Source organism: Anopheles funestus, chromosome 2RL (assembly GCF_943734845.2).
Source record: "Anopheles funestus chromosome 2RL, idAnoFuneDA-416_04, whole genome shotgun sequence".
In the NCBI taxonomy this organism is placed as follows: domain Eukaryota; kingdom Metazoa; phylum Arthropoda; class Insecta; order Diptera; family Culicidae; genus Anopheles; species Anopheles funestus.
The window spans coordinates 37835885-37964462 of NC_064598.1; the positions used below are offsets into that span (position 1 = coordinate 37835885).

The 128578-nt window shown below is 43.5% G+C and overlaps 15 protein-coding genes across 18 annotated transcripts; 8 read left to right on the forward strand and 7 right to left on the reverse strand.

Annotated features, from left to right (window-relative positions):
- Positions 1–4833: 4833 nt before the first annotated feature.
- Positions 4834–9505, reverse strand: LOC125765866 (neurofilament medium polypeptide-like). The gene is made up of 4 exons (XM_049431355.1): positions 9406–9505; positions 8795–9292; positions 6358–7471; positions 4834–6289 (listed from the first exon to the last, which is right to left on the reverse strand). The coding sequence occupies exons 2-4, from the start codon at positions 8885–8887 to the stop codon at positions 6219–6221; spliced, it is 1278 nt and encodes a 425-aa protein (XP_049287312.1). The 5' UTR covers positions 8888–9292; positions 9406–9505; the 3' UTR covers positions 4834–6218.
- A 264-nt stretch (positions 9506–9769) lies between these two features.
- On the forward strand, positions 9770–13991 carry LOC125765858 (symplekin). Its single transcript, XM_049431345.1, has 4 exons — positions 9770–10047; positions 10115–12746; positions 12822–13564; positions 13651–13991. Exons 1-4 carry the CDS (start codon positions 9961–9963, stop codon positions 13759–13761), a joined length of 3573 nt encoding a protein of 1190 aa, XP_049287302.1. The 5' UTR covers positions 9770–9960; the 3' UTR covers positions 13762–13991.
- Positions 13849–15441, reverse strand: LOC125765860 (protein Aster-B-like). The gene has a single exon (XM_049431348.1). It carries the CDS (start codon positions 15128–15130, stop codon positions 14024–14026), a length of 1107 nt encoding a protein of 368 aa, XP_049287305.1. The 5' UTR covers positions 15131–15441; the 3' UTR covers positions 13849–14023.
- A 336-nt stretch (positions 15442–15777) lies between these two features.
- LOC125765859 (peroxisomal N(1)-acetyl-spermine/spermidine oxidase) lies at positions 15778–19707 on the reverse strand. Its single transcript, XM_049431347.1, has 3 exons — positions 19159–19707; positions 17473–18831; positions 15778–17396 (listed from the first exon to the last, which is right to left on the reverse strand). Exons 1-3 carry the CDS (start codon positions 19384–19386, stop codon positions 17214–17216), a joined length of 1770 nt encoding a protein of 589 aa, XP_049287304.1. The 5' UTR covers positions 19387–19707; the 3' UTR covers positions 15778–17213.
- Positions 19708–45882: 26175 nt separating this feature from the next.
- On the forward strand, positions 45883–50579 carry LOC125763687 (uncharacterized). The gene is made up of 2 exons (XM_049427054.1): positions 45883–47494; positions 47579–50579. The coding sequence occupies exons 1-2, from the start codon at positions 47120–47122 to the stop codon at positions 47990–47992; spliced, it is 789 nt and encodes a 262-aa protein (XP_049283011.1). The 5' UTR covers positions 45883–47119; the 3' UTR covers positions 47993–50579.
- LOC125763685 (interferon regulatory factor 2-binding protein-like A) lies at positions 49726–69252 on the forward strand. Of its 4 annotated transcripts, XM_049427048.1 has the most exons (5): positions 49726–51477; positions 61510–61563; positions 64728–64985; positions 65736–66367; positions 66431–69252. In XM_049427048.1, the coding sequence occupies exons 1-5, from the start codon at positions 50799–50801 to the stop codon at positions 66569–66571; spliced, it is 1764 nt and encodes a 587-aa protein (XP_049283005.1). In that variant the 5' UTR covers positions 49726–50798; the 3' UTR covers positions 66572–69252. The 4 variants fall into 4 exon arrangements, with proteins under 4 accessions (XP_049283005.1, XP_049283006.1, XP_049283007.1 ...); XM_049427049.1 differs by lacking the exon at positions 61510–61563; XM_049427050.1 differs by lacking the exon at positions 64728–64985 and having other exon boundaries at positions 49728–51477.
- A 5677-nt stretch (positions 69253–74929) lies between these two features.
- LOC125763683 (CLK4-associating serine/arginine rich protein) lies at positions 74930–81945 on the forward strand. Its single transcript, XM_049427046.1, has 7 exons — positions 74930–75618; positions 75736–75833; positions 76219–76400; positions 76518–78351; positions 78465–78615; positions 79827–79935; positions 80092–81945. The coding sequence occupies exons 1-7, from the start codon at positions 75520–75522 to the stop codon at positions 81141–81143; spliced, it is 3525 nt and encodes a 1174-aa protein (XP_049283003.1). The 5' UTR covers positions 74930–75519; the 3' UTR covers positions 81144–81945.
- Positions 81946–82060: 115 nt separating this feature from the next.
- Positions 82061–84217, forward strand: LOC125763684 (uncharacterized). The gene is made up of 2 exons (XM_049427047.1): positions 82061–82417; positions 82489–84217. Exons 1-2 carry the CDS (start codon positions 82127–82129, stop codon positions 83971–83973), a joined length of 1776 nt encoding a protein of 591 aa, XP_049283004.1. The 5' UTR covers positions 82061–82126; the 3' UTR covers positions 83974–84217.
- Positions 84218–98673: 14456 nt separating this feature from the next.
- Positions 98674–99649, forward strand: LOC125763691 (larval cuticle protein 65Ag1-like). Its single transcript, XM_049427058.1, has 2 exons — positions 98674–98955; positions 99124–99649. The coding sequence occupies exons 1-2, from the start codon at positions 98789–98791 to the stop codon at positions 99362–99364; spliced, it is 408 nt and encodes a 135-aa protein (XP_049283015.1). The 5' UTR covers positions 98674–98788; the 3' UTR covers positions 99365–99649.
- Positions 99650–100477: 828 nt separating this feature from the next.
- LOC125763693 (endocuticle structural glycoprotein SgAbd-5-like) lies at positions 100478–101458 on the reverse strand. Its single transcript, XM_049427060.1, has 2 exons — positions 100964–101458; positions 100478–100891 (listed from the first exon to the last, which is right to left on the reverse strand). Exons 1-2 carry the CDS (start codon positions 101101–101103, stop codon positions 100648–100650), a joined length of 384 nt encoding a protein of 127 aa, XP_049283017.1. The 5' UTR covers positions 101104–101458; the 3' UTR covers positions 100478–100647.
- A 66-nt stretch (positions 101459–101524) lies between these two features.
- LOC125763690 (uncharacterized) lies at positions 101525–102769 on the reverse strand. The gene is made up of 3 exons (XM_049427057.1): positions 102526–102769; positions 102307–102446; positions 101525–101777 (listed from the first exon to the last, which is right to left on the reverse strand). Exons 1-3 carry the CDS (start codon positions 102696–102698, stop codon positions 101647–101649), a joined length of 444 nt encoding a protein of 147 aa, XP_049283014.1. The 5' UTR covers positions 102699–102769; the 3' UTR covers positions 101525–101646.
- A 2114-nt stretch (positions 102770–104883) lies between these two features.
- On the forward strand, positions 104884–106918 carry LOC125763686 (uncharacterized). Its single transcript, XM_049427052.1, has 2 exons — positions 104884–105988; positions 106063–106918. Exons 1-2 carry the CDS (start codon positions 105744–105746, stop codon positions 106835–106837), a joined length of 1020 nt encoding a protein of 339 aa, XP_049283009.1. The 5' UTR covers positions 104884–105743; the 3' UTR covers positions 106838–106918.
- A 409-nt stretch (positions 106919–107327) lies between these two features.
- On the forward strand, positions 107328–108270 carry LOC125763688 (uncharacterized protein DDB_G0283357-like). The gene is made up of 2 exons (XM_049427055.1): positions 107328–107550; positions 107618–108270. The coding sequence occupies exons 1-2, from the start codon at positions 107471–107473 to the stop codon at positions 108135–108137; spliced, it is 600 nt and encodes a 199-aa protein (XP_049283012.1). The 5' UTR covers positions 107328–107470; the 3' UTR covers positions 108138–108270.
- Positions 108271–108890: 620 nt separating this feature from the next.
- LOC125763689 (uncharacterized) lies at positions 108891–109987 on the reverse strand. Its single transcript, XM_049427056.1, has 3 exons — positions 109619–109987; positions 109446–109546; positions 108891–109371 (listed from the first exon to the last, which is right to left on the reverse strand). The coding sequence occupies exons 1-3, from the start codon at positions 109942–109944 to the stop codon at positions 109253–109255; spliced, it is 546 nt and encodes a 181-aa protein (XP_049283013.1). The 5' UTR covers positions 109945–109987; the 3' UTR covers positions 108891–109252.
- A 383-nt stretch (positions 109988–110370) lies between these two features.
- On the reverse strand, positions 110371–111407 carry LOC125763692 (uncharacterized). The gene is made up of 3 exons (XM_049427059.1): positions 110843–111407; positions 110666–110784; positions 110371–110596 (listed from the first exon to the last, which is right to left on the reverse strand). The coding sequence occupies exons 1-3, from the start codon at positions 110992–110994 to the stop codon at positions 110472–110474; spliced, it is 396 nt and encodes a 131-aa protein (XP_049283016.1). The 5' UTR covers positions 110995–111407; the 3' UTR covers positions 110371–110471.
- Between the last annotated feature and the right edge of the window lie 17171 nt (positions 111408–128578).

Sequence of the window (128578 nt, forward strand, 5' to 3'; positions counted from 1 at the left end):
TATATTTTCTTCCTGACAACATTAAGACATTCGTTTATCACTTTGAAGTGAGAAATACAAGATCAGATCTGAATGGTTTTTAAGTCGAATTGGTACATGTGGACACCGTTGACTAATTTCATCTCAAAAAACATGTAAATATTGAGTCAAGATTTTCCCTGTCGCAGAGATCTTTCACAGGAAGGGAATATTCAAGGTAAGAACTTAATGCTTTATATGGTGTGATCAGCTAGAAACTATCTTGTGGACAATAGGATCAATAAAAAATAGCTCAATTGGAAAGGCATGCCACTCGCCCAATACAATTTAAAATCTCAACTAGGTCGTACCTACCATAAGGCAGGAGACTGAGATAGGGGAAAAAAAACCTAGTAAAAAATAAATTAAAATTGAAATAGTTGAGGTCAAAATAATTCCATTTGGAGTCTAATTTTTATTCCGATGAAAGTTGCTGTCTACTATCTGAACCGGAATGAGTTCGGGATAGACTTCTCCGATCGTAATAGTTTTCCGATCTGTACGGAATAGGCGCCTATGTTAAATAAATGTATGCGCTAGCAAAACAAATCAACCCAGCGGACGCAAACTTTACCAACATGCTTTCATTCATGTTTCTTCTATTGTTGAGCTTCGCGTAAGAAAAGTGTAATCATAGGCCGAAGGGAGTACCGATGGTAGCAAGTAGGAAGGCACCGAACTTATGTTCATGATTCCATCGGCCACCCCGAGGTCGTGCGCTCGTGAGGTTAATCATTACAGCGCGTCGTCCAAAAGAGGCGGCCGGCCAACTTGTGCACTTTCCTGGGCGTACCATTCCCAGGGAAAATTTGTGTAGCACGATCGTCAGTCACCGAGAGAGAGAGAGAGATCAGCATAATTGGACGGACGGGTAACGAGACGTGTCTTGTAATGTTGTTCATGTTAATTGCTAGGTTTGTTTAAACTGTCTCTCTTGCGCTAGTTGGATGCAATGGGATGAGAAGTTTGGTTTGGCTCGAGGAAACATATTGTGAAACCTTTTTGTTTCATTTAATTTATCTTCCTTTAGTAGCCATAAAGGAATTTATTTTCCTGTGCGTTATTTTCAAATATAATCACAAATATAACTCCAAAATGATCAGCTTCTTGTTTTTTTGCGGATCGCACAAACACCTTCTCAAGGTGACAATGTGGCGTCACTTAGTGAGTAATAAAATAAACATTTTACGTTCGTATGGCGAAACCGTTCACCTATCAATGATATAGCATCCTTATTATCAAAACGTCCTCAATTCCCCGCCACTTCATCTTGTTCGATTTTTATATTGCTTGCCCGGGTCAGTTGGTAGAAAGTGATAGTAAACCCGGCAAGTCACCGATCAAGCCGGTTCGATAGCCATACGACGATGATCAGCACGTCCGATAACAGCAGGTGTATACAATTTAACCTTTGCCCTCTCCCTATGGGTAACCGACACACGCTCCTCCGGGACTGTCCTTTCCAATCGTTGCAATTTCATCAAACGCCACACAGCAAAACGACGTCGAAATTGAAGTAGAAAATAAAGAAAAAACCTTACCCCCCAAAACATTCGCCACACCGGGAGCAATGTAGCCCGTTCTTCTTGTTGACATGGCGAACCCAACACGATGGACGTTATGGCAGACGTCCTCCAAAACAAAAAACGACGATGCCTCCAACGATGTGAAAGGTGGAAGTCGATGATAGTGCAAAGAATTTCATGTCCCTGCCATCATTTGCCGCAAACGATGCGTGTGATGCAATTCTCCCCGTTGCGGTGCGCATGTCCCATCACCGGCAGTAATTCATCCCACGTGTTTATCCCGTACCGATATAAACCCGATGTAATGCGCGATCGTCGGCATGCCGTAAGATGCCTACGGGAACCTAGATTGGCAATCCAACTTGTCCGAACACCGAACACCGAAGGATGATGATTATTTGATGATTGCGTCACACCAACAAACTGATCTTAAAACTGGAATTGTGCGCGCGCAGAAACCCATATAGGAGAACAAAAAAACACTTTTCCTACCCCATCGTAGAGTGACAGCATCTTCGCGGTACATCCCTCTCCCTCATGTCCCTCTCCCCACCAGTGCGATGAGTCCCGCAAGATCACTACACTTGCTTTATTTGTTTTTTTAAAATTTTGTGCTTTAAAGCTACAACCGAAGCATCTGGAGCTGAGCAGATTCCAAGGTCCCATTATTTTTTGGGGGACACCGCACATGGACAGCACACAGTCGATGTTCAACTACAGCCAAAAAGAAACTATTGAAGACTGTTTAATGATGTCTGCACGGTAGCTGGTAACACTGCAGGTATTGCGGCCACGGTTACTGGTTCCTCTATTATGCGCCTCTTTCGATTCCGTGAAATACATTTTCCCAGCTTTGGGTTCCTCTTTTTTTTGGCAACACGCACTTTGCAATTCGTCTCGCTTGTCGTCGTCGTTACAGCTTGACGGGATGGGGAAAAAAGCGCAACAAAATAACAAAAAAAGGAGAGCAAACTGATTCCCCCCCGTGTGGGGTTGGTAGTGTGTACGCTGATCCACTTTTGCCATAGGTCATGAAACAAAACGCAACGTAAAACAATGGAACGTCCGCCCCAGGGGGTGCTGCTTATGATGATGGATCGGCATTGAATGATCTGGCTGGCATTTCTCCGTATCGTCAACAGCAGCCAAAAAACAAAACCTTACCCCAATGATAAACCCGTTCCGAAAGTGGTCTGTGGCACTTATGCAGAAGGTGGAAAAAAGGTTGTTTTACCTTTTGTCTTACACATCGTGTACTTTTTTGGTTTCCGTGTGATCCCTTGCTGAACTGTGACATTTTTCGAGTGTAAATTTACTGGTACTCTTTAGCGGGGAGGCTAAAGATAACCAACAAAACATCTCAGGGATGACTTTTAAAATACGGCAATTCTACTTTTTATCCACCTGCAGGTCCACGGACAGGAACGTGAGCAACTTGCTAAATAAAAATATTTTATAAAATTGTTGTTAATATAGACGCTTTAACAAGGAATAAGATTGAATAAGATTAAATAAGACGATTTTACTTGTTATATATATTGCAAAGTTTTAAGAATTTATAACATAAGTATTTATGTATATAGAGGCATATATGGAGTTGAAACAGATTTAGTTTCAGATACGAGCATTGTTGCAGAACGAATAGAACTAACATTATCTCGTGGTATCAAGGTACCATATCACACAATGATAATTATGTAGAGATGAGTTTCTTTTAATTGATGAGCTTAAGAGCTTATTTCAACAAATCCCCATTAAAATTTATAAATTTTCTTAAATTTCCCAAAAAAAAGTTAAGGCTATAGCCTTAGGAAATTGGCAAATTTATATTTTTTTTTATTATTTTTTATTCTTTTTTTAATTCAAGCATTATTTGCGTAAAAAGAAACTTATTTCAACAAATTCGCATTAAAATACATCAATTTATAAATTTCCATAAAAAAAAACGAAAGGCTATAGCCTTAGGAAATTGGCAAATTTATAATTTTTTTTAATTTTTTAAATTTTTTTATTCTTTTTTTAAAATCAAGCATAATTTGAGTAAAAAGAAACTTATTTCAACAAATTTGGATTGAAATATATCAATTTATAAATTTTGCTAAATTTTCCTAAAAAACCAAAGGCTATAGGCCTTAGGAAATTGGCAATTTTATAGATTTTTTAAAACAAAATTTTGTTATTTTTTATTCTTTTTTTATTTAAAGCACTATTCGAATGAAAAGAAACTTATTTGAAATAATTGGCCTTTAAATAAATCAATTTATCAGCCTTAGGAGCAGTGGCGGATCAAGCCTCAGGGCTGAAGCGGCCGCTTAGTTTGCATAGGGGATGATCCGCCTCTGAGCAGGATAATAAATATCCTAAAAGTATACCGTTTCATGTCCTTCAGACTAGCCTGCTTGTTCGCGACTAGGGCTTGTTCGCAGGTTTGATAGTTAGGCAGAGCGAGCACTATATTCATTTGGCTAGTTTGGGTATTGTACACATGACACAATGACCGAACCTTAACTTATACGTTTATGCCGGGTTTTTTTATGAATCCGAAATGAGTCGTTAAACGAGCTGACTCCTAATAACGACTCATTTACTCTGAGTTGACTCACTAAAATGAGTTGTTATTCTCATCTCTAGTTAAGAGGCCTGTTGTCTTATAAGGACTTCTCTCGTACTTTTATTTCGACAATTTTTGTGTCTTCTCGAGCCTGAAAATATACTACCAGATCTATCGCAAGGGATGACGCCATGACTAATAAAAACTAAATAACAAAATAGATTTTCTTGGAACGCTCTAAGGCTCCCCAAGAATTCTCATGATGATCGAATGGAGCATTGTATAGGTTGTAGTGTTGTGTAAATTGAAAAATAGCATCTGTAGTCATCGTCCACATGAGGCTGGGTTATAATTGACAAAGAAACATCCCATGCTTTCAATACTTACCGAATGCCACGGTAAATGTTTAATCTGCTCACATATTAACTTGGTGCTTGGTATCAGCAACTCCATAGGTTAGTCGTCGGAAAGGGTCTTCCATGTGATCCGCTTAGATGTTCTTTGATGCTGTTGTTTTACAGAATATGTGTTGTTCTGAATATTCCATATCAGGGCCAGATACTTCAATTTTTTACCTTCGGTGCCGAGAAGCATTTACTGTAAAGCCTCCTCGAAGCTAACATGGATGTTCCAATATGGTCATCAATACGGCACCAGCATTCCTTATCAATCCTTATAAAAATACGTCATCCACTTATTAGATATTTGCTATCTACAATGAAACAAAACATCATCAACTTTAATACGACAAAAATTTTAATAGAAAAAATCGGCCAAACTCTCCACTGGACGCTGGGCGGTACTACTACCGTCTTTCCGATGAGATTGTTCTCGCTCAATACGTACACGCACGCATCGTCGTATCCGCCGATTGATTGTATAAATTTCATTTAAAAAATCGCTTTGTACCTTGCTTCATCGAGTGCGTGTGCACGCGCGCTCCGTTACTCGATTTATATTACATACAGTGTGTAATTGTTGTTGTGTTTTTTTTTTCTGATACTCTAGGAAGAGTTCTGTATAAGTGTATCAGGAATTCCTGAATATAGGTAAAAGTTTCCGTTTTTGTTTTTGTTAATGCGACAGTTATGTAAATATTATTCGCTGTTGCAATCTTCTAAAGCTGAAATGTACATTTTCCGAAGACTTCCTACAGCACACACAGTCTCCACCCTTTACTTGCCTCCCCTTTTTTGTGTTTAGTCGTATTTCACATATATACTAGGTTGTATTAACGCTTCACCCTTTTTTGCGGTGGTATAATAGTACAGTACAGACGCTACTAAAAACAAACGGGGCAAACGTAACTTGGCAAATATGAAATGTCAAAATAGTAACAGGGTAACCATCTTGAGACGTCCTACGACACAAGTTCACCCTACCCTTACCCTTCATTTTGCTTGCTGTAGAATCATGTCACTACTTTACCAAAACGCTCAACATCATCCAGCCGGCTAACATCTACTATATCTATTATAGTATCTCTACTACCCTGTAGCTTGCGTATTTTTCCAGCTCCGGTGTGCGACATTCCGGGCGAATTTTGCGATGGGTTGGGGGAAGGAGGCGGTCGAATGGATGCTGAACACTAACCTACGATGGCAATATCTAACATTTGTAAAGGTGATATTTCTGCTTTATTCCACACATCGTCGTATCCAAGATTTGGATACATGTCCGAAACTGCTAAACCAATACGAACGCATTCCGTTATAGATGAAGTGCAATTCACCCACTGGAAACTTTACTTACTATCGATTGATTGTTTCGCTTCTGTTTTAAATTTTAACAAATTATCAATGAATATAAGTTGGTAAATCTAGAATCAGGCACACATAACTGATGTGTGCACGAACGTAGAAAATGAAAATAATTGTGAAAACGATAGAAATCCTTCAAGTTCTGAACTGCTAAGATTTGTGCACATAAGCTACCCTCTTCTTTCCTAACTACCAGATGATTTCATTTCTTGTCCCTCCTCTCCGTCTCATCACATGTTGACTCAACGCTGAGAGCTAAACCTACCCCATTGTGTGCCTGCAACAGTACTTGCAGCAGTTCAATAAAACAAACGGTTAGCGATACGCTACTAACTCCAGTTAAAACATCTAATCGAATTCCGATTATTCTGTTGGTGTTGGTGACGGCTCTATAGTGGTCGGTGTTGCTTCGCTTGCAACGATTTTAGTTTCAACTGCAAAATAGGAATAACATAAATAAATAAATTGTCCAATTTCGCCCTCGTCTACCGTACACACTTACCCTCAATAGGGGTTACTGCTTTTTCCGCTTCCTTAGTATCCGGCACATTGTTCACCGGTGTCGTATCTTTCTCCTCCTGAATTGTGCTGTTGTTGCTTTCATCCACTTTCGCTTCCAGCGGAGTTTCCTCTGTAGTCGGTTTAGCTGGTTCTTCGACAACGGTTGAATCGGGTTTGATAGTAGCAGCTTGTTGCTTGTCGTTCTCTAGACAAATCTTCTCCACCGCATCCGGCTTAACCACGGCTTCTGGCTCAGCAGATTTTTTCGGCGTAGTGTTGGTAGTGTTTCCATTGCTCTCACAAACTGCTTCGACTAATTCTACCTTCTTAGTATCGTCGGATTTACTTTCATTTGTTTGACTTTCCGCTGGAACTTTGTCTAGCTTTTCCTGCTCTGCATCTACATCCATGGCTTCTTCCGGTTTGTTTTCTTCCAAACATTCCTTACTTTGTACGTTATCTGGTTTTGTCTGTTCCTCTTCCTTGTCGTTCAATTGTTCTTTAGCTGGTTCTGTATCATTTGCTACAACATCTTGCTCCGGTGCTGTTACACTGGCCGTACCATCTTCAGTGTCCATTACGTCCTGTTTCTCGTCAGTCATTACGTCGTTTTTAACCTTTTCTTCCTCCTTTAGGTCGGTTTCTTTCACGCTTTCATGCACGTCTTCTGTGTCCTTTGATTTTGTCGCTTCCTGCGTTTTTTCCGCAACCTCCTTTTCAACGACGGTACCAGTTGTTGTTGCTGATGACTCCGAGGAATCCATTTCATCATTTTCGGCCGTCGAATCCTTCACACTATCGGTATATTCTTTGGGTAATGCCGGATCTATCAGAACCAGCAGCCGTTTGCGTTCACCTTGCGACCCACGTTTCTTCGGTGTGGTAGCGGCAGCGTTCGGAGAGTTCGATTCTTCGGCCGCCGCCTTCGGTGTGGACGCACCTCGAGCCCGCTTTGCCGGTGGGGTAACGGGTGCGGTTGTCGGTGTACCACCACGTGCGCTTGAACGAGTGCGCCGACGTCCATCTTCCATGTCCAGCGAAACGCCAAACGTTTTCAACAGCTCCTCGCTTTCTTTTGTAAATGAGCTTACTTTCCGTTTAGGTGTTCGCTTCGTCTGCAAGTAAGAACATGGTAACATTAGATATCTTATATTTTTAACAGTGGTGATGCATAAGCTTAACAAATATTTCTAACCTATCTTTAAAAAAGCTAGTTGTTTAGGGTATTGTAATGGAAAAGTTAAAACAGCAATAAAATTGCTACAAAATCAATTCGTGGAACTGCTTACGTGCTATGTCAGAGTAGAGTAAATTTTCCGTGTCGTGGAAACTTATAAAGAAAGGTAACCGAACAGTACATAACTTATTGATTACCAGAAATTTCATTTCGCATAAATTTAGCTGAGCTCGTGAACATAACATGCCTTATATATTTTCACATTCACGTATTGCCGCCTTTTCCAAACTTTACGTTTGTTTTCTAGAAACGTTTCAAAACGCCGCCACGCTTTATTTTCAAATCCGTTGGCTTGTATGTGTGCGTGCACGTGTACGAGACTGGCGTGCAATGCTTGCCTGAGCAACATATTTTCCCGCCTCCAATCGTCTGTACGAGCAAAACAAAACATCGCGCGTGTGCTGGTGTTAGTGAGAAAAATGTCGTCCATACACAAACCACAATGCATGACGACAAGAGACAGTAGGAAGATGAATTTCATTTGCCGGTTAGAATTTCGTGTGCTGGATGCTTTTGATTCTCGTACTATCGTACTAAATGGGACAAAGGATTAATTTCACAAGAAAAGCACACGATTTCGTATCTGGTAGGATATTAAATGTTAACACAGCACAATGCTTTCCATGCATCGCAATGGAGCGGTCTCAGCTATTGCAAATGCATCGTGTATCATATGTCTTGTTACACGTCCAAATGCACGCACGCACGTACGCACGCAGCGCAATAATTTGGGAATCGCAACAAACATAATAATTACCAGAAGCGCGATTACATTTTAGGTAAACATACCGCCACATTGAAGCTCTGCACAATGTACTTGGGACTTGTGCGATCGAGGTTGGTCATGCCACAAAAGAAAAATTGCATTTTAGTAGGCTATGACGCGAACTGACAAGATCGATGGTCAATTGTACTGCCGCACCAGTAAATGAAAAAAGCGGTACAGAAATTAGATTCTTCCAGTAGAATATACGTAGAATTTTAGTCAAACCAGTGATTTTTCAATGTAATACTTTCAATTTCTATGCTTTTAACAAGCATCGACAGTACTTCACCTAGATTTACAGCTTTTGTTTGGCGTGTTTGGCCGCGAAATAGACAATAGACATACATAATCGTTTTAACCTTATTGTTACCACGCAATGCGACTCTGAACATATCCCTACTCCCACAATTCCATTACCATCCTCCGAATACTTACCGGCGTAGCCGTTTCTGTAGCCTGCTGCTCAACCTCCTTAACCGGATTGTCGTTTTCAACTGTTGGTGTTGGATCCGCGTTGGTTTCCGACATTTTCACCTCTGTTGGTAATACTTCGCTGCTGTAACTTCGGCGCGCGTAAACTGAATGCTCTGATTTCCGCAAAATCAACAGAACCGTCTTAAAAAATCGAGTACACTGTCAAGAGTGGTATAGCTAACGCCACACACGCGCGCACACACACATAAACAATGACTATATGCACGGTACCCCTGTGTCGTGTCGTGTCTCGTCACCACTAACTCGAACGCTATAACTTGCACCACAATAGCAGCCTTTCTTGGTTTTCCACGAACCAGCGAACGGTACCGAAGGCGACAGGGTTTGTTCTGAACCTATTCAACAATCGAAAGCCCGCCGGTTTTACAAGAAAGTTGAACAATGCGAAGGTACTGCTACTTGGTGACTTCTGTGTTTGCTTTTCACCACGAGATCTCACTGCGAAAAAGTCGAGAAAAAGGGAATCAGTACAAAACTCTATGCGAATTCTTCACATCCCTAGCATGCCATGCTGCTGGGGCGTTATGAAATTAGTTAAATTGTGCAATTACCTTGAATTCGCTTGGAAATTAGCGCACAACTCGCACGGACATGAACAACCCAAGAGCGTCTGATTTGGTATGATTCGTTAAAAAAAATCATTACGTCAAACTGACAGCTGCGCTCCGGTGGGGGTAGGATAGTTCCACAATTGATTTCGTATGTTGTGTAGAGAATTTCAGAAAAACGGACTCTTATTATACCAATAGAGTAAATAGGTGCTAATATTTACATTCATAAAGCATGTAAAAATGTATTTAACTACACGCATTACGATACTCGAGGAAAATTAGCTCTTTTCAAACGGATTCGTATGGTAACGCTTCATTTGCCGGCTGCGTTTTCCCCGACTTTGACAGTAACGCTTCGTAATGCCGCTTGTCAAGCGGGAAATTGTTTTCGTTTTTGTACGAAAGGACGATCCCGGGAAACGGGAAGCGTGTGTAAAACTAATTCTGTGTAGCTACATTGAAACAAATCCTACAGAACAATCCAGCTTGCGTAAGTTTAAAGTGCCAGTAGTGTAGGTTTCTTAAAAGCAGGTGCTGGGCAGGTCTCTATCCACCATGGAGAACCTACTGCGCGGTTCGTCTAGCTTCAGCGAAGCTGCAATGCTATTCACCGATGAAAAGATTGCCAACGCACGAACGAAGGTAGGAACGCGTTGGAAAACGTGCAGGATGGGGAGTTTGATCGGTACTGTGCTCTTCTTTCTTCTAGATCGTCGAAGCACTGAACGAAACGCAAACAGCAAATGCCACCCAGAAGTGTGAAATAATTGCCAAAATACAGGAACTCTTACTGCACACGGACGTGGAGTTGCTGAATGAATTTCTGGAAAACATACTAGTGTTCGCTCACGATGTGGCCTCCGATGTGCGGAAAGCGATTGCCGGCTTCATAGAGGAAGTCTGCAAGCAGCACATCGCAACACTACCGAAGGTTGTTGGCACGCTGTTTTCCCTGCTGCGGGATTCCATTCCTAACGTCACTAAGCGTGTGATTCAGGGCTGTGGGTCCATCTACCGGTTGGCGATACAGTGGATCTGTCAGCTGGACGATATCCCCGAGGAGGTGGAGCAAGCTTGGAATACGCTGTGTCTGATGAAGATTTCCATCCTGGACAAGATCGATGATGATAACGATGGAATACGGACGAATGCGATCAAGTTTCTGGAGGGAGTAGTGATACTGCAAACGTACCCGGACGAGGATAGTTTGAAGCGCGCGAACGATTTCTCGCTCGCGGATGTACCACTCACGATGAAGCAGATCCGCCGCCGTAAGTTGGAAGACGAAGCGACCAACATCTTCGAGCTGCTGTTACAGTTCCATGCTGCGTCACACATTTCCTCGGTTAATCTGATTGCCTGTACCGGTACGCTTTGTACCATTGCAAAGCTGCGTCCTTCCACGATGACGCGTGTGGTAGAAGCGCTCAAGCACCTTCACTCGAATTTGCCCCCAACGCTGACCAATTCGCAGGTTAGTTCGGTGCGTAAGAACTTGAAGATGCAGTTTCTAAACTTGCTCAAACATCCGGCAAGTTTTGAGCATCAAGCCACAATGGCACAGATACTGGTCGATCTGGGTGCCTCCAATGGTGAGATAACGCGAGCCATTCCGAAGATGGACAAAAAGGAACAACAGCGTCGTGCGAAACGGGCACTGGAAAACTCGATGGCATCTCAGCTGGCAGCGAAACGTGCCAAATTGGACGGACAGATGCGAAAGGACAAGGATGATAGTTCGGGCGAAATGCGCGATCAACCACGCACCATGGAGATCGACTACGAGGAGTTAAACGAACAGAAAAACCGTTCCAACCAACAGAACGAACAATTTCTTGTTGAGGTGCTGCAAAAGACGGATCTGGTCGCACAGCTGGTCATTACAAACATGGACAAACTCTCCGAACAAATGCTGCAAAATGCAAAACCCACGGCAGTGCATTCGGTGGAGCAATACATTAAAAAAATCGCACAAACGTTGGCCGCCCAAATGAGCGACGTCAAGGTCGGACCGGGTGCGAGTGCCTTCACGAAGGATCCCCCGATGAAGGTACGCATAAGCGACGAGGAGGAGAAGAATATAATCCTTTCGGGCAAGCGAAAGCTTGGTGACCCATCCGCGGAACGATCGTCGACACCGACTACCGCCGATCAGGCGGATGACGATCTGCCAGAAGGTGCCGGCGAGGAGGAGGAAGACGATGAAGCGCTCTCCGAGGAAGATCGCAAGAAGCTGGAGGCAACGCGAAAGCTTAGAGAGACACTGGAGCGCGTCAAGGGCGGTACGGCAGGTACCGGAGGCGAACCGAAACAGCGACAGCGTATAAAAATGTTAAAATTGCAAGAAATTACAAAACCCCTTCCAAAAGCCACCAAGGAAACGTTCCTGATTGATGCCGTGATGCGAATATTGAAAGCGGAACGGCAAGCACTGGTTGGAGGCGTTAGTACGCAGCGGCATCGTATCATTACGGCGTTCGGTTCATCATTTGTCAATCCCGTGCGGGACGTGATCATGGAGCACATTCTGGAGGATCTACCCAAGCGAATCGAGCTAGCGTTTTCGTGGATCTTTGAGGAGTACGGACTCATGCAGGGCTTTACCCGTTACACGCACGTCAAGCACGACAATGGACCACAGTACCCCTACACACAACTGCTGGTACGGCTCGTAACGAACATCATCGATCGTCCGAAGGAAACGTTCCGCCCGAAAGAATCACTGCTGAAACGGCTCTACCTGGAAGCGCCCATGATTCCGCAGGAGCTGATCGACTTGTTGGTGCGTATGTGCGAGCTGGAAGAGCTGGCCGACTGTGGAATGCAGATCGTGAAGGATTTGCTTATCCGTCGGCCACCGCGAGAGCGTCAGTATTTGGACATTCTGCTCAAATATTCATACTACGAAAATGGCACGATACGCGAGAAAGCGATCGAGTACGTAATGAACGTGTTTGCCGTCCATCGCATTATGACGGAGCAGATCGAAAAGAATGCGCTCAGCTGGTTAGCATATCTGGAGCATGAGAATCCAACCGAATCAATGTTCGCCGTAGAGTACGGACGGGCGGAACATCCGCGCACGTGGACGGAAGAGCTGGCCAAAGTTTGTCTCGGGCTGTTTCTCGAGGTGATGGTGTACGATCAAACGCTGCTGATGCGCTTTTCGGAGGTGTACATTAAGGCCACCTCGGAGATGAAGCGTGCCGTGATACGGGCGATCGAAGGTCCGATTCGAAAGATTGGTTCGGAGAGTGAAGAACTGTTGCGACTGATCGAACAGTGCCCAAAGGGTTCGGAAACGATCATCATACGTATTATCTATATACTCACGGAGAAGTGTAAGTGGCAATTGTGGGTTATCATTTCTTTCGATCGGATTATATATATTCACGATTATTGCTTTCCTTTTGCAGCCCTACCATCATCCGATCTTGTCGACCGTGTCCGGACACTGCACCAAACAAAGGTGTCCGACGTGCGATTGCTTATACCGGTTATAAATGGTTTAACGAAGAAGGAAATCCTTAACGCACTGCCCAAACTCATCAAATTGAATCCGGGCGTTGTGAAGGAAGTGTTCAACCGACTCCTTGGCATCGGTGTCGAGTATGGTACGGCCGAGCTGCCACTAAATCCAGTCGAGCTGCTCGTCGCATTGCACACGATCGAAACGAGCAAGGTGGAGCTGAAGTTTATCGTGAAAGCTACCTCCCTGTGCCTGGCCGAGAAGGAAGTATACACGCACGATGTACTTGGTAGTGTGATGCAGCAGCTAGTGGAAATTGCCCCACTGCCAACACTACTCATGCGTACGGTCATACAGTCGCTTACACTTCATCCCCGGCTGTCCGGGTTCGTTACGAATTTGCTGCAGCGCCTCATACTGAAGCAGGTCTGGAAGCAGAAGGTAGTTTGGGACGGATTTCTCAAGTGTGCCCAACGGCTTACACCGCAAAGCTTGGGCATACTGATCCAGTTGCCCGCCCAGCAACTACAGGACGCCATCACCATTTGTCCCGAGTTTCGCGAACCAATGCTGGAACATGCGCGCGAAATCATGGAGCACCAGATTGGGCACGTGTCGCAACAGGTGATGGATGTGCTGCTTGGCATATCGCCGTACTCTACGACAGAATCATCTGATCTGCAAATTGTGGTACGTTGAGGAGTAGACGTACTCTTTCAAAAGGACGCATTTCCCTAAGGCATCCTCAATTATTGCTATATTTTTTCTTACCACAGAGCAACTACACTGACGATGCACCGATGTCCTCCCATTTGCCAGTAAAAATAAAGCTAGAAAAAGATGTTGATCCTCCGGTCGCCCCGACACCAGCACAAGGCAAAGAGTAATAAGCATTACCCGAAGAAACACGCGTGTTCTCAACCGTCTCGTTAAACAGTTAGAAACCTCCCCCGTACCCTCAGAAATAGCCAATGTTCGCAAAAATAAATGTATATTTTACATTAAAAGTGTACAACGCATCATCTAGTATGGTACATCCTTGCCCGGGAAAGGCCGATCGCTTACATCGGCGGAAAGAGAATAGGAAATTGAATAAAAGTATAATACTAACAAGGAACCAGACAGTTTACATTAATCGTCGCGCGTACTCTATCCTCCTCCCGCACTGGTACCGTTGTCCGGCATTCGGCACAATTTTGTACAAAGCACGCTGGCCTTGTTCAGCATCTCCGTCACCGTCGACAGTACCTTCTGCCATTCGAGCATTTCATCGTTGTACCGAGACTCCTGCTGCTGGAAAATCGTTAACCAGTCGTTGCGCGTTCGGACACTCTTGGCAAGCAGTAGCGAATCCAGCTCCTCACTATTATCTAACCGCGACATTCGCTCCGTTTCCTCCATTTGTAGCAGCTTGGTGTAGAGCGTCGTGTTGACCACGATCAGCACGAGCAGCATGATGGCCACGAACCACCGGTATCCGGATTTGGATGCTTTCGGTGGGACTCCACCAACCACAACCGTTGGTACCCGAATCGGTTTCACTTTGGTATGATCTGCTATGATAATCGTTTCCTCAATCACCTTGTTCTGGGTGTGTACGCTGCGTCGCGTACGCCGACCCTTACTCTTTGCTGGCGGGATGCAGTACTCGCTCTGCAGGTTGCGCAACAGCGAGGTGTAGAAATCTTCCAGCCCTACCCAGGTGTTCTTCTCGATGAAGCCTTTCACAAAGCCAAAGATCGACTTCCGATAGTGGACCTGTGCGTGTACGGAAAACACTGTATGGTTGTCGACCGTGCGTGACATGCAGTAGTGCTGCGTTACGTAGAAACTGTCCGCGTACGGTATTCCACCCTGTACCGCGGTCACATCGATCGCGTACAGCTGCCCGGGCAGGGAACATTTGCGCATCACCTGCGTCTCGGTGACGTGGGCATTTTTCGGTCCGATCGTTTGCGTAATGGCTATCGTAAGCGTTACCACGCGCTCCTTCAATCCGTCCTTGTTTACCTTCCACTCGCCCGGTACCATGTCGGTCGTTTTGCGTACCTCGTGAAACTCCATCAGGAACTTGGAGCGCGAAAACAGCAGCTCAAACATCACGTCCACATTGATCGGTAGGATGGTGTGTACCAGCTGGCGGCCACTGTGCAGCGAATCACATTCGGCCGTGTTCGGTGGTTCCGTCTTTTCCGGTTCCTCATCCGTAGTGTCGGACGAATCCGTCGCCAACCGTTCCGCAGGCGACGAAACCATTTTTCTTCCTTTTTGGCTTACGTTGATTCTGTTCGGATAATCCACTTGGAATGCTGGATTGCTAGCGACTACGCCGCGTTGACCTTCCGATGATGGTCGTCCGTTTCACTCGCTACGCAGGAAATGACCGATAGTGATCATTAGCATTGAAAACGTCTGATGATTCAAGAGCGATTATCGACGAGAAAAAAATGCACCGAAAATTGATAACATTGTTTTGTGTCATCTGTTTTCACGCGTGTACTGACAGTTTCGGTTGTATGTGTGCGTGCGCGAACAATTTTTGACATTTGATTTGTTGTTTTGGTCTATTGGGTAATGTTTTTTTCTTTTCTTTCTACACATTCTTCGTTGCGGTTGAGCACATTGTGCTGATAGGAACGAATCACGTTTCTTTCCAATCGTACCGAAATATTCCACCGGAGCTTTATTTCAAACACATAATCATGCATGATTTGCGGCATAAATTGTGGCCCCCAGGAAAAATTGTTGAGCCAAAACCAAAACTCAATTGTTGAGTCTTCAGGACAAATAGCATAGCTCAGATCAGTACAATCGGCCAATATACGAGGATAACAAGTCACGCTGTGTCTTTTTTATCCGTCTGCGTTCCTTACATGTTATTATAAGTTCCTTGCCAGACCAACTTAAGTTTGCACGTTATTCAACAATTCATTTGTGGTTTTATTATTTCATTTTCCGTTTGCCGCAAAACATACTTTTTCAGTTTCTAGCAAAATACTTGGTTTTACGTACGTTCGCGTTTCCTGTCCCTAGAACACGTTTCATACTCGCTTAGTCACTATCGATATCTATCACTTTCTCTAATGCTTCCGTTTGCGTCCCAATTCTTTGACTGTTACCGCTGTCGCGCTCAACCACGTTTATGAAATCACGTTGAAATCAATCATAAAGTCTAACGTAACAACGGAATAACTTAATCTACAACAAAAAAAGCACTACTAAACTTAAATGCAATCTACAAAAAAAGCCGTGTACCGATTACGCAAGCGGACAGAAAATAGTACGCACGTTTCGTTCACCTACGAATTGTATAGGATGAAGGATTCTATCAATATGAAGGAGGGATCTAACAAAACAGATAAACATAAAATTATTCTTCTAACTGGTTAACTGATTGCAGCTGCGGGTTCCGTGACCCTGGCGGAAGGAAATGCACCATAATATTGCCAAGCGAATCTTCGCTTCCGAAGACTAGATTCAGTGATAACAAACAAAAACAAAACCATAATAAATTGAGAAGAAGCAAAACTACCCACATGGCAGAAGCTAAGCGTCTGCTCCTATGCTGAATAAATACTAACTAAAGGTAATGTATCTCCCGTCGGTGATTTCGTTCCCTACTGTTTGCTTCTAACTCATACAACAGATGTTTAAAGGTTGTGGATTCCTTTGCAATACTTTATCCCTTAAGCCTAATTAAACGCTAGCAATCGTTTCCCGCGATTGGGCTGACTTTTCCGCTTAACCACGATTAACGACACGGCCATTAAGTGTGCGCAAATATACGTTCTCGCGGCATCTGAGAAGTGTGTGTGAGAATTGTCATGTTTCGATTTACACGGTGCACGACATCTGACCAAGTCTCTCTGTTTAATATGCACCGCTTTGTGTGCCAACTGGAAATCAAATTGCACAAACGAACTGTAAGTAATAGTGCTTGTGTTTGTGGCGCTTGTTTGTAGCCCTAGTAAACAATAATTTAACATAATCTAATTCGAGCCCGCGTAACGCTTTCCTCTTTTTGGCTACTACGCTTGTAATCTTAAGCAACTTTTTAAGCTAGGACTTTGTGTGTTTGTCTGTTTTTTTCTTCTCTTGCGTACCCTATCGTAGGCGATATTATTCAGTCACTCGTTGTTCCACGTCAAGAAGGTAAAAACTAAGCTGTGAGGCATAAATGGAAAGGGAAGACAGTCACTGGGGAAAGGAACAGAATAAATGAATAAGGATAACAACTGATGAGAGACGCAGAGGAACGATGAACGGCTCGAAAAGGAACAGCGTCGATTGCAGCTCGGTTTCCGGTGGGGAATGCGCGCAAAAAAAACCTTACGGGACTCTAGTCTAGCGCAATGCCCTGAATCCACGAGCTGAGATCGCTGCTGTCCGATTCCATCACAATCTCCTGCGGAGAGTCGGGTGTCAGTAGAATCTGGGCGGCGGTTCGTCCGCTCAGGTAGGCACCGTGCACCGTCGAGTAGAAGTTCGCATGCGTATGCTCACCGGCGAACAATACCGAGGGCTGTAATGATCGATTGGCATTAATTATCAAAAATTATTTGCATATGAACTCAAATTTGGTAAACAACCAACATTACCTTCGACTGATGAGGGCTCGAGTAGAGTGGCTGGGCAATGTTGTCGATATCGTCCTGCGAGGCACCAACGGCAATGGCCGTGTATGAGCCACAACTGAACTGTTGCTTTCGCCAGCTGGTACACACGCACCGTTTCGGTTTCGGTACGAACGGGTCCTTTAGGAATTGGCGCAAAATTTCCGTACATCGCTCTGCCACGATCTCGTGCGATAGTGTCTCCATGTATTCGGCTTCCCGGCCCGATATCCAACCGAGCAGTAGCGTATCGGAAACCTTCGAGAAGGAGTATATCTTTTTGTACCAATTGTCCTTTAACCACTGGCCGTCCTGTTCCTGCTCATCGGACACTTCTTCACCATCGTTGCCTTCCTGTCCTTCCCACAGCAGCATAATTTCACTTATCGTTGCATTCAGAAACGGACGATCGTACTCGAGAAATATCTTATCGACCGTGCCAAACAATAAACTATCGATCGATTCGATCTTGTACTGTGGTAACGCCGGCACAAACAATGTTTCACTCTGCTCCTTTAACACCCCCAATGGAAGTGTACAAATCACATGATCCGCCTCGTAAACGGTTCCATTTTCGCACTCGACCACCACGTTCGCGGTGGACGTTTTGATAATTCTTGACGCTTCACTTGCTTTCTGTCCGTCTGCCGTACCTGGTTGTGCATCGGCACCAATCGGTACCTCCGTCACGGTACGGTCTGAATCGTCCGACTCATTACCACCATCATCTTCGTCCTCTTCCAGGATCGTATCACTAGCGCTTGCCGTCATCGATGATGCGCTGGCACGTAGGGCCGCTTTTCGCTTCCAGTGAATGCGTCGAACCGGACACGACAGTACAATGTTTTCCTTTGGCAGATTGTCACACAACGGTTTCAGGATCGAGCTGTACCCGGACGGTAGCACAATGTTACCACCCTGTAGCTCCGTGTAGCTGCCCAGCTCGAGCAGATCGATCTCGTCCATACTATGGCACCCGGTGATGCACGTTTCGCGCTTTAGCAGACAGTCGAATATAAGCTTACGCAGATGCTTCTCCTTCTGGCAGTCGACACTGTTCAGGTATAGCTCCACCTCCAGGTTAATATGCTCGCCGACACTGTGAATGTCGGGCGGTGGTAGATACTGGCATAGGAAATATTCCTCGCAGCGGCGCAGAAAACACACGTACGCTTCGTAGATTTCCTGCAGTATCTGAAACGGCACCTGCTTTCCATCCTCTGTTGCTGCTACCACCTTGTGCGGCTTTGGTATGTTGATAATGCTGATCAGTCCGTGCTGCATTGCTAGTTCGAACATTGGGTTGCCAAGGACACCATGGATCCAGTTTGCACCGAGCTCGATCTACAAAAAAAGAACAACCCGTTACGAGACAAATTATGTGTAACGCATACAATTGCATTCGATAATGTTCTTATCTGCTACACCACTTCCGGCACTGTGTACGAAATCGTTATCACAGCAGTAAGGAAAAAAATGCAATCCCAACGCAACCACCATTTTTATGATGCATATGATAAATAATCGATATACCACGGATCACTTACATAAGTAGGTGCAGGAAAATGCAACAAAAACAACCCACACCACCGCGTCTGGCTTGGTGATGTGTTTACAAAATGCACTTGGGAATGTAGGAGGACACACCGTATGACTAATCTTTATGCTTACCTTCTGCGATCCCATATCGATCGAAACGATGCGACCACCGACACGGTTGCGCCCTTCGAGGATGAGAAAATCCGTACAGCCGTTCTTCGTCAGGTGGTTCGCCGACGAAAGTCCTGCCATCCCGGCACCTACTATGATCACTTTGTGCTTGCGCTTATCCTGCTGCTGGTCTTTACTCATCGTTTCGGTCGTTTTGTTGCTAGTTGTAGCTGCACCATCCTCACTCATGACTGTTTTCCTTTTTTTCCGAATAGCCACTGGTTGGATGCGGGAGAGGAAAGTTTCCACACCTCTGCTAGATTTTCACTGTTACTATTGCCACCTTATTGACCTTCGCCGCACCGGAACTTTTTCCAGGCGAGTGGAGGATGGGAAACGGATACTCTCGGCGCTTGGGAGGGGTGTATAAGATCCGTTGCCTTTAGCTCGGAAAGTGGCCAGGAAATCATTTACGAACGCTTTCCGTCCGTGAACTTTCTCCGCAAAGAAACAACAACTGGAAACAACAATGTTGCCGTCAAAGATGACAAACCAAAACAATGCAGCCGTAACTACACCGTATGCGTACCGGGTGCTGTGTGAAGTTTATGTTTTGACAAACAGGTGGCGCTGCTCTCCAAACATTTTTATCGTTTTTTGTTTAAATTGACAGTTGTTGATCTCTAAAGAAAAATAAAAATGATAGTGATTAAATTGTGGATGTATTTTCTTGGTAATAAATATTAGAAAATTAAATTGCATTCAATTAATTTAAGTGAGTTTTTGAACGTTTGTTGAAATTTTCAAAATCTTCTCAATTGTAACACGTCGTTCGTTATTAATGGCTTGAAGGGGATTTTAAAAACCAAATACATTAGCTGTGCATCAAATACAATACATCATTAATCTTTCATTTTCGTGCTCCAATCGATTAATGGAGAAATCCCAGAATACATAAAAAGAACGTGATCGGGTGTTTACGCGTGTCTCGAGTATTGCTGATAGTAATTGCAATTCAAACCTGCTTCAAGGCACTGAGAATAAACTTCTGACTCGGCATCTACCACCAGAAACCCGATGAAGCAGGAAAACCACCATAAAGCAGATGACTATTACTAGAACTCTGTCAGAACAGTATGTTCGAATATCTGATAAAAAAAGAACACACACACACACACACCAGTGTGGCGAGCCATGATCGTAGCTCCGTAGCGTGGTTTGGTGTAAGATTAGAATAAAACCCTTGGTTAAAAATAAGTTCAACCAAAAGTGAGCAAATCGTGAAAAGGAAAACCCGAAACAAATAGTACAACACGTCACAGCAGATGGCATCCAAGTGGAGAGAAACACCCAAAATGCCGATGACAAAGCCGCGAAAATCGTGATGCCAAAAATAAAACGACCATGTTTCTGTGTGTCGCAAAGCGCGATCGAAAACCGACCGACCACGTACGGCGTAGCAGAGGAGACAGCCCCCGGCATGGTGGAGATGCAGCGCGGTAGACAACATTGATGGCTGCACCAAACAAACCGCTAGAGCGGGAAGATCGAAAAAACCCCCAACGGTGGGAAGAGTAAAAGTAATTGGAACAGGACTGTGGCGGCCCAGCATCCAGCGCAGCGCAGAGTACCGCGTAGCGTTGAACGAGGCAGAAAACGGGAAACTCCAGTGTATAGCTGGCCGTGTGTGTACGAGAGGAGGCCAAGTCCAGTGTCGACGATGATTAACGAAAGCGAACCAGAAGACCAGGTTCGCCGGAAAGGCGAAGAAGCTACGAAGAACAAGCGAAAAAAAAAGAACAACCTCAATCTCCCACATTCTCGATGCCGTCGGTCTCCTCCACTCGAGCGACGAGAGTTTGGGGATGATGCATCATTGCGAGGAAAGGGCCCTTCGCCTCGCTAGTCTCCATTTCCTTGGTTTGTTTTCAGCCCGAATGCATCGTACATGGAAGAAACGCTATTGAGCGGTTCTTTGGAGCATCTTGGTTCCGCCTCCCTTGCCCTCTATTCCCCCGGTGGGTTCTGTTTTGCTAGAAATGGCACACAGCTGGTTCTTATCCCTCGCCCCAAACACACACACACACCCTCCGATACAAACCCTCCCATACATAACCTGAAAACCTTCGTCGCTACCATTATGCTTTCGGCTGTTGGCGCGTTGTTTGCGCACTGTAGAAACGTGACGCCAGATGACTCGGTATAGCGCGTATCGAAATTCTAGCAGAAAATGCATACACAAACACATTCAGCTCACTACTGATTCCGGCCGAAAATCGTCACCGGAAATGAAGGCACGTTCTACGTGTTTGCCGTACCGAATTGAAAGACGTTCCTCGGTTTGAAGTGACTTCGTTGCCTAGAAGAAAGTGTGATTAAAATGCTTTGAATTTCTAACTTTGAATTAAATTTTTGTTAGAAATAGTTACTATACTATATAGTTTACTCCTCTACAAGTAATCGGAGAAGATTAATTTAAACGTTCATTTATTGGCCAAACTCTAAAACCGCACAGCATTTGTTTCATTTCGTTCGCAAATCGTTATCATATTCAAAATTCTTTATATTTTTTTCTAGCAGGTTTGCATCCATTGAAAGTGAAGGAAGTTTTGGAGCGTTCGATAGAGAAAATAATTACCACAAACGGAATGGTTGGCTGGTGTTTATCAGATCTGGAAATTGCTCCTCGTCGATCGACGATCTAGTTTATCTTATGTATGTGTGCTGTTTGCTGTAGGAAGTTTCCAGCTTCCATATCTGGCCCCACGTGGACCCTTAAGGAGGGAAAATCTGTGTTTTTTTGGTGAACCTTTTTGTGTGGCGATGAGATTTGAATCATCTTTAAGCATTGCTTAATCGTTTAGAAATTACTTTTCTTGTGATTTGTTTTAGAACATTGTAGTATCACACTGATTTTATTAGTACTGCATCTTTATTTATATTGGTGATTAAGCTTTTTACATAATATTGTTACCAAACTACTACTAAAAATGTAGAAGTTCGGTATTATTCAAGTTTAATATATTTTAACTTGTGGTAAGGATCACGGTTGGAGCTCAACTAACTTCCTAACCATTCACAACGGTTACTTATACATTTTCCGATTGCAATACTTGTAATGCCAACCTACTAGATTCGTAACACCCCCTCTCAATCGGTAACTCCGATTTCTGCTCGAATACGTTGGAAACTGGTAACATCCAACGCTTTTGTTTTTCATAATGTAGTCCCATTGCAGATGTTCCTTTCAGGTATCTCATAATGCGTTTCAGTGCTTGCCAGTGATCCTCCGTTGGTGAATGCTGGAATCTTCCCATATAGGCAATAGGGTAGTACAGGTCAGGTCGCACGCATAACATTTGATACATTAAACTGCCTAATGACTCCCGGTAAGGTTGCGTTGTATACCTTCCTTCACGTTTCAATTTCAGTCCTTTTTCCATTGGATTTTTCGTGGGATTGCATTGAGTCATGCCAAATTTCTCTAAAATTTTTAAAGCAGCTGCCTCTTGTGACAACTTGAGTAAACCATGGTCCCGGTTATACTCTACTCGCATCCCTAGGAAAAATTTTGTTGGTCCACAATCGGTCATTTCAAACTCATCAGCAAGTTTACTCTTCAGTTTCTCGATTGTTCGGATATTTCTTCCAACTACCAACAGGTCGTCAACATATAGTACTAAGTACATCTCATCATCTTCAACAGTAGACACATACAGACAGTAGTCTCTGTTCGATCGTCGAAAACCTAGCTTCAACAACGTCAAATTGAACCGTTCGTTCCAGCATCGTGGAGCTTGTTTCAGACCATACAGCGACTTCTGAAGTTTGCAAACAATACCTGGTCTCGCTTCCACTCCTTTAGGAACTTCCATGTAAAGATCTTCTTTCAAAATTCCATAGAGAAAGGCCGTTTTTACATCCATGTGGTGTATGTGAAATCCATGATGAACAGCAACGGCCAGTAACACTCGAACCGTATACAGCTTCGCAACAGGTGCATACGTGTCCTCAAAGTCGATACCGGTACGCTGCAGGAATCCTATTACTACCAAACGCGCCTTGTACCTAACATGGGGTCATTTTCCACACATTGTTAACTTTCATTGAGTTGAGTTCATCCTTCACAGCCTGATACCATAGATCACGATCATCTCGACCGTCGATATCATTAAATGTTTCAGGAACGTCTGATGAGAAGGGAAAGCCGACAGCACAAGCACTGAATCCAGTAAAGTAATCTCGAAACTTACTTGGAAAACGGCGCTCCCGTTCGCAGCGCCTCAAGAACTGCTTATCATACGAACTAGAAGGCAAGTCCTGACCTGAACGCGAAGGGAGCGCGGAATCATTCGTATCCACTGCATCTTCGAATTCATCTAACGGTTCGACTTCTTCCTCTTCACGTAATCGTAAACGTTCATCCGGGGCATTCTCTACAACAGGTTGTTCGTACTCTTCTTCTTCTTCAACGACATCTTCTAGACATTCTTCCCCCTCTTGCTCGTTGAGCCATGGTAACACCAAATTTTCTTCATTTTGTTGAGGCGAGTAAGCTATTGTTGGCTTCACCTGAATTCCCTCTGCTTTATAGAATTTCTTCTGGTTGTTCGAACAATACTCGCGTTCCTGATCCACAGTGAGTTTTGAAATTTTCGTACCACATGCAGCAGTCGCCATTGCGCAATATTCTTGAAATTTTTCAAAAACTTCCGACTTCTTTCGGATTGCTCTGTTTCTCGCACTTTTGAATGGTTCACGACAGTGCTTACCCATAACACACACGTCACAAAACTTGAGCTTCTCTGGCTTGAATTTCACACCGAGGGCTGAGTTTTCACGCACCAGAATATTCATGATACCTTCACTAATGTGTCCAAGACGACGATGCCGGAGGTCAACACATTCCGATTCAATCATACAAGCATTTTCACGATGGATCTTCATCTCTAAAGCATAGAGATTTCCTAGCTGATTCGCTGTTGCAATCGTTGCGCCATTCAACTTCAAAATTGCTTCCTTACTTTTGAAGCAAACTTCCACACCAGCCTTAGTAAGCTTCTTTACCGACATGACATTTTCTCTTAGCGATGGAATGTATAGAACATCTTTCGCAATCATCGGTATGCCTCTATTACTCAATCCACTGATGTCACCAGCTTCTTTAGCCACGAGAGTTTCTCCATTTTTTGCTACGTTTATATATACCGGTTGTTTCAGGGCTTTCACAGATATGAAATGATGCTTCGAATTAACCATGTGAGCACTGGCGCCTGAATCCAGTAAGAATTCGACCTTTCCACCAGATAGTTTCTTTCTTCTAGCATCATTCACCATGAATGCAACCGATTTCGACACGTTAGCAACGTTGGCGTTTGTCTTCTTCCAGCAATCCTTTTTCATATGACCGTTCTTACCACAGCCATGGCATTTCCCGGAAAACTTGTAGTTCACATTTATTTTTCGGTGATTGCTAGCGAACGCAGTAGGCTTTTCGTCACTACTATTTTGTCGATCCAAACGCTTAGCTTCATCACTCAGTAAACGGGTTTTCATCAGCTCGTATGTTAATTCGCTTTCCGGAAGATTCTCCAAGGCAGTCATGAGTGGATCGTACGACTCCGGAAGAGTCAAACTTAAGGCCGCACAAACATCGCTTTCTTCCAACTTTGAACCGGCCACTCGGAGCTGCCGAATCAGGTCTTCAAATTGTAGAAGGTGGGAACGCAACGATGTCCCTTCCTTCAAATGAAGACGAGCGATCTGTTTTCTAATAACCATTTGCTTTCCAGCTGACTTTTTCGCAAAGGTATCTTCTAGAGTTTTCCATATGTCTTTTGCCGTGCCGCACTCTCTAATACAACCGAGGTATTCATCCGAAATCAGACTTACCAGTAAGGATTTGGCCTTGGCATCCATTTCCTTAAACTTGGCATTTTCACCGGCCTCTGCCGGAACATCCTTTACCACAGCATCCCATACTTTCGATGCTTCAAGAACACACTGAACGCGGAAATTCCAAGTATCGTAGCCAGTTCCGGCGAACTGGGGAATACCGTGAGCGGCTACTTCTTTGTGTCCTGGGCCCATAACCTGTAGAAGTTCGGTATTATTCAAGTTTAATATATTTTAACTTGTGGTAAGGATCACGGTTGGAGCTCAACTAACTTCCTAACCATTCACAACGGTTACTTATACATTTTCCGATTGCAATACTTGTAATGCCAACCTACTAGATTCGTAACAAAAAAATACTATTAAAATTTATATTACTATTAAAGTAAAAAATACTAAACAACGCTGGAAAGATGTACTAAAAAAGATAAAGCAGACTGTTGTGTTGGGTGGGAAACGAAGAAAACCAATCACACAAAAACCCCCCCCATTCATCCACCAGGTGGGCGAATGAAATTTTGCACCCAACAACACGACAACAACAACCGATCTGTTGTACAAAGGCGAAGAAATGGAAATGCGGCTTAGAAGTCAAAAGCACGAAAGAGTGCAATAGAAATAGAAACTCAACAAGGTAAGCCATGATGAGTTCAGACATAAGCAGCAAAAGACAAATCCTCATCAGCGTGTGTGTGTGTGTGTTTGTGCGTGTTCAGAATTTAAGGGCCCGGGGGCGGGGGTGGGAGAACACTGCTGCCACACCACCCGTAATGGGGTGGTATAAATAAACATTAGAAGTAAATTTCTCATCACATCCACCACAACACACATCCACACAAAAAAAGCTGGTTAAAAACCGCGTCATTGTGGAGCACGATCGAAGGAACCATTGGCGTTGGGTGGAATGTTTGCGTGTGGACGAAACAGTATCGAAGGAGTATCATCGGTCCTGTGCCTAAAGGGGGGGGGGGAGTTGAACGCTAAAATAAACAGTACATACACAACCGAACCGGTTCGATATATCGGAACGGATCTCCGATGGAGAACAGAACAGAAGATCACACAGAACAGCACGCACACACACATCCACCAGGGAATGGAGTCGACCGGTGCGAATTCCGCACTTCTTCGTGGTCAACAATTTTGTGCGCGGAGGAACCGGCAAACAAAGGGTGGCAAAGGTGATGTAGGCGAACCAGCCACAAACAAACAAGCGAGGGCATATGGGGAGAAATAACCCACCGCAAGACGTGCCCGGGCTGTGTGTGTGTGAACTTGTTCTTTGAAGCCCTGTTGCCAATGTTTCGTTTGGAAAGAATTTCGCTTTTTCTTTTTTTTTTTGAAATTTTGCTTTGCCTATACCCGGCTTCGAATTTTAGGCGGGGAATGGATAGTAGGCGCTGCTTGCTGAAAGATGCGACACCACTACTGCCGACATTCGTTAGCTCACCACCCCAACTCACCCCGCAAGTAAGTAAAACAACAAGAACCGGTTATTTGTTATTTTTTTTTTGTTTTGTTTTTCTTGGTTTTGTCCATCGCAAAACTCGGTGGCGGAATATTTATTGCAGTCCGGTCCGGAACACGATGCCGTGACGCTCCTTGTAGGCCAGGTCATGTGCAGAATGAAGGAAGAAGAATAAAAAAGAAAAAAAAAACCCCGGAAAGTCTGTATGAGTGTGTATCCACCGCACGCTGGTGGAATTGGAAATTCAAGACCAAAAACCGGTAAGGCCTTTAGATCGATAGTGAGAACGTTATTTAAACACATTTGCCAAACATCTTTGATGTTAAATATGCATTCTTTATTTAATTCTTGAAGAATGAGAATATTTTTGCAATCTACCCAAGTCAATAAAAGTTTTATGTCCATCCATTTTTAGCCGTTTGCCAGATCTACGCTAAAAGTAGCTTACTTATCAAAGTTTTGATCGCTTAGAAACTTCAAAGCCTGTAAGTATTTATAGAATAGTTCATAAATCATTCATTATAAAATTGTTAATTAAAACCTACCTTTGTTACTATAAGAAAATGACACCAAACAACCAAACAAACTGGTTTTGGTGATTGATTGATGATGAATGGAACTCTTCTTTCCAAGTATAGAGTAATATCACTGTTTTTGGTTAAACAATTTTTCACTAATTAATTCATGACTTTTGTATATTAATTTTAAACTGCAAAAAATATTACAACATAACACAACATTTTAAAATAGTGAGTTTACTAACCATCCATTAAAAAAATGGCGCTGAAATCATTATAGAACACTTACAAGTTCCAGCCAGGTTTTTTTGGTTTTGTTTGGTGTTTGGATTTCCTACATATCCTAGCTAGGTCAAAGTGTTTTCGATCCCGTGGTTGACCAGCAACCAACTAACCAGGTAATACTGTCTGCCCTCCGGGCGTGGGGTTCACATTACAGGGTCAAGTTGAATTTTGCAACCCCTCCCCCCCAAAAAGTCCAAACAACGCTCAGGCTGTCTCAGGGAAGGCGCCAGAATGGCACGGAACAATGGTGTCGGGATGGCATGGTCCCGATGCCGATTGCAGACCCTCTTGTTGATTTTTTTTTTGGTTTCCACCGTCATTCATAACAAAAACCCCACACTGGCCCCATTTCTTCCAAGCGCAACCGGAAACTCAACCCAACCCCTTATTCCACAAGCAAACCACCCCGCCGCATTCCATCCTCTCCCTTAAGGTGGCAAACAAAACGCGTGAATGGTTTGCCGTGCATGGTGACACCACACCAACAACCAACCCTTGTTTTTCCAGCAAAGCGCGTCAGGTTTTCCGGTTCAGCAAATTTGATGCATTTTGTACACCACCCTGACATGCGACTGACATTGAACTTTGGAAGTGAGGACATGTCCCGGACCACCGTCAGCGTTGCTGCCCCTCAGGATTCTCACTCATCGGTCACGAGAGGCGGTAGTCGATGGGGAAGAACAAAACAGGGTGGTGAGGGTGCCCTTCTCGCCGTTTTGCTCCAGCCCGAACGTGGCAGGAGCGTGCGTGTGCATCATCGCCATCATCGTCATCGGCCACACCAGCTTAAATGTATAAAACGCACACACCACCAGCCATAACGAACGTATGAAACCTCGGCAAAACCAATGCAAATCTTTCCACCAACCGTGTGCTTGCGCGGAGAAAAGATGGCTGGAAGTTTTTTTGGAACAAAGTAGGCGAACTGTCACGCCAACTCGCGCGCGCTCGGTGTCTTTGTGTGTTTGTATTATATTATGGTGCGAACGTGACTTACTTAGTTTGGGAAGCGGTTAATCAGCGTGACTTCGGTGCATTCAAACTGCACACTTGCATATATGAGGTGGCAAACTGCAACAACCCGCGTGTAACGGTAAATCGATTCGACTGGATGGAGAAGGTCAGCGTTCAAACCGAAAACAAAAAAGCCCGAAGGAACGCAAATCCGGACGGAGGACATTTTATTGCTTTGTTTCATGTTGTCTGTATGCAAAAAAGGGGCAAAGAAGAGAGAGAAAAGAAGGTGTATAACACCTTCTGGCCCAGTAATGCGTGTTTCTTTCGTCTTGCTGTTCGTGCGATTCGTTTTGTGCAATAAAATTTGCAAAAAACGTAAAAGCGGCAAGAGCTTACGGCGGAAAAATTATTCGCGCCCCGCATTCGCGAAGTGTACGTCACACGCGCGTGCCTTCATTGCATGACGCGTTCTGCTCGTTAACGTGACGTTTTCGGGCAGTTTGATGAAGTGCTGAAGGGCTTTGGCGGGCAGGGAGGGTGTGGGGGGGGAAGGGGGTGTGTTTTACGGGATGATTGCACTCCCACTTCTTCTTCACCTCTTCTGCTGTTTAGATTCGTTTTAACCTCCATTTTGAGATTGATCCTCATTGCGACGATGCACTGCACAAACGAGGAGGCACCCGGGGAAAGAAACGACACAGGTTTACGTCACGGTCGCGGAGCAAACCAAAGAAGTGTTCCATTTTGAACCACCATCTGTGTTGTTTCGTCTGTGAATTACGTCGCGTACAGGCGAATGCAAAATTACAGACATCAGCAAAAAAGAAAAAACAAAAAAAAAACAAACAAACTAAAACGTCGGACTGGTTAACGACGAATCGATTAAGGTCTGTTCGGGGAGGAACTTTTTTTTTCGTTGTTGCATGGAATATTCTGAGGCTGTCTTTTGTCAATCTGGTCAGCAGATGTTGTACTGGTGAGTGGTTTAATTTATTTTATGTATATTTTGGCTTGCCGGTTTTTTGCATGTAAAAAAGATATTATAATTGAGTTATTTCAAAGCTGTACATTCTGAAATGTTTGATGGTTTGAAGTCGCATAATATCAGAATATTAATTCATTCAATGTACTTCAATCAAATGCAAACTTCTTCCAATAAATGTATCATTATATTTGTTGGATTTACGTAGCTTTTTCATATGATATCAGCAGAAATGATTCATACAATATGGCGAAAATCCTTAATAAAAGAACACAAGAAATAAAAAAAATATATTTAATCAAAAGCTACCATTTGGAACTGATTCATTTTGACTGGAAACATACGAAAAACCCGTCACCAGCATTATGCCACAAGATGTTTGCCTTCACGGGCAGCGAACGGATCAGAACGATCCGTCAGCATCCAAGAAGGCGATGGAGAAAAGAAGCGAGAGACCTCGCCCCACCATCCCTGCAATACCCAACTTTCCCGGCGCATCAGCAAACCAAATTGGCTTTAAATGCTGCGTTGCAACGCGTACTCTGGTCGCGTTTTGTCGCTTTTGACCGACTACGGTTCCCCCCAGAACGGACGAAGACATGAGTTAAGCTTTACAAGGGTGGGGAGAGGAAAACACCTCCCGTCACCCCCCCCCCCCACCCTCTTTATTCCATGGCCAAATTCATGACCCCACCGGGAAAGACGGGGGACCGACTGTGAACTTGTACCGTCATCGAGTGAGCGCGGCGACATCGTCGTCGAACCGGTTTTTTGGTCCACTGCAGTGTGTGTCCGACGTGAGCATTGTGTGCGAAACATAAAACAATGAATTGCCAATTACTGTTCGCTGCCAATGGCCCTTGCTACGCGTGTGTGTGTATGTTTGAGAGAGAGAGGGAGGATCGGAGGGGATTGGGGTGGTTTAAAACAGGAATGGGGCGGAAAAACGGGCCATACTATTTCAAACCCCCCCTTCTATCGGAGTTTTTTTCGGAACGACGACGAAACAGCGCTCATTTTCTTACTTCAGGTCAGGTTCTTCTTGTGCCGCTTGTTCTTGTTCGTGTACCGACGACACAACAAGCAATCTCTCGTCTCACATTCTTCAGCGTGATTGCACACGTACCCACACACACACACACACATGCACATGGTTTAGAGACACACACACACATACTGCTTCACCACATACTGCTAAAATGCTGACGCGTTACAGTACGGAAGGGATGTATGTGTAATTTTGGGGGGAGTTGCTAAAGGGTGGAGGGGTTGGACTCGATTGACCGACTACGGTTACCCCATATCCATCCTCCCCCTCTCCTCAAATCCCACCTCGCGCCAACCGTTGTTTCTTGACAGACAAACACGCACCCGCTCACGAGAACGCTGACACGCACACACACACATCGGCAAACAAATTGAGTAAGAGCACCCACTGCAAAAAAGGGGTTGTTGGGGGAGGGTGAGTAATGTACGAGACGAACAGAGTGCGCCGTTTAAATGTGACGTCACACAGCAAGCGTGTCGGCGAACCGGAGGAGGGTGGTTCGGGTGGTTGCTGCGATGCAAAACTGTCTACACATTCCAAAAAAAAAAAACGCTCCCAATCACGAACACACTCACGCATGTAAAGTGGGTGGGAAAACACTTCGCTACGAAGGGTGTGTGTTAGTGTGTGAAGAAACGGAGCACTGTCATCAATATCAGCACCACTACCATCATCATCATCATCAGCATCATCAGTATCATCCGATGGTGTTATCCGATTCGTTCGTTTGGTCGCGTTTTGCGCGTTCGGGCCACGTTCGGGGCGGGTCTGGCGCGTTTTTCTTGCCACATTTGTTTTTCTCCCCCACCCCTTTTTCGGTGTGTGTGTGTTGGTGTGTGTGTGTATGTTGCTCCCTCGTTTGCTTTGCTCGTCAGCTTCGTCGCGTGTACCACAAGAGAACGTTGGTAAGGGAAGCGTACAGACGAAGCTAGAGGCGAAGCTTGTAGCGTAGGAGTGTGTGGCTGATGCGCGTGACCGTGGAGACGCATGGTGGCTGACATGTGGTGTGGGGTTTGGTTGAGGTTGAAACGCGCGCCATTGCCAATGGCGGTTTTTACTCATCGTTTGGCGAAGTCGCGCACCCCAAAAAGACACGCAACCATGGACCGGAAAAAACGGGAAGAAGTAAAAGAACAAAACCAGGCTTAGGAACGAAACCGGTTTCTCTACAACCCTGGGGGCGGGAAGTGATGGGTGCACTTCCTTCCCAATTCCCGAATCATTCCACCTCACCCCCGCGTAAGCAATGGAACGGATTTTGTGTTCTGCAGACGAAGAAAATGCGCTGTTCGGCCTGCTTTTCGTGTGAGTGTGTGTGTGCGTGTGTTTGTGTGCGGGCGTGCGCGCGCTCTTTGGGGTTTTGTGGGAGCTTTTCTACACCTTCACGGCATATATACATGTTCGCATTCTTCGTGCTGGAAAATAAACCGGATTCGGTCGTGTCCACCATGGTTGCCTCTGCGCGGGCCCCTACTGACATACAGCCGGGATGTAGCCGACTGGAACGTGGCGGCGGCGGCTGCTGCTGCTGTGGAACGAGGGGTGAGCTGATGAGAAGAAACATAAACAAAAAGTACCATCCCACGCACACTCATACACGCAGTAGTGTTGATGTACGTGCTGCACACCTCGCATGTTGGTGGTAGTGCTGTAGTAGTAAATTCTATGGCCACCGCTCTGATCCGGTGGTGAAGCATCAAAGGGCTACATTGGGTGCAGTAGGTGGAAAAATCCACTCCAAAGCGAATAACCCCAGCCGATGGTATTGTGGAAAAAACGACTCTCGATACGGAGTTTCTTATTCTTCGGTGGAGTTCTTTTTGCCAACAAACATCGTCCAAACAGTGTGTCGTGCTTCATTTATGCTGGCTAGTAGAGAACTCTCTACAATCAGGGGGATATTGAGGCTACTGCTGTATTGGCTGGGGCTTCGATCGATCGATAAATCGACCTTTGCTGTGAAGCTGGCATTTTCTTCCCAGGCAAATCGATTTTCATCGTCTGGATTTGATAAGGGAGTTTGCAGACACGCTTCGTGTGGATAGCAGGTCTGTAAAGATCATCCGGATACTGTCGGATTTTTCCTTATATATTGTACAAAAGAAAATGCATAAATGCGGCGAAGTTATGCTGATAGAATAAATAATATTAAGAGGAGTTTAGTTACTACAAGCTATCAGCATGTTTAGACAATAGGAAATGGTTTTTTATTCTGGCTATGAGGAAGTTGAGAGACTTTGGAATATTTTATATAAATTTCAAAGTAATACAACAGCAAATAATCCCATGAACAGTTTTCAGAATTAGCAAAACGGTATTCAAAATTTCTCTTAAGCCTTGCAATGTACCGATTGATTAAAATTTTTCATTAGAAGTTCTTTTCACAATTTTCTAGTTCTTCCTTTTTTTTAAACATTGATTTTTTTAGTCATGTTAATTTAAGAAATCAAAAGTGACAAATTTTCAGTCCATTCATCACCTTTTTTACTTTAAACGGCGCCCATTTTATTATGGATTAGAATAATATTTAAACATCTGGTAGGTAAAGGGCGGCCCGGTGGTGCACGTGATAAACGGCGCCAGTCCACACGGCCAGACCGGGTTCAAATCCCATCCGGAGCGTCCCCCCGTAGCTAGGACTGACTATTCGGCTACGTGGTAAAAAATAAATCTAGTAAGCCAGAAATATCCGGCGTGACCTGTAAGGTCGTTAAAACCAAGAAGAAGAAGAAGAATAAGGCAAAAAGCAAGATTAAAGTGTTTCCTTAAAAATATTATTAAATCTTTAGTATCAGATGACATAATATTATTTTTACCTTTCAAGAAAGGTACGGCAAAATATGTGTTTTTTAAATATTATATTTTCCGAACTCCTGTCTGTAGATTTCTCCTTAAAAAACTAAATCCTTATTAAAGTTTGCTTTACCCATTTGCTCGGTTACTTTCCTTGAGATACAACAAAAAAAAACCCCGTTACTAATCTTCTTGACAGATTTATTTTTGACTTTCGCAAATAAGTAAAATATCAAATCCATTAAAATAAATATCCAATTAGCTAAATGCCTGCAGGCATCATCATACTTCACTTGCATCCCACGCCGTACAAATGTTTGTTACTAAAACATACCTCTTAAATCTCGCATCTAATAATGTTTCTTACGCTGCGTAACCAACCAGCATACCAGCAGCAAATCGTTTAATATTTACTTAAAGTGCTTCAGTTTTAAGCACCCATACTAAAACCTTCAGGGGCAGGTTTGCTGTTGCTGTTGCTGCTGCTGATCCAACCGCTGACTTTTGCTTGTCAATGACACTCGAGAGACACCCGTGTAACACACATTCTCTCCATATCGACCTGGTCATCAAGCCGGGCCGTTTTTGTGGGTTTTGCGGATGGGAAAATGGCTTCCCTTTCTTCGCTTTTCCAAGGTTCACATAGACACCGCGATCCGCAGCACCTCCCAAACCCAACCCTCTGTACAACGGCGTACAACGTTGATGCTGTACGCGAACTCCTTTCAGGTTGATGCCAGCCGAACAGTTATCGATCGGTACGGGGGTCGAACCGTTGTTGATGTTGTATGTATATAAATACATTTTTTTTTGCTGGTTATTCAGTGTCTCCATCTCTCTGGTAAATTTATCGATTTTTCCAAACAGGAACTAGTGTGCTGTCTGGTAGTAGTGATTGCTTCTCTCATTTACTCACTCATGCTCTCTTTCGTGCACTCTCATTTATTTCGTTTACAAACAAACACAAAAAAAACCCTCAGTAAATAGGGCTACAAACTGGTGGTGCATTGATCAGGGATGCTGCTGCCGGATCAAAGGTAACGGACGCGGCCCAAAGCTTATATACGCGAATCAAGCGTCACACACACACCTCGATATGGCCGGTAGGGATTTCTGTTTCCCCCCAACACGGAAGGTAATATGGAAACGTGCTGTGAATCCACTACACCATTGTGCAACAAGATGGGAAGTAGAAAATTTTCATTAAAAAATTCAAATCACTCTACCACCGTTTTGCTCCCACCCCCAAAAATAACGGAGTTGCGTGCGTGCGTGCATGCTTGTGGCAACTAGCGAATGTTTAGCAAAAGAAGTAAAACTTTGACATCGAATTGAAATGCCCATTTCTGGGACCAAAAAAAAAAACAAAAGTTTAGTACACCCTAGGGGTGGGAATTTAATTAGCGAAAGGCGAAACCGTGAATTCATTTGAATTGTCGATGAAAAGGAGTCTCTTTTCGGTACATGTTTCTACTTTTAATGTAGATTGGTAGCATTAAACAGCTAAACACTTTACATTGGCATAGCTGTGGCCGTTAATGTAATTATGATTAATTATTTATACCTCAAACTACTCAAATGCCTCAAACGTACTAATGTGGAATGAAAAAATATATAAATAATACTACTGTTTACACCCAATTTACAGAACTTTAAAGATAATCCTTACAAATGACTGAAAACTGTAATTTATCATAGTTATGATAAAATATATGAAACTCCAGTGATGAATCATTCGAATCCATGAAACGATTCTTTGAAAAAAAAATTGAATTGAATCTCTGATGATTCATTAATATCTAGATTCCCAAGGTTTCTTTAATCTTTGAAGACTCATGAAGGATTCCTAGAATTTTGGATTCTTTGAAGATTCACTAATTTCTCATAATTCTTGAATTGTTAACCAAGATTTATATAAATAATTTTAACACTTTTTTAGGTTTTTTTTTATAAAATACATATTGTATTCATATCTGAAGTATCGTTGGTCTTGCAGAAGTACAAAGTCATTGATTCCTTTTACGAATTAATTGAGAATTCCTGAATACCTTGTTACTTATAAACTAAACTTTTTCATGCTACATATAAAAATCGTCTATAGTATTATTATTTTTTTAGCGTAATAATGCTGCGATTTTTTTTTATTTATTTACTTTTTTACTTCTTAAGAACAGCCAGACCGTATCAAGACTTCATTTACCACGTAGTAGGATAGTCCGCCCATGGGAGACGGTCCTGTTGACTGGCGCCGTTTATCACATATGCCACCGTGCCGTCTCTGCGATTTATTTTATCTCTCTATAAAAAAATTTAGATTAATTTTAACACAAAACACGGGGTTTTTTCATTTCTACAAAATATTTAAGGAGGTTTAGATTAGATTCAAGTTTAGTTTAGATTTAAGAACAGAAAGAAGCATACAGTAAAGTATGTCATTTGAAGAATTCTAACGCATCCTAAAGTTTTCTTGTTTATTTCTTAAAAAAAGGAATCATTATTAATTAAAAAATATATGTTTACTACATTAGAAACAACATGGACCAAATAATCTGTTTCTCATATAGTAAGTTACCTTCAAAGTTCGTATAAACGTTCCTCACCACCACCAGTATTTGCTAGTTTGACATCGAAAAATGCCGTTTTGTTGACATCCCTCACAATCACCGCGTAAAAGGTTTCTTGACTTAATTTAAGAAAAAAAAAAATCCCCCACCATAAATAAATCCACTTTTGCTGTTCGAGCCAGACCTGAGATGCCTATTGACCAATAAAGTGCCGCGTGCCACGTTGCCATAGCATGGCACTTTGGTGCTTTTATTTTATGTCCATTTCTCACCCAACGGTGCGACACGAGACGATCGCGTTTTGTGTGTGTGAGTCGGTGTGTGTAGCGCCAGGATATGTTGTGTCTCGCAAACAAAACCAGGGACCCACAAAACCATCTGTATACGATCGCGATCGAAACTGGTGTCCGACGAGGAATCCACTCGCTTTGGATCAAGGTAAACCGGTTCCGGTCGCTAGTACGGGGACGGGTTGGGGGACGGTTGTCCGAACGGTTAGCTCGTGGATCGTACCCAAGTACCTTGCCCCGATTGGTGACCGGAAAGCCGGACGTCAGCAAAAACCGTCTGCCGTTTAACGAGCAAAACCTGTCCGCATGCACAGACCTGTCTGGGCTTGTGTCAACGTGCGTGATTATGACACACGTATAAAAGCACACACACACACACACACACACACACACACACACACACACACACACACACACACACACACGGACACAATCAAACACACTCTAAGGTGCCGATTGGCATACAGGGCGACGGACGAACTGCATCAACGGATGGTGGAACAGTCCGGAACACACGGAACGTGCCTCGGGGCTAGGGTACGCGACGTTTCGTACGCGTTTGCCATGGGACGTGCCTTGTTTCACTGCTGACGGTTCGCATACACGTCGTACTGGCACTCGATGCCATCATCTGTTTTGGCACGTTAGTCACGAACCTGGTGGACGTTTCTGTACAGCAGAAGAAAGAACCATCGGAATGGACTTTTTCTTTTTACCCCAAAAACCACTTCATGCCGACTGGTTAGTATTCCAGTCAACCAGTATCAACATGATAGTGTCCTTATGAAGAGGGGGGGGGGGGGGGCGAAAAAAAGAGAGAGAGAGGCAAGAAATAAAAACTTATAACGCCAACATAACGATGGATTCAATTCTAAACTCGCTAGTCGGAAAAGGGAAGTCACGTTCTGGCGTTCGTTCCATCCCTCGACCCGCTACTAGTGCCAGTATGAGAACTTCGAGAGGCTATCACTACTTCCCATTTGCTCCCCAGAGTGGACGATCTTTACCGCACACGAAGAGAGTTCGATGGCCGATCGATACTGGAACGGCTTCGTGTCCGGTAGGAATGTTTGACGATTGAAATTCTTCAACTTTGCACAACCTGAGCCACGCGATTCGAGTTTTTATTACGAACGCCATTTCCCAGTACTGGCGTACTGGCTTCAAACCTACTTGGAAAAGTACATTAATATATGTGCTTTTCAAGGATCACTCCACTCCGGCACGGTATTATTGAACCTGCAAGATTGGCAAACATTTATCAAAACGCAACCACAATTCAATCCCGCCCCCAGTGAGCACCCGGCCGCCCGCCCTTGTCGGAAGGAAAATTCGCATGAAGAGAATTTGCCCGGCTGCTCTACATTTCCCTCTATCGATGAAGCTGTTTACTGAGCACACCAATACATAGGGCCCCGATTGGGACGAGGCACGGGATGGACACGGCTTCTGGTCGATATACACTCACCCAAACCCAAGGTTCGTGAAGGGAGAGAGTCGCACGAGGAAAATGCTATCGATTAATCACGTCTGAAGGCCATAATACGGTGCTGCTGGCAAACCGGGGTTCAGCAAACGGGGGGAGGGGGGTGGGAAGCAGGAACATGCGGAAAAATACGTGCACGCGATACGGAAACCCGGGGATTCCGGGGGTTTTTTTTCGGAAACAGTTTTCCATTGTTAACATTGATATAAATCGTTGCGCATTACTAAGCATGGAGTTGGAATTGTCGAAGTGAAAGAACATTCGAACATTATTTATTTCAACCAAAACCGGTATTGGCGATGGATTTTATGCTGAAGGAGAAAAAAAACCCGTTTTGTCGGTCACTGTAAAGCTACCTTAATGTGGCACATGCGTACAAATGCTGCTGTTAAAGGTTTTTGGTGGCCGTACTGTTCACGTACCAAACATTAATGGGAAAAAGCAACATACGGGATAGACAGAGACAGAGTGCATGGGATGGAATAGCATGGCCACAATATCTTCAATACGTTCCTTTTTTGTCCCTTTGCGCGCACTTCCCCCCGGGGAGGGAGCATCTTTCCCGACAACCACAACAAAACAACAACATGACAATTCAACCATCTGGGACGTCTACTACATTCTCGGTACCACCTATACGGCGGGAAAGGATGTTTTTTGTTGTTGCTGTTGTTGTTGTATCCCTTGAGTATGTCCACACGTTTCGGAAGTGCGTATATCGATCCGCCTTTTTTGGGACGAGTTCCAGCAGCAATGTAGTGGTGCGAACGTGCTGCTTCTTCTTTGCTGGACAAAAACCCCCTAACCACCACCCGGGCAGGAAAAATCGATACGGAGAAGTGGGTGTTGGACATGAGGAGTATGGAAGGAGAGGGTATGCGGACGTGCGATTATTTGCACAAGACTTGGCACATAACGCAGCACCGCTGATGAAATTTGTTTTCCAATTTTCGGGCGTAAATTTAATTTCCTTAATTCCACACACCACGGGACACGGCAACTGGAAATTGATGGAACCAAAAAAAAACAACAAAAAAATGAAAGAAGGGAAAATTATGTGCAAAGGAAAACCTGCTTTTTTTATAAATGATTTATTTAAATTTTTGCAACACACCAAGAAAGTTCCACTCCACTCGGTGTGATTAATGGAATGTTTTATTGAGCTTGACAATTACACAACTGCCAGCCGCCCCACCGGTACGGTTTGCAATCACGTGCACGTGAGACTGGAAGTGTTGTGGAAGTAGAACCACACCCCTCGGCAATGGTAAAAGGAACCGGAAACGGGAGCGAAGCTCTGCACATGGTTTTTTTTTATTTTGTTGCACAACGAAGGAGCAGCACGCTCAAAGAAGAAAAAAAAAGCAGAAGGAAAATTGTATCGATTTTTCCGCTAGCCGAGAAAAATATGTTCGTCCCAGACCCTGGCCAACTTCATGTCGTAGTCGTCGTCGTCGTCGTCGTTGTCTCGTTCGACGTAATAATCCTGCCCGGAATGGGCGCACGCTAGTAGTAGTGACTGGGCCGTATGCCAAATACTCCGGGACCGTCCGGATTATCGATTCGTTGTTCGGTCTGGGCTGCCCTGATTTGTTCTCCACGCACACACACACACATACACACCTATAGCGAATACTTGCTTGAATGCGGGATTCCGTGCTGTCATTTCTGCACTCGTCTACATCCGGCCTCACCAATACCACTCACTGCAAGAAGTATATAGTGCGGGCGCATTGTCTGCGGGGGCTAGCGCAATAGCGCAAGAGTAAACAAATCTATGACAAGGGCGTTTTCGAGGGCGAAACGGCATTCCGCCCACCCTTGGTTGCTGGTAGTAGTGGTACTAGTAGTAGTAGTATTGGTGTGCAAGATTTGCACGACAAGCAAGCGATTCAATTTCCGTCCTCCGTCCTATAAAAACGGACTCTTCCGGTACTTCTTCTCTTCAGGTTTAGACACGATACGGTTCGGCTTCTTTTGGGGCGGTTCACAGCACGCCAACAGAACCGAACGCGAACGCGTGTCTGTACATAGCCATCGTTTGCGAAGGGAACATAACCTGCCCTCTTGGCCTCCAAACACTCCTTCTCCTTCTTTTTCCCCCCTCCCTGCTCTAGTAAATACGTGCGTAAAAAACAAAAAAAAAATGTACAAAAACGGAAAATGCATTTGAATGAATTACATCACCGGTTGCCCGCGTTTGGGCCGGGTTTGGCTTTTTCGGTTGAAGTTCAACCGAACTGAAATAAATCTACGGAGGTTTGTTTTTTTTTCTCTTGTTTTGGTTCGCCCGTGCCTGATGGAGGCATCCTGACGAACGTGATTTTTCCATCATTTACAGTCAATTACTTTAAAGTTGAATACGAATGCGAAGCATGACGTTTTGATGGCGGTTTTTTTTGGCTGTGGGAATCCATCGCTGAATTTGTAGAAGATTTATTTTTGAAAGTTATTTTAGTGAGTAAAATTTTAGTACAACCGACTGCTCTAACAAATTGGTGTACGAAAGCGCCTGAATCGTACAAACCACCATGCGTCTCCATTGAGTGAAACACGCTATTGCGATAAATTATCTCACATACACCGTACGCATATGTCATGGTAACCACAGGGTACAGTTTTCCATGGCACACTCTTTTGGGTTTTCATTGTTTTCGATTATTATTGCAATATAACGGGCGTGTTGATTTTTTTTTTGTATTCCGCTTCCGCTTATCCTTTATAATTGATTGCATGTTTGTTTGTTTGTTTGTTTTTTCTCCACCAAATGGTACTGATATTTGCGCAATTAACATTTATAGCGCAAAGAAGCTTATGTTTTATTTAAGGCCCCAAGTACAACAGCACATACAGCCACGGGATGCGTGGAAATACGTGGAAAAGAATGGTTTCTTATCGGTGGTTGAATGTACTGCGCAGCTTCCTTTCATACCTCATTATTCTTTTTTTATTTCCAGCTAACAAGCTTCAAACATTACACAACACACTAGGTCAATGCTTTATTTTGGTGTGCTTTATCAATAAAGATAAGTACTAAGTATGACTGGTTCCCCCATTTTTAGCAGCGAATAAAGCAACCAAAAAAAAAAAAGAAGCCATCACACGTCGTTGTTCGATGTTGATTGTACGGTATCAGTAAATTATCAACCAGCCCTGGTTGTGGGGCTACGCAGCGTCACTGCTGGACTGCAATTTGTGTACCAGGATAGAAGAAGAAAAATGCTTTCTATGTCAATAAGACATTATAGATAAGATAGATTGTATCGTTATCGAACTATCGATGCGATGAAATGGTCACCTATCAAACACGCAAGCAGAAAAAAAACATCGACTTCATTTCTGTTTATCAGCCATTGGAAACTCCAGTTTGATTCAACACATCCACCCCATTTCTTGTACACGGTTTTGTTAGTGAAGGTGGACCTGATAGTGAGTATGCTGATAGTTAGTTTTGTGTCTTATCGTGCAGGACAACTTCGTAAAAAAAACAAAACTTCTCTGTGTTGGAAAATCCGTGCCCCCGTTTGAGTGGGAGTTATCTTATCGGCAACAAAAAAGAAACTGTGCCTATAATGGTGCGGAACGATCGCACGTATTAGACACCACTCTGGTAAAGAATGTGATTTAGTCGTAAATAATATGACGATCGATATGAGTGTGATTAATATAGCTTACTAGCAATAACAGGAAACCAGGCAACAGAAAGCACTGAAATTGAATTAATTATTATATGTATGTACATTCCATTATTTAGCTGGCGTTTTCCAATGAAACGAGAGACGTGCAAAAGGTATTAAATTTTTAATCAGAAAAAATGTTCCTTTAAACATTTCGCTCAGCACGATATGGAGAATTGCTATGTGTATATATAACAAACGGCTTAAGCTTATGTACATAGAGCATCCGATGTTTCTTCCATGCTTCCATTTACTACCGGAAGCAAAGATGGGAAAGATTCTAAGATGTTTTGCTGAAAATTCGCTTTCTGTTTTTTTTTGTTTGCATTCTGCCACTGTAGCACGTCGTTCTGCATCTCGTGGAAATAGTTCCTTCACAGTTTCGAACGTAGTTGGTTCCACACACTACAGCAGAACAGCCCGAGATGCACAACGTTCCAGGAAGCACCTCCTACCTTAAGTTCACGGTACGGTAATCGTTCGCTTTTGTGTGTATTTTTTGGTTTTTAGTTCCCATACATTTCTTTGGAAGAAATACGGCAGCACTGGCACATGGTTTTGCATCGCTCTGGGTCACATGATCACATACCATGCCACTTCCGGTATATAGTGGACGGTTGAAAATGAAATCACCTTTTGCTTGTACCGATGCTACCTTGTCCCGTTAGCTTTTCTGTACCGTTCAAACCGTTCGCTGCAACGGGTAGTTCGGTGGGATAATTTATATGAATATACACTCAACTTTTCTGCCCTTAATTCCATGCCCATGTGTATATAAGGAAAAACACAGTATAGTGAACCACACGCACACAAGCTTCCAGCAGGGAAATATTCCTTATGCTAGTGAGGAAAACCCAAACAAGAGAGAGAAGCAAAAAAAAAGCTGCGAACAATTTTCCAACCCCGAACCAATCGTTGCACGCGTGCAGTGGAGAAATGCAATGGCGCAACGGTGTTATGCAGCGAGGATAGCGTGTGTATAGTGTATAGCCGCCTACTTTGATACTTAAAAAGCGGAACAACACACACACACACGCGCACGCTCGAAGGTAAATAAAAGCGAAAATAAATAAATGCTTAACGTGCGGTGTAAGCGACGCGACAGCAAAAGCTGATGACACAAAATGCGCTCGGGCACATTCCACGGACGCCTCCGGTGATGTAATCCGGCGGTGTCGCACGAAAAAAAAAACACACATACAGAGCGGCCATCTGCAGCCGAGACCTTCCGGCGACTGTATGAAGGAGTTTGTCCGCCGCGCCATGTTTGTTTCCGACCGGTCCGTCTAAAGCGGGCTGCTCCTGTAAGGTTTAGGTCGCCAACTACATAACCCTGTGCGCTGTGCATGTGTTTGTTGGTATGGTTTGTGGACAAATAGTAAGGGGTAAAGTACCATGGTCATCACCATGCCGGTCTCGACGACTCACACGCCTGTCAGACTACGACAACAAACGTGACGTACGCGTACGCTGGAACACGATCGAAACCAGGAAGCGTGTGGCTAAAAATAAAATCCCACCAACCCTTCGAGGGGAAATAATGCCTTCCTGCTTGCCGTATGCAAAATTTCCTTCAACGGCAAAGGAATCGTACCCGTAATGCAACAAATCATGATTGATTTTTGGTAAAGAAAAAAGTCACCCCCAATGCATCGTATTTGTTTGCAAAACAAAAGCCCATTCGGGTCGGTTTTTGCTGGGGGCTTATCAGCATTTTCGGAAAAGGGGTTCTGTGGTAACCAGCTGTGAGGTCGGTTTGCCCACTGCCCAGAAATTTGCCTAATATATGCCAAAACTAGCAAACTCAATAATCAGCAACGGAAGAAACAAGTCTCGCGAAGGTCGTTCCGGCATTGGCAAAAATCATCCATAAGGTCGTGAACTAGAACTCGCCCTGCCTGAACGATGTTGTGGTCGGGTGTTCTGGTTTTTCGAGATTTTCCACTACTTTACTCGGTGACAGAGTTGCCGCAAACTGTTGCCCTCTTCTCCTTCGTTTCTTATCAACGCGAGGAGAACCAGTTCATCACAGCGGAAAGCCACAAAGCAAATGCATTTTTTTTGTTTGCTTCAAAGTTTTAATCAGTAAACCACTTAAGCGGGTAGCACACTTTGGTGACCTGAAAAACAAGGTGGAATTAGTGGGGTTTTTTTTAAATAACTGTAAATATATAGTTTTATAGTAGAATGCGGTTGTGTTTTTTCCATTTTTTGGCTAAATAAAAATTGATTTTATTTTCCATTTGCTAGACAAAGTACAGCTTGGCAACTCTAATCCTTGAACATTATAGAGGCTCCAGCGCTTAATATACAGAGAAACGCCGATTATTCGTGGTCATCGGAACTCAACCCTTACCGGATAACCGAATATCACGGATAATAGGCACAACTATTTTTATTAATAAATATTAGTATTTGGTGTGTCATGGGTGGATTTTTTTTTCTAAAACTAGATGTTACTTTGCTTAATTGCTGTTTACAAAATAAATCTGTTCTATTTGGTCGAACTTGAGCAAATTGTATCATTCGCTATTGACATTTTTATTTCTTGCAATGATCAGTTTTGCAATTAATATGTCAATTCGCCTTTGGAACTGTCATTTCCGAGCTGTGCGGATAATGGGACAGCCGGATAAAAGGTACCCGGAAAATCGGCGCTAAACTGTATAAGAAAATTAATATTTTTTCCTTAATTTTAAACAATTTTTCTTACCTAGCATTTAATGATTATGTTGAAATGTGACAATTTTAAAATGTTTTGAATAAAAAAAAAAGCATGAAGAGTGTACTACCCACTTAAACAAAATCATTCTCCTCACTGTGTGATAACCTCCGGCCCCTGGAACTAACCGGGTGGGGTCACTCCATGGTGGTTGGTGCGTTAGTTCCATTGGAGCACGATCTCTGTTCCTAATCTGCTTCCGACCGGATGCACTGCTTTAAGGATAGTGCGCACGAATCATCACGGCATTAAGGTGTCCTTTTTTCGCTTTTTGCGTTTTCAGATTAAAATTATAGCCAAAAAACAAGCCCCAAATTTCGACTGTTTCGCACACCCGGCATGAAGAATATTGATTAACATTCCCATTTTGACATGGGCATCTGCTTGTGGTTCTGGACTCGTTTCTGATAGTGGTAGGTATGTCCACATACTCCACTACCATCAAACGGTACCCTAATCTAACCGTCGTGACCGATAAGGGTGACGAGTCGCTATAGCTGCAGGGTGAATGATAGCGAATGAAATCCCTGAAACGAGGGCGGCAAAGGGCGCGCAAAGGGTGAGCTTTCCTTGATAGCGATAAGCGAAATGTCGACGATGACTTTGTCCATCACACGGCACGCCGTTTGCCCGGGGTTTGCTTTGCGGGAAAGAGTAAAAAAAAATGCGATAACTTATCAGGCCTCTATTGATAACGGACGGTTGTGACGCTTTACAAACAGTTGATGGTTGCTCATCAAACAAACAAAAAAACCGGTACGACAACTGTACGCAAAAATTGTACTAAAATATAGTTTTTTTAGTATTTTGTTTAAAAAAATTTATTCAAAAAAAAGGGTGTCAGAAAACAAATGAAACCAAAAAAACTTCTTCCAAGGCTTCGGTAAGAACTTTCCAGTTGCAGATAGTTTCTGCTGTAAAGTAACACCACAAAGTTCGATTAATTACAGCTGAAAAAAGCAGCAGAACGAACCACCGGGGGGAGACAAGCTGTGTAACATAAAATTGTTCCATCCAGCTTAAGCCAAGTGTTGCTTGCATAATTTTCGCTTCGATAAGAAACTGCGAACAGAATTTAAATTGCCTCATTAAAAAGTACTCGATAAGCTTACAGAAAGGATGTTTTTTTTTTTGTTGTATTGTGGTGGATTACTAGTGAAGCGAAGAAAATGAGTAATTTGTTGTAGTAATGCAGTTAATGTAATTATTTGTAATAATTGATTTTTTTTGTTTTGGTTTTTATAGCAAAGCGACAATACGCAAAGGAAAAGTTAAATTTAAAGCTTTTCTTTAATCTATTATTGGTTATTATTCAAGATTTTATTTCTTTTCTTTCAGAAAGAACGGTTAACCAAGGTTTAATTTTATTGTACAAACTTTTTTACTACTCCGATCGTAATTTATTGATCGATCATCGTGTGTTTGGAGCACAACAAAGTTTACACCTTTCCTTTGCTCATTGTTATAAAAATACGACGCACCCATTACTGCTTTGATTGAAGAGCTTTTTCATCTTAATCTTGCCCATTTATTCGTGCTTTTGTGGACGGTTTTTCCAATAACGTAGGCAACAAGCTTATATGCTGCCCTGCCCGTAATGGGGATGGAAAGAAGAGGGAAAAAGGAGGTCCTAGTGAGGTGCGCTTTTTATGCTGCATCCATTGCTACCTTCGTCGCCGTTCGTCGTCAAGATTGGTAGTGAATTTGATTAAATAACTTAACCAACGGACAAGATTACCGGAAGCGCGGCGAAGGAGGTTGTACGGTGATAAGGTTCTCCCTGCTCATGAAGCACGTCGTTATCAAGATTCTTTTATCGGACGTGATTGCTACAGGCCGGTGAAGATGGTGGTGGTGTGCATCGTGTCTCACCCCCCATTTGACCGTTTTCCCTTCTGTTCTGCTACCACAAACGTATGCAGTTCTTGCAACTCCGCTGGTACGTAGAGAACGGTCATAAAGCTGTGATTAATGCACGTAGAAGCATACTTTTTATTGATTTATGCAGCAGGCAACATAAACGGAGAGCTTTTTAACGCACACACACACATATCTGGAAGCTTATGTACATACATGTAAATATGAATCGTTTTTTGGGGGTAACTTCCACCTAAGGGTTAGTTTTTTTTTGTTGGGTTATTATTAAATAGGAAATAAAGTGAGTAAGGTGAAATGATCATTAAACAACCTTCCAGATACTAAGCTAGAAAAATGTTAATTATATAAAGTGATGGTTGTTTCCTTTCAAGCAAGGGTAAGCGTCAACTAAAAGCTTTAAACCGTTTTTAACAATTTCTTTAATACACATTACTTAAAATCATAGTATGCGCTGAGTTTTATGAAACGATGTATGATCCCTTTCCTTAGAAACCATCGTTTTCCGCGCTAAGAACGGTAAGTATGAATGAAAAAACAGCAACGTCGCGCGGACAAATTCGTGACCACCGTTCACAAACACAACCGTTGAACGGAACACACGCTTCGGGAAACATAAGCGAACGAAGAACAAGAAAACGCTGCCGGGCAGCATCGCAAAAAGAAGAAGAAACGAAGCAACCCTGCAAAACTGTGCACAACCGTAAAGCGAGCATAGGTAGGAAGAAAAAGAAAAGCGTTTCTTCGTTCGTGTGTGTGTGTGTGTCAGAAGGGAAAGGGCAAACAACAGTCGGCGGTGCGGCGCGGTTTCCGAAGTGCATTTAATGAGCCGTACACACGGTCGCACACAAGCGCACACATGCCGTAGTGTTCGTTTGATTGGCACGGCACACCAACACTAGCGTAGCGCAACGAAAGTGCGCTATAGCGCCACCGTCGTCGTCACGCGTCGTCGCGAGCTAGTGTGAAGAAGCGGAAGAAGCTGTCAGGAAGAAAACGACACACCGTTCGTAGTGGGAAGAAGAATACACGGACTCTCGTGCTCGCAACGTTGATGGTGCAGCAAGAAGAGGTAGAAGCAACATAACAGCAAAAAAAGCAATCGATGATGATGACGACGAGACGACGTAGATGAGAAAGTTTAATTGTAGTCCGTTTCTCTCTCTCGCAAGTGAGCGAGTGTGTGCGTGCGGACAAAGAGGAAAGAGGAAGAGCGAGAGGGGAGAGTGACTCGTTCCTGCAGGTTGAACGTGTGAGTGTGTGTGCAGGAGAAAAAAAATTTGCAGCACAGTACGGAAAAAGACCTAAAATCGGTGATTGTGTTGCAGAATTTCAGCATCCACAAGAAGTCCAGGCAGAAAGGCAAATAGTTTTTGGTTTAAGAAAAAAATATACATATATGTCCCAATCACAAACCACACGATGCAAAGGTATGAAAACGCTGAGCCTAAGTTTGTGAAGGAGTTTATAGAACTGTACAAAAGTTTTCCATGCCTGTGGCATCAGCAGTCCAATCAGTATGAGCATGAGAAGCAGAAAGCTTATGAAGCGCTAGTACAGAAATACCGCGAAGTTGATCCGCAAGCAACCAAGGAAACGGTTAAGCGGAAGATTAACACACTTCGGACCAGTTACCGGAAGCAGTTGAGGCGGCTCCAACGGTCGTTCAAGGCGGGTACGAACCGTCAACCGACTTGGTGGTATTTTGAGCTGTTTAGCTTCTTAGACGACTATCCCAAATGGTTAAAACAAGACGATTTGGCGCAATCTGCCCATTCCGAGTCGCTGGATGATGAGGTAAGATAGAAGCGATATTTAGAGTATATACTTCATGTTTGACAGATATCTTTAAAACTGTTTTGATGTTTATTGTTTTTTAAGTACGACGATGACACAGTTGAAAATGACGGTACAAGAGTAGTGGAAGAATTCTACATAACGCCGCAGCCACTCACAGCTCAACAGACAGAATCGTGTAGCGATCAGTCTCATCTACGATCTCAATCACTTGTGACTTTACCACATGATCTAGATCTAGAAGAGCTAGTGCAGCAGCAATTGAACGCCTTCTTTCAGAATGAACCTTCAGTTGTATACGGAAAACATGTCGCCCACAAGCTACGATCACTGAGCGATCAACAGAACAAGTTCGCCCAGAAGCTTATCAACGATATCATATTCGAGGCAGAGATGGGAAGTTTGACCAGATGTTATACGCTTGTGGGGATGGAAAGCAACGAATTGGACGTGATGGACGAGGAAGTAGCTACTCAGCATACTACACATTCGAAATAGTTGCCACTAGTGAACACTAGGAACGTTTCATTTTCATAAGATTATTTTATGGGATTAAACTAGGTCCGAAGGTACTTGAAACATGAATTTTACTTATCTATTCTATAGTACGATCTCCAATCAACAATAAAGTACGGGAGTTGCGCTTTGGTTTATTCATGATGGCATGATGTTTGTATGAAACGGGAGAAGAATCTCCGCAGGTGTTTTTAGGTAGTTTGATGTGCCTTTGAAGTGGAGCTAATAACAAATTAAGTCAATAAAGTAAATAAAAAAGTATTCCAATGCTGTTTACTGTCATTCTTTTGTGTAATAAGAAGTGGTCAAAATAGCGGAAGTTATCAAACAAATTGTTCTTTTGAAAAGCAAGGAAGCGACGCCGTTATTTCCCCATCGTGTAGTAGTAGCGCGCTACTTTTGCGTCGCCTGCGTTTGCATGCAGAATAAGCCGTCGGGAACTGGGAATTGTAGGTTGTTGTTTGTAAAAATAAATGTATTAAAAAGAAACATATTTCCACTGAAATAAGTACAAATTGTAGCATCTTTTCGTAGGTTAGGAAACATCAATTGCCTAGCAAACAGTTTCTGGTCCCGGGGTGTTTTTTTTTATTTCGCGATATACTACACTCAGTTAGGGCGGTTATTCTGCGGAAACGCAAAAATCTACATGCCCGAAAAAATATATTCACATACACACACACCAGTACTAACCCTGCCTGCTACCGTACTGTCTCTGTGTGTGTCGATATGAATGAATAACATAAATCATTTCAACTTGTTCGCAGTTGTGTGAGTGTATGCTGGTGCGTTGCGGCTCATTCGGGTCGGTTTTTTGCGCCTGCCTAATGTTGTTTTTTGTTCTTTATGTTTTTGGCATACAACCCCCCCATGCTCTGCTCTGTGCGGCCGTCGTCATCCGACGAACGCTTTTTTATGTTGGCCGTCATTCCGCTACACTCTGCGCTGGTGTCGCTCTCTTTCTCTCTCTCTCTCTGCGCTACCTCCGCTTCAACCTTCACCTTTGCGTCTCTACATATACAGCCGCTTCTTATGCTATTTCGGTCTGTTTCCCTTCTTCTACCGTCGCACTACTTCATACCGTACTGTTTCCAACACCCCGGGCTTCCCGTCATCCTACGTCATTCGCTTTCATTTCGCTCTACCTTCTCTACTATGCGATCAAAGCGTACGCACACACAGCAACACCGTATACAATCCACAATACGCTCCAATACATAGCCGGTCGTCGGTGGAATGGAAAGGAAAAGTGCGTGCGAGTGTGCGTGGAGTGTGTGTTGCGGAGGGTGAGTGGAATCGGGGCAGGATGGTTAGCCGGGGCAGCCTGCCTGCCTGTGCTGTCGGGTGACGGCCAATGCTTTCGATTATCTCACCACTTTTCATCCGCTCCCGCTTTCCCCCATGCATAAATGCCGTCCCTGCCCTGCCTTGCCATGTGTCGGTAGCCCGTCAGCACATAAGCGAGATTGTGTCAGCGCCCGCTAAGAGCAAAACACAAACTACGAAGCAAACGAGAAGAAGAAGAAGAGCGCTCGGATATTGTGTACGCGTGTGCGAGTGTGTGTGAGTTGGTGGAACACAGTTTACCGTTGTATTGCGCATCTCTCTCTCTCTCTCGCATTGCTTCGCCGTGGCTATTTTCTCTTTCTCTGCTTCGATCGCATCGTAGCGTGCGGCGGTAAAATGGTTGTTGGCTAAAATGGTGGGCATTTGTTTGTGTTCGTCGGTCGCGGCACAACGTCGTTCTGCTGTCGTTCGTCTCGCAGCAATTTTTACAGTTTCTCTACACTCTAGTTGCATACAGTTTTGTGAAATTGAAAATTCAACACCTCAAAAATTAGTAACACCACTCAACACGGGGGTGCGTTTGCGTAATGCGCAGGGGGAAAATTGTATTACATTACAGTTGAGTTGTCAGCGAATAAAAAAACGCAAGTGTGGCGTAGTGGAGAGTGTGTGATCGTTTTTCGAGCTATCGATAACGGAATGCGGAATGCCAAAAAGGCCATTTAAATCGTGAAAAGCAAAGCTAAATGTGTGGCAAAAGTGTAAATTTACAGTCAACCCGTGCCAAAAATTAAAAGCGAAGGGCCCACTTGCCCCATACTCGGTACTAGGTTTTTGTGGTGGTGCGTGTTGAAATTGATGAAAATATTTGTTTTTAAATAGTGTGCTGAAAGTTTTGTGCGGAAGTGTGATTTGAAAACAAATTGATTTACCTAGCCAGAACAAGCCAGTTTGGAGCAGTGTCGTTCGTGTAGCATTAAACTTAAACGAACTCCAATTGTCCGTCGGCATAACATACGTGCCGAGTGGTTTGAAGCAAAGCGAGTTTGTTATTCATGAAGTAAAAAAAAATAACGTTCTCTTAATCCAAATTACATTTCTGATGTATTTTGTCTGTAAAAACCAAGTGTTTGTGTGTACAGTTAAATAACCAACCACCGACGGGTGTTTGAAAATAAATCAACACGAATTAAATTAATGTGCTAAACTGCAATACGAAGTTGATAGTAAGCAAAATAGCGAGAAAAAGTAAAAAAAAAACACGCAGCAAAGCTGCCTGCGATGGATAGTTTGCGTATGTCAGGAAGCGAAGTTACCGACGGGATGGTATAAACGATGACACTTCACTGTCAATCAAAACGTCTTCTAGTAGTAACAAACGGTGCGCGGTTTGGTTGAGAGCAAGTGGAACCGTATCCCACGGGGTATTTGTGTAGACAGAGAAAGTTAAAGGTGTAGTTTCAATTAAAGATCTCCCCCAAACCGAAAAACGCTTATCAAAATGTCGGTCCAAGCGAAAAGGCAACACTGCTATCTGTGCGATCTACCGCGCATGCCGTGGGCCATGATACACGACTTTTCCGAGGCTGTCTGTCGTGGGTGCGTCAACTATGAGGGCGCGGACCGGATCGAGCTCGTCCTGGACACGGCTCGCCAGATGAAACGCATCCATTCGGCAGCCAGTGGTGGTGGTGCGGGCGGTGGCAGTGGCAGTAGCAGCGGTAAACGTGGCCACGAGAATGGAGAACTGTCACACCGGTCGGTACCGACGGCCGCCGGGCCCCATCATTATTCCGTCCGGACGGGCCCAACATTGGTGGACTTCACGCCGAAGCACGAACCACACGACATAGCCAGTGTGCGGGCCGGTGCCCGGATGCAGCAGCATATTCCACCGCACCATATGGCCCCGCACGGTGCCGGCCGGCAGCAGGTTCCGCCGGCCCTGTCGGTGAATCTGAAGCGACCACCGCCAGACGATGACGATCATCAGATGGAGGGTCCAACTGGGAGTGCGAAGCGTGGGAACGAAGATCCGACCGTAGCCATTCAGCGGCCACCGTTGACGCGTGGCGAATCACTGCCGGCCGTACCGTTCGTGCCGGACCGTCAGCCCAGCTACAAGGATAAGCATCCCGTACGAACTGCATCGTTCGATACGGCCGCCTTCAAGGCACTTGGTAAGTGTAGTTGGTGAATCGTAGTGGAATTGATGAAAAACAAAAGTATTACTAAACGTCGTTTGCACATTGCTCTTCTATTGAGACCTTCACTCCTTAATAAATCCTTTTCCTAACCCAGTAAAGACATCGGTTGAGAAGTGTTTGACAGTGTGCTTGTGTGTGTTTAGGGTGTAATTTTCACCGTTAGAAGGGTAGGCCTGTTGCGTTTCCTCAGTGTAGACTCAGAGCCTCCTTTTCGCAAGAAAAAAGAACGGAAAAAGGATCTGCTTTTTGGTCTGTTTGATTCATTTTGCCAGGTGTACAGTTTTCATTGGTTGATATGAATTAGTGTGCGTGTAGACGAATAGCATAAGAGACAGAACATGAAAAAGGACACACGGTGTTCATAGTGTGTGTGCGTGCATTGAGGCGAAATGTGCGAATGCTATTAAATTGTCTATTTTTTATCCTTTAAGATGTTTTGTACAATGTTTTTGTGTCTATTTTCTAATGTTTTGTTTGGTAGTTAAGAGAAATTATAATTCTTGTGTTGGTTTTTTTTGCTATGAGGTAAACATAGGACTTATACATCAAGGTGATGGGCGAATTAACACTTCCATAAGACTAACTATTAATTTAAAAACAAATTGAAATATTGTTAATAACTTTTTTTCATCTCTCTTTTTGATATAATACCTCCCGGGTGTGTTGTTAATTTCTACGTTTACTAAATATAAATAACACAATTTTATTCGTGTGAAACATAATTCTATCTTGTGTTGTACATCTTTTAGTACAACCGTTTTGGTTTGGTTGTTGAGTGAATCTGATTCAGATTCATGAATTCAAACGAATCGTTTTAACGAATGAAAAACCCCGGATCTTGTATGATGTATGAATCTTCAACAATTTATACAAAGTATTACTGTAAGAACTGGAAAAAATGTGCTTAAAATCTTTCGGATCTTCAGATATTCATAAATCTTTATATGATCATGGATCCGTTGAAGATTCGACTCATGATCCGAATCCGAATGGCTTTTCATTGTATATATTGCCGATTCGCACCAATCGCAAATGACAGCGTCCGGGGGTAAGCTTAATTGGGCTTCGATTTGTTGACGTAGCTTTTGGGACAAAAGTCCAATACCAATACAGATTCACAAAACTCACACAACGGTTGGTTGTTTGGCATAGAGACACGGTAGAGGTGGTTTTACAAAATGTGTGATGATGCAAACCTATATATCAGCAGCTCACCACATCACCCCTACCGTACGTCACTGTACCGTCGGTTCGTCCGCCGCCCTACCAACCAAGTTCAAGGACGTGCAGTGCAACAACCACCACCACCACCACCACCACCACCACCACCACCACCACCATTCGCTACCGGATAGCGTGGGGGTGTTTTGAGGACAGACCTAACGGTTATGCCGTCGGCCAAAGGGAAAGGATGGCGCAACACGGATCAATTCTCTACCCCACTCGTGCCATCGTCGCCTTTTCCTTCGCCTGTTCGTTCTGATGCAGCTGTTACATGTCCCGGTCACCGTTGCCGCGTCAATCAGCTATCAGCTGACAACGTTTTCCGTGCAGAGACAGTAAGAAGCGGCTAAAGGGAAAGAAACGTGACAACTCTCGAAGGAGAGCGGGAATATCCTTTTGGGCTGTATCGTTCGTTAATTTTGTTTTTCCTTTTTCGCTTTCGATGCGTTTTTTTTTGGGTGCGTGTGCTGTATCGCAGGTATATTTCCCAGGGATTATTTCCCTTTAAATAGTTTTTGTAACGTTTGAGCAACGGGGAAGGTAGAGTTCTTGGACCAAGTAGTGTTACCAAGATTGAATTTCGGGTTTTTAATGGTTCACATTATTGCGGTTCTCGAAAAAAAACCTCAGGTATATGTTTGTACTGTGCGTGTGGTTAACATGAAATTACAATTGTTTTGTTTATCTTTCTACATCTTCGTCGTTCACTTCCTAACCACCAGGAGGTATACCAGCTATACAGTTAGGTATTTTTGTACCTTTCTTTACCGCTTATTAAAGAGGTAGCTATTATAGCAAGAACAGCGTGTGACATGCATACATAAGTACTACATTAAAAGTGCTATAAACGAAATTCCCGAAAACGTGTCCCATGGAGTTGAAAGCGCGAATCATCATTTATCAACGCCTAGCTGTGATGTCAGCTATAAAGCAGCCAATACAGAGATACACACAACAGCAAAAAATCGCACATTACAAAACATCACAATTTTGTGCGATGTGAGTCAGACGTTGACTCAGTCCCACATCCACTGGGGCACATTGATTGGATGTTTTTTGTTGCGGGATGATATGGTAACGGGCCAACAGAGTCACCAGCAACGCCGTGCAATTCCGTCTTCCGTCACAGCAACTACACACCTGGGACAAACAAATTTCCGTCGAATGGTGGGTGTGAGTATTGGTTAGCAGCAGTGAGTACATACCCGCATATTTATGTCTGATTGTAATATGTGTACAGATGGTGTTACAGTACTGCTCTAACTCAACATTATTAATTTCCTCTTGTAGGATTCCCTTCCATTCCCTTCGCTTGTGGATTTGATTGCCGATAAAAATGCAGTCGTTGCTATGGTTTTTTGCGCTGCAAACGAAGCTAACGTATCAGGAGTACCTCTACCAGTAGTATGTGAGTGGAAGCAATCACACACGCTGAACATCCTCTGTGTGTGTGTGTGGATTTGTATATTCTTTTTTGTCGGATGGAGTTTTTAATGGATAACCCAAAATTGAACGAGAATGAATGCTGTTTTTAATGGAGATAGATGGTCAGAGGCATACCGTCGTCGGTGAGATCGTCGCGAACCATCGGTTAACAGATGCACACACACGCACACACCCCGGAGAGTAGAAACGAATTTTAGAAAGGTGGCCACATCCATCCAGCCACGCGAATAAACCGGATTCGTGCAAAAGCAAGCAAAAAAAAAGCAAGGAAGTATCTCGGATGTGTGTGGTGGAAAGATTGTTTTGCTGTTGATGTCGTCCCTTCGGTTTACATGGTTTACCGCTATGCGTTGGCACCAAGCGCTTAATTCTTCTTGCGCGCGATCGTGACATTCCGGGACGCGGGCGCGTTTTTATGCGTCCCGCGAAACAGGTTTGGTAGCAGAAAATGAAAATGGTTTTTGGACCAGCCGTATGAGCCGTTTTGGCTGAAATGTTCTGTGTAAGGTTTGTTTTTTCCCTCTTCGTTTGTGTTGAGCAATAAATGATTCAGACGAGGGAACACACAGCGCGGGTTGTGTTTTATTCGAAGAAAAAATCCTCGCATCCTTAGCTGATTATCACTGCCACACACAGACCCCAAGACCAGATGGTCAACATTGTCCAATTGTGTTGTAATTCTTAGCGATAACAGTTTAAGATGGTTGTAAATTTAGTGAGTAGAAATTACTTAATTCTTGGAAGTCTTTCGTTCTTCATCTCAAGATGTCTCGTTCTTTGTCTGACCGCTTCAGAAGTGTGTTTGGATAAGGGTTTAAGGTCTTCTAAAGATTATGTTTTTTCCTGAGAATTTAAATAATGATTAGGTAATTTATAATACTTTTAACTGCATTACAAGCTTCCTGTTATATATTTTTTAACAATTTAAATACTTTAGAACGCACCAGATATTTTAATTCTTAATGCACTATTGGGTTATTGGCAATGCAGTGAATATGAAGAATTTATCGTAGAACTCGTTCTCGGCGAATATTTCTACCGGTTGTAACGAGTTGTCCACCCGGTTGGCCTAATTCAGACCAGTTTTCTCCCATTGCATTGGGAAACGAACAGTGGAGGGAGTTAAGATTTTTTCGATTTGCAGCAAATGCATCGAACACAGTGGACATACACGGCCAGACACACGCTCCCGTGCCCGTTTCTGCGGGTTCTCGTTCGTTCGAATGAGGCCAGAAACATCATGAGGCCCGTTAGAGCCCTTTTCTAGGTGTGAGGGGGAGGGTCAGATACAGTATGTGAACTGTACTGTGGAGGAAACGAAGAAAAACCAGTTCCAGAACCTGTTGGGCCAGGTTGGTCTTTTTCTCTCTCTTCCTCTCGTTCGTGTCTTCGTCGACACGCGATTTTCTTGATATTTTTCATCTAAAAATTGCATGATGCGTATCCATCGGGTGGGCAATTCGCGTGGATTCGACGAGGAAGCAAAAGAGGAGGTTCGTTGGTTCAAGTTTTCGTGCACTTATACGGATTGCCTTTCACTTGGCCATAGCTAGAGCGTAAACCGTCTAGTCTACTGCGTGCGTGCGCGTGTGTTTGTTTCGTTCATTGGGCGAAGGCCCTCGAAACCGTGGTTCAAGTTTATGGATTACATCATCATCGCGCCCCATCATCATTCACAACGGGTGAGAGAGTATAGCGCAATGTCTGGTTCGACCGGTGGAACAACCAACCCGGGAAAGCAGAAGGAGGCGGGAAACGTTGAAACGGGTAACCAACGTTGTGCGGTCCCGCGGCTCGAACACGGCGCGGTAGTTCACGGTTTGGTGAGGAGTGGGATGACACGCGAGGGTGGCATTTTACTACACACTGTTGTTCGGCTGCGGCACCATACATTTACTAACACTTTGCTACTAAAACATCGCGTGCTTACCGAGAGTGTATCGATGGAATTGGGGAGGGGCGGGGGGGGGGGGAGGCTACATTCAACAACAAGAGCACTCCCACTCACCCCCTTCACCCGATGCCATCTTTCGTCTGGTGGTTGTTTGAGGGGGTGACTAGCTGACCGTGGCCGTTTTCCTTTCGTGACGCTGGTTTTCGCTGTCACGTCTGCGAGATTTGTGTGTTGACGTGGGTGGGGGTGGGGAGATGTTGATGGAGGCGCATGGTAAGACGCGCGGTTTATCGTACAAAAGAAGGAAATAAACAACCGCCCGATGACGATGACGACGGCGCGTACGGTGCGAAAGAGAAAGGGAAATTGAAAACTCATGGCCTCCCATGTTTTCGTGGCGAAAGATGGTTAGAGTATCAGGCGGCAACCTAAAATGCGCTTGCTAACAAACACGAAAGTCGTTTGTTTCGCTGGTGCGGTAACAGTGTTGTTCGCTCTCTCTCTCTCTCTCTCTCTCTCTCTCCTCTCTACACCAGAAATGGGTTTTCCTTCATGTTTTCACTTGTGTGTGTTTGCGTGTAAATCATTTGTATGGGCGTTGAGGAAAACGAACCTGGTGGCGACGTTCGGTGGAGACCGGTAAAACACCCAACCCCACTTTAGTTTATCCCATTTGTTGTTGCTTCTTGTACACATTCTCTCAACAGCACGCACATACATACGACGGTTTTTCGTGGCGGTGTGTGCGTGTGTAGATGTAGTGACCAGTGTTTCGTTGATTGATCAACGCAACACCGTCGGTGAAAATAGACGACGATTTTCCATTTGCCGTTCCCTACATTCCCGTTGCAAAAGGAGTTGTTGGGTAGTTTATTTGAGTAATTTTTCATCCACTCTCTGTTAATTTGTTTGGCTTATTCTGCAGGGGGGGTGGTGAGAAAAGAACAGCGGAGTATCTTAAGTATTTACACCTACAATGAATGAGGTTTCTAGGGTTTGATTATATTAACTTGCATAGTGGATTTTGTGCTCCGCATGAAGAGATTTATTCACAAATGTTTTCCCTAAATTTTAAGCGGACGATGTCAGCTGGCCAATAATGATCGTGTGATTTGGTCACGATAGATATTTTGTTGTCAGGTCTACACTAGTGGTGAGAACTCCGAAGTGGATCCAAGAATCAAGTCCAACTCCGACGTACAAAAAGCGGAGTGTACTCGGAAGTAATTACTACGGATTAATCTGGTTTTAATTCCGGAGGAACTCCTGACTAATTACTCCGGTTTACTCAGGAGTACCTCCGGAACAATTACTCCGGAGTAACTCCGAAGTTTGACGGAATTGATTATGGATTTCTCCGGATTTGGTACCGGAATACTCCGGAATTAACTCCGGTGTAATGTCCAATAAGATTCAAACCAAAAATGACATGTATGACTTCATTTTTTCAGACTCTCAAGAAATTCAGGACTGTAATTGGAGCTTTTGGGTGCATGTTCACCAAGTGAAGCCCATTTTACGATGCCATATTCTACACAAAAATTAAACAAAAAACTAAACCCATAAACATTTCACTCACCAGTTTGTTTTATTCAACATTGAAGATCGGAAACATTTATGGGAAAATTCTTTATTTTCATGACAAGACGATGTTATGTTATTTTTTTTTAATACAATAATCAAACAGAATTAAAGTTGTTTTGAAACACAACTTTAACACTAGAACTATCAGAATAGTCATTTTGTCGGGAACGCTTCATTTTCATCACATTCAACTACCTTAGTTGAAACATGAATTTTACATTTATATTTTATAGCACGATTTCCAATAAGAATAAAATATACTCCTCACTTAACTCTTTGAAATTGTTTAAAAATTAACCACAACACATTCTAGTGTTAAGAAAGAAAATTAAAAAAAATTAAGAATAATTCCGTAAGAACTCCAACAACACTCACAGTAACTTACCTAACGTACCTCTGCTCCTAGCTGTTGTTAGCTTGAAACCAGCCGAAAAAATGATTAATTGTAAGCTTCTGACCAATCACCACGAATGGATGAATCATCGTACCGTGAATAGAAAAGATCGATTCTATCCGTGTACCGATTTTCTATCGCTTTTTTTTCCTGTGTTTAGTCCCCTAACTAATTCTAATGTAGGAAAAATCGGTTTCGTTTGGTTGAAAAGAAGGAAAAAACGAAAACGTACTAGTAAAAATGGTTTAACGAACCAGGCACGGCATTGAACGTGTTTTTTTGGGGGAAAAATGGTGCTTGAGGTGTTGTTTTTGTTTGTTTGTATCGTACGCGCGCTCTCGCATTTCTTACGGTGAACGAAATGAATTGAAAGCAAAAGCTAATCATCTGGATTAGGGCTGGAAAGGCACAAAAGGGGGGTTTTTTGGGGGAAAGGAATTTCGATCGATGTAATCGTTTATTTTGGTTCTTCACACTCGATAGAAATTGACCCCCGGCAATCGTCTAATGTTTCGACCGAGCGGCTGTTTTGAATAGACGACGACCGGTATTGTTTTGAACGGAATGTGTGCCATCCCACGATCGCTTTACTTCTCGCTTAGGAACGGTTGAATTTAATGCTGGAAACAAAACCACCGGCAAAAGCATACCAATCCATTGCCAGCTAATAGTCTCTGTACCGTTTTCTTTTAGGAATGCAGAATGGTGGGTGTATCGATGAAACGGTTGAAGTTGGTACACGCTCGTCTGGATCGGTACAACAATCATGTTTCCACCCATACACACGGAAAGTACATTTTATGCACCTCCTTCTCGTATCGATCGATAAAACGGATTTGTGTGTGTGTCTGTATTGGGGGGGATGATGAGTACATACGGAGATTCTTTTCCTCGACGGAAGTGTAAAAACCCCCTCCACAAACCCCCCTGCTCCACACTGTGAAGGGCACTGGACGTGCGCAGAAAGGACGCGCCTATTCGCCAATGCGCGCACAGTCACAAACTCAGATGCTGATTTCCGTTTCCGCCAGATGGTTCCGTGCGTGTGTTTGGATGTGTGTGTGTAAGGTGCTACGGATATTACCTCACGATACTACCCTATGACATTGCAGCACACTTTTCCTGTTTCTGTATTTTTTGGGTTGCGAAGGGGGATGAAAATGATTCAACAACCGCCCCACCCGCTCCCAGTAGACCACCCGGTGAAAACAAATCCAAGGAAACGTGTCGCTTTTGTTGTTGCTCTCGTCGCAGTAGTTGTTGGATAACCTACTTTTGCTACCTGAACGGGTGATATCCTTTCCTTTTGCACATAAAACGATGATCGTTCATTCATCTCACTCTTGCACACAAGCTCTATCTCTCACTCGAACGTTCGCGGCAGCTGTGTTATGTGTGCGATGTTAGGCCCTCTCTAACTGTACATTATGTTGTGGCGGCGCTCTGACGGGTGTGTGTGTGCGCGCGTATTGTGCATCTTTGGGAGCATATTCTTTACCTTACCGTTGTTGTTTTCTTCTTATATTTCCTCCTTTTTGGGCTAGCCACCTGGTTTGTGGAGGGTTCTCTACACATCATCCGGCAATTCGCGAACCCCGGAAGAAGAGGAGGGTTCATTCCTTTTTCTTCTGTACCTTGAATGTTTGAATTTCTCCGACCGAAACCGAAGCCGTGCGTATCGTAGTCCCAAAGGAAAGCAAAAATAAAAAATACGCTATACATAAATACCGGTTTTTGGTGGTGATTTCTTCTTTTGGTGTTGTTTGCACTCTTTCCCGTATTCTGAACATTCCCAAACATCATCATCATCATCATGATCATCTTTTTCTTCATCGTCTTTGGTATCGGTTTACCTTGCTGGGACTTGCTGTTTTTATTCCCCTTACCCCCTTTTTGTATGTTTCGCCACGCTTTGTTGGTTGCTTTCCACACACACACACACAAACACAGACACAAACACACATACCAGCCTGCTTCGTTTGTTTATTTGCTGCGATAATCTTACACAGCGTTTCATTTTCCTACGCATCGCATCGTTCCGTGTTTCGACTCACAAATATGATGATGATCTTCGCTTTTTATTTTATCCCAATCTTGTTTTTTTTTTTATTTTTGGTGTGTGTGTTCGCTTTCTACGATTATGTAAAGACATTCAACCGTACCAAAAAGTTCCTCTTTTCCCCTTTTGCCGCTTTTTTTTCCTTCACCTCCTTTCCCGGCCATAAGTAGCGTTAAAATAATCTCGACACAGATACACACTTTTTCTCGTTTGTTGTTGTTTTCTTCTTCTATGTTTGCTTCTTCTACGATTCCCTAGTGCTTTGCTTGTGCAGTCAACATTCCTGAGGTTTTTTGGTTTATGATTCCCCAATTGCCGTTCTTCGGTTCATTGTGGCATCCACCAAAGAGGAAAAAAATTTTGCTTCGTTTTCTCCGTTTTTTCAACTTCATCTTTCTGGGTTTCGTTTTTCAAATGCTTGAATGATTGATACGAAAAGCTTCTCGTGGACCCGACGGGGGGTGGTGGGAGGAAGGGTGAATGCTGCAAACCCCTGCTTTGGTTTGATGTTTTCGACCTTCAGCGTGTTATTGTGTTGTTTGGTTGATTACTGTAGAAAAAGATCATGCGTCTCCATTGAACGTTTCTTATATAAACTTTTGTTACATATAAACTTTTGTCAAACATTTTGTGCTATGGATTTAATTTAAGCTAATTTAATAAATGTTTTGTTAAATTTAAAAATAGAAAAAAAAAAATACAAAAAATAAACATATTGTACTATTGACCTTGTTAGCTTCCTGTTACGTTAGTTGCTGTTTCGCCGAAGACAAAGCATAAATATTGGATATTTCCTGTTGCTAACCACTTTAAATTCGTCGAATCCTTGTAGGAAAAATAAGGCAATAAAGCCACGCAAATGTCACCCAACACTGTCTATGGGTAGAACTGGAATTTGAAAAGGTGAAGGTCGTTGAAATGATGAAACACGTGTGCGATGTATGAAAATATAATAACCTTTTACACACCGGTGTGAGGTTTTTGGTGTGGAGTTTTGATGAATTCCTTTTTTAGAATAAGATTTGGTTTGTGGGTTGTACATCAATAAGCCTGTAGTCCTTGGCTTGCGGAGGTTGAAATTTTAATCGTAAGGAATTTAATTAATGTGGTTTAACCACACCCTTAGCTAATGTTTAATTACATATATAAATTAAGTAAGTTTTAATTATGTTATCTTATTAAAATCAACTATGCTATAAACAACACATTTAATAGCCTTTGGCACCTTAATCCTACTTTTGGCACTTTATCCAGTATTTTGCAAACTTGACCTAATCCTTCTTTGATGTGAAAGATGTATAAAAGAAGACAAGCACGAATCGCAACACCAATCGCTTGTATGTTGATATATGTTTTTTTTCTCTTCTTTTCTTTCCCCCTTTTTTCTATGACAATCTCTTGCAGACCAGAAGCAACAAAACGTGGGGATTTTTGTGAACGCCCCAGTAATGCCCCGAGGTAAATATGCAAGCCCCTTTTTACAGCCCAAAACGCTAATGATTAATGATCGATTTGTGTAGTGTTTTATGTAGGTTCGGTTTTCTAGCCAATGGAAAATCGATCAAATTTTAGATGAAGGAAGATAATGAGGGGGGAATACACCATGTCCTTACGATCGTATTTTGGACGGTGGAATGAAATTAACTCGAGTGTAGCATTAACAATGTATTGCTTATGCTATGTAAAGTTCACGAGTGGGATGATTTAAAACCGCGGTGTATTAGGTGTGAAGTGCATGTGAAAATTGATTTTACACAACTACAAGTGTTGGAAGCTATTTAACTCCACGATCGTTTTCCCCACCTGCCAACGTGAGGCGCGATCCCATTTTGCCCACTGTTGAAATTGCTAACGAAACGAATCAACAAAAGCAACATCCATTAGGCCCATTCACATCCGCCGTAGGAAAAGGTCCGCATCGGCGGCGGCGCCACCGCCACATTGTCCGTTCGCGTTCGCGTATGACGAATGGTGGTCGCGAATGGTTTCCGTTACGGATCGATTCCGTTTGACATTCGTTGGGTTTGCTCAGTGGTTCCGATGGTACTTGAACGTGGGAAACATAGCCATAGCCCCATGGTTCGATAGGGTTAGGGTTATTGGCCAATGTTCACAAATCTGCGAATACCATCGATAATGAGCTGATGATTCTAAAGCTCTTCTTTTTAACACTTTAGCATTCCATTTTAATTTTTTTGAACGGATCAGATTAAACGCAATGGACAGATGCTTTACTTAACTTTAATATAATATAATATTTAAAATTCGTCCTAATTGAAATAAAAAAAATATTCAAAATTGTTTAAATGAATATTTTCAAATAGTTTGTGGTTTGTTTTCACCACTTTTGGATCTTTCTAACAATCTTTGTAAGCATGCTTGGTCTGTCCATTGCTAATTAGAAACCTCTGAGCATCAAGAATTCTATTCCGGATCGAATCTTGTCGTTGTCCAGTCCTTTAAATCAGAAACTTCAAGGAAGAGCATGTTCGAATAAATATAGAAAAAAAATACATTTTCTTGAAGTTTAAGATATCCCTAATATCTGGTTAAAATTTATATTCAAAGCTACAGTACAAGGGAGTAAATTCCATTTCAAACAAAAATGCCTATTTTCAATGTTTTTGCTCAATAGAAAAATAGATTCTCAAAATTTCACAAAAAAAAACTAGGGAAAGATTAATTTGAAATATTTATCAGCTGATCTTTAGTCAGCTGTCTGTAATTGTCTTTAGACAATTAGTAGGTGCATTATGGATGACATGCCATTGCGTCTTAAATTGAAATTTTCAAAGTTCCAACTAAAACTGATACTAAAGAAGATCACTAAGAATGATGAATTGTTTAAATTCAAGTTAAATTAAAATTTTCTTAGAACGTTAATTACGCAGTGATGCTCTCCCTCCTATCGGCCAATTAAGTTTTAATGAGCTTTACTTTTTAAACGTTGTTTGAATTATTAACAAACACATCAAGTAAATTGTTTAGAACCACCATCCATCTACTAGGCTAAACAAGCTGCACTTAATGCAAAGCCCTGCGCGACGTGATCGAACGATGATCAACGGATTATGACACATCGGGGTTCTTGGGGTGAAGAAAATGGGAACACCTCCGACTAACACTGAGACTCTCGGGATTTAAATGGTGTTTGTTGATAACATTCCCTTATCGGTCCCTAACCCAAACCAGCCACAGCCGGTTTCTGGTAGTACGGCGGAGGCTTTGTGTGCACCACGGATGCATGTGTCGATGCACGGTTACGTTGTCACTGGAATATCGATAACGAATTCCAGGTTGAAAGTAAAAAAAATAATAATAAACCCATCATCTTTCATAACATTCATCACTGTTACTTTGGGTTGGTTTTGTGTTCAATGGCTGGAATTTTTGAGTGGCGCAGTTTTAGCCGCCCGGCTCCCGATAGTGGCCGATAATGTTGTTTTCCATTTCACCTCCATCGGCCATTTTTATCAGCACCGCGTACCGGAACTGTACCGGTAGATGTGCATTTGGCAGGCTGTGTCTGTGTGTGTGGTAGTTATCAGCAGCAACAACCGTGGCACGAAGTGTCTTCAAGATCAAGCATTGTCCGCGTGTTCCACTGACGCGAAGCTGAATTCCGGCGAATGTTGTGTAGGCACTAGGCATCATCGGGTGGCGATGATGCAACACGCACGCATGATGGGACGATGACGGGACACCATCAAAGCGATAAGAACCGTGGACGGGTGTGTGTGTGTGTTTTCACCACCATTTCTCGAGTGGGCTGATAAGGGCAAATGGAGGAAACAACGTGGGCATCGCAATGGACACGTTACAATACTTCGTGAAATGATTTTGTTATTATTCTGACCATTATCTACTGCTGTAGCTCATTTGTTGGTAAGCTGCTCCGGTTTTTACTACACCGGAACTGTTGATGGTCTGAAAATGGGGGGCAAACCCTTATCAACACCGTTGCACGAGAGCACATCAGCTGCTGGCATGGTTTTGTTTGGTTTTTTTTTTCGCCTTCTTAAATCAGGCATTTAGTGCAATGCAATCGATTGATTTTTTTTACTGTTCCGCCGGAGCAAACATTCTTACCACCGAAGAGTCTGTTCCGTTCTATTGATGCCATCCGCAATGCAATGTCTTTGTCGCGGTTTGTTTAAGTGTCTTATCGCGCAGACATGTGTTGAAATTGGAATATGCGGCAATAGGTGAAGGTGGGATAGGTTTGTTGGTCAGGTCTGGTTTGATAAGTTGTGAACCTCGCCGGCAGTAGAATCTCGTACAGAGTCTTAGAAAAATATAAAATGAATCAAGCTATTGGCATGATGTCGTGCAATAGATCAATCAAGAACGGAACTGATCGTTAATAATGTTTAACTGCGGATGTTGCATCTAAGTTCCGATCTACCGATAGCTTTTGTTTGCGTACGACACTTGATGGCAACGCACCCCAGCAATTATCTTGTCGTTTGTCGCCTTACCTTGCTGTGATGCGCCTGTGTATAATTGTGTCAGACAAAAAAAGTCCGAAGAAAAGGCTCCAAAAAACAGAAAGCGTGGTTTTAAGCAGCCAATGTTCAACATTTTGTTTTTTTTTCTCTTCCTCTTCCCGCCATCTCTTTCAGTCTATCCGAACGTGATACCGATAGCGCCCGCATCGATGGGGCCCGGTGGTGGGGGTGGCGGTGGTGGTGGTGGCGGAGGCGGCGGCGATAGTACACCACCGGCACCGTCCGTCGCACCGTTGCAAAGTCCGATGGCGAACCTAATGTCGATCACCGAAACCCTTCCGCCCGGCAGTCCCCGCAATGGGCCAAGCCCACCGGGCCCACCGCCACCGCGGACAGCGTCCCGCGGCTCACAGCATTCGCCGAACAGTTCCGGTAGGTTTTGTTCTCTGTTTTTTTTTGTTTTTCTCTTTTGTTCCGTTTTTGTTTCGTTTCCTTATTAGAACCTGTTTCCCAAAAAAAAAAAAAAACATAATAAGTAATAAAAAAAGAGATCCAAAATTTCCATCCTTCCGGTTCCGTTGCGTACGCTAGTAAGCCTAGTGTGGTTGGTTTGGTCGCAAAGGTTCACCACATGGTTCGGGTCGTAGAGTAGATAGCATGTGGGAATTTGTTTGAATGTAGTTTGCCACAATGCGAACTGCTCAAATATTTGTAGACACATGGTGGTAGTTTTATTAGCAATTGATTCCTCTTTTAGTAGACGGTTCGATTCATTGTTGGATGAGAATCTTAAATTAACCGTAACTCAATTGGACAAGGGTTATAATCGCTTTGAACGGCTGAACTATCTTTTTCCTGCACACAAGCACTTCCAAGTTATATTAAAAACACGTTCACAATCGCACATCCCGTAGTGTGACACCAACACCTTCCTTAAAATCCCATCCGTTTGCCATTGTTATATGGCTTTCCTCTATGAGTGGATCCATTTCTGGACTCTTTTCAAGTTGAAGTGGAATATGGTGAGATAGAAAAATATTTTGGAAAGGTAGAAAGATTCCACAAATGGTTCCAGCTTTATCGATTGAATTTAAAAACCCTATTTTCTTTGAAGTTTGTGAACATTTTAGATTAAAAACACTAAAATCTCTTGTTTTCTTGCGGTTTTTTTTCTACCAACAGGCTCATCAAGTGGACGAAGATCTTCCGGTTCGAGACATGTGTCCAGTACGACGGTTACCTCGTCTGAAGCACAGCAACCGAACTCCTCGCTGCCGGGTAGCGGCGGTTCGACGACACCGAACGGTGGTAACGCCGGTGGTCCCAATGGAGGCAATGGTAACACACCGCCCGTAGCCATGGGTCCACTCGGGCCGGGTCAACAAATGTCCCAGCAAGTACCTCCACCACCGCCACAATCACAGTCTCAATCACAGGGTGGACCACCGGACGGTGTACCACCGGGAATGGGTGGTAATGCCGGTTCCGGTCCAAACCCTGCCGGACCCAATGCAAGCCCTGCTCCTCCCGGCGCTGGCGGACCACCAGGCAGCGGTCCCGGCAATGGTGCACCCGGTGGTGGAGCTGGCGGACCGGGCAGTGGTGGTCCGGGAGGTCTTCCACCACCACCCGGTTCGGCACCGAGTAATGCACCGCCCGGTACGGGTGGGCCGGCACCGGCACCTGCACCAAATCCAACGCTCAAATGTACACTGTGCCAGGAAAGGCTTGAAGACACGCATTTCGTACAGTGTCCTTCGGTTGGTCATCACAAATTCTGCTTCCCCTGCAGTCGGGAGAGCATCAAGCGACAGGTAGGTCGACGAGCAGAATATGATCCGTCGAACAACGCTCTAAACGATCCGTTTTTTTTGCAGGGCTCTGGCGCGGAAGTGTATTGTCCGAGTGGGGAAAAGTGCCCGCTGGCCAACTCGACGATACCGTGGGCATTCATGCAGGGTGAGATTGCGACGATCTTGGGCGAAGAGCTGAAGGTAAAGAAGGAGCGCGAAACGTAGAGAAGTCGGTACACCGTTGCCAACAGTGTCGCTGGCCCTGCGTGCACGGGAAGATACACCACGAACACCACCTACACGACCACCGGTGGCAGTTGCAACAGTAATAGCAGCAGTGGTTCAACGTCCAGCGCAACGTCCACGGTTGCCATCGGGCCCGTTCCATCGGTTTCGGTTGGCGAATCCGGTGCATATTACACCCGGATGTCCGTCGATGGTTACGATGAAGTGAATGCGTCCGAAAACGACGAAGAGGATGTGCGAGAGCGTGTCGGTAGAGTATCGCCGAACGAGGAATCTGATCACCACCGAACGATGGCAAACGTTTACGGTGGCGGAAGACGCGATAACGAGCACACAGTGCAATCGCATCCGGTTGATACTGCACCGCAGCAGCAACAGCAGCCACCATGGGAAGCGGATTTCTATCAGCAATCGCAACCTCAACCACCATCGATCCCACAGCAACAACGGTACGATCGTCAGTTGCGATCGCATCGCCATTTGCGGCATCATCAGCGTTGAAAGAGGTGATCCCAAAACGTCACCGGTGTATCCTGTTTTGAACTCGCCTACAATACGATGTTGTATCGTGCACTTTTTGGTAGGGTGAACAGCGACAGTGAAATGTTGGACAACGGAATGTGGCGACAAGCGCGCAATGTTGCATTGTTTTGTCTTTTGCGATTTATAAAAACGCAGAGGAAACACCCAACAAAAACCCATTTGTAGATAGTTTTTTTTTTGGAGGATAACCGCTCCGCTCCACAAGAAGTTTTGGCCGATAGCGCCATCAGCAGACGAAAGGAGCAGTAATCTTTTTTTTTGTAGTTTTTAATGTATCATTTTTAATTGTGTACCTTGGCGTACTACTGGGAAGAATCTGGGACGGGAAAAAATTGGACACTAACCACAGTAGTGTGGGTTGCATCCCGTTTTAGGATTCACTGTACATAGTTTTGCGCATTGGCGGCAGAAAGAAACAGAAATGAAGGAATGGATTCAATTTCGCATAAAGGAATAATAAGGATAGGAAGCAGCACCGTATTGAACTGTTTGGTAACAATTAACGTTTACAATCAGCGAGAGATGAAAATTTGATGATGATAGATTCTTTCGTAAGCGATACAACAACCCTCTGATGCAAGCAACCAATACCAAAACCTTTTCCCAAGCATCTTTTTTCGATGGCAATGTTTTGTTGCTCAAAACGGGAGGAAAAGAGGGATTGGGTTTGGGCTTTTTCGTTGTTGGCTTCGTTCCTGCAAGAGTACAACGGTATATTTTTGATTTTAAGCTAAAGAACGATTGGATTGTGTCAGTTTGTCTGAAAGGTTTGCAATGAGAGCGGTTTTAAAGCTACATTTATGTGAAATAGTGTACAGCACGAATTGTTCAAGTTTTTAAATAATTTTGTTTTAAACTGTTTTTACTTGTGCGTGTATGTGTGTTGCATAGTGTCGTGCAGCATCGTCCGTCTAGCGACTATTTCGGTACTGTTGGTAATTTAAATTACGGTCAAACTATGCCTGCATGCGTGCAAACATTAGAACTACGCACTGCAACGGAAGAGAGGAGTTTTCGGCTTCTCTTTGGATGTGTAAAAGCTTTCGCGGTGAAGTTGGAGTTTGTGCAAATATAGTATAAGCAACCCTTCGTTATGTGTACCGTGAGCTTTTGCGCAGTGAACTCCATCATTTGAAGAATCATTGCCGTTTTGCTGCGTAATGCCATTTGGACGGATTAGAGTACACAACGGATGTATGTGAATGGCATCCGGACGAGCATGATGGTTCCATTTCGTTGTGTGCATGTTTGGTTGTGTAGCAAGTTGTGCTCCGAAATGAAGTATTGCCATGAAAGCGTAATAATGGCAGCGGATGTTGCTATTGATGTACCTAGACCACACTCGATCAGCGTAAGAAGGCTAATAGTTTCCGTTTGGTAAATAGAAGGCAAAGAAAAAACAAAAATGGGTCCAGAACGCTTGGAATCACAGATGTACCGAGGAAGCATACGGTACGCAGGAGCTATAACTCGATTTTTGAGAGTTTACTATAAGTTGAGCATGCTTCACTTGCAATTTTATATACATACGCATAAGTACACATGCATTCTTTACAGAATTTTGTACCATTAAGGAATGGCGCGAACATGGAAAAGAAAACGAAAAGAAGCAACAAGGAAAGTGAAATATGGCAGAAATGTTTTAATTTTATTATGTACGTATTTATAACTGTAGTTGACGAATTAACGTTTATTTAATGTTTTGAATTCGCGTTGAAAGTGGTAAAACACAGACACACACACACACATTTTCCTTAAAAGAAGCAACCCCCGCCCCCCTCTCCCCTCAGTAACTGTACATACGCGTCAATATGATCGCAAGAAAGAAGGAAGTTAGTATGTAAGTTCAGTGTAAGTTGTATTTCTTTAAAATAACCACTTTGTAATGTACTGTTTTTTTTAACTATTAGTTACACTTTTCGATTCTATTGAGAAGAGAATTCAATTTGCATTATGACGAAACACAAGCAAGGGTTTGGAAAGAGAGGAGGAATAATGGTAACGATCGTTTGTTAGTGATCGTGATCGAAAATGAGCAAAAGCGAAAATGAGACGACGGATTAATGGAATACAAATATTTGCAAATACAGTGAAAATTAATTATTTTCTTCTGAAAAGATTTTGTTTTGTTAACGTTTTGTTTTGATTATCGGTTTCAGTTTCCCCCCACCCACCCACATTGTGTTGTTTTATGTTCTCTTTTTGGTTCAGAATGTTTCCCCCCCCCCTGGAGGTGAGTATTTAGGTGGTTTTAGTTATACTTTGATATGTTTTACATTATTTTCGGTTTTCAACGTTAACCGTACTGTTGTACTTGGACCGGTGAGCATATATGAGTAGATGATAGCCAACCAACAAACCAAAAAAAAAACACAGATGAAGTACCTTTGAACGATATGAATAATATCTTGAATATAGCAATCGAATCTTTTGGGTCATACTATCACTTAAACCATATGAAAGTAACCAGAGTTTTGGAGGGTAACAACGTAAAATTTAGCAACAACAACAAAAAAAAACACAATCAAATCATAACGAATCATAACGAAACCAAACAAATTTATCGTCATTTGAAGGTGAATGTATTTTAGTAGTACGAATTAGTAGTGCGCTCTTACATAAGTATGGCAAAAATGGCAAATCTTTTAGCAATTAGCGCGTAATCCGCGAGTATCGGAACATAACGGAACAACGGTGCAAGAGACAGAGAGAGAGAGAGAGCGCGATTGTGGAAACTGAGTTTGCATAAGCAAAATGCACAAAATAACACTTTTTGCAATATAGCCCAAGGTAGCATAAACGTTAAGTGAAAGGATGAAACAGAGCCAACGATCGCAGTTAGCAAACGCAGCATTGTTTGTATGGATTTGAGTTATTGCATTGTGAGAGAATTATTCCAAAACCGAACCGGTACGAATTAAAACATTTTCTAGATAGTTTATTGATCGGCACACGCGCGTAGTAGCATGTACACAGTGTATTTGGCGAGGATAATAGGCAACCCACAGCAGATGAAGAGCATTTTTATGGGAAAGCAAAATCAACCGTTGAATACTAAGCGATAGCGTAGTGGATTAAATGGGCCGATATACTACGTAGCTTGAATTGTTTGTAAAAAGATAAAAAAGCAACAGCATTTTCCTCACCCATTCGTCTTCTGGATCATTTCTTATTGCAAGATATGAGATGCATTAACCGCAAGAATGCAGAAACACAACCTATGGTGCTGGACCATGTTATACATTTGGTAGGGGGGTTTTTTTATGTTGACATGTGACAGCATTTCTTCATTTCTTCCTAACTACTATTACTACTGCAATCCTTATGCAAATCGTTGACTTGATAGTTGCTATAAATATAATTATGCCGTGCGTGCGTACAGTTAAACGAATCGATCGTGTAGTAGAAGTTATGTATTGTGTTAAGATTGAGACCATCCTCAAATGTCTATACTTATGGATCGTCTAATCGTGAGTAAGCTTGCAGTTCCGTTTGCTATAGAATACATGGTACAGCAGGCCTTTCCTTGAATTAGACAGTACTACTTAGGCTTTATGGCGTGGCATATTACTTTCACCGTATAAGAATTGTTCCGTTTTTCGTTACTCAATAGCAGACCGATCATCAAGGACGTTTGGTAAAACCAGGCTGTCACCAAGATGTTTGGTCAGCGTTTGTTAGTTCTTTGCCAAGCAAACCTTAAGCGAAAGTAGTAACAAAATGAGGAGGAAGCAGTTAACCAGTTAAGCATTACTATAAACACACAGAAAGGTACTACATACAGCATATATAGCGTCGGAAGCGACATTCTTGTTTCGTTAGGAGAAAATCTCAAAACTTCACGTTAACGCGGGAAAAACTGCATACTGCATTTCCTCATCCACCCACTGATCTCCATCGATTTGCGCCCCGTAAAAGATAGAATTCTATCCAGAATTACTACCAAAAAAGAGTGCGCGCAACAAAACACCCCCCATGTGCATGATGAAGTTGTTTCATTTCCTTTTTTCAATTTGTACATTTAATTAAGCAAAACCGACGATGCGACGGTGTGTCGTTAAGGTGCGATCGTGATCTGGAGTGGCGGCATTCGGGAATGCTACCGCTTCCAGTTACCGCCCATACACCGAAGACTCGTCGCTTTCGTCACATTGGAACACAACACTCGCCATATTTGTACATACTTGTAAACAGAAAAAAAGAAAGAGAAAAAAAAGGAAGTCACGATCATCTGTGGAAGCGTACTGTGGAGGTTGTCGCATATATGCGCGCTACCATGTTGCGATCCCCGGGCGATTGAAACCCTTTTTGCGATCATGCACGTGCATGTTGAACACTTTACTAGCGAGTCTGTCCGATGACAATGATGATTACCTGATAGCTGGGATAGGAGGGATCCTGTATTACGGTCCCTGTAATTTCTTTACGGTATCGATCATTAACGATGATACTGGAATACTACCCAACATATAAAAAATATTCGACTCAAGTGCTATAAACGGAGTAAACAGACATGGCAGAGGAAAGCAACGATACCGGCCATGGTACATATTGAGACGTTACACTGCTTCATCCCATCCGGCATATAGGACCCGTAGCGATATGTAAGCCAACACGTGTGTAAACTATGTTTAGGGAGCGAAGTTCTTAGGCAAAGACATTGGAAAGTACTAAACATTGATTGCGATCCTGCGAACTTTTTTGTACATAATGAAAACAATATATTGACGAATGGAAAACAAATAAACATTATATAAAAAAGTCTACGGTCATATTCTATCGACAAACCACGGGCTCGTTTGTGTGTTTTCATGTTCACAATTCACTTACCTTACCCAATGCAGTTATGCACAGCGTCATCCAAGCGTGACGGACATCGCGTTGTTTTGGGCAGTATCCTAGCAACCGCGGTTGGTTTTGCATCCAGTGAGCGTTGCAAAGGACCCTTCGCATTTGCTTTCAGTCATTGTTCAGAATGCGAGACGAAGAGTGTTTCACACCATCGGTGGAGGACGAAAATGTAGACCGCTCGTTCGATGCGTTGCGCTTGAAATTTAAGGAGCTTTACGATGAGATAGATTTTCTTGGTGAGCAAGCTACCCTTACGGTGCAATCAATATCGAATGGCAACGAGAACGACTCGGAAGTGCTGCAGAAGTCAGACATCGAAGATCTGATTGTTTACGCGCGTAAATTCGTTCGCGAAACGAGAAAAACTATCGTGAGCTTCGATGAACATGGCGTTCAGTGTGAGCCGGAAAAGCGATCCCACAAGAAGGTATCAACACCGAAAGCTTGGTTACAGCCGCCTCCTCCAGAAAGGAGTATTGTTCGCGACGAAATGTGGGAATATCCATTCAGGGATCAAAGCGCTATTACGGTGACACAAGACATCCCGATAAATGTATCGAGTGTGCTATCCGACCAAGTGGAACCACTGAACAACAAAGTTACCGTAGCAACCGCGCCCGATGTTCGTAGCATTGGAACCAATGTGAACTTTGTTTCCCAACGTACCGTAGCAAAGAGGACGAATGTGCAACGGGTTGTCCAGCCATCGACAGCGCGGGCAGCCAGGTGCCCTAGTGTCGTTGAGTTACGTCCGCGACCAGTCGTTAAAATACGTCCTCCTCCCTCGACAGCTCCTGCCTCAACATCCAGTAAACGGCCAGGAAAACCCCCGATACGAACATTTTCCAATGGTCAGTTCAAACGTCTATTAGAGAAATTTATACAAATGCAAACAGAAAAGCATGCCACGGGGTCGTCGGAAAAAGTGTCCCAGGATATAGAAAATGGCATTAAAGAACAACAGGAGGATCAAGCAACGAATTCAAATGAACGCAATGTCCAGTCAGTGGTTTCAAATGAAAGTAAAGATAGTGATCTAAACAACAAATTAACTGAAAAAGAACCAATCGAACACTCGCCGTCTCAGGATAAGGTGTCTGAGTTAGTTGATACTGCCGAAGAAACGTTTGGATTCACCAGTCATGTTCTTCCTGGCGTCTCCATTAAAGGCCGTTGGGATGCAAATTTGAAGGTGCAGCAAACCGGAAACATAGCGATTTTAGCCGAGAAGAATACAACAGATGATGAACCTCCGAATAACAATGTATTATACGTGGAGTTGAAACGTGGACAAACAAGAAATGTGAAAGAAAATGTTCCAAACGAAAAACTTCCCACTATTACGGTTGAATCACAGAAGGATGTTGGTTCGGAATCATCGAAATTGTGCGCAGATGCAGAAGATCCAGAAATATTTACAACAGAAGATGCAAGTGATTCGGATTGTAAAGCAACAAGTTATCCGGGAAGTAAACCTTGTGAACCGTCTCAGATACGTATACCACGATCTGCCCGTAATGTAATCAGACACAGCAACAAACCAAACAAATACTTAGATCCATTCGTAAACATGCAATCCAAGAAAGGTCCATCCAAGAGTAACACTGAGGAATTGTTTGATATTTTCGACGATGATTCTAGCAGCTCCAATACTGAAGATGATTTTGAAGAAGACGATATAAGAATGCTTTTGAATTTGAATGATAACGGGAATAGGGATGGCCTTCCGACTTTGGAACCTGAGTCTCTGAAAACTGAGCATACAAAGAAACTGCCTACAAGTGTACAATGTCAACGAAGTTTACTTGAAGTCTCGATCATTCCAACACTACATAGTCCTTCTGAGATAAGTCGTGAAAATGAATCATCCGAATCTGAACACGAAACTGTATCCAATGGTCATTCGTCGAGCCACTTTTTAAAGAATCTACGCATTTGGAAGTCTGCCCTCGAGGTTCAATCACAAAACATGAAAATTACCAATGAATTGACAGAAAATCTGGATGTTCTTAAGGACAACATCGAGAAGATTGCCCAAGAGAGCTCGAAGGTGGCAAAAATGGCGAAGCATGTTGAAAATGCTGCTGGTGGTACAGAAGTTTTTCCAAGACAAATTATTCCAGTTCGCCCCGAATCATCACCCTTGCGATCAAGGTCGTGTGAATGTTTTGGATGCCAGAGTACATTCGAGGAGGCAGCGTTGCGTCCAACGACAAGTCCTCCACATGGTCATAAACAATTTCAACGAGCTATATTCGAACGTAATCCACGCTACGCTAAAACTATACGGAAAATTTGTCAGCTTGGAAGCAGTGAAAGACCACCAATTTCCGTTGGAGCAGATAGAGACGAAACAATTAAGAAAGCTGCACAAAAGTATTTGTTCTCATTGCAAGGGAACGGTGATCAACGGCGCAGTTACAGTTCCGGGTCTTCTTGTGGACTTGTGAATTCCCCTTCAAAAAATATGTCGAATGGATCTGACGATGCAGCTGATAGCACACTAACACTATCCGAAAACGAATATCTTTCAGACCAAGAAGAAGCGTCGGTTTCATTCTCCACGTGTGCTGATTCCAAAAGCAATGGCTCTTCTCTTGGACAGATCGCAAGTAGTGAAAGGACAGATTTATCCTCTTTAACGATCAATTTTAATTCTCAGTCAGATATGGGGGAAGTACTAAGTCCGGGAGAAATAAAATAAATTGTACTCCAAATAGACATGTTTTTGTAGCTATTTATGGTTTTAAATAAAACTGAAATTATATATTGGATCTACATTGGGTTTCAATAGCATTCTTAGCGCAAGTAATTGAGAAATTAAAATAATTTAGCAAACAAAAACGATTGTCCTGCTGCATGCGACATTTTCCGATTGTTTTGCGCGCTTTGATTTAGTTGTGCTACTATCCGCTACAATTTGCTGTGGCGCTGTAGTCGCTTAGGCGAGGCTTTTGATATCTGTCACCAGCCGAGCTGTCAAACCAGCAAGCACAACAAAAAGAGTTGTGCATTCGTTTAGCCGCATCTGCAGGCTGCGCGATATATGTTGGCTAAAAAACAGTGATTTTTATAGTTTTGAGACAAAATGTAGCACAAAAATGTGCTGAAAACAAGATCGCAATTGAAGTGAAACCATTTTCTCAAGTGGAACGGTGTTTTTTACCCAGCTAAATTGTACAGCCGGCGTCTGGCGGTGGACTTCAGCGTGGCGCGTAGTCTGGTTGAAAGTATTAGAAAAAAGCCGGGTCTACGATAGGAATATTAAGTTGCAAAACAGAATCGTTGTTGTGCCAAAAGAGGAAGTGGAAGGAAAGTGACGATTTAATGAGAGTTTAGTGAGCTAGACAGTTCTTGCTCGATGTGCAACCGGGACATGAAGAATGTTTGTGGTTAAAATGTGAATATTACAAGTATTGTCAAGAACTGGAACCATCTTTAGCATTGGTTTGAACACCCGGTAGAAAAGCATACCGGAAGCGGAAGAACAGATCTTAAGAGTACGGAACGCAACATACTTATCATCCCTCAAAATGTGGCACGAAGCGCGCAAACAGGAAAAGAAGATCCGCGGCATGCTGGTCGATTATCGGAAGCGGGCCGAACGAAGGCAGGACTTTTACGAGCGTATTGTATGTATAACGGAACCGGTTCCGACCCTCTTCGCGTTGACCTTGTACTGATTGAATTTCCATTTTCCTATTTCCCATTTGCTGCCTGCCGGACCATCGGACCATCGTGAAACACAGAAAGCCGACCCGACACAGTTCCTTCAAGTGCATGGACGCAAATGCAAAATACACCTGGACGCCAGCGTCGCGACAGCTGCCGAGAATCCTGCAATCATGCAAGTGATATTCAATGCACAGGGAGCGATGGTTCTCTCTGGGACCTTTGTACTGGTTTGCTAGTACTACATTTCTTATGCTTTTCATGCTCTCACACTCCACTTCCACCCGCGGACACGGTCCGGGTTTGATACACTTTCCGGTTTCTGGGACGCTACAGTAAAACTGCAACACATTTCCTGTTTACCTTGTTCCCTGCGTAATCGCGTAATTGCAACGTAATTGTGCTCGGGAACAGACACATACCTCGTAGCAAACGCTTATGCTATTCCTTTGAAATGGTTCCTTGTTGGATGGGATGCTGAAAATGCATAAATCAAGTTCGCTACTACAAGGGGCGGTTTGTTTTATGTCCGACTTTGTGCTTCGTTCCTTCCTTCGCAGGATGCCATGGCAGGGACAGAAGGATAATCTGATCGATCGGTTTGATGTGCGTGCACATCTAGATTATATACCGCCAGTACCACGCACCAACCCGGATCAGCCCGATCAGCACGAAGATGATACGGACGAACGTGCGATGAACTACGAACGGTACCGTGTGTTGGCACAGAACGAATTTCTCGGTGGGTAAAGCTATGAATCCAACAAATCCGTTACCGAAACGCCACATTCCTCAGAGCCGTGCGTTCTTGTTCAGGGAGTAGAGTTTTTTTTTACATCCTGTTCCCTTTATCTTCCAGGCATCGTTGAAGAAAAGTACCTTCACCAACTATACCTCGAGGAGCAGTTTGGTGTGAATGCACAGATCGAGGCAGAAACGAAGGCAGCGGCCGCTGCAGCTAAGAAGAAATCTTCCGCCGGTGCAGCTATTGGCTACACGTACGAGGAAACGGAAACGGTCCCTGGTGGCTCTGGTTCGAGTCTCGTTTCCGGTGGTCTCGGAACGGCAACCGTACCCTTTGTACAATCCATAACAGCAATCGAAAAGGCCTCCGAATCGTCGGCCCCCTTAGCTACCTCGAGTGGATCCGCTGCAGCCCGGTTTGATGAGTGCATGAAGGATGATTCGGACTCGGATTTGGATATGGATGTGTCGATTGATATAAACAAAATCGGCACAAACCAAGCGCACGAGCTGAACACTTGCGGGCGACAGTACGGCATGAAGAGCAATGATTTCTATTCCTTCCTAACGAAGGATGCTGACGAAGCGGACGCACTGCGGATGGCACGAGAGGAGGAGCAGGAAAAGATTATGTTCAGCGGGCGTAAGAGTCGTCGGGAACGGCGGGCTCAACGCGAACGGAAAGTTGCGGGACGCCCGTTAAGTCCACCGAGCTACGCAGCCAAAGAGGAGCTGGTGCCGCGCACATTTGTCGAAGCGAACGATAGTTCCCGGTCACCTTCGCCCGTGAACTCGGGCAAGATAACCTACATTACGTCGTTCGGTGGGGAGGAAGAATTGCAGCCACACGGAAAGATTTCGTTCGGCTTTACGCGTGAAATGAGTACCCTCGGTGGAATTGCTGGTACGTCAAAGGCGGCACGATTGCGTTCTGGAGCTGCCGGCACAGAAGCGGCCGGCGGATTAAGCTATGCGGACAAGGTGAAGCAAAATTTGGAAAAGCTCAAAACACAACAATCGAAAGAGAGCGATCGAAAGCCTCCGGTGCAGTATCAGCGATCGGCCGCTAGTGGTGGACGAGGTAGAAGTAGTAGAAGCAGCAGCAGAAGTAGCAGTCGCAGCCGAGGCAGAAGCCGCCGACGTCGAAGAAGTTCTAGCAGTAGCCGAAGCCGTAGCCGTAGTCGGAATCGAAGCCGTAGCAGGAGTCGAAGGCGTTTGAGAAGCACCGCAGCTGGAAGAAGCCGATCGCGATCGAGGAGTGGTGGTCGAGGTACAGCACGCTCTACTTACTCACGGTATCGGAGGCGTTCGAAATCAAAGTCGCGATCACGCTCACGAACAAGATCTCGATCACAGTCGCGCACACGTTCGAAAGCTTCTCGCTGGAGCCCGAGACGAAGGTATCCGGTTGGGCAATCGGCAGTCCGACGCAAACACACACCGTCACGGTCTTCCTCTTCTTCATCATCATCTACCTCATCGTCACGATCACGCTCCCGTACGCCAGTACGCCGTTCCCAAGCGTCCCGAGCGAAACGTAGATCGGGCTCGAAAGCGGACAGTGATTCTTCGCGCATATCTAAAAAGCCATTACCGACGTTGCCGACGATTACCACGTCAGCTACACACGAAAAACCATCCCTTGTTGTGCCACATACACTTCTGGGTACGCTTCCGCCACCACCACCTCCTCCGCTTCCGGTAGCTACCGAAAGTGCGGTAGATGAGAAGAAACCTCTTCCGGTGCTGGCGTTAATTGAGCCAGAACCGGAAGTACCTATCAAGCGGTACTACGGCCGGAGAAGGGGCGACGAAAGCTCGAGCGATGAAGCGAGCACCTCTGGGGAGGACACGAACGGTGACGATCGTAAACCGACGATAGTTCCTGCGCTACAAGTTACCGATTCTACTAGAGCAGACGACACGGTTGGCACGGGAAGCGTCATTAAGTGAGTGTAACGTGTAGCGTATTCGTTCGTTTTGTTTGTCGTTTTAATCGCTATTTATTGCTAACCTAGCTGGACTCTCTTATGCTAACATACGTTTCATTACCTTGCTGCAGATCCACCTTCGACACGACGGTACAGATAAAGCAGGAAAAACCGGACCCGATCGAACAGCCCGCTGTAGGACCGACCGGCGGTGGCGGTAGTAGCACATCGTTAAGGTTTGGTAAAACGGTCACTGGTGGCACCAGCGTTCCCGAATCCAAAGTCAGTAAGAATAACTCAAACCGATACCGCAACAATCCGAATCGTTCCGAATACCACCACCAAAACTGCCTTCCGCCTGCCTCCACCAGATGCGTGCGTGCGAGCGTGTGTGTGTGTGCGCGCGCGCGATTGTTTTTATGGCGGCGTATCGTATGGCGTTGTCTCGCTAGAGAGGGTGAAAGAATGGGCAAATATGTCGGCTATGCATACCTTGATGTGCCTTCGATCGTATCCCGTAGTGTTGTAAAATAGTCCTTACCTTATTCCTTTTGTGCGAAGGTTGATCTATTTGGGAATTATTTTTTTTTTTTCATTACTGTTCTGTCTCTTTAAACTCCTTCTTCTTCAGGGCTTAATGAGTCTTATATTGACGTAATAGTTTTGTTTTTTATATACCTGGAAGACAGTTGGAGTCCTTGCTAGCAGGTGCCGGATCCAGATGAAATTCAATTCTCAATCTTTACTGTATTAGACAGATTGCTGAATGATAAGGAACTAAAGGACTGTCCGATTGTTATGGCTGATTATGAGTGGCTTAAATTATCCATAGCTGATTAGTCGGCATGGGATTGCTTATGGGAGACTTAACCCAGCCCTGATTTTAACTAAGACCGTGTGTTTTGTAAAGTCGTATGGACATAATTTATGATATGTTAAATCTTCTTCTAAGCATGCGATGTGTTTGATGTCCTCGTCAGTGTATATATTTTCGAAAAATAATTTAGTAAAATGTAATGGTTAGCTTGTGATCGTTCCTTGATCCCCCCATATACTTATACGTATAAGAATTAATCCTAGTCGAATTAATAATTAAGATGATGTAGATTTGGGTCTTGAGCAACTGACCGTTTAGTATCCATTTGATGTGCCAATCCTAAAAAAACACAAGGCTTTTCTCATCATCCGAAGTTCAAGTAGTGAAACGTGGTATATCGTGCATTCCATCACACATTAAACCTCATGTCCACATACACACAAAACAGATTTACACACACACACATTCACATACACCCACACACACACATTTACACAACACCATTCACCTACACAAATTTTAATGATTCCTCATAAGTCACCACATTATATCATTTCAACGCGCATACCCTTTCGCCACGCTATTGTACAGTGACCGCTTAACTATTCTATCGTTTTGTTTTCTTTCTCTACACGGGACGCGTTGCAAAAATTCGCGCTCGAACCATTATTTACAGGTCGGTACGGGGGTTAGTTCCACTGCTGTCACCGCTGGTCTTACATCGAAGTCGGTTAACCCGCGCGATCGCCTAAAGCGCAAGATGCAGATCCTGCTGAACAAACAATGTGAGTTCGTATCAAGAGCAGCTCGCTTTGTGGCGCTTATGCGCAGATGATCGTTTAGAGATATTATCGCTGGACGTACGTGAATACTTGTGGCTGCTTAATAATGATGGGAATATGTGCCTTTCTTCCCTTTCTCCCTTTTTCTGCGCTTTCCAGACAAAGCGGACAAGAAGGCTGAAATTGAGAAAGTGGAGCGCCAGATACAGCAGCAGCAGGAACGTGATGATGAGATGCGCGAACTGGCACTGAAGCTGAGGCGTCGGCAACGTGAGCTGCGTCACAAGTACGGTACACCGGAGAGTGAGCATAGCAAATCGCACAGCTCACAGGAAGAACGCAGTTCGGACGAGGGTGACGATGCGGGCAGTAAGCCACAACCGCCGCCGCAAAGGCAACGGTTTGATCAACCACCCGGCGAGGATGGTACGACATCACCAAGAAGACTCCCGTTATTAGTTCCACCCCTAACGTCGGTTCCGCCACCGAAGATGGCATTGCATTCCCGGCCTCCACCATCGTTGCCGGCCGGTGGTGGTCCGCCGATGGGTTCCGGTGGTGGACCAGGCTACCGAAACAGTGTCGTCATCGAGCGTAAACCGGTGCTGCGAAGTGCGTCCAATTTCGGTGCCCAATCTGCTGACCACACGGGTTCGTACGGTGGGGACATTGGTGGACGGTTGAGACGTCGCCAGTCCCCCGCACAGAGCGTTAGTAGCACATCCACATCGAGAGGGTACGGTGGAACGGGTGGTGGTATGTCTCCGTCGATGAATCTTCGACGTGGCGGTGCTGGAGGTAGTCGGTTTGATGATCGTAATCGTAGAAGATCGCCACCAGCGTCGCGATACGATCGAACACGATCGAAATCGAGAGATCGTTTGACGTCGCGCGATACGGGACCAAATCCTGGCGGGAGTGGTAGCCGTGGCCGTCGAACGGATTACAGTCGTACGAGAGGAGATTACGACCGTTATCAGGGTGGTTATGGTGGAGGTGGACAAGGACAGCAGTCGGGTTATGGTGGTGGTGGAGGAGGCAGTCGCTACCGTGGCCGAAGATCACGCTCCGGATCACGCGGACGTCGATCACGATCATCGGAGCGACCAACGACACGAGGGAATGGTGGTAGCAGTGGGTCTGGAAATGTCGCTTCCGGCCGGCAGTCGAATCGTTCTCCGAAACCGTTGAAGAAGTTGGTAGACTACTGACATCAAGCTTTCCGCTGTTTGGCAAACCTTTTAGGGTTTGTTATTTTTTCTTTATGTGTTCCCATTTGTTTTCTGTTCCTATTTCTTACAAATCTCGTAACCTCTTACCTCAGCATTATCGTACGAATGGTGGGTGCATCAAACTAGAAGGGTGAACTGTTTTTGCCAGTTTATAGGTATGATTCAAATTTGGTTTCAAAATGCTACTGCCAGTTCCTTTTGTTTTGTGGGAAATGGTCCAGTTGGATTGAAGAAAATTGAAACAATTTAACATTCGAAGCATAGCTAGTTTGGTAGTTTAATGCATCTACATTTTAATCTTTTTCTTTAGTGGCTTGATAACCATTGTAGACCATGGTGCCTGCCACAGTACATATGGCACTTTGGCACCACATACTGCCTACAACTGGTTGGTTCGGGCGTGGTATACCAGCTGACCAGCCAGGTCTCCGATTGGATCTGTTAAGCGACCATGAGTCGTCTATACTCTTACAACAGTAAGATTTGCATCACTTGATTGTACGATTGTTACATACATACATTATCACCTCTGCATACAACATAAACACCTCTTTTTATACATCCTATTGCATACTAATACACCAATTCAGGTTACAGCTACAATTAGCTTTCGCGCGTTGGAGCTTTTGTTGTTGTGGGGGAAAAAGGGAAGAGGGGTTGGGATTAGGGAATGAGTTCCTACTGCTGCGATTGTTTTTCGTTTTTGTCAATGATAAAAGAACTGCACGTACACTTTTCACCTCTGGTATACATAATACAGAAGAAGGGTTATTAAAATACATGTTTTGTGTAAACTTATTGTGTCCGAAATGTTTGCTATTCATTAAATCAATAAACAGGGTGAGCAAACAGAAATTCATCTAAAACACTAATTAAATGCACGTTCTTCAACCCGTGTAGGTAACTTTTGGATCACAAAATCGCTCTATTTCCGTACAGTGCAGTTCCATTTGAAGCGTACAATGGGTTGGATTAACATTTTAGTGGCAGGATTAGTTGTTGTAGTTATAGTCAAAGGTGCTGTAATTCTTCCACCGAAGGAACTTTCGGCACCGGAATCTATATTTCTCTTCGTCGACGAATGTTTTGTGCACAATTCAAGAACTTTGTATATAGTTGGGATGGAAAGGCATGCCACCTATCAGTCGTATCTTGCGTTGCCTTATCCCAAAGTGATCCTGCAGAGTGGATTCTCTATTGGTACACCGGACGAGACATGTTTGCTTATTGTTTACGTGGATTGTAGCACAAAGGTAAGCGAGTTGCATGTGTAGTTCGTATAGACATCCATTATTACTGTACATTTTTATTCTACTCCTTCCAGAATTCTATGTTCACTGCATTGGAAATGATGATGCGAGACTTTACCAAAATCGTCCGAAACGGAAAATATCTCGTACTGGTTGATGATGTCTATCTAGCGAATGGAAATATAGCCATTTCCATTAGCCTCGCTTCATTCTTTGCAACGTACAACGTCGTGTACTGGGGTATGACTGGTATTGGCCGTGCAGAAGAACTCCAGTACACTTTGTTTTTCGCGTCCAGTGCTTATTTTATGGCCGTTCCACTTACCCACGGACCAGCGTTTGAGTGGAATCGTGGACTGCTGCGCAATACCACATTCGAAATCTATGGACAGGCTGTACATGCCTTTCCGTACACTCATCGCAAAGGCGGTGGACAATTTCGTGGCATAGACATAAGCATCTTTCACAATGTAATGGAGAGAATCGGTTGCTTTCTGAAGGTGCACATCGTTGAACAGACGGGAGATACGGAAAGGGATATAGAACAAATTATGAATCGTTTGCATCAGCTAAAGGTGGACGTGATGCTTACACGCAGGCACGTAGTGGTAGGCACCTTACCTGTCGTGTACATTCCCGACTACACCTACTACTGTTTGGTTGCTCCACGCTTCGCGGAAGTTGATTTGACACGTTCCCTGTTGGGTCCCTTCTCGTCCGATGTGTGGTGGTTTATCATCGCGTGTGCAGTGTTGATAAATTTTCTGAAAGAAGTTTCGAAACACGACACCAAATTAGGCGCATTGATGCGACAGATTAGCTTTGCTAACCCCATCCGATCCTTCTACCGTATTGGTTTTGCGGTAATGTGTTTCGTACTGATCGAGGCATATCTCACGAAGGTGACGTCTTTCTTTCTAACGTACCGTTTTCTACCGGATGCAAGAACGCTGGATGAATTTTTCGCAACCGACATCCCTATTCGGCTGGAGGAAAGTAATAAAAACTTTTTGAATGTTCTTGATCCGCGTCTTAGAGATTTGATCGTGGCACGTGGTTCGAACCACACGGAATGTGTGGAGTACTCTAGCCGATGTGCTCATTTGGACAGTTTTGCTCGAGCATCTTTCATGATAAATGAAAACGTCGGTGTCGATTCCATTACTGGTAAAAAGCGTTCGTACATTGTGCCGGAAATGGTAGCAAGCTACAACTATCTGTCGTACTGCTTTTCACGCGGCTCCACATTGACCGATCTGGTTGCGGTCTATCTGCGGCGTATGTATGAAATAGGGCTGATGCGCGTGTATCATCAACAGTACGAGCAGTATCTGCTGCCGTCCAAGTACGTAACCGTCGCGTCGGAAAGTTCGTTGGAGTTTGAACATCTGATGTCGGTGTGGATCTGTGTGAGCATTGGTTGGGGATTATCGTTTGGTGTGTTTGTCGGTGAGCTGGTTTATATCAGGTTTCTAAGGATGTTTGTTAAGGTACGGCGGTTCAGAAACAAAATTCCAGAGAAAACTAAGAAATGCGCTTGGAACGGTCCGAATGTTTGAACTTAGAATCGATAGTGGAAATGTATTAAAGGCAGTTCGACGGATACGTTTTTATTAGTCATGTGCGTTCCGGAATGAACTTGGTAGGTTTGTTCCGTTCCTTAAAATGAACGATCGGAACTAGGTCCAAAATTTTGAACGTGCCAGGTTCGCGGAACCAGGTTTGAATTTATGAACCTGGTAGGTTAACAAAACTAGGGTAGAATAGTTGTACATTTCCGTTCGAATTACGCAGTACATACAATACATCAATTTATAAATTTTGCTAAATTTCTCAAAAAAAGCTAAGGCTATAGCCTTAGGAAATTGGCAAATTTATAAAAATATTTTCATTTTTTTATTATTTTTTATTCTTTTTTTAATTCAAGTATTATTTGCGTAAAAAGAAACTTAGTCCAACAAATTCGCATTAAAATACATCAATTTATAAATTATGGAAAATTTCTCAAAAAAGCTATAGGAAATTTTCAAATTTATAGATGTTTTCTATTTTTTATAATTTTTTATTCTTTTTTATATTTAAAGCATTATTTGAATGAAAAGAAGCTTATTTCAACAAATTCGCATTAAAATACATCAATTTATAAATTTTGCCAAATTTCCCAAGAAAAAGCTAAGGCTATAGCCTTGAAAATTTTTCAAATTTATAATTTTTTTTAATTTTTTTTTATTCTTTTCTTATTTAAAGCATTATTTGAGTGAAAAGAAACGTATTTCAAAAAGTTTACATTACAATACATCAATTTATAAATTTTGCCAAATTTTTCCAAAAAAGGCTAATGCTATAGCCTTAGGAGATTTTCAAATTTATAGATTTTTTTTTATTTTTGTCCTTCACATAGAGTCCTTGTCCTTCACTTGGAGTAGTCTGTGCCAAACAAACAAGGTTCGGCAGTAGGTTCTGAGCTGTAAGGATACTAGTAATTAAGAACGTTTACAGTACCCAAGGGAAATGGGGAGTATATGAAACAGCTTACCCTGAAAAAGCAAAGCGTCCTACACAACCACTCGTATTGACATTATAATGCTGGGCAGAACTGGTAATTATTGGACAAAGGTTTGGAGCTGTTAATTAAAAACATTTATCTTCTCTGCTTGGTGTGAATGGTGCTCAGGAGTAAAAATGGGGTTTCACTTGAATCTAACAAACGAGAACTTTAATTTTTCGAAATAGTTTCTCTGCACTAATTTGTTGAACGAACCACTAAAGCAATATTTAGATACATCTAACATGAACGAAATAAATATCTGTGTTTGAAGTGTGTTACAAACTCTTACTCAACCAGTTTCTACTCTCAACTACCAATTTACATAACTATTAGCCGCACTTTGTAACGTAAATTGCACTTACAAAATACATTTATTCAGAAAGTACGTTTTGCAGGTTTGGGAAACGGATCAACTCGTGTTTTTGGGGCGGTATAAATAAAACCCGGAATAGGTCACTAAGTGACACGCCCGATTGGAAAATGGCTCGAACAAAAACACCAATAAGTGTCAGGTGTTGAGATAAGCTGCGGGACCGATCGTATCGTAGCAAATAGCCATTTATGTTACAACTTGAGGCATGACAGTTTGTGCCATTTCTTTTCGGACGGTTATCGTTTGTGTTGCCACCGTTCCGTGTTCCCATAGACCACCCTCAAAGAACAATGGTGATGATTTTTGTGATTATTAGCAAGGGTGCAAAGTGATTGCAACACGCAAAACCGCGGCAGCCAAAAAGGGGAAAATGAAAATAGTTGGTGATAATTTGTATGTTTTAAGCTGTCCGTTACTATTACTGAACCCACGCGAAGTTCGTAAACCATGTTTCCTTTTCCGGGTGTGATTTGATGCTGGAAGAACACAGAAAACAAAGATGAGATAAAGATGAAACAAGTAACGAGTTGTCTGGTCATTGATCTTTAACGTTGTCGGCCAGCGATCATATGCTGACGTGAAAAAATGTTCTACGGTAGCTTTTATCATTCGAACGAATACTTTTCATCTTCAGCAGAACTATCCGCTGAGCGCTACAAGAGTGTGTACAAAGACCGAAACTTAATCAAGCTCCTGTCAGTGCGCAACAGAAGCCCTAAAGGTGTCCACGAGAAGACATAAACATGGGGGGGCGCGAAAAGTCAAGGGCAGGAAAATGAAATCGGCGCATAATTAAGCGCGCACCTTCATGTTTGGGGGCGGTACCGTGCGACGGATGGAAAGTGAGTACTCCGGCTTTCCTCCCTTTAGCTTCCACTGCACTCAACCATCAACGCATCAACGCAAACTGTCCATCATATCTGCGCGCGCGCGCACCCGAGCGCTCACTAAGGTGACCGGAGGTCACACTCCGAGGTGGGAAGATTGGAACCATTTTGCGTACGGATGGGGTACGGTACCATAATGCCCAAGAACAAAGCAATGTCACATGGACGCGGCCATGGTATATAGTAGGGTGTGCTTTGCAAAGGAAATGCCCCCGAAATATGATAATTTCCGCAGAGGAAAATTCATGTTTTGTTCCACTGAACGTGCGTTTGTGAGAAGTGGAACATTTAATGTTCAGCAAACTAATTGAAGCCTGCCCCCAAAAAGAGACATTAGGAATGGTAATATTGGGATGGTGTAATAGAAATAAAAAAAAAACCTCGCACGCGTTAAATGGAAATATGTGACGTCAGTGGAGTTGAAAGAAAAATTTAAATTATGACATTTGATTTCATTCGAAAGGGATTATTTAATTCATCGTCAAATGGACAAAACGCCGATCCCATTCTGTATGGAGAAGCAACCACAAAAAAATAGGACAGTAGAGTAATAGAAAGTTAATCGTGCTTCAATCGACCAAAAAAAGCGTGTGATCGTCTCAGAGTAATGTATTCCCTTTTACTACTCTCGTTTGGGGAATCAAAAAGAAAAAAAAACGATGCTGAGGTACAATAGATCTAGGCAGACAACCCGAAACCCGTCATAGGCATCAGTGGAAATGATTTCCATTACCCGCGCAAACAATCAAACGTTCCCAAATGGGTGTATTAAACATTCAGTGCCCGATCTTTAGATCGTACCCAAGGCAATGCACATTGCGATGCGCGTTCTGTTGCCTTCGGGACGGGACTTGTCCTGACAACGAAATGTCGCTATTGCAGTGTGAGCAGTTTTCAGAGTACGACGCGACGCTAGATTATATCACCCGGTATATTGTCATCTGCGGTAACGCTTAACTGCTTTGGTTTTGAGGGCCGTGTTTGTGACAGATTGTGTGTATCTGTCAAGGAACTGTCCCGGAGTCCCTTCATTCACAAGCGCCGAATTGCGGGTAGCGTAGAATCGCCGAATCACTTCACTCTGGGTAACAGATCGATTACGCAACTGTCGATCGGGGGCTGAACGCTCGCTGAACTGTGATAAAAATGTCAAACTCGTCGAAGCTTATTGTAACCATCGTCTTCACTATCAGACCGACCGATCCGAATATTAATTAAGACGATCGCAAATCGGGGGAGGTCGTACCGTGTTCGGATTCACCGTAGGAGGAACGGCACACAATCACACTAACCTTCGCACCGCTGAACCCTTTGTTCCAAAGCCCCTCTGTGTCTGTGATGCGGATGCGGTGTTTTTCCCGATGAAGCACACCACAGGTCCCTGTAAGGTCGCTGTGATCGGTTCGAGATGAAGTGATGCTGCACGAACACTAATCGTTGTCGCGCACACAGGTTGATGATGTTGCGCACATGTCGCGAGAACAATCGAGCCCAGATCGCACCCGATCGTGGTTTTTGGGGAGGATCGTCTTCCCCTTTGCCTTTTTTCCATCAACTCGCCCCCCTCCAAACGGAAAGGACCGTGAGACCGAAAAATGATCTCCCGTACGATCGTTTAAAAATTATGTAATTAATTTCGATGAACACTTCAGGTCGGTTCGGGTGTCAAGCTTGGGTGTCGTATCCCTTTTGCGCGCGGATTATCGGATTGCTTAATGAATGAATGACAGTGGGTTTTTTTTGTGTACGGGGGGTGGCTGTCGTGTCGTGACAATTGCATTCCGTACGCGCAACAACATGCTGCACCATGACCGTGCTGGGATGGGAGCATTTTGCGGCCATGTTGAAAAGCGATTAAACGAGGTCAGTTTAGTGATGATACACGAGGGACTGTGTCGGTCCTGTGGTAGTAAAACACGCTAAGTGACGCTTATGATTATGAAATGCCGTTCCTGTAGCACGCAATTTCAAAATCGACGGTGTTGATGATTGAAGGTCTCACACATCTTGGGTGCGATATGCGTTTCCGTTTTGCAACACCGGTGTACGATCGACGAATGTTGTATTGGAGAACGATAAAAGTCTGACGTTTTCTTGATCGTGCGGGTTGTTATCGAACTCGGGTGTATATTTGTACAACAACATCAAAAATACACACACGATCGGTGCTTCGGGTCAATATGGATGGAACAAAATTGAGCCCGACTGTTGAAACGTCGGGGTCAGCACAACCTGTTCTGTCGCTCGGTTTTGATGGAGCATCGTTTGATTGTTTGATAGATTTTGATGAGGAAAAAGCATTAAATAAAATGCCACTGGTTGGGGGTTTGCTTTAAATATCAAGTGGCACTACACGAAGCAAATGTGAAGATTTCCTCTTCTTTTTGCAAGGTGATTAAACGAGAAGATCCCCATACAGAAGAAAAGGATTATTTTATGACTAGTTTTTTTCTGTCGTTGACAAGCTCATCCTATCCTTGAAAACTTACGGCTGTGGAAAAGTGAACCCGAGCTGATAGTAAAACTCACTACTCACCTTAGTAAATGTGAAGGAATCTTCAAAGTGGGTCGATGATTCACCAACAACAAAAAAAAGTCCCTCGCCCTGCTCGCCATCTAAACGCATCTCGTTTATCGTTCGTGCTAAGCATAATCTCCTCGGACATTTTATGGTGGGATGCTATGATAAATGAATGTAGCAAACGCAGAAAGAACGCATGTTTTCACCCGCCGGTGACGCGTGCCACGATCATGATAGGGCTGACATTTTGACAAAACCACACTCGTTAGTGTGGTGAAGATTGAGGCCAAACCGTGCCGGAGCACTTCTTCCTACCATCATCGAACACACTTGTGTGTACGCGCGCGCACCATTTGGCATGGACGAGAGGAATGTACCTTTTTTCCACTTATTAAATCATCAGTTACCGTAGCCGCCACCGGTACGATTAAACACGACGCGTGTTGCATCAACACTGATCGGCTGCCAAAAAAAAAATCATTCCGATTAAAGAAGAAAAACAAAACGATGAAAATCCACTTGGCGGGTGACCTTGCAAATGAGGCACAATGTTTGCGCGCTTGTTTCGCCCTTAATTCTCAAGCACCGTTGTTTGTTTGGGGTGTCGATCTGAAGCTGCTGCTCCACTTAAGTGATAGTTCACCCACGACCTCCTCGGTGTTGCTGCTTGTGTGCTGCTGAACAGTGCTCCGTTTGGTCAATGTAACGGAGCAGTTCGGATGACATTGAAACTGGTAAAAACACTCGGTGGAAAATGGACACTAACGGTACATGTAAATTTTCCGTCCCAACCCAGTCCTTGTGCCCATGGATCTTGGTGCAGCGATCGTCCAAGATCAAGTACACGTATCGTGCGGTCCATCTCAACCGGTCAACCCGGCACCAGTTTGTGCGGTGTAACAGATCGTACCGATCAGATTGGAATCGAAGAATGAAAAATAATTATTCTTGAATTGGAATTAATTTACCCTATTAAATGATTAGTGGCGCATCAGGCAGCAGGTTGCTGCAACTGTCGGACGTTCAGCGTTCGTTTTGGGTAAGGACGATCGAGATGAACGATAGCAATTCAGGCAGGGGATGATCGTACACCAAGCAAACATTTTGTGTAATTGCAAACCATTTAAAGCAGCACGCTTCAAGATTTATCCCTACAGTCGTGAAATAAAATTAAAAATGTTTGTTGTCAAAATTTATGCAATAAATAGTAAACAAAGAAGTTTAAGCTTGGAATACGCTAAATTTAAAGTACGCAAGATTAATATTTTATTTACTTTACAATTTAAAAGCGAATCATTGCTGGCGAATCGCTTCGTTTGTGTACTCATGATTGGTTCAAGACGCAATTTAATGATTCCAAGTTCTCACGCTTCCAATAACTGCCCCGCTGGAAAAATGTTCAAGCCGTAGCGAAATATTCTTCACTGTCATTTCGGCCTCAGTCCATTGCCCCAGCACCAACTGGAAGTGACGTTAGTTTTGAATTTCGTTCCCCATCCTCCATCCCCCCAAAACAACCGTCATGGTTTTGCACCGCCGCAACGGAAGCACAGAAGCACAAACAGGAAGAGCGCTTCTGCCTTGCGGAGTTTAACCAAAACGGCGTGGATAGAACGGTGCTGACGAGTGCGTAGATGAAGCTTACGGATATTCTTGTTTCTTCCTTTTCACTCGCTTTGCATCGATACCAGTACACGGTCTGGTACGGCATCATTTGCTACAGTCATCGGCTAGATTGGCGCTTCAATGTAATTAAATGGTGGGAAATTTAAACTCACCCTCATGGTGTAATTAATCGAAGTTTTTTTTTCTTAAAGGCATCCGTTCCATGATCCGGACCCGCTCGGGGTGGTTTCAATGGTAAAGAAGGAAGAGAAGAATTTTCGCCATAAGGATGAAGCTGTTTAACATTTCGCTTGCTTTATTTGCAGCACATTTTGGAACTGATTTTTTTCCGTCTTTTGAATCATTATTAATTAGTAGCCTAATGGGTGATTATTTGCATTCATTAGATACATCGGATTGAGATATATAAATGAAAACGAACAAAAAAAAACCTTTTTTTGCACTAAACGTAAAGTTAGCTATCAAAAGACTTCAACGCGATATTGTGACAAATGAAGCGACGAACCCGAACAACTCGTCTGGCTGGTTGAATATGATAAATCTTTGCTTCAAAATCATCAAACAAATTTCACACACCAAAAAAAAAATCTCCCCTATACAATCCAAAACAAACCAGAAGTGTTTTGAGAAAATGCAATTAAATATGTTTTTGTTTGCGCGTGTGTGTGTGTGTGTTTATAATTTAAAAATCCTTCTCGGACAAGTGTCTCGGATAAGTGCAGATGAGCAGCGCCACCGTAACGCGCTAGTTGACAGAATCCTCTTCATGCACGGCAGCACTAGAGGGAGCGTCCGAAATGACGAAGCGATAAACTTCAATCGAGCGGCACAAATTAATGTGAACGCGTCTGTATGCCGAACGGCGTGACAAAACCTCGTTCGACTCGCCCTTGGCCAGAGTCGTTCCCGTGCCAGCACAGGTCAAGTGTGGCTCGACCCGACTCATCTGCCCCCCCAAAAAACCAAGATTGGGCTGCAAGATCGATAAATCTCACCCAAAGTCGTTGATGTCAGGATTGGTTTGTGGGTTTTTGCGAATTGCGCCGTTGAGAATGATTGCGTCGGGTGGTATATTGAAACACTTTGTTTATGTTCTCGCACCGGAGGGAAGTTTTTTTCCCTTGTTCCTCGATCGTGGTTGATAGGAGATCAGATAAGAAGGTCCCCAGTGAAGTTCACCGCCTGATGATCATTATTGTTAGTGAGGTTTTTTTTTGTTTGTTGTTCGGTTGTACCGCGTGTGCCATGCTTGAAGTAGTTTGTTTTAAGGTACGGTCCTACATCATCACCCTGACCGTTTCGGGGGAAGCTTCTTCATTTTCAAAGGAACACAATCCGTAGTGTTTCGAATAATATTGCGCAAGTAAGCACACGGTATACCTTAAGGGCAATCAATTAATGGAATTGCAGCCATTGGACAGAAGAATAGCATGGTACTATTGAAGCTATCGACTGGCAGCGTTATCCTCTGTCTCCTCTGTCACATACATTCAGACTGATCGCACGATTGGAAAATTAGTCAATCGGTTTATATGTGATTTATTATCAAAAAAACATATTTTATGTTGTAATTATTTTTTACCCACTTTGCAGGGTAAATATTATAATGATGTGTACGCACGTTTGAACTTATCGTGAAATGGCACTTGACCGACAAAACAGCTGGTGTTTCTTAATTAGAACCACATCTTAAGCAACGTTCGGCTCATTTAACTGGTCGTAAATTAATTGGCTTTCGTTGATGGCGTTTGGTGAGCATGACAGGCGTACTCGTCTGCTGGCATACTGCCGATGAGACGAGTCGTTTGACTGAGAGGTCAATGCAAATTTTCCTTATAAGCACCGCCGGTGGTACGTTGAATGAACTTTCGAAGCAGACGAAGAAAGCGTACCGTTCGTAGTGTATGCATAAGCATGGGAAAATCTGTTTGCATCTTTTTGAAGATGGCTTCGGTGGGGTTTTTTTTGCGCGATGTACCATCGTGCTAAAACACAAACGCCGGCAGCAGGATTGTCCGATAATGTCAAGGTGGCACTATGTGTGTGTGCTTGTGTGGCTTAATATGTCCCAGTGGCACAGTGATCATGAAAGTAGCTGAAAACCACCATTTTAGCTCCCGGTGCCAAGTGTGAATTGGATGATCGTCACGTGTCTACTAGCGGCAGACGAACCGAATGGGCCACACGGGTTGTACGAACAACGCAAGACATGAAGCAGATGAGGCAGATGTACGAAAGGAAAGTACGATGAACTGGGATGTCAGGGCACGGGTTACATAATGGCCTAAACGGAGATGGACGAAGACGGATGAAAGTTTGTAAGTAAGATGAACTTTACGGACTAACTCCAATGTGCCCCAACAACCACCCATAGCCGGATGGTTGTTTTTATGTTGGGTGGAAAAGATTTACGATAGTTCGAACCTGAAGATATCGCGTCAAATGCGTTTAGTAAACAGCCGCATTATGTGGAACCGAACCAATACCGGGCCGTATGGGCAGGTTCAAAAGATCAAACCTCAGCAACGTAATGAAGGGATGGCCACCCCTCGAGAGGAGTCACATTTGTGGAATGTTAATATACTGTTGCGAACGTGCGATATCATTTTGCTGTTGGTACGGAACCGAAAAACCACCCGCGAGCGATTAGTCTATTGGTCAGTTTCCTTGACCTCGTGCCAGTACAATGATAGGCCGGGTTGGGTAATGTGATGCTAGAATTTTGAAGCTCATCGGTACCGGTGCTTCACTTTTCGCGGCATCATCTCCATCGGTAATTTGTACAGACGGAAGGTTTCCGAAAAGGCTGCCCCGAAAGCCCAGACATTGACATTTAGATGGAAGGGAATTGTGATCTGCTGCATTACATTAGATTGATGCCAATTCAAGTAGCGTTTTATTTTCTTTTTTTTTGTTGGGCAGGGGAAGTTTGTTATTTTTGCGTTTGTTGCGCTTGGCGCTTCAACCTTTACCGTTTGTCGGGTCGTAAATGTTTGACATTGTTGGGTGGGAAATTTCGTTACAGAAATGTCAAGATCTTACGGTAATGTACAGTGATCTTGTGTGTGTGTGTGTGTGAGAGAGAGAGAGAGAGAGAGAGAGAGAGAGAGAGAGAGAGAGAGAAAGAAACGAGTCAAGCCCTTCGAAGAGAGGAAGAGGTTCAGTACGGTGTCATGACCTATGATACACATAAATCATAAAACAATTTATTACCATAATGCCAGTTTTTATTGCCTCAAACAGAGGGTGTTCAGTGTCGCTGGTGACTTCAGATCATGCACATGATCTTCACTCTGGCTGGTGGTTGTATTTTTTGATACACTGCCATGGTACACCAGGCCTCAAAGAAAAGACCTCACTGATCAATGCTACCGATTGTTTTTTTGGGGGGAGCTTCATTTAAGCATCGAAAAACATTTATGATCATAAAACAGACGCGGAATGTGTTGTTTATTCACTCGGCAACTGACTGCACTGCGCAAATAGTGTCACCGGTTCACACGTCTGGTAGACACTTCTAATTAAGCAAACGAAAGACTTCAACAGGTTCGTCGCTTAATGCATCCTTTGCAGCAGCCACCTTCCAACCGAGCCCCGATCAGTTAGCTAATCAATCACTATCAATTTCCTGGTTCACCGGTGGCCTTTGGCATTTGTGGTGTTGTTGTTGTGGGTTTGCTTTTTTTTTGGTAGTGGCTCGATGTGATCTCACCGGACGCTAAGGCTTCGTTCTTTGCCCGTTTTCGAAAATTCGCCAATAAATTTTCAAGGTTGTACAAATTAGCCACAATGAAAGCGTATCTATTGCCTTAAAGGATATGTAATCAATTTCCCCTTACATGAAGTGTTAGTGTGTTGTGTGGGATAAAAGCACCAGCGTCTAGGATTGCGTTTAACGCAATCCAACGTTGGTTAAGAAAACCTAGCCAACGATCTAGCCCGGAGGCGGTTCGATTGCTTCATCACTTTCGACATATAATAATGGTGTGTCGTGTAGAATGGTAAAATAATAAAATTCACCTGCTGCTTCCATGCAGTTCCCTTTACCACCGGTCGTCCGGACAAAACACGCGCGCATTATTGATGGTCAGTAATTAAAGGCGGACCTTCACAGAAGAAGATGCGTCCTCTTTGGGGGTATTTATTTTGTCTTCTTTTTTTGTGTGTGCTAAAACCGAACCAAGGGGGAATTTTTGGCTAGAAACACGCACAGCTTTTAACCCCCCCAACCGTTATCACACACGATCGTGATCGCAATCCATCGGATGGTGGTAAGTGCGGTTCGGGTGCGGTTAGTTTGCGAGTGCGCTTGTTTTGTTTGCTAAGGTGTTGCAAAACTCATCAAAAATTTTGCATCACCAATCAAGCGCCCATTTTCCAAGGCGTCCCTAAATGGTGTTCCTGCACGTAGCTCTAGTTGTCGGTCTAGTTTTGGACGTTTTTTTTTGGGTGGGTTTGGTTATGATTAGGACGCTCATCCACGAAATGGTTGACCCCAATCAGCTGCGAGCATGAGTTGAGCAAAAAAAAGGGAGCTTTTACCAAGCTCAAAGCCCACACTCGCGGTCCCAGTTGTGGTCATAAATCATGCACCATCCGTTTGGAACTAACGCTAGTAGAGTTTGCAACCGATGGAAGGGATCGCTTTTCGCATTGCTAGCATTTTTGAGTCAGTATTCACCCACCTGGAGTTAGTCCAGTCGAGGCAGAGAGAGAGAGGGAGAGAGAGAGAGAGAGAGAGAGAGAGAGAGAAAAGAAGGCTCTATGAAAATGTCACCAGCAGACGTTGGAGTTTAGCTTCGGGTGGCTTTATCAACGAAACTGTGCTCGAACCTTCAAAGGGTCTTCAATCAAAATGTTTTTGGGAAGAAAGATCTTCACCATACATTGCGTTGTTTCAACCAGTACTTTATAGTACATTCAGGCGCATATTGACGACCTGCATGGTCGTGATTTACATCTAGTGATAACTTGTTTTGCAGGCATTTTTTTGTGTGTAAAGTAGGTTTACCTCCATCGATTACCCCTCGTAGTTATGCTCTCGCGGGACAGTTTTACCGCTAGAACAGCTGCATTTGCGGATCGTTTGGATCGTTTGGGTGACATTTTATTATGTGCCATGTTGTGTGGCTAGCACTGGCAGATGAGCACTACACCGTACCGATACTTTGTTCGTGCACGGCGGATCACATTGCAGACGCAGACATGATTGTCGATTGTGCAATTTGCATAGGCGCACATTTAGGTTCGGCCCCGGAGTTCATGAGCGTCTTCGGTTCTTCACTGTATCACCGTATCGGTACGGTAATGCTGGCCAGTTGAAGAATGTAGAGAATCGTTGCAGAAGCATTACCGGAGGTCACCGTGCTAACGCGTTTCGCATCTCGGGTCTCGTACTGTTCGATGAGAGGATGACTTGTTGAGTGAAATTTATGAGCCAATTTAGACCATGTTCCGTAAACATGGCGTCGGTTGTACCGATGTTCCCGTACCTTGGCCATCGGTACATTCGATCGGGAGATCGACATGAATTTTCTATTTCCGGTAAACCGGTAAACATCCCAATGTTCCGATCCCGCGTTGGGGCAGTGTTACATCGTAACTTCCCTCCCCCGCTTTGCCGTCTCCGTTCAAAATCGTTTCACCTTAAACTGATCTGACATTTGCACCATCTAATCGCATTTACGACCCTGCACGCTGTTGGCAAATTCTTCTCGCCGGGTTGAGAACCGACCAGAGAAGACGCTTTTCGGGCTGCTCGGGCAGGCACAAATACAAACCACACAAAGCCGTACCGAAATGTCACGATTTATGGGACAATATTTTCGGGAAATTTATGAACCGAAAGTCTGTGCAGATACTGACGCCACTGGTACGTTCGGGATGGAAGAATATTGCCCGGCCAGGACACTTCCCGGGAATGGTTGCCCTGTGATGAGCTGTCAAGCTGTAGGTGTCGTTTAAGCGTCTTGGTTCGATCGAGTATGGTGCGTTTTATGGCAGCATATTTGGGTACACACTGTTAGCCTCTTTTGCGATCAGCTGAGCCATACAAACGCTTGTTAATTGTACATTCGTTTAAAGGATTGATTGTAGGTGCTCTGGTAAGAATGCGCTATGTAAGGCCCACATTGGGAAGACTTGTTTATACGCCGGAAGGGGTTTTGATAGTTTTATATCGATGGATGTAGATGATCTTAAACGTAATTAACTGCAATGATGATGAGCGGTGTGTTGATGGTTTTACGAGAATGGTTTAAATAGCTCTGAATGAAGCTATCCTCATATTGCGATCAATGCCACGATCAAGAAATGGTAGAAGATTCTAAACGAAACGTAGAAATCTGTCAAAAATTTCTTGTTTTCTGTTCGCTAATGAGCGCTAGACAAAGCCTGACATATTCCACACGGAAGGACGAATCATTCGCGATCATTTAACGACCAATTAAGCCATCGCTAAACCAATAGATATGAACAATCAATATGCAGAAGGACGTCGAACGTGTTTCTAATGGTGTTAAGTTGCTGCACACTTTACGCAATGGCTACATTATCATTTCGAAAAGCAAAAAAAAAACGCTTCAAAAAGGATAACAAACACTTTGTTCGATATAAACCTTCAAACGCGATTGCTCAATGAACCATTCAAATTTATTGATTTGAAAAAAAAAGAAAGAAAAAACAAACATCTAAAAGCTTAACAAAGCAAACATAATGTCAGCAGGACAGTATCAAGCGATCATGTGTGTACATCACATCACAAGTGAGCGTTAATGCGTGCAGCATCATTTGGCACCGCAGCGTGGTGAATTGATTTTGCTTTACCCGAAAATAATTAGCCACTCTCAAACAAGCGTCCGAAGCGCCCAATCGCGGTATGACGCCGATGATGGACCCGATCTATCGGGTGACCTTTAAGGAATGAAGGAATGAATGCGGAAGAGCAAACAACAGGCGTAAACGGTTTGAGGAAGCCACTATTTACAGGCTTCTGGGCTTTTGTGCAATCGGAACGCGCGTTCCCGGCACGGTTGCGTGGTTTCGGGAAATGTAACCCATTAATGCCGTCCATTAATTTATTCACTTCCGCTGAGAAGTGCTGACAACCCGAAAGCTTTTAGATGCGCGCGGAGCTACTATCAGAACTATCGGACGGGCGATTCTGTGTTTGTTCTGTGATGCGGAAGAGAATATTTTAAATATTCCTTTTTGAATTTGCGTTTTGCGAAACGAATTGAAAGATGTGCAAAATGCGCTGCAGTTTTGTTGAAGGCGGGAAGAAGCTACCGTTGAACGAAGAAAAGTGACACGAGGAACTGTAGGGACAAAACAAAGGGACAAAACCGTTTAAATAATCATAATACTTACGATCAGAGCTGTAAGATCGTTCGCATTAATCACACGACAGATCCAAATAAACGCACAGCACAGCATCAATCAAACCTGTAAACATCGTCAGCGATCAAAGATCGCGCCACAGACGATTAGCCGGTCTGGCTGTTATGCGTTTTGCCGAGCCGGGTGTCACCTAAATTAAGTCACTATCATCTACTACGCCATGTCAGACTCGCGCTCTCGGTTGATTCACATTTATCTTGTGACACCCGTAAAGCGAGCTGAATTCAAAAGGGTTCGTCGCTTGCTGATGAATGGAATCGTTTGTATCACCGATCCGGTTGATCTTCGTTTCGTAGGCACGCGCGATATTCTTTTTGTTTGCTGAATGAAAGTGAAGCTATTGTAACGGCGGGCAAAAAAAAAGCCTTCTCCATCCGTAGTAGATAGAGTTTCCGAAACCGGTGAGGTAGGATTGATTGATACAAAACCGATTAGTGTTTGGTTTTGTCGCCCGATCATCCCGAACGATCGGAGTTATCCATTCCAAGTATGAACTTAAGAAATATGTTGTTGTTGCTGTTGTTGTTGTTGTTGTTGTTCGTGGTAATGTTTTGTGAGGAATGGAAGGTTTGCATATTTTTATGCTTACTCCACCGAACTCGCTTAATTCGTTCGAGTACACGTGCACGAAGCCCTGCCCTGTTCGAATGGACGGTTTCCAGTGGAGGGATAACGCGAACCACCACCGTGCGAACTGTGCAGATGGTAGCGTTAAAGCCGAAGACGAAACCGCACAGAATCTTCACCAAACGAAACTCCGTCGCTCGTCCCCATTCGTCCCCGCTTATCCCCAAAAGATTGTGTGTGCGCGCGCGCGATCGTACACCCGTTTGTGTGGAGTTCGTTTAGTGACGTCGAAGCCGGTGTGTAGGTTTAGCGGGTGGGTTTGTATATAAGCGACGTTTCGGTTACGTTGGAGTATCATTCGCAAAGAAGCTAACCGATCGTGCTTGTTGAAGAGGATTTGTGCGAGTGCTAGATCACTTATCGTCCAAAAAACCGTACCGTGTACCACGTGAAGATGAAACAGTTCGTTGTGTTCGCTAGTGTGTGCTGTGTCCTGCTGGCAGGACGTGTTGTATTGTCTGCACCGGCCCCCCAGCAGGCCGGAGGTGCGGGTGGATCAAACAATGTGGAAACGTTGAAATATTACAGCGAAAACAATGGACCCGATGGTTACAAGTTCAAGTAAGTGTTGTGTGAAGAGTGTCGTGGCATGGTTATCTTCCCAAAACTGGGCTGATATCGGTGCCAAAGTGTTCGTTCTAAGTTCGTGTTCCCTCAAAAGCACTGCGTGAGAGGAAGGGAAGGGAATGTCTGAAGTTAAAATTTTCTCCCTTCTGTCGTTCTGTTTAGTTACGAGCTGAGCGACGGACAGATCCGATCGGAAGTCGGTACCTACCGGGACGTGAAGGATGCGGAGGGCAAAGACGTTAAGGCGTTGTTCGTGCAGGGATCGTACTCGTTCGTTGGCCCCGATGGTCAGACGTACTGGGTGAACTATACCGCCGATGAGAACGGTTACCATCCGAAGGTTGGCACCGGCCCAACGGGTGGAATTCAACCTGGACAGGAAACGCCCGTAACCAGCTCTTAGAGAAAGAGAGAGAGAGAAAGGGGGGTTGTTCGAGCGATCGAGCTGAACTGCCATCAGAAATGTACTCAGCACACAGCAGGGACACTTACACAGCACATACTCACCACAACAACACCTACCTGCGTAGAGGGAATTACAACCCGCATGCCCAGCGTCAGTGGCATGCAAAGTCAGTGGCATTCTATTTCTAGGCTTAAGGCTAGTCGATGTAAATACGATGCATTTTTTGTGTTCCTTAGGAAAATTTTAAGGAAGCTCAAATAAACGAAGTGTAGGAAAATGTAACAGGTGTGTTTATCATTTGACAATGATTTTATATTGGTTTTGATTCTTTTTTCTTTTAGCCTGCTTTTGTATTTGAAGGATGACACGGAATTAGAACTATAAACAGACAATAAAGAAATTAATTGAAAAATTTATGTCCCACTTTCTAATCGTTTTGTTTTAGTGGAATTTTAGTGAAAATATGATATTTCAATTACTTATAACATGACTTAAAACTTTTAGAGTTTTTTTTATAATTGTTCCTAAAAGTTGTTTATTTTATTCCGAAAACAATTTAAAACAAAATTCTTCGCTTTTATGTTTTATATAAAATTTCTACATTGAAGTCTTATTTTATTTATGTAGAAATATCACATCAGACCGTATTACTGGAATTTGTCTTCAATCAGACGAAATATCGAAATGGTCCCATCCAGATCGTTCCCCCGTAGCAATGACTGACTATCTGGCTACGTGGTAAAAATAAGTCTAGTAAGCCAGAAATGGCCGGCGTGACCTGTGTAACGTCGTTAAAAGCCAAGAAAAAGAATAAAAATAAAAATCCAGAAATGGCCGGCATGACCTAAGAGGTGTTAAGCTAAGAAGAGAGAGAACAAAACTGAGAGTTGAACCTACCTTAATCGGCTTTTCCAAATAATAACTTTCTCATCATGTCAGCCTATTTTATCGTCATTAGGTCAAGTAAACAGCATTAAGCATTGATAATAATGTGATAAAATATTACAATGTCTACTTTTTGCCGATGATTTCTCCAATAAGATAGAAGTGCCATCCTAACGTTGTCATAAGTAAAACTCCATATCGTAAAACTCCACGTTCTCACGCACAACAACGACAAGCATGAGCGATGATCAATGTCGATTCGCAAAATTAATGATTTTTAAATCACACAAAGAAGTTTTTTGTTCTTCCTTTACGTTTGACTACGTTTTTATTCAAGATGGTGCAAATTTCCATCCATTAATCAATGCGCCGGAACGTACGGTTTGTTGATGAAGCTACTTAAGCGCAGGGCCGAATCTTGTGTCTAGCTTACGATCGGTATCGTAGTCACCAGTGCCCATCCGGGTACGATATCCGTTCTCGTCTGCGATGTACTCCACCCAGTAGGTACGGCCATCATCAGCAACGAACGAGTAACGTCCTTGGACGACAACAAACTGCACATCTTTTCCTTCCTCGTCCTTGGTGTACCGGAGGGTACCTTGCTCCTTACGACGCTGCTCATCACTCAGCTCGTATCTGCGCGATTTCGGGAAGCAAAAAGGATAGATTACGATTTCTTACTGCATGGTGGCAGACCGTTCCACTTACTCAAAGCTGTATCCTTCGTTCTGTGCGTTGTTGCTCTCGTACTGAACGATGTACGGTGTTGCTACGGGATCAATAGGAACTGCCCCAGTGGTAGCAATCAGCACTGTTAGTGCAACAAAAGCAATTACGTGCAGCTGCATTTTGATGGGTGTTTCTCTTGCGAATCTTTTACCGAATACTGACCAGTTGATCGTTAGCACGAGGAACTTTTATAGTAGAAATTTTCGGTCCCATCCGTTGGGGTGTGTTTTGGTGACAGGTTTGGTTGCATCCCATGCACTGCTGAGATTAGAAATCGAAGGATCGAATGTATTGTATGGGATTCCATTTGGTTTGTAATGATCAGCTATTAATCAGCACTGTTGACAAATACGTCCGTATGCTACACGCAGACGGATTGCATTTGCATTTGCGAAACGTGTTATCTGTCTAAAAAGGGATTATGATATTGCATCTAAGCCATGTCCAAAATAACCCAACACGAAGGACAAATTTAAGCGACGAAAATAGTTGGCAAATGTCATACAGCGCGAGACACAAATAATCTACAGCGTTGTAACCTTGTATGGGAAATGTGTTTCCTTTTTTTTTTATTTCTCATTCAAAAAGAACAAAAGGTACAGGAAGATACTTCATCGACAATGTCATGTTTCTCTTACAGGTGGTTTAAATGTTCTTTGAAGTTATTTTTTACCAAAGAAAATAGTCTTCTCAAAGTGGAATGTTTGTGGTTTCACTCGCTCGACTCGTCGTATATCGGTGATGAGCTGTTTCGAATGTAAGTTGCTAAGAATTTCCTTGAAGCCAGTAGATTCTGAAAATAAATTTGAGTTTAAAATAAAACATACAAATATTATTATTTTTTTTAGAAAAAAATCTCAACATAACCAATATGGAATATTCAAAATCGGTATGAAAACGATAAAAACGCTCCCTGTGGTATGCAATCCGCAATACATTTCGAAATTGAAGTGTCATTTCATGAAAAGCGTACGTTTTCGCGAAATATTTCATCAAGGGAAATGTTATGTCGAGATTTGAAACTTTTCAATGCTTTTAATTGAAATCCTTCATATGAATAAGAGGGTCGTTAGAAAGTTTGAAATTTTTCAAATGATTTATCATTTAATTTTGTACACTATTCTTTAGATTTTGTTGAGCTTCGTAGCTTATATTAGATAAAAAAAAATCGTTTATAACAATCTCAAAAAATAATATTTAAAATTGGTAGTACGCATCAAATGATTAATTAATATTAGCAACATAAATATGCTTTAAAATAACAGTATGAAAACATCACTCTCACTACACGTGCTGCGGAAGACGAATGTGTGTGCACTTACTGTCAATTTTTTCGTTGTAATCCACATAGTACAGATAATCGTCGTTCGGCGAGCTGAGAATCCACTTTCCATTCACTTTCAGTGTATCGCGATCCCAATCGTACACGTACTGCGAGAACTCCACTATTCTCAGTGGCAATCTGCATGAAGTAAAGTAAAAGATACACCAAATCAGTACACTCTAGTTCACAGCCGGATCGCACAAGCAAGATCGCTTACTCATCACTTAGAACGCTGTTAACAAAGTCCGTCTGGTTGGAGATACGTTCCGTCACGACATGTTTCACGGTATAGAACGCACTGCACGATTCAGGCTGGGACAGGAAAACACTAACCAGCACGAAACCAATCACTGCACCGATTCCAACGCACTTGCCACCGAGGAGTTTCATGTTAACAGTTCTAACGACACCGAACCAATGAATGCGGCCAGTAGCGGTGGTACGAATTTTATATTCTTCATCGCCGAAAAATGAGCACAAAACCCCGCACCGAGCATGCGAATGGTAATCGGGTTTAGGAATCGATTTGCCACGTGACGGGACATCGCCGAGAAAACGGTGGGACGACAACCTGTTCGAGTTTGATCTTCTTCTGCTTCGCGTTGCGTATGAAGAATCTTTTTGCGTCAAAAGAAACTTTTTTTTCGTACCGTAGTGCCAAGAGTTCTTTCCACAAGCCTTTTTGGCGGGGTGCTTTTTTTCGTCTTATGTAGCCGGAAGACGATCTCTATTGAATTGTGCGATGCGATGCATTAAATTAAAAGTAGCATTTGTACGGTTGGAACTGATCGCATAATATTTTTTTTTCTTCTCCATAGATCATCATCCTTTTTTGCTTAAATATCAAGGGTAACCATAGACCACCGGTCCGGGTTTGGTGGGTATTGCAGTTCAATTGGCAATGGATGTTTACTCGCCTCGGTAGAATTATTACAGTTTCGAAGGTTAGGCAAGCTGATTTTTTGTTATTGGGTGGTAAATTTATACTAATTTGTTTAGCTAAATGAGGAAGTAATAATGTCGAACTGTGCTGTACCGCCTGTCAACATTTTGCCACGTCCATAAGTAGAAAACCTTGAAGTACCATTCAGCTGAAGGAGAAGCCTATTGTGAGAGGCGAGAAAAGCTCCACTAAAGAAGATTATAGAAAGCAGATTTACGTCAATGAATTTAATTGCTATTGATGTAAAACCAGTTTGAAGATGGACTCCCTAACGATAAAGAGAAAATACCTCAGAACAGAATTTATAGCTAACCTCATTCGCATGTGTCCAACGGGTGATCCATTACGAAACCGAACCAGTGCGTGGCGTAGAACTTCTAAACAAAGTTTGAAGATTTTTTATCTTCGAGCTGTTCCATTAACACCTACCCCACCGTAGAATTTAAAGTATTGTCAAATATTACGTGAATATACACACCTTCGATCTTGCGATCTTTGCAGGTGGTAAAGAAACGTTTCAAGTACTACTGCTGTTTATATTGGAGTGGTTTGTTGGTCATTTTTGTTTGAACAGGTGAGGTTTTACTTTCGTTTTCGTACAGCTTGGCGCTCACAAATATTGCAGCTGCTCGTTTATCACAAGCATAGCTTCAAGACCCAGAATAAAATGCACAGACCGGTAAAAAAATGCTTTACCATAGAGAAGTTACAACCACCACAAAAGTATGTCATCGATCCCCAGCTTAACTTTTCTCACACACGCAACGGCCGATCGTTTCGGTAGATCCATCAAAGTGATCGCGCACACCGAAGATATATTTCATCAGCCATTCTAAATAGGTACGCGCCGCGAATTCCTAAACCGTACGTTGATTGCCTTCCGAAATGAAGCTTCCAATTGTTGCGGCAGGAATAAATATTCATCAGTGCGCGCGGGAACTTCACTGTTGGTTAATCATCCCAAAATACTGCGGGATGTTTTTGGGAAAGTTCACCGGCCACAGAACTCTCGCCTAACGGCTTTCGGGTGCGAGAAGGAAGAAGTGTCTAAGTTTTGCTTTACACATAGCACAAACACAGCATGTGGGAGCTGCTTTTCATACAATCATCCAAAGGGCCTATTTCTTTACGTTTTGTCGTTAATTGTGATTTCACCATATTGCTTCGTACGGAGTTTCAAACTAGTTGTTCCGTAACAAATTAAAATATCAATAAAAAATCGTCCCAAAATCGGTTTAGAACACTGTCACTTCATGGAAGAAGGTTTGATTTCAGACCAGTTTGGTGGTTTTCCCTAAAAGCTTTCGATTTTTTCCTGCCTCTTTTTTGTGATTTTAGCAACACAGTTTTAATGAACCGGTATGTATCTGCGTAGAACTGCGTTTAGAATCACGTTTTCCCCTTGTAGGAAAAAAAACGGAAATACACCAAAATTCTGCATTCATCTACGGGACACACTGGTAACCGATCAAAAGTGATCCTTCCAGTTTTTTTCCGGTCGGAGGCGCTTCTGTTCTTGTCTCGCTTTGTATATTCTGGATAATTTAATCATACCGCATAAGCATAGCTCACATGCACCGGTGTGTGTGTGTGTTTGTGTTCCACAAAAAACCAGTTGGCCGTACCATCCCATTCCGAACCAGCTGCGAGTCGGCTTGAAGGGCTGTTCGGTGGTGGTGGAGTGGTGGACTCCTGATGCCTGAAACTGGTCCCGGCAAAAGCCCATCACCCGTCAGTCTGTCTACTCATGTTTATGGGTGTGTTGGCCCATGAGTTTGACTCGGAGATTGTGTTACAGATTTGATCTTGACACTTTTGCGTGCCACCAACAGCATCCAGGTTATGTGTTATGTTTTTTTTGGGTGAAATTGAACCACAACATCATCATCGTTACATCATGTCCAATTAAGAGCTACTGCTAATCGTCACTCACCCCGATATTGTAGAGTTGCCCACTGGTCAGCAACTTTTGACCTAGGGCTTAGTTTGAGATTCCCGTTGTGGTCCAGATCTGATCTTAGCGTTACTGATGATGTTGTTTGGTTATGTTTCAGGGAGGGTGAGCAAGAAAAAAGAAGTAAACCGGAATCGTTCACTATGCTTTTTTGTTGGTGAAGGTCACGCTTGGTTCAAGTGATGCTGTACAGGGTAGTGAGATGTGAATTGAAGCTTAGCACCGGGGTTGGGTTAATGGGTAGCGTAAGGGCAGGTCGATGATGAGCGCGTGACGATTGTTAAATGAGTAATAAAATCACACAACCACGCGAACGCACGCAACTCACAAGTTCTCCAATGAAGAGGAATACCTCTGGGCAGGTGTTTGGAGTTTTTTTCTCCTTCTGCTCCTTCAAGCGGAGCATGCTCTTGATTGATCTTCATCGAGATGCTTTGTTTTGACGAATGTATCGTGATGAAATGGACGGGGAATTTCAGTTTGACGTGCTTCTTCTAGCAAGGCGAGATAGTTTTTAAGATTGTTGTCCTTTTTCTTGATGTTGTGTTGGGCTGAAACCGTTGATGAGCGTGTTGGTGAACAGAATGTTGCCTTCGGATCGAAGTCTAGGCTCAATTGCGCTTCTGCCGTGATTGCCACCGTAGTCATGAAGGTGAACTTGAGGAAGCTACTTGTAACCGCCAGTTGCTGGTTGGTGATCTTGTGCGGATTACTCGATCGTGTGGAAGGTGCCGATCATGCGGCTACTGTGGACGGTATACTCCGATCAGTCGTTGCAGTGCGGTAGGTGTTTTCTAGTAGGAAAGAGAGCGGGAAGAAGGTGGTCCTGATCGTGTCCTGTTTCTGGCATGTTTCAGATCTCAGCTAGAACCAGTGCTAAAGTATCGCTTGGCACAGCGAACGACGGCATTACCTCAGGTGACGCGAACAGGTGGTTTGTCTTGTGGTGGAACGATACGTGCTTCTGGTTTGCAACGGTTGTTTAACTGTGTTAATTCGGACAATCGTCCATCGGAGGCTCCACCGGCAGCTACACAGATTAATGTACAGGAGCGTGTTGATGACACATCCCAGTACACTCCGGTGGAGATAGTCAGAGCCGATATAAAGGGATCCTGGTCAACGTACAGTGATGGAACATCTTTAACGGTACAAAATGAGAAGAATCGTCCAAACCAGCGAGAACCTGTACGATCGAATCCTCTTGGTTTCATATTTCCTACACTGGAGCAGATAAATCATTTCAACCAGTGGCAACGACCTTACCAGAGTCCTAACCAACTTCCAGCGGCAACCATTCCTACCAGGACCACAATCGCCACTACCTCCACCACCCCCTCCACCACCACCTCCACCACGACCGTTCGACCAAAGGGGAATGATTTTTATTTTCCCCATAATGGTAATGATCGTTTTACGCCATTTAGCACTGTACGACCTGCACAGTATTACACCACATCGGTCACCACAAATGGCCAGCAACACTTGGAAACGAGCACACCATCGATCTGGGAAGAATTGGACATCACAAAAAAATTCCCAGAGGAAGAAACCACTACGGAACCAGCAGAGGAGGAGAGTGGTCTTGGGAATCGAATCGATAACAAGCTGCTACTATCGCTCGTGGGCTAAACTTGCCGAGGCTATCTCTACTATGGGTGGCTAAAGAATGGTTTTTGTTGTTTTGTTAATAAAACAAGGTAACATTATGTATGGATGGCGTTCGTTTGCAAATCATGTCTAGCTTACATCTGTGTCGTATTCATTGATAATAAGCAACTTATGTCGGTTCGTACAAATTCTGCTGAAGAGTGCTTAAAGGAACCGGTTTCCAAACCGGAAAACATCTTATTCCCTCACACACGGCGAGGTGTTGCAGAAGAAAAAAAAAGCACGCATCAGATAAGATTACAGGTGGTGCTGAAAATGTAGGAGCAGTGTTTTTTTAAAGAAGAGATATCAATATGATCGAAAACGGTTTTCTTCCAGTTTTTTTTTTGGTAAAATTTTAGTGAAATTTAAATTTATTTTTTTATTTTTTTTCCAATAAAATTACTTAAGTATCAGCCATAAATGGTACAAAACCTGTTGTATTAATCACACGAAACGTTAAGCTCATAATGATCTTACTGCAAAAGGGAGAAACAGCTCCTAAATTGGTTTGGAGCTTTTATTGTTTTTTTTTGTTGTTGCAAATGTTGAAGCTTAAAAAGATCTCCCACTGATGGTGAGCCTCAGTTACGATACGATCGCGGACGGTTCACCATGGCGCACGTACGGTTGGTGACATTTCTTGCTGTGTGTTTTATAGCCGTAGCCATGAATCTCTGTTCGGTTTCGGCAAGGTGTGTTTAGTGATTTCGTGTCTAACAGTTCGAGAATTGTTTCTAATTTTACGGTGCTTTTGTGTAGACCACAGTTCTTCTTTCCAGGAGGCATTGGTGCACAAACCCCAGTAGGAGGAGTGTCTCTAGGTTTGCCAATGGGGTTATCCTTTAACTTAGGTCAACAACCTGTCCAACAGGTTCCAATTAGGGGAGGAATACCACAACAGCAACAACAGCAACAACAAATTCCACAACAGCAACAACAATATCCACAACAGCAACAACAATATCCACAACAGCAACAACAATATCCACAACAGCAGCAACAGCAACAACAATACCAGCCAAATGTCGAACATCCCAAAAGTACCACTACCAGCGAAGGGTTAGGATCGCGTTTTGGTGGTGATCCCGAGCCTGAGGAGGAAGATGCCGGTTTTGCGACACCGGATGAAAATCCGTGTCAAAATATGGGTACTGGCATGGGTAACGAAACCGGTGGTAGTGACGATGGTGGTAATGCGACGGAACAACCATGCCAAGGAATTGGAGGAGGCAATCGAATTAATCCGAAACAGGCGGCATTACTTTCACTGGTTGGATAGAGTGTCACGAAAACAAACACAAAAAAAAAGATAACACGACTTTCGTTACGACTTTAGTGAAACATACATTTTTAAAACCCGCGTTTTAAAATGGATATTAAAATAAAACACATACTGAGTGATTGTGAACAGACCTTTGCTGTGGCGCTTTTGTTTCTTTCCCTTATATCACTTCGGTTCAAGAAAAAGCTGCTCTACGTCGCACGTTGACGCTACTTTCTTCTTATCATACAACTGACTTCCATCTCACCTCACCAATCCGTATGAAGGAGGAAAAGGTTCTTCGGTCGAGATTTCCTGCCCAAGATGATAAATTTAAAGTACGGTCAAGTTAGTTTAGTCACGAATAAATTTATTATTATTAATTTCATTCAATTAAGTTTACTTCGAAGATTCCAACGCTTCCGGAGAATCGGTACCAAACGGAGCCAACTGTTTATTTCCGGAAAGGAGAAGAATTTTTGGAGGTGGAGTTTTCTTTTGCTCTTCAAGAACTCGCATCAAGAACCCCGAATCGGGAAACCTGTGTGGTTGATATTGCTTGAGGAATTAGTTGGCCCAGGGGTTTGTGAGTGTTGGTTGGTGATTCTTCACACTCGGGCCCCCCAAATGATTAGAGACATGGATGGTAGGGGCGGTTCGAGAATGGGTTCGACCGTGAATGATAAAGGTTAAAAAGCTTGGGCACGAAATACTTTCGGTTCAATTTTCAGACTTTTTGGAACGCTTCGGACATGGTACGAGCAGGTGAGGTCGGTTCAGCATGGGCTAATATTTATTCGAAGTTAACCGACTTTGTGCTGGGTGGGGAAAAGGTGGGCATAGATTGAGTGGATCCCGGCTTAACCCGATGTGACGATTTAAGCCTTCCTCTTGGCCGCCCCATACCCATCGGTGGAAGTGTATGGCTATATGTTATCGCTTCTTGTAATAAATTATAATTGGATTTGTTTGTCTTTCGGTAGGATATTTGGTCGGTTTTGGTCGGACGGGATTAGATGAAGATTAGACCTGGGTTCCGGATACACCGATAACGTCATCGGAGCGGGAAGGTAGTGGTGCGTTGGACGTGGAGAATCCGATGCCAGCCATCTTTGATGCGCACGTGAAGGAGGCTAAGATTTTTTTGGTCCATAACTCTTAATACGCCCCCCACTACCACCACCGACGAGCGAAAGCAGAAGCTTCTCCTTCGCACTAAGCCCACCAAACTTCGGTTCGAGACCAATCGGTTCTGTCGGATCGGAATGGGAGTTAGGAAATAGATTAACGCGAAATAAGGACGATAACTTTCACCATGAAGCTTACCTTCGAAGTCACCGGTACGTTCAAGGGTCAACAGATATTCACCGTCCGCCGTGAGAAGGGTTATGTACTCCACGATGAGGTGCCTTTTGACGGCGAGAACACTGCAGACAATGAGACAACACAGCGCAGCGGTTAGATTGGACAAACTTGGACGAGTTTCAACATCACGTTACCTGTCTTGAATTTCTTGCACAATAAGATCCTTCGCTTTCGAATTCGCAACAGTTTCGTCACTATGGTTCAGGAACTCACAACTGGAAGCTTTGGTGACATTCCTTCCACCCGGGACCACTTCGTATGCCTTACTCGGTCGTCCAATTTGTAGCAAAATGATCGAAGAATCTGTTGCCTCCAGTTGGCTCTCTAATCGATCGCAGTAACCACCGAGGTCCACCGTTTCCAAGGGTACAGAAAACACTTGAAACACGCTGCCCAGTGTCATGCTAATGACACCACCGATAGACAACAGCAGTAGCGCTAATATCTGCCAACGATACATCACGACCGAACCGTGGAACTGATTGATCAACTACGGTGTGAAGTGATATTTAAAGACCTGAATTGCCGGCATCGTTGCATGGTTACCGGATGGAATGTAAAGGGGTTGAACTTGAAGCTTACCCTACGACGACTATTACACACGTGCGGGATCGCATGTGATCGTGCGCATTCATATTGGGAATTTATGAATCTCGTCAGTTCCGTTAAATAACGTTTCGTTATCAATGCGTATCTAGCATGGTTGATCATGAATTTCCGTGGAAGGTATTGTTTGATATAAAATACCCTTACAAAAATATTTACCCTTGCTTTGTCACTTTGTTTCTTCTGAAGATAGAAATTAAGGCAATGCAAAAAAAGCTAAAAGAAACAGGTTTTTTATTCCTTCCAAAGAAGAACAGAACATAGATGATGGACAAAACCATGTGTGGTTGACTTGTGGTGAATTTATTATAATTACTTTATTATGATTTGGTTCGAAAAGTTTAGAGATAAGCGAGCCTCTAAGCATTGCGATGCGTTGCGTCATCGTAGTTTTTTCACGGTTAAAGTATTAATGTTTCCTCCGCCCAACAGTGACAGAAGAACTTTCTGCGCGTCATCATCCCTGATATCAAAATAGGAAACTACCTTTGGTTTGTAGTTTTTATCTGTAAATCAATGGAACGGTTTTATGTGAGTATTAATGTCTTTAAAGAAGAGTAATAAGATAAACTTACCAATCACTATCTCAGTGCTTAGGGTGATAATAAAACCATCTTCAGTGACGAAAAGAAATTTCTCAAACAGTACGCCTTCGATGAGACGGATCTGATGCTCGTCTAAGCTGATGTATGTGCTGCAATGATAGAAAATTAATATTCACATTCGGTGACGATTCGGTCACACAAACTTACCCACTGGCGAGTAGATCCGTTACGATCGTTCGTATTTCATCGTGATCATGTTTCTCGATCGTATCTGCCTGCTGAGGTGCACCCACTGCCAATCCAATCACTAAGCACAAGAGTAACCCAATGCTTGCTGTTGTTCGATGTTGCTGTTTCATGGTGTGTTTTTTTTGTTTGCTTCTGATGTCGACACTGATTTAACTCCGAAGACAATCGGTTTGCGAGTGATGGATATGCTTGATCGGTTGAAGTGTTTTATAAATACTGCTGAAGTGGAAGCCAAACACTTGACAAGAGGGAGGAGAATCTTGAGAAAGCTGGTTTTGCTAGGAGCACAGGAAAAGCAGAACTGGAATACCAAATTTAACCATGCGCTGGAGTACTCTGGTCGAGATCGATGACGTGTGATTGGGAATTTCTGGATATGTAGTGTACTTGCCACTTGGAGAATTGTTTTGGGATTTTCCGTTAAAAAAGGGAATCTGTTTGACGACATTTGTGGAGCATAAAAATATTTAAACATCATCGAACGTTGCGGTCCAAAATGTAGGTCAGTACAGTGAACGAATTGGTAATGAGAGATAATTTCCAGCGGAATATTACATCCCTACCGTGTGATGCGATGCTGTTACAGTTTAGCTCAATTGCGCAGCTGTCATACACGAAACCCAGGCTCGTCTGTACAACCCCTGTGCATCACCCCATGCGTTGACGCTTCTAATCCTTTACCCGACCCTCAAGGATGCGGAACCGCATGGTGCTTCACTCGCGCGAGGTTAATTCGATTTATGCATGCATCCGCGTACCGGGAATCCTTTGCATACGGCACCACACACCCATCGGAACGGTTTTATTTTGCCGCAGGATACGGTTGCGTCCAACCCCTTCAGCACTATGCAATGCTGCCAGAGCTTAATCAATAACCAATCAATAGGACGCGTATATACAGAGCAGCTGTTCATATCTCCCAGACGTGTTACATCCTGCTGAGGGAATCGTGTTTTTTTTTGCTTTCAACCTTTAAAAACAGCATAACAACCGAACGAACGGTTAAATCATTCAACGGAACGGGTTGTTTGAAATTAAAATTACACTCGCCAGCGAACTGCCAAAAAGCGTTAGCAAAAGACGCAGGGACTGTACTATAGCGCAAAACGAGTTGCAAAGTTTGTCGATGGTACAAATTGAAAGCACAAACAGGATTGGGGTTTGAAATTTTAAAGAGGAAAACTCAAACGCATCTCCAGCATGATGTGGTCGGGTTCGAGAATCGGTTCGGTTTTCATTTTAATTTAGACAGGAAATAAACAAAGCCCCAAAGTTCTCAAACCCACTCAGCACACCGTTTTGGGCTAGAATGTGAATGTATACACACCCGTCGGGAACCCGGGACCGCCCTTGTTTATCCATTGGTCAACGGAGAAATGGAGGTTTGAATGAAAGGAAAAACCGAAACACACCTTACCATTTGCCCGAAAAACATACAAAACACCCGGTCTCGGATGCCTTGAAGGCGCCCGGAAGGCCATTTCTGCAATGTGAGTTTCCCACTCGGTTTGAAGAGAAAATGGTAGGAAAAACAAACAGACCACTCGACCAAACCGATGTCCAACGTTTGCCATGGTGGTGTCCATGGGCAGTGTCCTCTCCTCGTGGTGAAATGGAAGAACGATGGGTTGGGTGGTAGGAAAAACATTCCAACAGACCTACCGGGATGGGGATGCGTGTGTTCTGGGTGTGGGAATATACGAGGATTCAGAACACATTTAGCTGAAAAGTTTCTCAAAACCGCCTGAAGCTAAAGGACATCTAGCCGGGGGGGGGGGGGGGGTTTTGCTGAGGTGGATGAAATTTCACCACAGTTTGTGCCTGTGGCATGTAGAACGTTTGTATGTTTGTGTGTCCGGTGTGTACATCAGAGGCAAAGACCTAAGAATTACGGGGCGCACTCGAACGGTCCAACATGGTCGCTGTCCGAAACTGAAAAACCCCCAAAAACGAGAGGCCGTTTTTTTGGGGTGAGGGACGGATAAAGCTTGTTTGAGGATAACACAAACATGGGTCGAATAAGTTGAGCTTCTTCTCTCAAAAAACAAACATAGACACGGACATAGTGACTGAGCAAGACGGTCCAGTAAAAAGGCGTCTAGGTAGTTGGTCGTGTTTCGAAAAGTGCAAAAAAGCGGTCTTCGGATTGGTGTCTCTGTTTTTTTTTTTGCTAAAAGGGTCAAAAGAAGACACTTTCAGTACGTTGGAGATGATAGGATCACAAAAGGCGAAAGTATGTAAATAGTTCTTGTCTATTGAGGAATATTGATCGGGTATATGCCGAGGGAGTTGAGGAACAACTAGGGAACCATTTTCACAAAAAAACACATCATTTCTATTCTTAGACAGTGAGGAAGAACTCACGTAACGTCCACAGTGTAATATATACGCAATGTCAAGAGATAGGGAGCTCGTTGACCTAACCTCAAAAATTAATTCCCATGTCCCAAGACGTTCGTTAGGGGATTTTAAGCATTGGTCATCACTTGAAGATGCCCCCGCCGGGGGTTGACAGTAAGCTCGCCCCTTTTGCCAGCCGGAGGTTTCTGCTTGTTCTGCCAAGATTCACTGGCTGGCAGGAATTTTAATCACTTTGATTTATCCATCCAGCTTTCTTCCCTTCTTGTTTGCTGTCTTCTTACACATGGACACATGGAAAAATGGAAGGGTTTTTCCAGCAAAGTTTGATCCTCTCGATGTCGATGTTCCGGTTTTTGGCGCAAAGGGTCTCGTAGCAACCGTACGTGCAAAAGTGACAGTGTCACCCGAAAAACGAATGACCAAAAGTCGTATCTACATTAGCATGCCCATTCCCGGGGTGCCATTTTCACTTCGTTCACCCCGTAGGACCTTCCGTCCGTCCGTACGCTCGGTTCCCCGTTTTGGACTGGAACCGAACGCAACGAACCGTTTTCAATTCGACCAGCTCTTCGACCGACGTACCGATCCCCGTCCCCCCAAACCGGGTCGCTTTCAATCGTCCGAAACGGCTCGTGCGAAACCGGGCAAGTCCGGTTAGGTACACGGTGCCCTGGAAGAAATATGAAAAGTTCTTAAGTCTTTGATTTAAATTTCGGTCACCGTTTCGCTTCCAACATGACCCCTCCTCCCCAGGTTTGTGCCCGGGGACAATATTCTGCCTGACTGCTTCCATTTGCCCCTTGTGTGTGCCGGCCCGACTAGCCCGGGGATTCGTTCGAACGGTTTTTTGAATGCCCGAAGCCAGTAGAACCAAAAACGGGACGGGATATGAGATGCTTATGGTCATGGGCTAAGTAGGTGACATTATTTAAATTCTGACTAGCTGGCCCAAGCCCTTTTCTGGCTTTTGTTCGACATGCGGTACCGTACGGCAAGAAGGAACGTGGCTGTCGTGGATCAGAATGAAGAGTTTTCGATTTTTCAACGTATTTATTAGCTCGACCCGAAGAGTATTAAACACTGTACCGTCCTGGATGGATGCTGTGATGTGTGTGTGTGTGTGTGCGGCCGTGTGAGTAGGAGGACTTACCGAGGCAACCATGCATGAAGCGAACTTTCTTGGGAAAATAGCCAATTTCGTATTTGAAAGCATGATGAATGAGAGTGGTTTCTTTCGAGCAATCTTTTTACCGTTCGCTTACGTCACTTCACTTGGGAAGTTTTTGTCCTACGGAAGTTCCGCTGGAGTTGTTGCGCTTGGACAGTTGGAAGAATATATTCGTCTGTGTGTGTCACACACTATGAATCTTGAAAGGGGTCGTGTGCCCCAAGAAAACCCAAAATTAATACACCCGGTCGCCTGGATTAGGGCACTATTAATAAGTCACCGACGATATAGGCCAATGGGCAATGGATAAGAACGTTCGTTTGGCAATGGTTGGATAATAATGTGGCGTGAGTCGAGAGTGCTGGGACATGTCACATGCTTCGATTAGCTATCTTCAAACCAGGCGCCGTTCGTGAAGTCACTGCCCGAAACGGTCCAAATGATGCCGAGAGTGATGACGGTAAGATACGAATCCGTAAGACATTTTCGGTCATTTTGTGATTTGGATGGACGGGAATGGCGATTCGTTCAGGAAATAATTAAACCAAACATTTAGAATCTTTCGTAACTTTTATTGTTGTTTTATACTAAGTCCACTTTATATGACGTATCCTTTTGTTACTCGTTCTATATAATGTTTTCTTTTCACATTCCAATTTATCTCAGAATCCGTAGACTTAGACGACCTACACCACCAACTACAAAGCATACAGGGGAACAGGATAAATAATACTCACCATGGGAATTGGACGATGCCGTCCGATCGCCCGTTGAAGGTTTTTGAGTAATGACGCCGCGGTTTCTGGCAAAAAAAGAAATACCCGGAAAAAAACAACTCCGACTTCTACGCCGCTAGTGCCCTCATGTCCGCGGAATGAAAAATCAGACACTTCGTTCTGTGCATGAACGGCCGACCATAAAACGATTTTCGGGACATTCGCACAAGAATCCGAAGGCAACCAAGGCTGCCCATCTGCACCAAACCGTGGTTTGGAGAATTATTTATCGCTTTGGAAAATATAAATAATCCCACTTGCCGGCGAAGTTATTGCGTAGTGGTGCGCTTTTGGTTCTTTTATTCGACCGCTCATCCTTCATCGGATGGTCGGACCTGGATGGTTGATTCACCGTGTGGGGTTTTCCCCGTCCTGGAGTAATGGTGTTGCTTGCTGGTAAAAATTACTCCATCGCTCCCGGCTCGGTACGTGATCGTAGCCCGTACGGTTAGATTTTCCGAATGATGCGTAAGGGCGCGGTTCTGTATGTGGCCGGGTATATATGTATGATTGGGTGGTTGAAGTTTGTGTGATGAAAAATAGCACATGATAACGGTTTTTGGACAGTTACCAGTTACCGCTCTGCGAGCCCAAACCCCCCCCCCCCCCATTATGGAACCCCATTCGTCCCTTGTGTGTCAGTGTACCGAAAAGCATTTATCTTTTTCCCTTGCTTTTTGCTACACAAACAGCATCCGATTGCGGCCCCCCGGTCGGTTTCGAAGTGTGATGGGTAGCTTCCTTTTCGGTCCGGATAGTTACCATAAATGGACGCTTGTTATCTTGACCCAGGGTGATTAGAATTCCTAATGAATTCTTCCACAGTGCGGTGCTTCTTGATGGCTCTCGATGGTGAAAATGAAGCAAGTCGGACGATGTGCTGTGGAAAGCTGAACTTCCACAAACCAAACCATTCCATTTGTTTCGATCGATTGCCCGATTTAAGATAGTAGATACTCCGACCGAATCCCGTGTGATTGGCCATTCGGTTGCAGTGTGAAGGAAGTGGAAAAGCAGCTCTTACATAACCACAGAAACCACTGGCCTTTTTTGAGGGAAAAGGGGGGGGGGGGGGGTATGTAGAAAATTGACTCCCGTATAAAAGGTTCCCGAGGTACACGATCCACCCCGAAAACTGATGATCATCGCAATGATATGCGTTTGGTAAACCGATTTAATTTTATAATAAAATAAATTCAATTTATTCCGAAGCAAACCAGCAAAAGCGTAGTATGAAAATGGTTTTTGGGAAAGGAAACACGAGGCGCTTACACAACCTTCCATTATGTGCACTGGCACAGGGGAATTTTAAACACCGGTAGTAGTAGTATCAGTCCATACGAGACGTTATTAGGTTTGGTTGTGGGAAAAGAGTTTCAAGATCGGTTAGGATGTAGAAATTGTGATGGTACATTGTTCCGTCCGATGCGAAGGAAAATGGTGCGAGGTTTATAAGTAGCAGTCAGGCGCTTCTCTTTAGGTTTTTGGACATGCATCACAAAAGGATCACCACTGTACTGGGATGAAATTGAGAAGAGAGTTCAGTTCGATGCACCTGAAACGCAATTGTGTATACGGGTTTTTGGGATAGTGGGAAACGATCCGGAATCAGAGTTTTCAATTATTTTAAATTATTTTATTGGATATTCAATTACTCTTATCAACTGTGAAAGACATTAAAAATAAATTGTGAAGGTGAAACATTTTAGAATTTAAAAAAATAACTTAAAAAATTTTTACCTCTTAAATAACTTCAAAAGATATTCAACTTTAGATCATGTTCCAATGTGTGGAACCAACCGGACCGTCGACTAATGGCTTCCGGAAACGGAAGCCTGCATAGGTAAGAAACAAGAGCCGAATCCTGCTTGTTTGGCTGGTTTACTTATAAGCAAACGGTTCGGTTCCCTTGCTGTGCAGCTCCCTTGCTAATGCTGGCTGGGCTTCCGTTCGGTTGTTGTTTTTAGTTCACTGTACACGCCTTGCATAAGCTGGGTGCATTTTAATAGTCGGACGTACAGATTCGCACAGCATACAAAGCAAAATAGAGAGCCCGTTCGAAAGTGGATTATATTTTATGAACTGATTGCATTTATTCACTTCAAAAATTTCGCAAATCAGCGGAAGCAAGCAAAGTTGAGCGAAAAAGTTGAGTGTTCAGGGGATAGAAAGCTTTTAATAGGGGGAAGGAAGTAAGATATGCTTTAACAAAAAATTAAAATAATATTCCTTCACAGTATGGACGTACAACAGATGCATATGTATGTTATCCTTTTCCTTTCCCACTACTTCTTCATTAGCACATTAAATTTACATACTTAAGCATCTGCAAAATGTCACAACGATTCTTGCCATGACGGAGTTGTCAATTTACCGACGAAGAAAATGGACATTTCCACACACACATCCCAAGGGAACAATCCCTAGTGTCCATCAAAGGAGTTAGCTGTCGGACGGTTTTCCCATTTCCCATTGCGCGAATGCCAGACCTAAAACAGATATTCCCTTTTGGAAACCGAATAAAACGCATAAAAAAGAATGTCCGTACGATAAAGTAAAAGCATGCTGAACCCTTGTCTATTTATTTCTATTAAATAAAATATGTGTTGTCCTTCCAAATGTTTTTCCCTCCCGGAAAAAAAAACCGAGGCAAACTAGAGAAAAACGGGAGTAAGTTTAGTGCGCTAGTGGGCGAAGAAGAAAATTGTTGTTTTTCCTTGTTTTTTCCCCCGTGCCGTAGTACGGTTTGGCTCCAAAACGGAAACATGAGTGAAAAAAAGAACCTTCCAGTAAGAAAAATGTTCACTTTGAAAATCGAAGCTACCGGGTTTTAGTCGGATGGTTTCCCATAACAACCACGTCCGTCGAGCATATATTTGTGCGTCGGTTCATCCCTTAGTTTTTTTTTTCGTTAGTTGGTTTTCCAGATCCAATGGACTGTGCGCACCGCACACAGTCTGTGTGGCAGACTGTGGTCAAGTGGGAAGAAAAAAAAATTGTCCCAAGGGTTGGTGGGGAAAAGGGGAAAAGAAAACAAGGACGATATGGGGAAGGGTTTGAAGACAATCTCAATATTCATCCATTTCGGCCAAGGGGGCCAGAAATTCCCAGTATCTTGTTAGCACATGCCGACCATTTTTGCATCGCACATACACACACACGCTTGGTTGTTCTTTCTCGAATCCCCTTTCCCACACACACACACACACACGCACACCTACCCTCTACCGCGTGTCAGGCTGGACGGCCCATTTTATAACCTCATACCGGCAAATATTGACACATTCGCACAAATGTACACACACGCACGGTTGCCCACGGTTTTTAAAGGGTAGGAATGTCCCTTTTTGCCCAGCCCCGGAATGTCCTCTCTAAACAAACCCTTCTTCTTCTTGTTCAGGCGGGAAATGCGAAAAACCCTCGTACGTCCGGAAAAAGGACCAAACACCATCCCACCCATTCCGAGGGCCACTCCAACTCCAGGAGGTTTTTCTCGGTAGCTTCCGCAAACCCTTCGGGTGCGTTCGGGGTTTGTATCGTCCAGTTTGCAAAACTACCTACGGACTCCGTACCGTACCGTATGTACGGTTTTGATGCTTCCGCTGTAGTTCTGCTCCGGGGTTTGCTGTCTCCCACACTTTAACCCACCCATGTGCCATGTGCGATGCTGGCGGACGTGGCAAGGTGGTACGGGTGGTTACGTTGGAAACTGGGCACTTTTTCTTACCGGTCGTTTCGGCTTACCCCTTCGGAAAAAGGGTTTTTCCTCTTGTCTTGCGGCCCTTTCGGGCCCCTTTCCGGGCTCCGTAACAAGAAAACGAGTCAATTTTATTAGAAAATAAATGCATAACGAAGGTCCGCACGAGAACGGAAGGGTTTTTCGGACTATTGGTTGATAGTAAAAAAGGATAGTCGCCCGGTCCTCCCCCGGGGAGGGGGAGTTTTTGGGGGGTCGGGAAGGGAGCGAAGAAAAGGGTCAGCAGGAAAAGGGGTGGGAGAAGGACAGTAAGAAAAACAACCCTCACTCGTATATATCGGGCATCGTAAAGCGATCATTTTTACCCTCGTCCAGCAGTGTACGTTGTCCGCATGCCTTCTGCCACAACTCCTTCACCATTCTCCCATTTCCAAGGGTTTTCCGAGCTACCGACCGAGGCCTGGAATGTTAGATGGAAATCGTTCACACATTTTGCAAGGAATGTTTGGTCACTAGGAGCGGGATGGATGCGGGGGGGACGAACATGGGCTACTGGAAGGGCAGACACACACACACGTACATAAACTTATAACTAGCCAACCCACTTAAACCGTGCCATCGAGTGCCTCGTTTACCGTTGAGTAGGAGAAGATGATGGCCAACATCGGACCGGTCCAAGCGAGGGTTCGTTGTTTCAACGTAACGGACGTCCCTTTTTTCGTGTCCCTTCCATCAGCATTCCCTTTTCCAATTTCTCACTATCTCTTTTTCTCTCTCTCTTTTTCCTACCTTATGTGTGTGAGTGGGAGGGTAGAGCATATTTCCCCCGTGTGTCCGGTTTTTGGGAAAAACTATTCCGTTTTTTCACCGTCTCCCTATCTCGCTCTGCCGGACAGTATCCCTATTCATGCGCACAGTATTCGGACGCAACTAATAAAATGGAGGACCATTTGGTTTGTGTGTGTGTCTATGTGTGTCTGTGTGTACAGAAGCAACGATGGCGCATGGTGCGGCATAGCTTATGTGGAATGGTGATTAGAATGTGTGATATTTAGATCCTAAAAGCGTTTGTGTGAGATTTGCGTTCGAAAGTATTTAGCATTTCGACATTCCGTTCGGCAAAGCGTTGTGTAAAATTATTTTTGCATATTATGCTAACTTAAATTTTACGCTATTAAATATTACTAGCGTGAATAAACAGACAAGTTGTGTAAATACACCGATTTCATTCGAGTTTCAATTGTTTATTTTATTTCGATTTTCTATAGGTTTGAATAAAACAAAGTTTTATATTGGGAATAAAACAGTTATGGTACGTATTGAGCATACGTACAGTTTATTTAAACCACAATAAAGCTTCTTCTGCGGATTTTCTGGCGGTATATGTTTTATTCAATCCTACCCAGACCGTTTCCCTGTAACGAAGACTGACTCATGATAAAAATAAATCTGAAATATGGTTTGGTTGCCCTTTACGAATTAATAACGCTTCTTTAAGAGCCCTTGATCTTCATTTTTAAATTCTTAAACGCACTTCATTGTGACATGCACTTCATGGTTAATATAATTAGTATCTATCATCTGAAACATCACTCCTGTTGTGGCTCTTTCATGAAACAAAACCATTGTTTTTATGTTTTACTTAACTCACTTAACTTACTTAACTCATTTTTGGACAATTTCAAATTGTTATTTTGGCATAGATTCGATATTCCAAAGACGTTTCATTCAACTCTAAGACATGTTTTTCCATTACCATAGCATTTTCATGTTTTCTGTGGGTTTCACTTTTGAAATTATAAGATTGAGTATAAGATTTGAATAAAAATGCTATAAATTATCATGCCACTTGTGTGCATTTATATCAACACTGGATTATGCTCTTTATATTCAGCTTGAAGTAATTCACAAGTTTTAGACAAACCAGATCAAATCCGACTAATAGGAAGAGTAAAAAAGGAGAACAAAATAATATATTATTTCACTTGCTAAACATTTTTACTAAACTCAAACCCTGAAAACGCAGTATACCATTATTTAGACAATGTTTAAATCGTACTGTATGATGGACACTTACGGGCTTCATATTACAAAAGAATAGAAAAGGATTTACTTGACAGATGTTACATTATAAGAGTATTGCAAAAGTTGCATAACAGCAAAACACCGAAAAATAATTATAAAAGTTTTTCAATTCGAACTCTACAAATTGCAAAAACAAACTTTAAGCAAAAAAAAAGTTTTTATAGCTTATATTTTAGTCCTATTTTCATCTTTAAGTGACACGTTTGACTTGGTTTCAAATTTGTTTGTGATACTGTGTAGTTTATGTTTCATTGTTTTAACTTATGTAATGATTTCTTTACTCTGCTCCATTCACTATCATTACATAACTGAATTATAGATATTTTAAATGGTTCTTGTGGTAGTTTTTTTTATTTAACTTTTTACTGTTGATTTGATTATTTTCACATTGTTTTGTATAAAAAGTCACTTATTTTTATTTTTTTTGAGAGCTTACAAATTGTTTTCACGTTTATAACTTGAAAAATACCACTTTAATTAAGTAATTTTAACACTTCAATAATTCCACTTTAATTGCATGTAACAAAATCTGAATCGAATCAATGATCACAAACACTGAACTTAACTCTTCTTCCTTAACCGATATGGCTTGCACAAATTCCTTAACCGATATGGCTTGTTGTAACTTCGTGATCCTGCTACCGATCGTGGTTGTTGTATGACTAAACCAGAACGACCTTAACAGCACCAGTCTGGATGTACGTAACACATCACGTGAGGACGTTACCTATGCTCCGGTATTCCCAGCCGATGCATGACGAGTTCGCTTTTGACGCAATTACCTTTTTCCCATTTCTTACTCCTTTTTCTTACACCTCATCACACACAAGGGGGCTAACCGGAGCTAAAGGGTCGAAGTTGAGGATCTTTTGTGCGCGAGGTCTTTGTTGTTTTGAGATGAAAAGCAAAACGAAGGGGATTATTTGGTATTCTTTCCATCAATTCTTAAAGGAAGCCAAAGCAATGGTATAGAACTGGATTAAATTTATGCGAAGTGCGACATAAAATGGGAAGAATGGAAAAACACATTACACAGGAATTGAATAATAGAATGAGGATCTTTTTTATGCTTTGTTTTCTGTCGCGATCGTTAGTATGATCTTTGTATAATTTGAACGCTAATTTGTTACAAAGATAAGTACTTTATGAATCTTTAATTAAACTAAGGAAGATGCAACAAGCGTTTGTTTGATCAGCATACAACTGTTTGTACAACTTTCACTATTTCGTTTTGTTTGACCATCTGCACCGAGGGCTTGTTGCACATCTTAGCTTCACCTGCGATATTTCAACCAAAGCAAACGGAAGCAGCAAAGCTTTTGTTTCACTATTTGTCCCGAAACGTCAACCCATTTAACTTCCGGTGTAAAGGATTCGGTGACAAAAAAAAGAAGGAGCACGACTTTTAAAACCAGGCAGATGCAACAAGCTCTTCCAAACCAAGCTCTTGACATCAGAGAAATGCAATGATTTGCTTTTGAAATTTTCAATCCCTGCTCGAAGGTTTTTTTCGTGGCTTCCATATTTTTGTTTTCACTTCCAATGTGTCACTTAGAAAAAGGGAAAACTTTGATTGAGTGCAGGCTGATGAGAACGGGGGCAAAAAAGGGCCCCTGGCAGCGAATTCCTTTTTTTTTGTTTGGTTGACAAATTTGTTTTATTTTCTCTGACGTCCTGGGCCGATCTTGACAAGTTGTAACGCACGGCACAAAGCCTAACGCCGCCAACGATGCCGACCACGCCAAGGTAAGGGTTCACATTCAATTATTGGACAGCATTTAACGGCTATAAGGGTAGTAAGGGTGAAAGTAAAACTATTCTGACAGCATGCTTCTACAGTCGGAAGAAACTGGACAGAAGCAGAGGGATGTATCAGCACGTGACTGTGGTCAACAAAACTGCCCCTTAACGATGTCTGGGCCAGGTCAAAAGGAGTATTTCTTGATGATTTTCTTGCACAATTGCGTCTGGTCACCGGTTGGTTACGATGTCTAAGGTTGTCTGTAAAATAGACCGAATATGCTGTACGTGCAGCTACGGACTGAACTCGTCGGAACCTTTGGCAAGACACACATGTCACTATCTGCCAGATTTTCATCGTACGCTGCAGCAGGATGCATGGGTTTCCCTCCGATTCCAAAGGTTAGTGACATTCAGTCCGCTTTCGGGTCGTATTCTAATCGAGTGAACATTTACATCCTTTAGGGTACCGTAAAGGCGTGTCTGGAGGGACGAAAAAAACAGGAATGCGCACACACACACACAAGCCGTACCAGGGGTCCCAAAGCGGAATTAGGATATTTATTCATCGTATAGAAAAAAACGTATATCTATAAATTACCGACTGCCAGGATTGGAACGGCCAAATACTTTCGCCCGGCCAAAGTGTGCCAACCGTCCTAACGCCGTGACTCCTCGGTCCAACCAAATTGAAACGGCCCGGGGAATGGGTTTCTAAAAGGTGTTAAGCGACCAAGCGCAATAGGGATGGATCGCGCAGGTAGTTAGGTATCCCGAAATCGACGGTTTTAAATTTCATCGAACCGAACATTTTGCTTAAAATCCTTTTTTATGCAAGGGACGCAACATTCGATGCGCAACAGCCCGAACGGGGTTCGTAGTGAGTGCAGAAATTTCGGTTCGGTTAGCTGAAATTACCATAACACGCGGGTATAAAGCGCATGCAAACGAAATGTGTCGTGATTGAAGGTGCGGCAGATGTGCCGATGTACCCGTCGTTTAGTGGCCTTTTTTTGAGTGGTTGAGTGAACGTAGAACGGGGACTGTATTTTGTTTGGCTATTGCGGAAGCGAAAGGTGCTTGGTTTGATGAAAGCATTTTACAATTATGCCCACCATGGATGGATTATTTTTTAAGCGTATTTCTGATTGTTTGTTAATATGTTATTTTCAGGCAGATTAAAAACAAAGCTATAATTAAATAAAAATGACAATTTATATTAAAAATGCTCGATTAGAATGATGTAGAACGAACGATATAAGGATTTTTTTATTTATATTTATAAAGCTTTAACATACGATAATATTCATATTAATTTAATAAAAACCGGAATTTATTTTTGATAATTAAATCAAGTAAGAAAAAAAAGGTTTTCATTTATAGTTTTTAGAACAAGTTTTTACTCTTCGTCAGCAGAAGAACTTCTGAGCTTTTCTAATATTAAAAAAGGACCAAAGGGAGCTGTTTCTATAAAATATGCGATTCCGATTTAGCCATTATATTTTCATTCACTTTGAGAGATAATGTTGTTGAAAATAAATGCCTAAGAAATCACCTTCAACATATTCCCACTTGATACGTTCAAGAACACAACGTCAATGCCATCTTTACGATTTGACCGTACATCCTTAGCTAATCGACCATGTAACGGTCTATTTCACCACAATCGCGGTAAGGTGTGTATGTATAGCTGGCAATGAATAAAACATATGTGAACATTATCACGAAGAGCCACAGCCAGGAGCTTAGGCTTTAGCATCCGGTCGAACGAGATCGAACGAAGGAAGAAAATCCTTCAACCGGAACCGGAGTACCATTCCGGCTGCCAGGCTCACCGGGGCACACTGGCGTATCGATTGTAATTCAAATTTAAAACTAATCCTCTTTTTGTGGCGATCGTCCTTTACGATTGTTAGCGCACCCCGAGCGGCTTTGCGTTTGAAAGGATGCTTTCACTTTCACCCGCTTCCGGCAGCTTCGGCAAATTTGAACCGACGCATCGACGCACCAGGATTATCCAGGATGGTGGGTTTATGAAGTGCAAAATAAATTGCAATACGCAGTAATGGGTATTGAAGCGAAATGGAAGCGAAATCCTTCGCTGGGAAGGGGTTAGCCAAACGGTACCGTTCGTGGGAAAACTGTAAGAAAGGCTAAATGGCAGATAGCGCAAGAAGCACCAGCTGCATTACGAAACCGGGGCAGTTCCGTTACGTTCTAAGCAAGGGATGCGCTAAGGATCACGCTCTACCCGGTGTGAACGCTTCCGTTGATTTCCTCAACTCGCAGGACGCAGGTATAAAGGACGAACTGTTCATCCTAGCGCCAAAAGAAAACTTTGTAATTATGTGGCTCGTTTCGTTCCTTCCGTTTTTTTCCTTTTCAAACCTTTTCCTTCGTGCTTGATGGTTTGTGAGGTATCGCTCCCGCTGTTCGGATGGTGTAAAGGAAGGAAAAGAGCTGGAGAAATACACAGTTCCCAGAACTGTCCCACGGATGAACACGGATTGCAACAACAGTTACCTTTGATGGCATCATCATAATTCAACTCCTTTTGTACCTCAATTTATGGCCCAGAGTACCTACCTGGAAGATTCGATCGGCGGATCCATTTTTCATGGGAAAATTGTTAACCCTTCGACAGTGAAGATCAACCTAGCTGGGAACCCTTCACCGGTACTGCGGCTTGGTTCACTTTAACTGCAGGACGTAACTGCCAACTCATCACTTCCCGTTCAGTTCCACCCGAAGTACTGTCCTTTAACACTCGTATCCGATGATAAGCACCGATAGTACCTGATCCGATCGCATCGTACGATCAGTTCGAAGTGGATCCTGTCGTGAGTTCCCGAATCGACCTAAACAAAACAGCTCATGAAACACTTGATTTGATGCCTCAATCTGGTAGATGGGCACGCGGGATTAAACCTGCCGGAAGTCAACAGGCACTCCAGCAGCGTGTGGATATCTGATCCGTTGCGGTCTCTACACCTCGGGTGGTAATGGAAAGGAAAAGTGGCCCAGGAAAAACCAGCGCCCGGCTGAAGGACCATAAAATTAATCTTTCACGTGTCGATGATGAAGAACCCCTCGATGATGGGCAAAAATCAAAACACAAAAAATGGGTCTAAAAAGGTCTTTTTGCCCACCAAAAAAAAACAAGTTCCAAATTCCCGTACGCAACCTACGTTAGCAGGGAAGCAGAACTCAATAGCTAATAAAAATAGCAAACAGCAGTGTTACAGTTCCGAATCGATCCGAGTTCCCCGAACAAAAGCCAGCCAGCAAAAGTACCAACCTAATCGGATGTTTTGTCTGCATTTAGTGTAAATATTGTTGCGTTTTGTAATTGCCTTTCAGTTCTTCTCCCCTTTTGCCGAACTGCCCGGGCATACGGCAGATCTTCTCACATTTTTCTCACTCAGAAGTGGCTTTTTTTGTTTCGGTGCCTGTGTCTGAATGTGGAAGGTATCATGTTGATGTTTTTTTTTGGTCGAAATACGAACTCAAACACGGTTTTTTTTGGGTGATATTGAAGGGAAAAAAATAGGGTGAAAAGTAGATTTTTTTCCACCAAAAACGATACGATGGTGATGTGTTCGGTAACGGTTAATGAATGAGCTGTACCAAAGGGTGTCACTGTTTGACCTTTTATTGGGAAGAATTCGTAACGGGTGAACGAGTGTAATGAGCTGTTCGCATGGAATTTGTCACATTGGAACATTGTTGTCTGCATGAAGTGAAAAAACCATGAAAAGTTTTATGACTGTTGACAATGATAGTACAAAGGCAAATATTTTAAAAGGAATCTTTTTTCTCTAGTAAATGTTGTATCCAATTATCCACCTCTACCGTGCAAAGCTTCATAATAATTCTTACATTTTGCTCATAATACTCAGTACATGCCACGGGTGGATAAACAGCAGTCCCCCAAATTTGACCTCCCTCTAAATCCGAAACAACAAACTTCAAAGCAAAGCTTTCCCTATAAGCATTACGTTTCTCTTGCTTTTCCATCTCAATCTCTACTACCGATATCACACATCACGATACCGTGCTAAGGCAACTGATACCTCGTCCAATCCCCGGATATATTAGCCAGCATCACGGAGCGTTCCGGCGCGCGGAACGGACTTACGGCAAACCAAACCACCCAAACCAGAAGCTCAACCTGGGCGGAAAGGAAACCGACCATGAACCCATAGGATATTGGAAATTACGATTCTGCACCACCGAAGTTGATGCGGTGGCGAGCCTCATCGATATGGGATCAATGGCGTTCGGCGTTTGGGAATCACATTAACCGTCGTCGTGCTTCGTACCAATTCACCGCCGGCTTGCCTGGTCCACTTGCAAGTATTATTTTTCCTACGAGATGAAGAGAAAATAACAAACTACACGAAGATTCTGGTCGCGCAAAATCCTCATCCTCCCCCCGAAGAACTCTTCCGAATCTTGCGTGAACCGGGTATAACTTCACACAACAAAGGTCGCGAAACGCGGAAGTACCCTTCGTCGGAAGTATTAGCCGGTGTAGCGGGAAAGCCTCTAGGTAAGGAAAGAAAATGAGAAAGCAAAAGGAGATGATTTCGCCATGGATAATAAAAATAAATCCCACGTACTTATCTTTTGATATATATTTATACATTCACTGTCCATTCGGGGCACATTCGGGGACGCGTCAGGGCTTGCGCTGTGTACTTTTTTTTTTGGTTGTTGTTTGGAAGCAAAGCATTCTTCCTTGCGATTACGAAGGGCTGACGGGTTGGTGAATCCGTTTGGCCAAGGGATGCTTCCGTACCGTGGAAGGATGGGTAACGAACTGGACCAGGACTGGCTGGACTCGCTTGGAATGCTTGGGCGCACAAAAAAAAGGGTGGGTAAATCCCAATGTTATAAGCAACATAAAAAGAGACCCGAATGCCAATTCCAATCAAACGAATATATCCTTTCGGTCGCTTCGATATCCCGTTCGAGCGTGTGTGTGTGTGTGTATCCAGCTGGCCGCAAGACGATGAAGCAAGGGAAGGATGTTACCTCCTCCTAGAAGGATATTGGCTTCCTATACACTCACCCTGCCCGGTGTCCTCCGTTTTTAGTGGGACTGTTTGTGTCTGCGGTGACGACAGACTGTCCTTAGCAACGTAGCGAACTACTGTTCCGTTCCCCCGGTCTGGGAGCTACTTGGAGATGAGCATTGCAAAGGACCAGAAAAAAGGGATACGAAATAAGATGGGAGCAAAATAAAAAAAAAAGGAACAGTACTGAAATGGTTGAAGTCGTCGGTGGACATCCCTTGTGTCATTGGAAAATAGCGAACGCGAAAAACGAGTACAAAGCTTATAACGTTCTTAGAAGTTGCCATCGTTTCCTAAATCCTTTGCAAATCCTTGCTTCTCTACGTTGGACATTCTTTGGTGCGGAACCGGCGGCAGTGCTCCGTTGTCCTGGTTGCCATTTTGTTCAGCAGTACAAACCCATGTCCTGCCGATTGCATGCACCTTCCGAGCTATCGGCAACGAAATTCCCCAAGTCGTCTCCAACTTCGATTAGCGATCGATGAAAACGTGTGCTCTCGACAATGTGGTCTTTCAACCTCCGGACTAGAGCATTGTTTATCTTGGGCGGTTAGAATCTTGCTTTTGGGTATCGGTATCGCGTGCATGGATGAGTATCGCATATTATGACCATTTTTGCCACGAGTCTTACCCCAGCGCGACGGTGGTCGTGGGGTTATTAGTTTGCGAGAGATGCGAGCATGTAGGATTGTTGGGAGGAAACAAGGTAAACGACTATTCCGACAGAGGGATTTTCGTTGTCTGGTATCGTTTTCTTTTATTTCGTTTCTGCTGTTTTCTGCTGTTGAG

Coding starts and splice junctions, on each gene's coding strand:
- LOC125763688 (XM_049427055.1), top strand. CDS start 107,471: ATGGCGCACGTACGGTTGGTGACATTTCTTGCTGTGTGTTTTATAGCC. Junction 107,551..107,617: donor CTCTGTTCGGTTTCGGCAAG/GTGTGTTTAGTG, acceptor GCTTTTGTGTAG/ACCACAGTTCTTCTTTCCAG.
- LOC125763685 (XM_049427048.1), top strand. CDS start 50,799: ATGTCGGTCCAAGCGAAAAGGCAACACTGCTATCTGTGCGATCTACCG. Junction 64,986..65,735: donor GCATTCGCCGAACAGTTCCG/GTAGGTTTTGTT, acceptor TTCTACCAACAG/GCTCATCAAGTGGACGAAGA. Junction 66,368..66,430: donor GGGAGAGCATCAAGCGACAG/GTAGGTCGACGA, acceptor TTTTTTTTGCAG/GGCTCTGGCGCGGAAGTGTA.
- LOC125763689 (XM_049427056.1), bottom strand. CDS start 109,944: ATGTATCGTTGGCAGATATTAGCGCTACTGCTGTTGTCTATCGGTGGT. Junction 109,547..109,618: donor GTGCAAGAAATTCAAGACAG/GTAACGTGATGT, acceptor CATTGTCTGCAG/TGTTCTCGCCGTCAAAAGGC. Junction 109,372..109,445: donor ACGTACCGGTGACTTCGAAG/GTAAGCTTCATG, acceptor CCGATCCGACAG/AACCGATTGGTCTCGAACCG.
- LOC125763686 (XM_049427052.1), top strand. CDS start 105,744: ATGTTGTGTTGGGCTGAAACCGTTGATGAGCGTGTTGGTGAACAGAAT. Junction 105,989..106,062: donor CGATCAGTCGTTGCAGTGCG/GTAGGTGTTTTC, acceptor GGCATGTTTCAG/ATCTCAGCTAGAACCAGTGC.
- LOC125765860 (XM_049431348.1), bottom strand. CDS start 15,130: ATGGTTTCGTCGCCTGCGGAACGGTTGGCGACGGATTCGTCCGACACT.
- LOC125763683 (XM_049427046.1), top strand. CDS start 75,520: ATGTGGCACGAAGCGCGCAAACAGGAAAAGAAGATCCGCGGCATGCTG. Junction 78,616..79,826: donor CCAGCGTTCCCGAATCCAAA/GTCAGTAAGAAT, acceptor CATTATTTACAG/GTCGGTACGGGGGTTAGTTC. Junction 79,936..80,091: donor GATCCTGCTGAACAAACAAT/GTGAGTTCGTAT, acceptor TGCGCTTTCCAG/ACAAAGCGGACAAGAAGGCT.
- LOC125763684 (XM_049427047.1), top strand. CDS start 82,127: ATGGGTTGGATTAACATTTTAGTGGCAGGATTAGTTGTTGTAGTTATA. Junction 82,418..82,488: donor ACGTGGATTGTAGCACAAAG/GTAAGCGAGTTG, acceptor TACTCCTTCCAG/AATTCTATGTTCACTGCATT.
- LOC125763687 (XM_049427054.1), top strand. CDS start 47,120: ATGCAAAGGTATGAAAACGCTGAGCCTAAGTTTGTGAAGGAGTTTATA. Junction 47,495..47,578: donor CCGAGTCGCTGGATGATGAG/GTAAGATAGAAG, acceptor TTGTTTTTTAAG/TACGACGATGACACAGTTGA.
- LOC125763692 (XM_049427059.1), bottom strand. CDS start 110,994: ATGAAACAGCAACATCGAACAACAGCAAGCATTGGGTTACTCTTGTGC. Junction 110,785..110,842: donor ACGGATCTACTCGCCAGTGG/GTAAGTTTGTGT, acceptor CTATCATTGCAG/CACATACATCAGCTTAGACG. Junction 110,597..110,665: donor AAGCACTGAGATAGTGATTG/GTAAGTTTATCT, acceptor ATTGATTTACAG/ATAAAAACTACAAACCAAAG.
- LOC125765858 (XM_049431345.1), top strand. CDS start 9,961: ATGGAGAACCTACTGCGCGGTTCGTCTAGCTTCAGCGAAGCTGCAATG. Junction 10,048..10,114: donor TTGCCAACGCACGAACGAAG/GTAGGAACGCGT, acceptor TCTTTCTTCTAG/ATCGTCGAAGCACTGAACGA. Junction 13,565..13,650: donor CATCTGATCTGCAAATTGTG/GTACGTTGAGGA, acceptor TTCTTACCACAG/AGCAACTACACTGACGATGC.
- LOC125763691 (XM_049427058.1), top strand. CDS start 98,789: ATGAAACAGTTCGTTGTGTTCGCTAGTGTGTGCTGTGTCCTGCTGGCA. Junction 98,956..99,123: donor CCCGATGGTTACAAGTTCAA/GTAAGTGTTGTG, acceptor CGTTCTGTTTAG/TTACGAGCTGAGCGACGGAC.
- LOC125765859 (XM_049431347.1), bottom strand. CDS start 19,386: ATGAGTGAGGATGGTGCAGCTACAACTAGCAACAAAACGACCGAAACG. Junction 18,832..19,158: donor TCGATATGGGATCGCAGAAG/GTAAGCATAAAG, acceptor CTTTTTTTGTAG/ATCGAGCTCGGTGCAAACTG. Junction 17,397..17,472: donor CGAGCCCTCATCAGTCGAAG/GTAATGTTGGTT, acceptor CGATCATTACAG/CCCTCGGTATTGTTCGCCGG.
- LOC125763693 (XM_049427060.1), bottom strand. CDS start 101,103: ATGCAGCTGCACGTAATTGCTTTTGTTGCACTAACAGTGCTGATTGCT. Junction 100,892..100,963: donor AACGAAGGATACAGCTTTGA/GTAAGTGGAACG, acceptor GAAATCGCGCAG/ATACGAGCTGAGTGATGAGC.
- LOC125765866 (XM_049431355.1), bottom strand. CDS start 8,887: ATGTCGGAAACCAACGCGGATCCAACACCAACAGTTGAAAACGACAAT. Junction 7,472..8,794: donor CTACAGAAACGGCTACGCCG/GTAAGTATTCGG, acceptor TCTTACTTGCAG/ACGAAGCGAACACCTAAACG. Junction 6,290..6,357: donor AGCAGTAACCCCTATTGAGG/GTAAGTGTGTAC, acceptor CCTATTTTGCAG/TTGAAACTAAAATCGTTGCA.
- LOC125763690 (XM_049427057.1), bottom strand. CDS start 102,698: ATGAAACTCCTCGGTGGCAAGTGCGTTGGAATCGGTGCAGTGATTGGT. Junction 102,447..102,525: donor AACAGCGTTCTAAGTGATGA/GTAAGCGATCTT, acceptor TACTTCATGCAG/ATTGCCACTGAGAATAGTGG. Junction 101,778..102,306: donor TTACAACGAAAAAATTGACA/GTAAGTGCACAC, acceptor ATTTATTTTCAG/AATCTACTGGCTTCAAGGAA.